We start from the raw sequence: 143501 nt of genomic DNA on the forward strand, positions 1-143501 counted from the left end.
TTCTCCTGTTTGAAAACTCAGGGAACATTTTCTCGCACTTAGTGAAAACGCCGAGGAAAAAGTCTGCTCCGCTGCATAGCATTGGCATGCCAACTATTTGGGGCTGACTTGCTTCCTACTGGTGGCCAGAGATTTGTCAACCAATCAACAACCATATACAATCCAAACATGCAAATTTCTGTCCACCTCATAGTTATGTCAATAACATCACATCTATCATTTAGATGTGCTAGAAATTAATAATAAAAATCAGCAACAAGGCATGCTTTTTATTCAATATATGAATCTAATCCCAGTCACAAATTACTTCACAAAAACACATCTACGTATTACAGTAGAAGCCAGAAATTAACATGCTCGAAACACATGACCTTGCATTTGCAAAGTTTCAGATATATATATATTCCTCATGATTTCAACATCATAAAAATATAATCGGAATCATAAAAAAAATCAGTCCAATTACATTCCTTTCGTGAACATTTCAAATAGTTTGGAAAACATCAAATAACTCATTTTTATAAATTATTCAAACAGCTGTCGATTTAAGAAATTGTGTGAAATTTAGAACTGAAAACAGTTTCCAGACAAAATGTCAAAAAGAAAAGTGAAGGAAACGGTGCATTTGCAAATGCTCAAAACTTCTGCACAAACTACCTATGGTATCCATATAACACAAATGACATAAATTCACATATAAACACAAAATAGTTCTTAGTACAACATGAGTTTCTAAACCCTAACTAAGAGAACAAAGCAAGCTGTTTTTCTCGAGATCCAACAAATAATTCCCCAAACTGAGACCGACCGCAGAGTAAAATAACCAGAGCTTAGTGAATAGTTGAATTATACCATCCTATTTTCTTGTGTTATAATGGAAACAAGAGTTTTCTTGAATGCTATTCTTTGGAGGATTTATTGATGAGAGATTTATGGATGTGAGGTATGACACCGCCACCAGCAATGGTGCCCTTGATGAGGGTATCAAGCTCTTCATCTCCACGGATAGCAAGCTGGAGGTGGCGTGGCGTGATCCTCTTCACTTTCAGGTCTTTGCTTGCATTGCCCGCCAGCTCTAGCACCTCAGCAGTGAGGTACTCAAGGACAGCTGCCGAGTACACAGCTGCAGTGCCTCCGACCCTGCCACTTGCGGTCACTCTTGATTTCAGGAATCGGTGAATCCTCCCCACTGGGAACTGCATATAAATCATCAGAATAATAAGGCTATACATTAATTATCATGAAAACAAAGCAAAAGCATACATACATATGTACATACGTACATTCATACATACATCGACAATATATATTCATGCATATACACTTCCACCAATTCGCTTATTGTCAGTGAAGCAGAATCCATTCATGAAAATGCTGGTGTTCTGTCTTCTTCTTTGTACGTTTCTAGTTTTAAGAGAAATGCGTTGAGCTGCTAGCCCATCACTTCTTTATGAGTATTTTTAATTCGCTCCTGGGTCTGTGTCCATGAGTATGTGTAAGTGTACCCAAATGGGTAAGCAGGATGTGACATACCTACATGTACGTGTCTCTACTCAATTAGCCACATTTTTAAACAGCCTTAACTCGAAATTAACACCTCGCCCTCCATTAACTCAAAAATTTCTCTCAAGGCTGTCAAATTGCTACACGGACTCTCTTGCTGTGGTCTCTCCGAAAGTTGCAGTAAAGGAAGCTCAATTCAGAGCTTTGAATCTCTAATGGTGTTTCAATCGCTCTGCTAATATGTATTACTCAAGTTTTCTCGTAAATTTCTATCAGGGAAATCACAAAACCACCAAAAGGAAAGACAATTTGAACATGAAAGGAAGGAGAAAGAAAATCACAATAAAGAAAGAAAGGGGGGAGAGAGAGAGAGAGAGAGAGACCTGAAGGCCAGCTTTGGCCGAGCGAGAGATGGGTTTCTTCTTGTCTTTATTGCGGTGATCGTCGTGATGAGATAGGATGGGAGCTTTTCCCATCAAGAGGCCTTTCGCTCCTTTGCCAGCCATGGTTCCACCAACGCCCATGGGAACCTCTCGTATCTCTCTGTATATGAAGAGAAACAGAGAAGAGAAGGAGACAGGAGACAGGAGAGAAAGAGATGAGGTATAAGCTCTTGGCCCCCCCCCTTGCTTGCTTTCCTTCGTTCTCTTCTTTCTGCGTAGATCTGCGACAGAGACAGGGAAGCTGCGAGAGAGGGAGGAGAGCCCACGAATTTCTGTTGGGCTGAGCGCGAAAAGGATGGGAGGGGGAGGAGAGGGAGAGGGAGAGAGAGGAGGCTCTGTTTTTTTGAAAACAAAAAACGCTACTGCTACTAACTTACTACCACCACTACATGCATACTATGTACATACACACTACTACTAGCTAGAAGTAGTTAGTTACAACTTAATAGTAGTATACATATAGTTACTAGTTTATTAGGAAGGAAGATCAAAAAGAAGAGAAGACAGTTATAATCCACCCCCATGTGTGTATGTATGTATATGTATGTATGTATGTATGTATGTATGTATGTATGTATGTATGTATGTATGTATGTATGTGTGTGTGTATCATGAATGTATATGTATGTATATATATGTATGTATATGTGTGTATGTATGTGTGAATGTGTGTGGTGGTGGTGGTGGTGGTGTTATATGGCACATATCGTAAACATTCGGTTTTAAGTGCGCACTTTGATCTTTGGGAAAACAAGTGTACACTTAGGATATGGGACGCATTTGGCACTGCAGACAACCCTATGCATGATCTTCTCTCCCTTAGGCCAAGCGAACAGCAAACTGATCAAAATGGCCTTGAAGGACATGTTCATCCACGTGAAATTGGAGATGAAAGGCTCTTTCCACGAGACGAGAAGCGCATTCAACGTGCTCTATAGCGAGCACCAACGCTGCCAACGTGTCCATGATCTGGTTCACCCATAGTAGCTAGACGATAGTTAATGGCAAACCAAATATCCCTTGTTTTTACTCATATCTACCTACCTAAAGCCACTTAGTTTCTGATGTGTGTGATGAGCTATATAAGGAGACGATGTATGCTCATATAATTCTCTATCTAGTTCTCAAAGTTCAATGTGTGCTCCACACTTGTGTGTGTGTGTGTTGTGTGTAGATATATTATGGAAAGCCAGTCAATTAATGGACACATGTGCATTATGTAGACACCTAAAGATGATTTGCTTTTTTGTTGTAGGGAATAGTTTTTTGTTGACATAAAGCTCAAGTCCATGAAGTGCAATATGCCCATGTTATCACTAGAAAAAGCAAACCTATTTCTACTTACCCTAGTTCGGGTTTGCCTACTTAAGTCGAATAAATTTAGGATGCCATAATGTTATGGGCATGACCATGTAATATCCTGTGCTGAGAATTTACCGTAGTATGCTATACACATGGATAAAGTGTGAGGGTTAAACGAGAGTGTAAAGAAGGGGAGGATTACTTTTAATCCTCGGGATTGAGACAACCCATTAGGCCAAGTGTGAACTTGCCTGGGGGCCTTAGGTATGGCTATAAATATGAGGCCTAGCTACCCTCATTTGACACATTATCGACTACATCGAGACTCTGACATTGTGGTGGGTCAACTCTTGAGTGAGCATGTCAGCACCAGGTACGACTCGACGCCATGACGGTGGTATGGGACGCCGATCGAGGCTTGAGTTCGTCTCGATCCCTTCGCTCAGGGGTGGTCGGGTGGATCGACACCCTCTTTCTCTCTCTCCTTTCTTATTTATCTATCTTTTATCCTTATCATAGCTCTAACACATCAAAATTCCGAGGAAAATATTTTTGTTCACGTAAGACTGAAGTGCTTGAAGCTTCACATGTCCACATCCTTACTAGACAAGGGAAACCAAAATTATGTTTTTAATGCTTGAATCTCCATACTTGAGTCAAATACTTATGTGATGTGGAAAGAAGTTTGGGGAAGAGAATTTTGTTCGCACAAAGTTGAAGTTCGCAAAGCCTAATGCCCCCACATTCTCATCAGAGAAGGTAAATCGAATTCCACTTGTTCTGGCTCTAATTTATTTACTTAAGGTTTGCAAGCCATGATGGTGTGTGTGATGGTGTGGTAGCAACTTGTAAAACATTGATTTATTATATATTAAGTTGGGTTCTCGTAGGAAACAAAAACATGGACATGAACAAAATACACAATGTTAGGGTTGGAAGGATTGATTAGTGTATCTATACGTCGTGCTTTATTTCAAATTATGTCTACAAAGGTCGAAAGAAAGTAGCAAAATGGTTAAGGGATTCATTAGCATAAAATAACTTTTGAAATCATAGAAATATGTGATGTTGCAACAAAACATCACAATAGTTGTTATTATGAGCAAGTGCCAACAAATACCTTGACAATGCTCCAATTTCTTGCCCTTATATTGTAGTCCACTTCTATATTGATAGACACCATGTAATTGTGTTGTTGATTGTGTATGTAGTAGTGGACATGGTATGAAAGCTATCAAGGTTTTGCATTTGTCTGACAACGAGAGTTTGAAGCTCTAGTCAAGCCATTATGGTGCTAATGTTGTGAGTACGTGTGTGTTGAGGTAGAACCACCATGACTTTATGGCACATCTTTGTACAACCACAAAAATAGCGACAAATTGTTTGTGATGGGAATCTTACAAACGAATGGTTTGCTTAGTGAGTGTAGCCAAAGTTGGCTATAGATAACTAAACACAAATCCTTGCTAAAGCTCAATTAAGAGTTTACAATGACTGATGACGCCATAAATGAGACACGAAGGTTTATGTATCAAGGCCTTAACGCCTTAACAAGGATTGCCTATACATGAGGATCAATATCAAAGATTCAAAAGATTATACAATGATATTTCGTAGAAGAAAACTAAATAGTGCTTATGTAATAACAATGTGCTTTAATCAATCACATATGGTGGTGTTATCTAAATCTTAAAGTGTTGTTCATTTATGATTGATTAACCACCTCAATGACACTCGTTGGTGATGATATCACCCAAGTACACGACTTGTGTTCTTTCTGTGGTCACAAATTACAAAATACGCATGTATATTTAACCCTTGCACTTAAAAACACGAGTCTTATCAATAGATTCTTCGATGTTAAACTATATATATACATATATATAGATATATAACACAAATTTATAAATCTAATTTACAGACAATGCAATTGACATTTATTATCAAATATTTCAGCCATACCCAAATCATGTATAAAGAAAGGGTGGCGCATTCTATAAATCCACATATCCAACAAAGCTAACCAAACATTAATAGGTTACCACTGCAACCAATATTTGTTTTCAAAATAAACTAAACATTGTAACACATGCAAATATTGTTCTCTCTTCTAACATACTAGATTTGCTTACGATCATTATACTAATAATAACTAGCCATCCAACAACGAGTTATTCAACTAATATGGATATATTTGAAAAACTATGTTCTAAGTTTTTATGCAGATCATTAAACAAACTACACTGTTTATCGCCAAAGAAATATTACACGAACACTTTTTGGTTGATGTTGTTGTATTCTTCCTCGAGGATTAGAAAAATTTGGCATATCGTTAAACGGACACGAACAAATTACAAATCCTAGAGTGTTGTGGCTAGCGGAACTTAGGTTACATGAAGAAATACAAATGATTTCTAATGATCTATTCATGTCCTAGTGGTCTATAGGACACATTTGTTGCTTTGAGATTGTACATTAGCATAAAATAGATGCACTCAACTACACCTCATCTTCTTCGATCAATTAAAGTACATATAGACTACCATTTTCATTGGCAATGCAACATTTCGATCAATAAAAGTCTTGAGCATCGAGAGTTAATGATAAACCAAAAACCCACTATATTTTTTCTTCTATTTTGCTCCCATAGATCATAAAAGCCTTCATATGTCTAACTGTATGCATCACATTCTAAAAATAGCTCTAAAAAAACACATTAAGAGTAATTTTGATTGATTTAGAAAAGTCATGGGCGGAACAAGAGATCTACATACTCGATTTTTCGCAATGAAGTGTTGTGGGCCATTAAATCCATACGCACAACCACCATTGCCTAGTAGTGAGAATATGTAGTAAATCATGGTTTTATGCGAGGGTACAACGCATTCTCCTCTCATGGGTGTTTTTTTTGGTAACGGAACAAGTATTCAAAAGAACAAGAAAAGGGAATTCTCGTTGCAATGTCTCCCTAAGATAATGTTCTATCTCACGGAGGAATTGGTTTTTATTTATTTTTATATATTTAGCATCGAAAGACAATACAAACCCACACTTACTTCCCTTTTTTATTTATTTGTTCTCACATGTTGTAGTAGTGAATGGTTTTCCCTTTGATAAAAGGGGAAAAAATTCATGAAAGTGTGATGGTAAGTAAGTAAGTAAAGCCATATATTTTCCTGCTTGTATTTCACCATGAAAGAGAAAAAAGAAAAGGAAAGAGAGGGAGGAGGGATTAAACAAGAAATGAAAAGAAATGAAAAGAACAGAGATGAAATGAAATGAAATGACAGAGATGAAATGAAATGAAAAGAACAGAGATGGAATGAAATGAAATGACAGAGATGAAATGAAAAGAAAAGAGACGAAATGAAATGAAATGAAATGACAGGAAATGAATGCAAAACCCTCCCTCCCTCGTGTCTCAGTCCTGCCATCTCTATTCAACTTAGCAAGTCGTAGTTAGAAGCAGATGGCGATGGCGATGGCGATGGCGATGATGATGAAGAAGTAGAAGACCTCCACGCTCAAGTTTCTCTGTCTTTGTCTCCGTCTCTCTTCTTTCTCCTTCTCCACGTTTCCTGTTTATCTTTTACCATGACCGATACCACCGATGACATCGCTGAAGACATATCCTTCCAGGCTTTCGAAGACGATTGCCAGCTCCTTGGCAATCTTCTCAACGACTGCCTCCAACACGAGGTCGGAAATGATTTCATGGAGAAAGTGGAGAGAGCTCGACTCTTGGCACAGGTGTTCACAGCCATAACTCATAGCTCTCTTGTTTCATCCCATCTCTCTCCCTCCCTCTCGATCATGGTGAATTATAATTTTTTTTGGCATGACTTGCCTGCCACATTTGATTGGATTCATCTTCTGTATTACTGTGGATCAATGGCTTCTTGTAAATGTGTCTTGTTTTGTATGTTCATCCAATGCGTCATGATCGTGTTCCCACAATAATTTTTATCTTTATTTTCTTGTTGCAATTATCAGTATCTGTTCTTCCTCTAGTATCAGGCCTTTTTACAATGATAGATGTTGTACTTAATCCTGTAGACTCAATCGTTTTCATGCGACAATGGTTTCTCCGATTGCTTCAATTCTACAGCCATATTGTTTTACTGTTAGTATATTCATCCTCGTTAAATGTATATTAGAGTGCATGCAACATGCGCATGGCTGGGGTGGAGAATGCAGCTGAATGGCTTACCAAGCAACTTGAACAAGAGATTTCCAACATGACACTGGAAGAGGCAGTGCCGCTGGCCAGGGCCTTCAGCCATTACCTCAATTTGACAGGAATAGCTGAGACTCATCATAGGTTAGACAGCATAAGATTTTCTTTCTCTAATTTGTGCTTTCTGATGAACTAATATAGCTGAGACTGTGATCCGAAATTAATTGTTACTTAGTGCTCGGCGAACTAGATCCAATGCCCATGTGTCAAAATCTTGTGATGATGTATTTGGGAAACTCATTCAAAGTGGGGTTTCTCCTGAGGATGTATTCAAGGCTGTATGCAATCAAGTTAAGTTTTTTCTCGTCTTATCTTGTTCATTAAAGTTGAGGTATAACAAGTGACATTCGATAACTGATTCTATGTGCTCCTTCAGGAGGTTGAAATTGTACTTACTGCTCATCCCACTCAGATAAATAGACGAACATTACAATATAAGCACTTGCGCATCGCGGTATTTCTTTTGTCTCAAGTACATGTACAGTTTGTTCAAAGGAATATGCCACAATCTTAAGTTGATTGCGTTCTGTACCTATGATCAGCATCTCTTGGAGTACAAAGATCGGGCAGATTTGACTCATGAAGATCGAGAACTTTTGATTGAAGATCTGGTATTATGAGATATCTATGTTATTCCATACATTGAAATTATGGTTGTTTCGAATGACTAGATCAATATAATATTTGCAACACCCTCAATGCAGGTAAGAGAAATAGTTTCACTATGGCATACTGATGAAATAAGACGAATTCAACCCACTCCTTTAGATGAGGCTCGAGGAGGCACGAATATATAAGATTTATAGTCCCTTCTTTAGCTGAAATATGGGCATCTTTCAGAGGATAAACAAGCATGTTCCTTTGCACTCCAGGTTTACACATAGTAGAACAATCATTGTGGAAAGCTGTGCCACAATATCTTCGCCGAGTCAGCAATGCCCTGAAAAAAGCATGTTTTCTTAAAACCTGTTCATATTCTCATTTAATAGATTTTTAAAAACATTATGCACATTTTCCTGGTTCACTTTTGTGTTTTTTGAATGCATAATGTTGCACATTGACAATATCAAATGCGTCGTTTCATTGATACTGTTGAGATGTTTGATGGGAATCATTTTAAAATTAAGAAATTCAGTAACATTATATCCGACTAGAAACCCAAATTTTGTTTTTCGGATGGAAAAGGTCATCTTAATTAGATTATATAATTACATAGGAGTTATATTCTGCATGTGAGACATATTTCTGGGGCTGTCATGTAAATTCTTTGGGCTTTTACTCACGTAAGCATTTTTAACATGCTATATTATGTATGTAATTGGGACATAAATAACTGATAATGCAACTTGTTGAATGTAAGGTAAGAGATCAGCTAAATAACATCTAGGTAACTTACTTATGTACCTATAGGCATATGCGGAAGGAAATACTTCACTTGATTGTAAATTGTTCTAAGCTAGAAGACCAACTCAGGAAGTCCCCCAAAACTTTATGTGCAGGAAGAGTAAGCAATAATATGTCGAGGATCCTAATACACTAGCTAAGAAACTGCCATCTACTTTCCTTTAAACAGTATACTGGCAAACCACTTCCACTAACTTGTACTCCAATCAAGTTTGGATCCTGGATGGGTGGAGACAGAGATGGAAATGCTAACGTTACTGCCAAGGTACAATGTTCTCTCAATTTGCATCAGAATGTTTAGAGCATAAGAATCTTTATTCCCACATTACTTACAAACTTCATAGATGATTGCTTAATGTGTCCAGCTCACTTATGTTGTAAATTTATTTTCATTTTTTCACTACACTACATGAAGCCCTTATTTTCTCCCAGCTGCAGTACTTAAAACCTGACCTTCAACTTACAACCTGTTTTAATCACCATCGTAATATGCATATTGGTTAGTGCTGCATTATAATATTTATCTATATATAATATACATATACTTAATAGAGTAGAATATTGATATCAATGAGGTTATGGGGAGCTATACTGGAAATAAATGTAGTAAGTGTAAGGGTTAGGAATGATGTCAATAGGGCTGAGGAATACTCGGGATTCACCCTAGTATAGGCTCTTTAGATGCATCAGTGGAGCTATGGTCGAAAAGATAGAAAGATAGATTATATTATCGTCTTTGGAGGTCAAATATGACCTATGAGACCAAAAATATTACATTTCACGTGATACGTGTGAAGGTGAGTAGCGACTCTCGATGTTCAAGAACTTTACCAATGAATGTTGCAATCGAGAGTGCACATCGCGGTTGTGAGAGAAATTCGTGCAAGGATTGGGCTCGATTGAAGAGATGTGGAAAGCATGGTCGAATATGATCAAAGGCAGGGCATTGTATCAAAGTGTGATACTCAGACTCTCGAACTTGTTTAGGGCAAAGTCTGCATAGTCGGCCACTCTAATCACTTGTGCCCCAACGCCCCGTCTCACATCTCAATGCGTGCGAGCTAAGTCGTATGGAAGCAATGGTTTGAATGGTAGATATCGGGATGGGCTCTAACATGTATCGATGTGTACGGTTTCCCCGTTCCGCGAAGAATATGGTTTTGTAGTTAGGTGCAACATTTGTAGTATAATGTGTGAAGCGTGAGCCACCACATTTGTCCCATGTCATGATACATTGGCGTTGCAAAAAGGCCTCATTTACAGAGGAATCTAGTGACCCATTTACAGAGAGAGCAGTAGTTGGAGGAGCTCACCTTTGAAGTGCGATCCAAAAGTTTTTAACGTATGTTTTATATGACCCATTTAGGGTTGGCCAAGTTCACAGCGAACTTGGCCCAAAAATAACGAAAAGGTGATGAGTGACTTTCAGCCTTTATAAATAGGCCTATACACATGTACGCACTATAAGGGGGTCATTTAGGGCATTTACCCCAACAGTAAGTTTCCATTGCTTGACTTGCAAAGTTGTTTTAGAGTTAAATCTACATTCCTATCACATCTATTGGTTAGTGCTGCATTATAATGCACACACACATACACACACACACATAATAGAGGTTATGGGTAGCTATACTGGAAATAAATGTAGCAAGTCTCTATTGCATCACTTACAAAGTTGTTTTAGAGTTAATCTACATTCCTAGCACATCTATTTGTCTTAATAACTTGACTGTTCCTGTTGGGAACTTTCAAAATTTGTCTTCACAGTATAACATATTTGCATTATTATTATGCTACCTAATTAATTTCTATAACATTTCAGGTGACAAAGGATGTGTGCCTATTGGCAAGGTGGATGACACTCGACTTGTACATACGTGAAATAGATAGCCTTCGTTTTGAGTTTTCTATGAATGTATGCAATGAAAAGCTTGGGCAATATGTTACAAACATTCTGGAAAAAGGTATACAATGGACTTCCTTGCATGTCTTTCAAATTAGAAGGAATTAATAGATGATTAAAGGATGATGTGAGAAGCTTGTATCCATTATGGTGATAAACATGATTGGTAAGGGAAGATTGTGGGATGACTTAAAGTAATACACGAGAATAAGAAATTGGTTGGGAGATTACCTCAACAAGACACCCTGAAGGTCTGCAATGACTAGGGCAAATATTACAAATAGATTTGAAAAAGATAAACTTTCCACAATGGCGTTTGTTGCATGTCTTTCCAATAAAAAGGAATTGATGGCTCTAAAAGAAAAGGGTAAGAAAGAGATAAGTTTGGAGGGCTGACTCAATCATGCTGATAAACAGGACTGGTAAGGGAAGACTTTGGATCACTTAGTTATCCATGAGAATTAAAACATTGGCTGGTAGATGCTAATGATAAATTGGTAAATGTGTATAATTTGAACAAACTCACTTCTATAACCAGCCCATGCAATCATATAAATCTTTACATTTTCCAGCTGCATTTTCGATGATATTGGTGTAGCTAGAAGCAGTTGAAATTCTATAAATTTTCAGACATTTTATAAGGTGCGACCCATTGAAGACAGAAATTTGGAACCAGACTTTGTAGTGGAAAGGGATGGAGAGGATTTCTAGTTACTCTTATATGTGACAGAGTGGTCAGCATGATAGGGCAGATGGGAGAATCTTCAAATATGTTTAGAAATAGCTCAAATATTGTATTTTCCAAGTACCCACTTTGTTGGTGAAAACATAGCTACTTAGTAGACCATTCCTAAGATTCTTTCAGCACTGCCACATCTGCCCGTGCACACCTGCAGATGGTGATATCTCAACTCCAGCTTGACATGTTTAGGGAGAGTAAATCAGTTCACTAGATATCCAAGGTCATCCACCATTATATCTGAATAAATCCTTGGTCCCTTGAATAAGTTCTCAACTTTTCTTGTGGATATTAAAGCCTTGTGCATAAGGTGTCTGATATTGTATAGTTTTAGGTGGCCGAGCGACTTGTGGTATATAGCCTTTCATGGGTTTCTAGTTTAATATGTTGGGATAGACATCCTTCTTGATAATGCGCAAAGTTTTTAACCTTAATGGTGATATCGGACTTGAAAGAGTGATGTTTCTAGGTTTCAGGTGCTTCAATTCTGAAAACAGCCCTAATGACCAGGTCTGAAAACTTCCCAGTAAAAAACAGGATATATTGTTGATTCCATTTTCCTATTATGTAATTTTGCTGCAGCAAGTCACAAGGGAGAGCTGACAGCTAAATCCTAGAAACAAAATAGGAATTGCAAACAACCTTTTGGATTTTGCTTTGAAAATGGCTTGAGAACATAGTTATTGAAACTGGTGCTTTTTTTTTGAGCTTGAGAGCAATTAAATGCAGGAGAAAACTCTGAAATACCAAGTTATGCATTATTCCCCAAGTGCCCTTGATCCACCTGTTCTCATGGAACTATATGTGCCATTTGAGCAATTACATGGTCAAGTCACCCTTGTTGTTTCTCATCAACAAAACCTCACAGAGATAAGTTTGGGCTATCTTATGGTCAACCAATTTTCTGTCACGTGCACGTAGGCCCCGGCCCCATGGACCACGACCTCACCACCCTTGCCATCGACAAATAAAGGCCATTATCTCCCACCATCACCGGTGCTTCCATCGTTTCAGAGACTTGTCCATTCTAGATCGACCGATGCTAGAGATCTTTCGAAGACAAACTTTATAATATATCTAACTTATTTGAGGATCTTACATGTACCGAAAACCAGATCCTTTCGTCTCTTTTTTTCTTATTTACTTTTATATTATCAGTAATATTTATTTTATTTTGATTTGTTGTTCTCAAAGACGAGACAACACTTAGGATGTAATCTCTTGTTGGTCTTATAGGCCATTAATACAGCCACAGCAGAAATCAGCAGAAATCATCCAAACTTTTTCAGCTACATCACTCATGCTATAAGTCAATCAGGGGCTACACAAGTAGTGTCTCAACCACAAAAGGGGTGACAATAGAGTGACCAATAGTACTTTGTTGTGCACGAATATCCATTTGGACCATAATCCGCCCCCCCTTGTTATCAACAAACCAAGGTAATTATCATCCAAGAACAAAGTTGCTTCCATTGCGCTGGAGAGTTCTCCATAATGGATTGACTCACGCTCTTTTGAAGGCGGAAGTTTCAGTCTATCTAAGCTCAGAAAGTAAATTCTTGGCTGCTGAGAATATCTGATACCTTAGGCAGCTTTATTAATCTGGTTATACTTATTTTGGTTTGTTCTCAAAGGTGAGGCGAATTGTTAAGATGTAGTCTGATATTCTTTTGTATCTTGTCCTCTTAAAAGACAGAATTGTGAAATAACAGGGGTAGTTTCTTTCTTTCGCGGTTAACCAGGGGTAGTTGTGAAATAACAGAATTTAGGGGTATATTGAGTTTTTCCTTAAAAATACCTGTATATAAATGCATTTTTGTTGCATTAACTACAACACGTTTAAAATTCTTTGTGTGCTGAAATGTTGCAAGAGCATGAACATGAGGAAAATCGTCATGAAAGTTGGTCTCTCCAACATGGAAACAAAGCCCATGGGAAGGCTTCAGAGTATCGTGTGTTTTCTCTTCCAACTCAGCTTCCAGTTGGTGCTGATATGCCTGCTTGTACGAGTAAGTTCTGTTACTGTTTTTTGTTTTGAACCTCATGGAGAAAATGTGGACTTGGCTTGCGTCCTCCCAAAACCAGGATTTATATTTGTCTAGGTGCTACAAATCAGAGTTTTCTGCTAAAAGCAATTGTTTGCTATGTGATAGTATATCGTGTCTCAATTCTGAATCCTGATGAACTTCAAACAGGCGTTGATATAAATGGTCAAATATCATTTTCGGAGCTTCCAATTAAAGATGATCTAGACATGTTGTCAACATATCAGGTCTGTGCTTACCAAGTAGAAGACAGAAGCAATGATTCAGTTTGTCTGATGCAGATAATCTCTATTAATCCTGTGAAATCTTGCAGAGTATGAATGGTAACACTCCAAGCCCAAATAGGGAATCAACAGAATTCTCACCAACTCTTGCAAAATCTGAGAATGGAAACGATTCATTGTTTACTAATCGAAGTGTTTCAGAACAGCAAACTAGTAGTGGAGCATACTTGGCTGCATCTGGAGGGGCAACAACTGGTTCATCTAGCACCTCTGGTTTCAGAAAGAAAGTTATCCCAGAAGCTAATGCGACATCAAGTCTGGACAAGCTCCTCTACCCAAGAGTGACTGGACGCCCAGATTTTGCTCCATATAGGGTTGTTCTTGGACATGTCAGAGAGAAGGTATATTTTGCATATTTGAATGGGCAGAAAATACATTTCTGCTAACATGTGATATACTAAAATTTGCTATTATGGACTTGGGTTTGTATGAGATTTTCGAAACCTTGACATTGGTGGCAATTGAACAGCTTGTAAACTCACGTAGACATAAGGAACAACTTCTGGAAGGAATTCAGCCAGATGACAAGTTAGAATATTACGAGAATCCAGAAGAGCTTCTTGAAGCCCTTCTGCTTTGCTATGATTCAATGGTAAGTATAACCCCCTAAAGTATTTCCTTGGCAATGTAAGACTTGTCGTCGAGGTAAAAGTGCCTGTGCTGCTTGGATGCAGCAATCTTGCTTCCCAGAGGTCATGGCAGATGGCCGTCTGGCAGACCTTATTAGACGAGTGGCAACTTTTGGAATGACTATGATGAAGCTCGATTTACGGCAGGTACCATATCAACGTTTATCTACTCTAGAATAAACATATTTAGCCTGAGCTCAATATTTGTGGAAATTTCTATTCATTCTTGCAGGAATCTAATAAGCATACAGAGGCCTTGGATGCTATAACAGAATTTCTTGAACTTGGAACCTATAGTGAATGGGATGAGGAGAAAAAACTGGAATTTTTAACTGCTGAACTCAAAGGAAAGCGACCCTTAATACCTCCTTCAATAGAGGTATATGTGGATTTGATTGAAACAAGCTTTTCTAAGCTTTTCTTTGCTCAACAAGCATTCAATTGCAAAGTCTTCAATTGATAAATGACCACATTAACATTTGACAAAGACATATCATCCTCTAGATGACAATAATCTAACCTATTGTACATGCAAGGTCAACTTTACATGGTGATGTCTCTTATTAGGGATCAAATGAGTCAGTCATCTGGTGCTGCATTCATGAGTGAATCTCCTGTGCTTAATAGGCAGTGATTTTCTCTCACTGTATGTTATGAATTAATGCTGTGACATTCAATGAGGGATATAGGGAAAAGTGACCTGATGTTTGCATTTGTTGTACATTTGACTTAGAATATTACTCATCCTCGATCTCATGGCTCTGGCAGATAGTGCATGTGCAATGTTCTCTTGCCATATTCCACCTTCACTAAGAGGTCATGGCTATGAGCCTTGAGAAACTAGTTGCTTGTCTTTCTTTCGACAGTATGGGGTTGGCAAATTCAGGTAGGACACCCTCTAATGTCGCTTTGTAGGTTTCCCAGCATGTGATTTGATGTGTGTGCAGTAATACTGTAATTTCTTGCAATTTTCATCTGTTTTCCAACAGAAAATGGAGTTCAATATCTGTCAAACACATGTCAGCAGCTGACAACCCTGCCAATTTGTCCATGCTGTATTTCCAAACCATTACTGTACTTTCTGTGCTCAACTGGATGAGGGAAAGTTATTTTTATTTATTTTTTGTGTTTTGCTATTGGAGTTTCAGCACATTGTGGCAGTGAATGCTCCTTCATTATAAATGCACATCTATTTCATTTCTATAAACATCACCAAGTATAGAGTAGCTGACTTGACCCGTAAGTGCCTTAGTAGGAACATCTTCTGCACTTCTGCAAAGTTGTTTGGATATACTTCCACCAATTACCTCTATCCACATTTACGAGGATCTGGATCAAGAGGGCATTGAATTGTCTGGCACTTAATTGCTGTCTTGTCACTTTGCATTTTGACAACCATCCAAATGGGTTGCCCCATCCTTGTAGGTTAAGAAAGGGTATCAGTTTTCACCATACATTTTACATGCAACTGCATTTTGGTATTCACTGGGTGAAGCCAAACCTTGGTTCTTCCCATATTGGCAAGCCACTTCCTTTGTGGAACTCCTCAATGACATGTAAGAGCATTCCAAAGTGTGACGTCAGAAGTTTCAAGTGTAGACAAAGTGGCATCTGAGTTCCATAATCAAACTTTACCAGTTCAGTTTTGGAAATAAAATTCACATGGAACTGCACTTTGGTATTCTCTGCTAAACCTAAGCTTTAACATGGGTTCCTATAGACCTCGTGTTGAAGGTTTTCTTGAAATCCACAAAACAGGAATATAGTATATGACTCTTTAGTCAACTCTATAATGTTATGAACCTTAAGCATGATTGGGTTGTTAATGGTGGAATGATTTCAAAGGTTGACTTCTTCAGCTATAACCAGAATATGGTTAGGTTTTAAAGCTTTAGATTAGGGTTCTATTGAGATCACAGGTTCTTACAGAATTTCATGTTGGGACACTTCTATGAATCCATTTACAGAATTTGAATCTCTTGCTTTCTTGCTTATTTAAAAAGGTTTGATGCTAGAAAAACAGCAACTGCAAAGCCAAGCTTTTCCTGAAACCAGTGTGAAGAATTGTTCTCTTTTCATGTTTGTCAGCCGGGACACATATGCTTATCTGTATTTCTTAATTTCGTTATATGAGTTGCAAATGCTGAGCGGATCATAATAATCAGATATTTGTGTTTTCTTTCCGTCTTTCTCATATTTTCAGGTTTCTGTGGATGTAAAGGAAGTTCTAGATACTTTCCGTGTTGCAGCAGAATTGGGAAGCAATTCACTTGGAGCATATGTCATCTCAATGGCTTCGGAGGTTTGCTTTCATTATCTTTTCTTTGCTAACATGCTTCTAAAAAACCTTTAGGTTTGCAGTACACCAACAATGAATAGCGTCAGAGATTACATTCATTAACTTTTCTCTACTGGCATGCTTTAAATTTTATCTTTGCTCTACACCAACAATATAACTTAACAAATAGGCTAGCGACGTACTGGCAGTGGAGCTATTACAAAAGGACACTCGATTGACTGTAAGTGGAGAGCTTGGGAAACCATGTCCAGGAACTTCGTAAGTGAATGTGGGTGGTAAAAACACCATCTGATGGAAATCCAACATCTGTTATGTTAATGACTGGCAAGATGTTTTGGATGATATGCAGATTACGTGTGGTTCCTCTATTTGAGACTGTCAAGGATCTCCGTGATGCTGGTATTGTGATTCGCAAGCTTCTGTCCATTGATTGGTACAAAGAGCATCTGATCACAAATCATGGTGGCCACCAAGAGGTTTGAAATTGATGGACACTAGAGATTAGAAAATATAAATGGTGGTTCTGAGTTTACATGACATTTGTCTTGATAACGTCTGTAGATTATGCTTGGATATTCTGATTCTGGAAAGGACTCCGGTCGCTTTACTGCAGCATGGGAACTGTACAAATCTCAAGAAGATGTCATTGCAGCATGCAATGAATTTGGCATCAAAGTCACTTTGTTCCACGGGCGTGGTGGCAGTGTTGGTCGTGGAGGTGGTCCTATGTATCTTGCCATGCAATCACAGCCACCAGGTTCTGTCATGGTATGTTACTGTATTTTATACGTGATATTACGGGTGTAAGAGCATATGGCAGATTTTGGGATTTATCATTGTATGGAAACTTCAATGAACTGCATTGTTGTCAACTTATTTTTGATCTATTGTCATCATTTGCGTTTTTCACTCAGAGAATATTTACATTCTTGCTATGTTGCACATGATATTAAAAAGGATATATATGTATTCTTTGAGGATGTTTCTAGTCTTAAGATAGATAGTGGCCAGTGGGTCATTTCCCTGCAATAAAATTTTCTGGGTTTTCACCTCTGATTGGGAGCTCAAAGTTTTGAAAACTACTACAAAAGAACGAGGGATTCCCTGAAGTAATATAATGTATTACTAGGAAAAAGGAATCAACATCGGAGCTACATTCTGTTTGATATCTGAGTTTGTTTTAGACCTACATGGTATGTTAATATGGGAATTGCTGCACTTCATGGTGGAAAGTTGTTGTCTACAGGGCTCACTACGAATTACGGAGCAGGGTGAAATGGTCCAGGCAAAGTTTGGCCTTCCTCAGGTAGCGGTCAGACAACTGGAGATCTATACAACAGCTGTTCTTCTTGCAACTATGCATCCTCCTGATCCTCCACGCACAGTTAACTGGCGCAATGTAATGGAAGAGATATCAGAAATAAGCTGTAGGCAATATAGGAGCCTTGTATACGAGAACAAGGATTTCTTACAGTATTACCATGAAGCTACACCAGAAGCTGAGCTTGGAAATTTGAATATAGGAAGCAGGCCAACGAGAAGGCGAACAACAGGCGGCATTAATTCCTTGCGTGCAATTCCCTGGATTTTTGCATGGACACAAACAAGGTTTGTGCTGCCCTCATGGCTAGGAGTTGGGGCAGGTCTTGAGGCAGCTTGTTCAAAAGGGTATGAAGAAGAACTGAAAGCTATGTATAGAGAGTGGCCCTTCTTTCAGTCCACTATCGATCTCATTGAAATGGTGCTTGCTAAGACAGATCTTCACATTGTTAAGCATTACGACGAGCTGTTGGTGGATCCTACCCGTCAGCCCATTGGTGCAGAATTGCGAGAGGCCTTGAGTGTGACCCAAAAACTTGTGTTGCTCATAAGTGGGCATCAGAAGCTCTCCGAGAATAACAAGACGCTGAGGCGTTTGATAGAGAGCCGACAACCCTACCTGAACCCCATCAACATGCTACAAGTTGAGATTTTGCGCCGATTGAGGCAAGATGAGAATAATCCAAAGCTGAGGGATGCTCTGCTTATCACTATCAATGGAATCTCAGCTGGCATGCGCAACACTGGATAGTTCATACTCGTGACATTTGGTTTTCCATTTCTAGTTACTTGACCTTATTCCCAACCAATCAAAAACCACCGTATAGTAGGTGTTTTAGAATACAAAATACTATTCACGTATATAAATTTTATGGCAATTGAAAACCTAGTTTCATGTAGAGAAAAATATAAAATTGTACTGGTTTAAGGATGATTCAGACTGCCACCCCGGCCATAAAGTTAAAAGAATATAGTGCTTCAGGTTGTTCATTGAGCTTGCCTGGGTTATGACATTTTTCCTCGCCTCTACCCGAGTATTTTTGCACAGCCACACCAGAGTGAGAGAAGCTGTCTATCCCTTTTTTTTTGCCACTGATTTCGTACCACATCAGCACAAATTCATGTCCGATGCTTCACTCAGAAACAAGATCTGAGATGGAGGTGATGAATGCGGATGCTAGGTTTGATTCATTTGTGTGCCCGTCTTTAAGTTTGTAAAATGTATGAAGTGTGCCTGAAAAGTATTTGGTATTCATGCATGTAAATTGAAACTGTGGATGTCACAAAGAAAAAGAGTGATTATTTGCATTGATTAGGAGTCTGATGTTAGGTTGTTACTTCATTATATGTTGGAATGTTAAACTGTCTTGCTTACATGATGCTTCTTTAATAGGAACATCCTATTGTGAGTCCTTTGGCCGAAATGCACTTCATGCATTCTTAAACAAGGACTTGTGATATAGGTATCCTTCATGCACCAAAGTTCCAAACCATGATTATCAAGGAAGGCAAGAATAAGGCAAGTGTTCTCTTCCCAACTGATACCCTGGATGGAAGCCTAGACAAACTCACTATCTAGATTGTGCATAGAGACACGTCTAGAAACATACATTGTTTAATCACTGATGCCTCCATTAGGATATCCTCCTCTCTACTTCTGATAGCGTGCGAATTACATGGTAGATTAGACAATGCAAAATGATTACTTGATATAGAGAAATAATTGAGAAGACAGAATTTTGTATTATTCTTAGCAATGCAGTGATAAAATCAAATAAACCTAAAGCAAGTGGAATAAAAAAGAATTATTTCTTAGTATGTTTATTTGTTAGGTAGTTGGATAAGCGATTGACAATTGGCCAACATACTAAGTCATGAATTATGAAATAAAACCACACTAATTATTATTACAGCCTCTAATTGCTGTCCAATAATATACAATCTATATTTTGAACTCCTGAATCACATTAGGTACTTCAGTTGTGGAAGAAAATCTACTCATTAGCCACCTAAGTAAGCTTATAAGTTGCTTCCATGTCCCATATTATAGCATGCTTATTTTTGCGACATAATTTTGATTTGGATTATCAACTAGTCTGAATTGATCAATTGGAGGCGAAGTTTCAAACGTGAAATCATGATGGCCAATAATATAAGTTATTACACCATGTAGAGGTGTTGGAATTGGTGGAAAAACTGTGGAAACATTGGTTATTTGGTAGTAAATTTATGGCACTTAATAGTGCACAACAATGATTTCATCATAAGAAACGTATTGAAGATAGAGCTTGATTGGTGGTGAACTTATCATTTACATGGCTCATCAACCAATGATGGTGGAGAGATTGGTTGCTTGATAGTAAAATATTGAGGCTCTTAGCGCACAACGATGCTTGCTATCATAAGTTTATTGAAGATGGAGCTTAGTTGATCGTGAACCTTGCATGGGTTGTCACTTAATGATAGTGGCATTGAGTGTTATCTAGACAATAATATGAGCTTTCATTTCATACTAAAGTATTTCTTTGATGGGCCATGATGGAGGGGTTGCTTTTAATGGCGTTTTTTTTGTAAAATAATTGAGGAGGATTTCAAATGTAGATTCTAGAATACTAATGGCCTATTTTACAAAGTAGAATTACCTCTAAACATTACCATTCATTTTATGTTCCATGTTAGTTGTCTTAAGGGAAGACTTGGGTAGGATTATTTGGCAACTCCGTTATATGTGACAATTACCTATTTATGTTGAACTTAAGGGTTGTATGATTCGGGATGGTGGTTGAGCATGAAATGGCAAAAAACAAGTGTATAAATGTCTTGGATTAATGCGACACAATATGTATGCTTTGATTTAGTATAGGACAATTCTAGAATAAAAAACCAAAAATCCATACTAGCACAAACTTTAGTTGAAAGCCTTGGGAGTCTCGATGTGTGAGCCAAATCGCCAAATTTATTGACACAAAATGTAAACTTTGTTTTTGCCTACTTCAATACTAAGATTAGTTTGTATTCCAACATCGGTTCTATAAATACATTCAATATTTTCAGCGCACTTTGATATCAATCCTTTGAACACATATTCGTATAACTTGGATATAAAAATTAATATCACCAACTATATTAGCTAATATAACCAAAATACTATGTTTATATACTATTCCCCTTTTTCGTAACATTGTGCATACATTGTCAACATTCACATCTGCACTTATGTTCACTTTTTTAATGAAATAACTTGGGAATTTCTGGCGCCTTTATTTTTAGCACAAAATGCTGATTTTTAATGAAATAACTTGGGAATTTCTAGCATCTTTATGTTTCGCACAAAATGTCGGCAATAAATATACAATAACATTGTTTTGTATGTAGAATGCATTGAGATAAATTATAATATTCCATATGACAATATTGTTTCTTTTTTGTCAAAGAGTAATACCATCTATAACAATCTAATGACAAGTTTTTATTAACTACCACACATTTTGCATAATACATGATTATAAATAGATTTAGATATTGCAATGAAAAGGATAGGTAGATTATTTGTTGCTTCTTTTCTACCTGCTTGAATTGTAATATGTTGAGCTTACTTGATGTGATACATGTAATAATCGATTTGTTTCTTGTTCTCTTCACACTATGATAACATTGTCGAAACCTTATTGCTGGAAGGGAGAGAATGATTCTTGCTCCTCCAAAGAGGTATAGCATCTAGTTAGTTGTACTTTATTCATTAAAGAGAGGATGTTGTAACACATGTATTATTCATCTATACTTAATGGGATCACGATATCACATCACCTTTTGTTGTCTTTGTGCACAAGATGTTATGGTCTTCTTACTCTTCTATGTTCTTTGTGCACAACATGATACATAAGAAGGAAGATCCTTGACACATTATGGGCAAAACTAAGTGAGAACATCATGCCACCTAATTCTATGGTGTTATGTACACATAAATTCCACATCTATATCGAAAAAACAATCACACCTAAAAGTTTTGGTTTATGCTATCCAATTTTCTCTCTTTTATCAAGAAAAAGGTTATAAGACATCACTCTCCTCATATTTCTCCTACTTTTGAATACTGTAAGATCAATATCGGAAATAGTGGTCGAAACCTAGAATATATCCCAATGTGATACTTCTCAATTATCTAAAATTGCTCACATACATTTTAATTTTAAGCTTTCATTCTATTCTCATTTTAATATCCATGTAAGAAATATCTACACTTTGTAATGTGCAAGTCAAGCAAGTGGGCTATAAAGTAAAACTATATTGTCGCATTGGTGTATTTATACTATGACATCACAAATCAATCAAATTCATGTTAAATTTGGCTTATTTTCTTCAAAATTCACCAATATAAAATGGCATCAACAAGTTGGTTGCTTATCATAAATGATATCGACAAGATACCTACTTCACTCCAAGATAGATGTACCATCGTTTAGAGCTTATCCCACAAGCTCATGATGTTGTTGTATAGTGGAACAATACACAACATGCGTAAGGTAATGTTATGCACAGTCGCATATGTATGGTTATATTGATACATAGAGATATATGAAAAAATGCAATGTACTCCAAAGTATACTTGAACAATACATTGTCATATGCACGGCATGTGCACATACACAAACACACACGCGCGAAATATGCATTGCCATGTGATTGTGGTTCACATGTATCGACAAGCATGTGAACAAACATTACATTATGTTAGATCAATATAAAAAACTAACATAGTTTGGATGGATAGCAATAGCTAGTTACGGTGTCGAGACCTTCCTTTGTGTCGACATGCATTACATCCAATTATAATGATAAAAGAAGCTCACCTCTCTTGTACTACTAGCAAGGGCCACTTATGCTTCGAGCCCTTCATTTCTGGTAGTCAGAGAGAAAGTTGTGATCAGAGTCATCGATTGAGAGGTACAAAGTGGATATTATAGTGGAACAAGCCCATCTCGTGGATAACCATATATATATATGTATATATATATATATTTTGTATGAAAAAAAAGAAGACAATAAAATCATAATACCCTCCATTGATTTGAATAAGAAAAGCTTGTAAGCAATCACCAAAAGAAAGAAGAACATCTAATCATCTTTGCGAGAGGGAGACAGAGTTGCGGTTGATTTCTTTCTCCTCTATATAAATATAGCGACAGAGATTGATCGGAACTCTGGTATATATACACACACATACATAGAAAGAGATGGATTCCTGCTCAAGTAGAACAGGGCTCTCTGTTCTGCTCCCTTTACAGGAAGACCTTGGTCTAATCAACCATGCCCAAGTCCAAGGATTTAAGAACAGAGACCTATTTGATTGGAGAGATAAAACTCTCCACCATGTCTTCAATTCAGATTCAGATTGTACATCTTTCCTCTCCGATGATGACAGGGATATGATCGATTCAAAAAAAATAAAGTCTTTCCTTGAAATTGTTTTGTTGCAACACAGGATTGAGGAGGAAATAAATTTCCGAGAGGGGATTGAAATAACAAAGATAAGCGGATCAGATAATAACAATGGCAATGATGATGCTCTTGTTACAGTCAATAAGATGAGTGGAGCAGGGGATATGAAGATTATTCAAAGAAGAAGAAGAGGAGGGGTTGCTATAGAAAGCCAGGATGCATTTTGTAGTATCTGTGCAAATGCATGCGTTTCAAGAGGAAAATGGATGTATGAAGTGACTCTCGAGACTTCAGGGATACAACAATTAGGATGGGCAACACAAAAATGTATTTTCACAAGAGAAGAAGGTGTTGGAGACTCTCAAGATTCATATGCATATGATGGAAAAAGAGTGAGGAAATGGTGTGTTTCATGGTACCCATATGGGCAACCTTGGGTTCAAGGGGATGTGATTGGGTGTCTTATTGATCTTGAAAAAGGAGAAATTTCGTTCTCAAGGAATGGAACATCACTGGGCATTGCATTCACAGAGGTGGGAATTTTACCATATTATCCTGCTATATCGTTATCTCAAGGTGAGAGATGTGATTTGAACTTTGGTGGGAAACCATTCCGGTATCCAGTGGAAGGATTTCAATCTATACAAGCCCCTCCAATTATGAGTGATGGAATGTATGTTTTTCAGGCATTATCAAGAGCCCAATTCTTGTTAGGTGCTCTCCAAAGACTATTGCAGCTCGACAGTAAAGAAGTCATTGCATCCATGACGCCTATTGATAGATTGAAACGTCCAAAACCACTCGGTGAAGAGTCGACTATTCTTGTCGGGCGAGAGATTTGTAGACCACTTGCTCTCTTATTAATTTTAGATTCTCACGCTTTTGAATATGTGATTTGGGGAGCACTTGTTCCGTTTCTGATGGAACTATATCAATTTCAACCACCACATGATGTTGCAAGTGTGGAGATTGCATTAGAAATGATGTTCTCCTTTTTGGATTCAAGAAGCATTCGTGGTTGCATATGCGAGATTATGGAAGCTCTTGCATTTGGTTGTAGAACTTCCCCTATTAAACTTGTTCAGTCACCATACACAGGTTCATACCCATATTTAGCCTTAGCAACCCACTTAATCCAAAGGCGGGATCATTTGCTACATTGGTGTTGCTCAGAAACTTTTGAGTTGTGCTTGGAAGGTTTATTTTCAAGGAAGGCACAGAACAAATATGACCTTGAGAAGCTTATGCCAACTGTGTGGTGGCCTGGATCTCGGGACGATTTGTGTACTGAGAACAACATGAGACAAACTTCTCAAGCTTTATCCAGAGCTATTGGCAAAGTATTCTTATTGTATACAGCATCAATTTGTTTTTTAATTTTATACTCAATGTTAAGTTCTATAATTGTGCAATGTTAATTTTTCATCTATATCTACTTGAAAGGTGCTCTTCAATTTTGTATTCATTATATCAGGTTGAAGAACTTCAGTGGGAAATATCCCATTGTTTGTTGGAGTTTGTGCCAGTCAAAGAGAATAATTTGTTTGCTGATTCCGAGTTTCCAAAGGCAAGTTTGATGCATCCATCGGGATCGGTTTTTATGTCATTTTTGAGGCATCTCATTTATAAAAACAAAGGAGCAGCAAAGAACATTCTTCCCCCTGGTTTGTCAGACAATTCTGTTTTAATGACAGTATACACTGTCCTTCTTCGGTTTTTATCGAAGGGATATACTACAAACAACATCAAAACTATGGGCAAAGATGAAGATGCAATGGTTGGATTCTTGCATAGAGGTGGCAAGAGAAGTTTCAGAGTCCAACTATTTTTAGATGCTGATTCTTATGTTAGCGATTTCACCAGACTTGGTGGAACATTTAGTCATCTTTCCAAAGCACATAATCTTGCCCCAAGTGATTATAATGCCATAATTTGGGAGGAAGGTTGCATGGAAGAAGAGAGTGAAAGAAAATTCACACACCAAGGGAAGCAAAAACCATGTTGTTGTGCTGGAATATTAGGCAACCCGAGTAGCTGCAATAAAGGATTTGTTCGAGTTCTTAACAAAGGTTTCAACATACATGCGAATGGTGTTAGGGAAAGCAATGAAACTTCGAGACCTGAGCATGGTAGGAGGAACATTTGCACCAATCATGAAGAAGAGAAGACAAGTTCTAGTGGCAGAGCTGAACCCATTTTCCGAATCCCACTTCATCATCATCATCATTCACAGAAGAAAAGCTTTACTTCTAAGACATTTTTGACATCTGATGTTGTTTGTGAAGATGAGTTGTTTGATATAATGGTGATGTTGTACCATTTAGGAGTCGCACCCAACTTTAAACAGGTATCCCTGCCTGTATATAATTGATTTGATTTTTCTTTTAAAATTACAAGTCATTGAAAATGTATCTCTACATGGCGTCGTAGCTGAATCATTGTAAGAGGGTCAGTGTATGGTGAAGAAATTTAAATAAGAGTGCATAAGAGGAGATGTTTTCTGACGGGGGGGATTAAAAGGGAGGTTCTTATGGAAAGATTTTATGGGGATTGACAGATAATTAGAGGACATATGGGGGTAGACATCTATGTTGTCTGGAACTGAATTGGTAGAAATTATAGGCAGAATGCATTGTATGATTGTTTTACCCTAATGATCATTTTTCTGGTGGTATTGTAGGCATCATACTTTTCGCAACATCAGCTACAAGTAATGACACAATTGGATGACACTGACAGGCAGATACGCAGTGAAAAAACATCGAATGAGCTAGTGAAGCGATTGAAAGAAGCTAGATCTGTTTACAGGGATGATTTAATCGAGTGTGTACGCCAAAGTACATGGTTCGTTCTTAATCACTAATCACTTACAGTGTTTGATTTTTCAACTTATTTACCCTAATAACATTCAAGACATTTTGTTGCACATTTGTGTTCAGGTACAAAGTTTCGCTCTTTTCTAAATGGAAACAAAAGGGCATGTTTGCCACGTGCATGTGGATTGTTCAATTGCTACTTGTGCTGAGTGATAATGATACATTATTTCGCTTTGTGCCTGAGTACTATGTTGAAACTCTGGTTAGTAAATTTTATTTCTCAATCCTTGATCTATTGTACATTAGTCAATATTGACTGAAGTTGAATAACAATTCTACAATTAAACACTTCTTTGGGATGCAATATGTTATACTGCTGGACCTAGAGCTTATATTCTGAGGCTTCCTATGAAATCAACTAGTAAAATTGAAGTATGACTTAATGGTATTGAGAAATCAATTGCTAGTATCGTTTGGATGTTTGTTTATTTTATCAGAAGATAATACATATTGTTGTCTTTGATAAAGTGTAGTGTAGTTTAAACAATCTTCTTTTCTTAAGGTGATTGATTTATTTTTTTACTGAAATAAAACGATTTCCTTGATAGCTGGACTGCTTTCATGCATTGCGGCGGAGTGAACCATTGTTTGTTTCTCCAGCAGCTCTGTTGCAGCAAGGGCTATCTCCTCTTGTAAGTTCCTTGCATCAACACTGGAAATTTATCTAGATTTATTTAGCTATTTTCCTTTTTGTTTGAAGGAAACATTTGAGTTATTGGTAGTTGAGGAGCTTTATTTAGTTTTTAATTGTGTTTCATTCCTTGTTGTGATTCTGTTTTATGGGTCAGCTACTTGTAAAAATATTTGAGTAACCATTATCAAATATTTTAAGATTAGCTGAAAGAAAGTGTGTAGCTCTACAGTACTATTCACTAAAAGAGCACAAAGAAAGATACTCAAGGAATGCTGAATCTCTTGTAAAATGGAAGGCCTGAGCTTATCAATCCTCAGAAAAAGGCGCTGTTAAAAACATAATAAATGTTTACAGCAGCTGGAATTTGTAATATCTACATGCGGGGTTTAAAAGAAAGCTCGGGTTATGGTTCTCCTAGATATGATCAAGTTGGATTCAAATGCTTCCAACTTCCTACACATCAATATCCACCATCAGAAGAAAACATATCAAGCCATGAAAATATGGGTCAGTAATCTAGGTGTCCTATTGCCATATTGAGAAGATATAAAGTTTGTTCCTTGTGCATGCCAACCTTGAAATCTATGCTACTTGGGTAAAGTAGAGCAACATTATTAGGCTTCTTCTTTCTTTTATACTCTGCTGATCTCATTGTTAAACTTAACTCTTGTGAGGGGCACAACATATGGTTGTCTCGAACTTGAGCTTTCACACTTTAGCTACATGTTTGCATTTCTCTCTGTCTGTTGAACCCTAAACCCTAAGCTTAGGTTGTGGAAATCTAAACTCTAATGTCTGTGCCAATGAATCCCTGTGTTAACCTGTGCTGATTCTCTATTTCAATGTCTCCTTAATAATTAATCTCTGTGTTAATGTCTGCTGATTTCTTGTATTCATCTTTGTTGAAACTATGTGCTAATCTCTCCTGAATATCTGCATTAATCTCATTTTACTCCCTGCACCAATGTCTGCTGAATTGTCGTGTTAAATGCTACCGAATCTTTGCTTTACTATAGTTAATCTCCAGCTTAATATTTGCCCAATTTCCTGCAAATATCTGCTTAAATACCATGAACTCTGAGTGGATAGCTAATGAAGCTGAGGCCTAAGATGAATATTCTGGAAGTCAAGGTAGATATATGGAAAACACCACAAAGATACTAGAGATGGAAAGGAATGGATGGACCACAGCAAGTAGTGCCCAAAGGGCGAGTAAGATACTCAAAATGCAAGTCTTGCTAGACCGGGAAGAGGGAAAAGACGATATCTTACACAAGTAATTAGTGATCAGATTAATTTCATGAAACATTATATCGAAACAATATCAAAAGAGATGAAATGTAGTATGCAATGGGAGCTAGAAAGGCAGAAACAGAATTGTGTATACTTTTGAAGATGGAACTGCAAGACATTCTACGAAATGTCATTAGAAGTCTTGTAAGGCAATCAAATCTAAAGGTTAATGATGATATGGTAAAGTACGTCAAAGCTGAAATGTCACCAAATAAAGTCAAACTAGTATCAATGAACCAAGTAACTAAAGTTGATTTAAAGAAATAAATGTGTAAAGTAAAAGACATTGTAAAGAAGGAAATGTGAACATGGGCAGAGGTAGCAAAAGATGCCAAAGCCGGAGTAGGACATTCTTAGAAAGAAATAAAACAAATAGTCCTTGGATCGAAGTAGGAAAAACATAGAAGGGAGTACCCATAGACAAGCTAAAAGTGATGAATGCAACAGTAGAAGAAGAAGCCCAATGGAAAGCTCGTGCACTACACGTACAAGTTGTTGGATGGGTTGAAAAATGAAGCCCACAAGAAGATGCTCAAAACGTCAGAATAATGATTGGCGCATTGAATATTGGATTGAGATACTGAAAAAGTAGAAAGAAACTTTCATAGAAAAGGTAGAAGTGACGAATGTAACATTAGAAGAACCCAAAGGAAAGCTTCTGCACATGTACAAGTTTTTGGATGATGTTGGATGGTTGAAAAAGGAACCATAGAAGAAGATGCTCGAAATTTCGGAATAAGGATCAGAACATTGGACGTTGGATTGAGTTAGTCAAAAAGTCGAAAGGAGCATCCATAGACAAACTAGAATTGATGAATGCAAGATTAGAAGAAGCTGCCTGGAAAGTTTGTGGATGGTTGAAGGAGGAACTCCGCAAGGAGGTGCCTGAATCTTAGGTATTCCGATTGCTTTAATACAAAGATTGGGTAGTGACGGGTCCAGGCCTAAGGCTTTGATCATCCTGTTCATAGATATAGACAAAAAGAAATCTTTCCTATCCACAAGGCCAATCAAGGTTGACAAAATATTTAGATGAATATCTCACACCGTCCCAAGTACTCATGCTAGAAAGCACTAGAGGATCTGGTGGCATGGCTTTTTACAAAAAAGAGCTTCATGATAGAGCATGTGTTCTGCATAAGGATGTAGATGCACATTATATGTATGAATCTAAAGGGGGGACTGTAGAGAATTATATATTGCAATCTCCTACTTTCCACCTGCCTACTCGTAATTTGCATCTATCAGAGAATCACCATATTTACTAGTATATTGTAGTATCATAAGATTCACTAGTATGAGGAATATAATACTATTAAGGGACTTCAATCTACGCACTAAGGATACAAGCAAGGCCATGTATGGAGAAGTTATTTCAGAAGAAGTTAACCTGAACTGGTGAGTTCAAGATATGAGCAAAGTAACAAAAATGGCCAACACTTTCTAGCCCTTGGTAGTGCACATGGATGTATAATATACATTAGTTTGTTGCTATGACCAATATCAGATGCTTTAACATGTTGGAACCACAAAGGAGGTGCAAGTAAGGTCGATTACATGATGTGATTCCCATCTCTTCTCATGAAGATAGCATATTGTAAGATGTAATTTCTTGTTCTCCAAGATGAGACAACATTTTAAGATGCAATCTCTAGTTTGGACCTAAAGGCCATTTTGTTAATACATCTCTTTCTTTTTTTCTTTCACTATGTGTAATTGACCTATTGGCTTGGTAGCAGATCATCCATATCAATGCTTTAAGGTAAATGATGGATGTCAAAACAATGAATATGCTAAGAGTAAGATTGGGCATGTTAAATACGAACTTACTTGGGAAATTTGATGGGTATAACTTTGGAGTGTATAATGGCATCCTTGATTTAGATCCTTTTGCATCCCTAGAGGAAGTCACGCAAAGGTTGTCATTGTCGTTGCGTTATGACGCCCATACATAGTACAGCCATACAAAATATGATGAGGAATGTGGTGAAATAAGGAGAAGCTTGGAATGAGAAGTGACCTATGGGATTTGCACTTCGGTCTTTATATAGATAAGATATCTAACTACATAGCAAAATTGGGCGGTTCAGGAGCATGTGCAATGGGTAGCCAATTGATATTACTGTATGCCAATGACGTTTTGTTGATCTCTGACTCTCCAGGGGGCCTATAAAGACATCTAAATTCTTTAAAGTCATTTTGTACAAAGAAGGATTTGTTGATCAGCCTTGATAAACTAAAGTTATGGCGTTTAACACTTCTCAAGCATGGGTAACAGGATGTTGGGATTACGGTCCCTCCGGATGGGATGGTCAGATGTCCGGGAATCGGGAATGAAGACCCGAACGAGGAGTACCCGGTTCCGGAGCCGGATGATGAAGACCCGGTTCCGGATCCGGATGATGAAGACCCGGTTCCGGATCCGGATGATGAAGACCCGGTTCCGGATCCGGATGATGAAGACCCCGACTACGGAGCCGGATGATGAAGACCCCGGCTATGGAGCCGGATGATGAATGTACCCGGAGAGAGATCCGGATGCGGGGACATATTTGTGAATATGTTTGCCAAGGGCTCTCTAGGCTGTATTTGTAAATAGCCCGAAAGTCATATGTGTATAAATATGACTTAGGGCAAACAGTTTTGTTGTTGTTGCTCATTTTTCTGTTTGCGAAGTGAGAGCAGCCGAGAGAGAGAGAGAGAGAGAGACGAAGAGGTCGTTGCCTCTGTGTATTACCGCCGCCTGTGGCGAAGACAGTGAGCTCAAGGTTGCTGCCTTGTAGCTTCACCATTGTACATCTCTGTTTATAGTGATAGTTGGAGTTTGAGGACTCCCGTGGTTTTTCCCGTCTAGGGTTTTCCACGCTAAACCCTGTGCATTCGAGTCTCTCTCTGTGTTTTCGATTTACTGCTGCATTGATTCGTGTTTCCTCGGTTGTGGCCGAGAGTGGAAGGTTTGGAAAGCTTCAATTTCTAACACAGGATTGGAACCAAAATTCTTGGAAGAGGAAATGGTGGCATATAACCAATCACACACATATCTAGGAATAACTCATAGGGCCACAATTCCCAGATTTCTTTTGCTCGTTATTCTGATGGATATGCAGCCCTTGGCACCCATGAAAGACAATGTGCACATGAACTGATTATGAAGCCGTCTTATTTGGATACCTATCTATCTCATGTGCTCCATAGTGCGATAGGATGGTTCAGGATCTCTTCATATCAGTTAGAAATTGAGATAGTAAGGTATGCATGCAAACCTATGGAAGAATGGAAATGCCAATTGTGCCATTGGTTACCTATCTATCTCATGCGCTCCATGGTGTGATAGGACAGTTCAGGACCTCTTCACATTAATTAGAAATTGAGGCAGTAAGATATGCATGCAACCTATAAAAAAATGGAAATGCCAATTGTGCCATTGGGGAGCGGAATTAGAGAACCCTAATACCACTGCCTCTTCAAACAAGGCTTTGGTCTAGTGTGCAAGATCTTGGAACACAAACAAATGGTGCTTGGAACAGTTCTTGCTTGCGCTCAAGAGACAATAGGTCATGAACAGAGGTCAATGACAATTTTCTTTAGCCAGATCACTCCTTCTCATGCTACAAGTTAATTAAAGACCACACAAGTGGATTCTCAACCATGACACTTGGAAGAGATTACAATAGATCAGGCAATAGCTATGTGTTATGCTTCCTCTCTTTGGAGATCTCTCCATCTTGGAGTTGCCCATGTTGGAGATTTTTCAAAGACAAGTTTCTGTCTATCTAAATTTAGAATCTCAAGTTCTTAGATATGTAGATTCTTTAGTACTGCATGTTTAATTGTATTTGATTTTGTTTGTGCTCTCAAAGATGAGAAAACATTGTAAGATGTAACCTCTTGTCTGGTCTTATTGGCCATTTTGGCCTCTTAAAAGACCTTAATATAGCTTTCTAATAATCTTTGCGCATGCTTAAAGCTTACAAATAACCATGAAAAATGAATGTAATGATTTTTCAAACACGTTGGCCTTGAAACTAGGTAGATAAAAGAGGATCAGTCTTTCGATGTCATCCATTTCCTTGATGTGAAAAATGGCAAATGTCATGAATAATGCTGGTGTAAACAGAGTAACAATGCTACTCTGAAACTGTACGACAATGGGTGATCAATACTTAAGCTACACGTGCTTGTGTCAAAAAATGTTGTTTTTCTTTATTCCCGCCATGTGCTCCAGAATTTTCTGTTCACTATCATTGCATACATATTTTACATTATTGGTGATTCTCTTTCTTTCTGTGCAGATTACATTTTTGGTGTCTCATTTCAGTGATACAAGAATAGCAAACTTAGATATACGAGATGCTCTTCTTCAGTCAATTTCTGTTTTGGTGCAGTACAAGGAACATGTTGTCGCATTTGAATCAAATGCTGCTGCTACTAGCATAATGCCGGCCACACTATTGTCGTCATTTGATAACAGATTTTGGATTCCAGTTACAAATATACTGTTGAGGCTGTGTAAAGGAACAGGTTTTGGGTGCTCGAAATCATCCACACATGGGGAATCATGTTCTTTAGTTTTTCAGGTAATTGCAATAAATCTCCCTGATCATTTTAATGTTTACATGTACCATACATGGCTACCAATAATTTTCTTTGCACATGGCATGGCAGAAGCTGTTAAGCAAGAAATGTATAGAGGATGAAAAGTTATTTTCTTCTTTCCTTAATCGTCTCTTCAATACACTCAATTGGACTATCACAGAGTGGTCAGTTTCAATGAGAGACATACGAGAACAAAGTGGTCAGCACCAGGTACCTACTCAACTATTAAGTTCTCATTGCATAAGAATCATATCCTTGCATGCATTATTATTCTGTCAGTATTCTCTTAGGAAGGTAAAGCTGAAGTATGTTTTGCCTTTGCTACTCTTGTTGATGGACTACATAGGTAAACGCAGCCTTTGTTAGGTGTCATATGATGTGTGGTTATTCCAGAGATTTTAATATATCTTTCTCCCTCTCTCTCTCTCTCTAGTGTCTTTTATGAAATCAGAGGGAGATACCATTGCCTCTTTAAACAAAGCTTTGGCCTACTACGCAAGGTAATGGAATATGAAGACCAATAGTGCCTAGGACTTTTCTTGCCAGAACCCAAGAGACATAGAGAAAAGTTGTTGAAGGACAATAATACAGCCACACAAGCTCATCCACAAAGAACAATCACAACTTTCTTTAGCCCCATCACTCCTGCTAATGCTATACGTCAATCAAGGGATACACAAATGGGCTCCTGACCAGGACATAACAAAGGGGTTACAATAGATCAGGCAATACCAATTTTTTGTGCACGTAGGCCCTGGCCCTAGGACAGGTAAAGGCCATTATCTCCTACCATGGCAGGTGCTTCCCTCATTTCGGAGACCTCTCCATTCAGGATCGACCTATGCTAGAGATCTTTCAAAGCCAAAAGCTATATATATCTAACTTGAGAATCTCATATGTGTCGAAAACCAGATTGTTTTGTCTCTTTTTATCTTATCGACTTTTATATTTACTGAGTAATATTTATTTTATTTTGATTTGTTCTCAAAGACGAGATAACACTTAAAGATGTAATCTCTTGTTTGGTCTTATGGGCCATTTGGCCTCTTAAAAGACGTTAATATATCTTTCTTTCTCTCTCTCTATATATATATATGGACACTAAAAATATCTATTATCTCTCTCCGGAAAATGTAAGAAATGCCATTGATTGGTTACAATTTGGTAAGGCCCAAGATCATGATGGATTGGTTGGTGAGCACTTTATCTATGCCTGTGACACCCTGCTCCCATTGATGCCACACATCTTTAATAGAGCCATGTGTGAAGGTTTCCCTACTAGATGGACAGAACATACCATGTGCCAATCCTCAAGAGTGGAGACCCCATGATGCCAAGCAACTATCGGACAATCATGAGTTGCCACTACTTGGCTAAACTATATGGCTCGATTCTAGAATCAGAATTGAGTATATGGGCAGAGCATAATGATTGCCGTTCAGCTGGACAGGCAGGGTTTCGGAAGGGTTTAACAACTTTGGATCACATATTGACCCTCCGAGCCCTTATTGAGGAGGGCAGAGCCCATAATAAGAGGATCTATTGCTGCTTTGTGGATTTCCGAAAAGCCTTTGACACCGTGCCACGTGCTTGGCTTATGCAATGTCTAGAAGCCCTTGGTGTTCCAACAGATATGCAATGGGGAATCTACACTATGAATCTGTCCCAGGAAAAGTGTGGTGTCCTGAGGGTTTGTCAAATGCGGTGGCCAACACAATCGGAGTGAAGCAAGAGTGGCCACTATCGCCCACTCTCTTCGGTCTCTATATAGATGAGGTATCACATTATATAGAGAGATTCGGGAGCATGCCTAGCAGGTATAGCTATACATATATTACTATATGCTGATGATATTGTGCTGATTTCTGACTCTCCAAAGGGACTACAAAGACATCTCAATGCCTTAAAACTATTTTGTACCGACAAAGGTCTGTCAATAAACATGGATAAAACTAAAGTTATGGTGTTTAACACCACTCAAGCATGGGTAACTAGATCAGAACCAGAATTCTTCTTGGGCGAGGAAAAGGTGGAATACACACGCTCCTACAGATAACTAGGAGTCACATTTATAGGGCTGAGGTTCTCCATACGGGAGGCTGCGTGTGCCCGACTTTCTCGTGGATATGCAGCCCTTGGTGCTCTAGAAAGACAATATGCACATTTGTAGTTCCAAGAGCCACGAACTAAGTTGTGGTTATTTGATATACTCGTCACACCAACTCTTCTCTATGGAGTAGAAACGTGGGAACCGAGTCTTAAAAAGGCGAATCATTGGAATGATTTAGAGAGACGACTAGTGTCAATGATTGCTCGCATGATAAGGAGCAAAGCATCGGTGCCCCATGATATAATCTGAGGCATTGTTCTAATCAGTGACATGTATCCAACATCTTTGGGAGCTCCCAAAACAAAGGTACCCAAGGTTGGCACTTATGTCATCAAGACAACTGGCCGAAAATGGAGACATTCATTGTTGGTATGCTGAAATGCAGCAATGGTTCGAGTCACATTGCATGAGTATAAATGCACTACCCCCATTCCAATATAGCTTGGACTCCCCCATCTAAATATGACCAAAGTGGAAAAGAAAAGAGTGATTCGAATTGATATTATTAACTTGGAAAACAAGATAACATGGATCAGCCCCAAAATTTCACTTGATATGAAGATGGACCACTACAAGACACACTTCGTACATACATCAGAGGATGGATTCATCATCAGGCCACCTTATATGGACATACATCTATCCTATGCACTGCGTAGTGTGATAGGGCAGTCGCGAACTTCATCACATCAGCTAGATCGGGAAAAGTTCTAGGCCCACTACAAGACACACTTCTTACATACATCAGAGGATGGATTCATCATCAGGCCACCTTATATGGACATGCATCTATCCTATGCACTGTGTAGTGTGATAGGGCCTAGGACATAAGGGAAAAGTTGTTGAAGGACAATAATATAGCCACACAAGCTCATCCACAAAGGACAATCACAACTTTCTTTAGCCCCATCACTCCAACTAATGCTACGAGTCAATCAAGGGATACACAAATAGGCTCCCAACTAGGACAGAACAAAGGGGTTACAATAGATCGGGCAATAGCAGTTTGTCGTGCACGTAGGCCCCGGCCCCATGGACCACGACAACAACACCCTTGCAACACACTTGTCATCGACAAATAAAGGCCATTATCTCCTGCCATCGCAGGTGCTTCCCTCGCTTTGGAGACCTCTCCATTCTGAATCGACCTATGCTAGAGATCTTTTGAAGACAAAAGTTACAATATGTCTAACTTGAGAATCTCACATGTGCCGAAAACCAGATTCCCTCGTCTGTTTTCATCTTATTTACTTTTATATTTACTGAATACTACTTATTCTATTTTGATTTGTTGTTCTCAAAGACGAGACAACACTTAAAGATGTAATCTCTTGTTTGGTCTTATAGGCCATTTTGGCCTCTTAAACGACGTTAATATATCTTTCTGTCTTCGTTCTTTCTTTCTTTCTTTCTCTCTCTATCTTTCTCATTCCTAGATTGGAAGGCAGCACATGTATTCTGATCTGGAAAAGGTATTTACATCTAGTTCGTTTTTGTTCCCATGACATGACTGTTTTGCATGTGTGTTGCTTTCTCCTAAATTTACTAAAGAGTATAAAAATAAGCAAATAATGCACTGGTTAAAGAAGTAAGGTTCATCTTGTGACTTGTCTTAGAAAACAGATTTTTACTTACAATGCTTCAACTTTGAGGACTTACGACATCGTTTTGCAGGTTACTAATTTGCAACAGAGAAAGTGCTCTATAATGTTTGAACTCTCCTGCAATCTGGAAAGAGTTCTAGAGTTTTTTACGCGAGAACTTCCACAAGCATTCTTATGTGGTTCTGAAGTGAACCTCGTAAGACTTTGTGAGTTCATGATGTTTGTCTTGAACCATACTGCATCTATAGCTGAAAGGCAAGTGGGAAATCATATATTCGATCCATCATTTAAGAATAAAAGGTCAAATAAAAATTGATAAATCATCCTATTCTTGCACATGTTCCTTTTAGCAGAAGTTTATTAGATATGCATAAAGTTTAAAGTTCTTACTCTTTTGCAGTACACTTCAGCAACAAGGGAATTCCCTTGAGAAGGTAAACAAAGCAATGATTCTGGCTCCTCTTGTCGGAATAATTCTTAATCTTTCCAAAGAAAATGTGTCAAATCAACATGCAAGGCATGATTTGGCATTGACAATACTAAACATTGATGTTTCATCAGTTGCTACAAGGAATTTTGAAAGTCTTGCTGATTTCAACTGGGTAAGAAATTTGATCTAGGCTGAAAATCTCTATCGATTGTCTTATCAATTTCAACTTGCTAAGGTGGAATGGCCTATCGCTAAGATTGTTGAAATTTCATCATCTTGTCGATTTTAACAGTCTAAGGAGGTTCAATCTAGGCTGCATTCTCTATTGCTAATGTTATGGAGCTAATAAACCTATCTGTTTGTGTTTACTTGCTGTACAGGGTATGTCATTTAAAGGTGATCCTTCTCTTGCAAAGCTACCTAACCTGCTAGAGTTTGTAACACAGCTCAAAGAAGCTTCAGCCGCAAATGAAAGAGAGTGTGAAGATGATTCGTTTGCTACCACACTAGCTTATGATCATGGTAAGAATTTCTGCAAACAAAATTACAGAGAATGAACAAATAAAAAATGTCCAAGGTAAAACATAATAGTTCTAAGTTAATGCAAGGTTTCTATGTAGGAATTCAAAATTGTGAGTAGTTATGTGATCTTGGACGCATTGAGCATCCCTGAGGCATACTCTGATACCATTAATGTCCACCGACACTCTTAAGTAATCTTGGACATTGAATGAATTTATTTCTATAGGATTGTTATAAGTTATTGTGAGGCAATGCTAGTAAGCATTAAAATAACGTGAGTAAGAACCACAAGATATGAAAAAATGATAGACCCATACTTATCTTGTACCTTCGCTTGTTCGTAGACACCAAGGAAACTGTTAAATGCAAATGGAACAAAACAATTTATGGTTGAAACTGTAAATGAAGTTGGAATTTTATGAGAAGGAGAGAGACTGTAGATGGTGATTTCTGATTGCTACTGCATCCCTATGATTTTTAAGTTTTGAGTAGATCTTGGCGAAAATGGCATGTGCCAGCCTTCTCCATCATCTGTCAAATGGTGATGAACTCTATGAACTCTCTGATGTGCTTGTAATCTGGATGCTTGCACATGGAGAAAGAAAAAAGACTCTCTTAAGAGATCACGTCGTAAGTCTTGTTTCGTCTTTGATAACAGCAAATTAAAATAAGTAAATGTTACTAAGTAAATAAAATAAAAAGAGACTAAAGAATCTTGTTATCCGCACATGTAAGACTCGCTGAGGTGACAAGGGTTCCCAAGAGCCATAGCGTAGCATGTTGCTGAAGGAATTGTACATGAGCTTATCTTCCTGATACCTTCCAAAAATGCTTATCTTCTGTTCAACCTGGCCTCAACTGCTCCCCTCATAAAAAAAAGTAATTCCAGTAAATACTGCTCCAAGTTACATATAGAGATGAGGTACTACACCTCTTTCTCATTGGTAAAAGCTGATGCTGATCTCCTGATAAACTACGTAGTATTGAACAGATAAGCTTGGATTTGCCAGGGTGCACTGATTGTCCATTGTCATGTGCATAGGCATGTGAAGCATCCAAGCATCCCCACATGCCTTCCAAGTCTGCAAAAAATATAATATCATTAATATGTAATAGGAAGGATGTGCTTGTGGGGTGTACTTGTGCCTGCCAACTCAACTCTTTTATCTCCTTATCGTTTTTTCTTTTTTACCCTTCCCGTAAGCCAAGTTTTTACCATCTTATACACCTGAGTTCAAATCTTACTATGCACTACTTTGTTACCCTCCCTGTCTGGTAAAGATGAGACAACATTTTAAGATGTAATCTCTTGTTTGGTCTTATAGGCCACTTTGGCCGCTTAAAAGGCATTAATATATCTTGTTTTCTTTCTTTCTTAATATGAGAGCAGAGGGACAGTAGTACTGGGAGCTAGAGAGAGGGAGGAGAGAGAGGAGAGATTTTATTGCTGCAGGTAACAACGGCGGCAATGACAATGAAGATATTTGCAGCATTTGTTATGCATGTGAAGTTAATACTATTTTTTCTCCGTGCAACCACAAATCTTGCTCACGTTGCATCTCAAGGCATCTTCTCAATAATCAACGATGCTTCTTTTGCAATGCCACAATTGAAGACTTGTATTCTATGTCGGCGACACATTCCCCTGGTCCTAACCAATTTGTGTCAGATGGAACTATGGGTGAAAGTGGTCCATTGATGAAGATAGATTCCTAGATTCCTCATAATCGGCACATAAATCATGTGGTCTTCCTACTTTCTTATGTGTATATATAGTAAGAGATGAGGTCTATTTTACTGAGTTTGGAGAGTTAAATATATCAGGGTAAAAGATGTTACTGAAGCTTCATTGCTTTCCTGGTGAGGAGTACTACCATACTCATCAAAGTGTGTATGCATATCAGATATTTTACTGATGTTTGAATACCAGTGACTTGTACTGTCAAAATCTTTGCGTCCCTAACATTCTGAATTATAGTTCTTTCGATGTATGTAGGAAGTGCTTAAGGCACATAATATTATACACCACAGTTTTTGGTATCAACTTTATGTCAATGCTAGGATATGATCCTATGAAAAGATTCTTTACATTATTTTGTACCAATGAATGGGAATCTCTGCCACATTCAAGTACGATGATAAATATATTGTTCTTCAATATTCTTGAACTTGCACTCTTATACTTTGGCCCAAGAATTATGCAAATTGGTGATTACAATTCGTATGAATTAAGCATGGTTTTATGTTGCATGATTTTATCTTGAGTAATCATGAAAGATAAAATATGATTGAGCTTCATCAGATGGATGTAACAGTTCTCTCGGCATGTTCCTTTAATGCATTTGAAAATGCTTACTTGTATCGTGTTATAGTGCCCCTCTGAATATGGGGGAAAGAGCCCTTGTGATATGGCCTGAATTGTAGGCACACACTACAACAGGATAAAGATCCTGTGTAGGCAAGAATGACCCAAAGCTTTGAGGGCTTGTCTCCAGTTCATTGCAAAAAGTAGAGTACTACATTAATGTTTGAAAAGACATGTAAGTCCATATATACTGTATGGTGTGAAAATATGGTTTAAGTTCTCCACATGTTAAAAATTTGTTCGACCCGTTGTGCACAAAACTATCTTAAGAGATTGTAATTATAATAATTCAATTTGAGCTCATTACAATATCATTCTGGAATGAAATATTTATGTTACAAATATATTAGGAAATTTTGACTACATTGGGGGTAAATAAACATAGCAACGAGTCATACAAATCTGTTGCTTTATTGTTCGTTGCATAGTTCATCTAATAACGACATATTTTATGGACAAGTCCTTTGTTTGCTAATATATTGATGTAGGTTGGGATTTTAGTATGGAGTTGCCAATTTCTTTTCATTCCTGAGGTTTTCTTCTAATTGAAGCTTCAAGGTATGTTTTACTTGATGGAACCAAAAGAAGCTATATATCCTCATTGGCACAAGCAATAAGAGCTCGACAATAGCCCTTTTCATGGAAGTTGGTGGTATGCAGCCTCGTGATAGGACCCCCAACATAAATGCATTGTGACTAGTGGTGATTAGCAAATCACCTCTTTTGACTCCCTCAATGGTCTTCTCAGCTACATCATCGGGCGATTCGGCATTGTCTTTATCGTATAAACATACTTTTTGTAGAAGATCACTATTTCTGGATGCTGTGTCAACTAAATTCATCCATCCATCGAAACAATATTATCTTCATTTTCATTATCATATTTTACTAGTGAGAAATACTTGTAAATATCCATGATAATACTTTGTTTACCTTTTTCAAGCATTGGAGTGGTTGTGAAGCCTGGACATGCTATGCTCACAGGTATTCCATATGGCAGCAATTCAATCCTCAAGTAATCAGTAAGCCCTTTCAAAGCAAACTTTGTCGCTGAGTATATATTAACCTCATTCACGAAAGCCTGAAATTACAACAAAATTCCAAATTATGACAAAATGTAAGAAACTTTTATGACATTGAAGAAATTTACTGATGAGAAATGAATCTTACCAAGCTGGCCATTGACCCCATAATGAGTACTGATGAAGGATTTTGAAGGCTCCTAGACTTCATGAGGGGTAAGGCTGCATGTAGAGTATATACGCATCCTAATAGGTTAATTTTGGCAACGTATTCCAATTCCTCAATAGTGACATTTTCAAGTTGACCTATAGAGATCGTGCCAGCATTACAAACTAGCACATCGATTGGCCTCCAATCAAAGCTCTCTTTCACAATGGACGCTATTGATGTAGCATCGCTCACATCGCCGGCCTATGCCCAAAGAAGGAATCAAGAAAGAAAAAAATTTAGCTTACTTTCAGGTTCCGAAATGGCGTATAACAACAAATGAGAGAGTGGCATTTCTAAATGGTCCAGTCATATTCAAGAAAAAAGCAAAACCAAACATAACTAGATTATCAACACTAATGGTGGTGGCCAATTCTTGTTATCTAGGCACTTCAAACTTATTCTGAACTTAGCTGGACCTAAACAAAGGTGCCAGTTCCTTGGCTATCAACACTTCAGTGCAAAATTTGGAAACATTGGTTGCACTATTGATAAGTGGCAAGGGTTCCATAAATATGGAGGAAAGTCGGACCCAAATATGCTACAGATGAGCTTGTGGTACCAGTTTGTATCTTCGAATCATTTAGGGTTTTGTCACACATTAATAATAAACTTTGCAGATTCAACTAAGTATTTTCCGCAGCAAAGGGTCTAATGTGGGTGTTTAGGCGGGATGGTTGATAATTTTGAGCAAACATGATAAGAGTAGTGAAATTAATATTTTACCTTGATGAGGATATTGCTAGAGGGGAAGCCCATGGTGTGAACCAAGGTGTCGTGTGCTTCAATGAGCTTCGAGTGCGTACGACTGACCAGAGTAACAAATGCACCTTCGGCGAGGCATCGCTTTGCCAGAGAGAAGCCTATTCCGGTCGATCCACCCGTGATGAGCACATGCTTCCCTGCAAGAGATCTGATGTGATAACGTCTGCCCTGCCCCTGCCATGTAATCATCATCTTCATCACTGTCACCACAATGATGACAACAAATGCGACCAGGGCCGCAAGAAGAATTGCCATTAGGACCAGCTCAACAAATTCTTCTGATTTTTCTTCTCTTCCTCCTCACTCTCTCTCTCTCTATATATATATATGTATATGTATATATATGTGTCCCTCACTTCAGAAGACACACAACACCCACAAAAGGAAAGAAGAACATTGTCAAAGGATAGATAGTCCTCCTCATGGGTGGGTTTGTTGCAGAGCAAATATGGGTCCTTCTCTCTGGTGGGTGGGGGTTGAAATTGGAAGCATGGATAGGTGAGCTGTGCTGTAATCATGACTGTAAAAGGATGTATAGTATGCCCATAAATGGAGCTCATCTACTATCCTAGTCCCTTTTCTTCATTCACTCTTTCTAACCACCTCCTTTGTGTGCCTGCCTCCCAAAGTACACTTCCAAGTTAGTTATCCATTACATACATATTCCATGATCATCATCATCATCCACCCATCCCTCCATGAAGCATCTCCACCCACCCCACCCATCTTCTCCATGCCATTCACTCCTCGTAACCTAACACAAATATGGTCTCTGGCCATAACTCACTAAGTATCCCTATCAATTAACATCATTGAGTCGAGTACAAGCTCTAAGCACAAAAGGAGTGATACACCCATTGGTCCTGACTCCTAATATTTTACATTCAGGGCTGCCTATTGTTTGCATTAAAAGATTACACCCTATGCCTAGAAGTACACATATGTAGTAGGACGTATGACATATACTTTGAAAGTTTGATGCCTACCATTCAAAGAAAAACATATCCGCTACACTTCATGTTTGTACTCTTAGGGTTGTCAGTAATAACAGCACAACTAATCACTTTTTATACATTTCCATTGCTATCTCTCTCTATCTCTCTTGCATTCTAAAACTTCATGTGTATGTTTGTGTGTATCTTTTTTAACTTTGTCTTTGCTCATTATAAATGAATGCTTTTGCATCAAACCATGTCCTCCTACCTTCTCCACGTGTAGTCTTAATGGTAAGAAACTATATGTACCTAATATTTTGGGAACTCGCTATTTGCACTATTATTTATTGCGAAGTACAATATCCGATCCCCATATTTAACAACAATCTCAAAACTTGGCCCGTTTATTTTTCAAAGAATATCAACTAGTTTTAAAAAATATGCTTTATTTAATGCAATGTAATGATAATCTCATTGTGAACACTAATTAAATTCTCTTTCTTTGCGCTTCTCGTTAGAAATAATGTGTGCCACCTTTCTATTTCTAATCACTTTTGTTTTCTCTCCCTAAACACCTATGCCCTTTTCATATTCATGACACGAGGGATAGTTTCGGCTAGGATAGAAAATAGGGGGAGAAAAAGAATCTAGAATTTAGGCTACAATTCTCGTTCTCAACGTTCAAATGTGATTAATCTAACCTAACTAAAAACTTCTTCATTTAGTTTGTGTGTGGATTCTATGTGACCTCTATCTATGCTAAAGATTTTTACTAATTAATGAATGTCACAAAGAAGACTACACACTTTGTCATTGAAGAGAGAAATATGTGTAGGGGCAAGTTCGGTCTGGAATTGTGGGTAAAGCAAGCTAAAATATGATTGAATTGGAGCATTGAGCAGAGTGTGATACTTAGACTCGTCAACTTGTTCAAGGCAAAACATACATAATCGAGGAGTCTCCTCATAGGTAATAGGTATTGCAAAGTGTTGTTGCATATAAAAGGGGATATGAGGTGAGTCCAATTGGTTTGCCCATTTGGAAAAGAATATAGTTTTTGTAGTTTGTTGCAACATATGTAATATAAGGTGCGAAGCATGAGCCAAGTGTAATGTAAAATCGGATGGGGGGGGGATTGATTCATGTGTCAAAACTAAACCACGAAACCACTTGAACCAAACCCGTTAAAACTATGGTTTCATGGTTTGGTTATGGTTTTCAACTTAGGCCAATTTTGAATTTTGAATTTTTTTTTCATTATCTTAAATTTAAATTTTTCAAAATTTTAATGATGTTCCTTAGATGTGAGAATTAGGCTAAAAAATGAAAAAGATTGTTTTAATATTGTGAAATGCACATAAATGGAATCCAAACCAGCTTGCTTAACTTCTTACTTCCTATTCAATTTATAGTCGTACAAAGGTACCCATTTGGGTTGGCTTTACTTAGCAACATGCGTCCTAACAAGGGTATGCTAAAAGGGTGGCTCAACGAAACACATGTACACCATAGCATGAAGGCATGCATGCTAAACAAGGGTATGCTAAAAGGGGCACAAAGGAACACATGCACACCCAACATGAAGGCATGCACTTGCATCCAAGGGACACCACAATATAAAAAATCATTCTTTTAATTTTTAATTTTTCAAAATTTTAAAGATGTTCCTAAAATGTGAGAATTAGGCTTAAAAATGAAAAAGATTGTTTTAAAATTTTTAATAAAAAAAAACCATTAAATTGTTTAAATCGCGGTTTCTAACCAATCACCCTGTGACACCATCATTATTAAACTATGTTGATTATATTGTGTTTTCTTTAGGTAAAATAGATCTTTTTAAAATTTATTGGGGTAATGATATTGTCAGTAATGTTTGTGTTATTTTTATATTTCCTCTTCTTTCTAACACTAAACTATGTGGATATAGCTAGAACCAAGACTTAACACCCTTAACCAGCCCATCTATTGGCTACAAAATATATCACACCATCTCAATAGTTGATGTGTATGTGTACGTCCACACATCATTTTTACGCATTCTTTTTATTCTTTAACTAATTTGAAATTGCCAAATCTCATATTCACGCATAAAGTATATGGTGTAAATATTGCCTACTATCAATTTATTGGAACCATATATAGATCACTACCTTCTTTATTTTCCCTATTACCGAAATGTTCCACCGTCATCCTAGGATAATTCTTCATCTTGATCAATCATGGTGACTTTATAAATACAGAATCGATGATAACGCTTCGGGTAACTATTGTTTATAGGCTAGTAACATGTCTGATGTTTGCATGAAAACGAAAAAATCTACAAAAGTTTGAGTACTCGATACTCCACGTAAGCATGTTGCCTTGCGGGGCCAACCTAATACATGTATCGTATCACTATTATATTATAGTTATAAAGGTAAAGTAATTGATTCAAAAGTTGTCATCGCAAAAATCACTATATATGTTCATCTCTACCTAAATGTAAATGTACTCTCCTAAACATGTTATTGATCATCTTAAATACTGAGTAAAAGCATGTTTTCACATTTTCTTCTTCTCTACTCTTTTTTATCTTCCTATTACTCCATATATCTTATCTTATTGGATGTCACCTTACCAATTGAGCTCTCTCTCTCTCTCTCTCTCTCTCTCTCTCTCTCTCTCTCTCTCTCTAAGGGACTCTACTATCTACTTGGACAAAGACAAGTTGTCGTGTAGGGCGGGGTAGAGTGGGTTCCTAGTTAGATCTATCACAGATCATACATGGACTATAGTTGGAGTCGACAGCTCTCCCGGGGCTACTCTATCCAATGTGTATCCTCGGAGAAGAGAATTGGGTTGGCCATTGTGAATATCTTCAACTCCCTAGGCACGATATAGCAGATGAAGTTATATGTCATCAACTTAAACTCTTGTGTTTGCTTATCACAATGGCCCTCAAAATTGTCTTTTAAATGTAGTGTTAAAGGGGTAGCTAGTTTTGTTTATGTAGCTGAATTCCTTAAACTCTAAAATTGCTAGATATGCCCATGCAGTCCAAGTCCTTGTAGGTTTGTCCCAAACATGGTTACCTAGAGCAAGAACGTGGGAGCGGTAGCATGCACAAACAACATTCAAATTTGAAAATGGATTTAGTGATTATCTCTTTACATAAGGATAATTATAGAGGACTTGGAATAGAAAATTGTTAGGACAAACTTATTATCATAATCATTCTATAACAATATAATTCCAAAGTTTTTAAATATGACCTAAGATTCAAAACATGGTTAAAGACTCATCACAACATAAAATAACATAAGACAATGCATTATAATATATGTTTGTATAGTCTCATTCCTAAAACTCCCATGACTTCATACTTGATCCCTCATTAACTGCTTTAATACCCCCAATCTTTTCTTAATGATCTAGGTCCTCGTGATTTGGTTCTTGTTTACTTCCATTATTTTCTTTGACAATAGGTGGAATACTTCCTTTTAGACAACAATAGAATTTTCACTTGCATTATCAAATATAGAAGAAACGTTATTGAATTATATCTTTGTTGTAACAAAACCTAAATTGTCATTGTTTTTTACAATGCCAACGTAGTTTCTTTTCATGGTTTCTCATCATTGGTGCTAGACAACATCTACATAAATGATGAGCTACAAGATTGGGATAGTTTTCAATGGCCAATGCATATTTTAACTCGCTTTGTGCCCCATTCCCTTCCCACAATAATGTGGCATTCATAGGAAATGATCCATCTTAGCATCTCTTGTCGCAAACATCATTGCATACCAAGAATCTCAATTTCTTGATCACGTCCTTCAATTTCAATACCAAGGATATCAGTGATAACATGAAGAAGTGAATCATACCTATCCATCTAATGCTAAGAAATTGTACCAACTTTGAACAGATGAATTAATTGTCCTCAACATTCTTCAAACGCGCAAACATCGTCTGTATATCATCACATACCTTTGCCAATGCAAGCAAAGAGATCATCTACAAACATAACCATCAATATCACTAGCATCACAAGATATAAAATATGAGGAACATCATTCCAAAAACCTTCTTTTCTTTTCTTTTTCGTAAATGTATGTTTGTTATTAAAACAAGATGATGATACTGGCAAGGTAAACCTTCTCAAGTGTTATCATATTTCTCAAAAACTTCTCACGGAAACAATGTCTCACGCATGCCATATTTGCATTGTACAAGACCTCCACAAGTTTCTCAAAAGTTGGACAGGACAATTAACATCCCGTTTGTTGCACAAGATGAATTCGGATCACCGACAGAACAATGGTAACAATATACACTACTCTTTTGGGCCATTTGAGTGTGCTAAGTGGAAAGCAATAAAAGATAGGATCACTATAAACATAGGCTCAGGGTCAGGGCTACTCATGGTCTGGCATTTTCTGTAGCCAAAATGTGGAGATGGGTCTACACCCATTATGCATATATTTATAAGAAACATAGGCTCGGACTCATGACCCGGCTTCTAACATTTTCCGCCGATATGTCCAGATCGGGAAATCAGCATAAATGTGGAGATAGGTCTATACATACACAGTACACTATTACATATATGATAGATATACCCACATTATGTATGTATTTATTGGCTTCCAATTCCTCCTGTTGCATTGCTCTGTTTCTTTGGCCGAAGGAAAAAGGCCATGGCACCTTCAGACACGAGAAAGAAGAAGAGAATGAAGACGTTTTTGGCATCCAAGCTCTCCCATGCCGCCCTGCTCAGCGTCGGTAAACAATCTCCGTCGAAAAAGCCAAGGAGATGCCAACAATATGGCATCCTCACCCCTCTTGCCACAGATGATGCAGTTGTCGACGATGCCGATGCAGTTGCCCATGCCGATGCGAACATGGGTGGAGATCACCCTAAATCTGCAACGGCAACCATAACAACTACGACAACCATGACAACACAAGGAAGGAAAAGAAGAAGAAGAAGAAGAGAGGAGGTGCACGTTGGAAGCCGCAGAGAAGCCGAAAGTCGGAAGCCCCTGCTGCAGTGTTCAATGACAACCACGACAACAACAAACCCACAACCTACTGCCAATGTCGGGCGCATGAAAGAGAAGCCAAAAAGCTACCTGGAGAAGGTAAAACCACTCACTCATGTCCATTTATTTTGTTTATGATACCAAGCACCCTAGTTAGATATTGAAGGAAGAAAGCATGGCAAGGAGACAAGGGAGAGCTACATCTCACTGTATCTTAAATAATTGGCTGCTTAAAAAATCAAAAACTATGCAAAGTAGGAATTTGGAAACTATAATCTGTATAAAAAAAAAGAAAGCAAAGTAGGAATTTGGATTTTTTGTCATTTGTATGCACCTCTAAAAATATCTGGGTCTGCACCAATTTTTGTTGCCATTATTGGAGGTGTGTATCTATCTATATTCCAATCCTATGCACCAGAGAAGTTTCTAAAATACCACGTGAGAATTTTGGTGTAAGTAGTGAGCAACTAGCAGGTGTGATCAAGTACTAATTAACCCCTTGATTGTGTCATCGATGGAGAGTGGTGCATTTAATGTGGTCGATGGGCTTGTCGTTAGGGTTAATAACCTATTGAATTAAAGGCTTAGAGAGATTTCAACTCCTGTTCTTCACTTAACCACTTTACCACTATGAGAAAGCAGAGGTGTTGATCACAAGGGGTAGTGCCTTTGCATACAGCTGGTGTCAAGTTTATGAGGTTTGACATCAAGCTGGTGTAGTAATGTGTCCGTGCATTTCTTTTGAAGTGGCCTAGTCACAATGTTGATCCCTCAGGTACAAAATCCCCATTTTTGTTTGTGGAGTTCTCAACATCATTTCAAGAGAACGTGTTACAGATGTCAACATGTTAACAATCAAATATGGATCCCACATTTTCTGCCAGATGGAATAGAGAGAGACAGAGAGAGAGAGAGGGAGAGAAGTCTGAACAAGAAATCCTTTAGCTGAAAGTGCCACAAATGTGGTGAGTCTTAACATATGGCTCGAGGCTGCAAACTTAGAAGCCAAGAATATGATGCTTGAGTCAACCTGGAAGGCTTCTACATATTATGACAAAGGATGATAGAGTGAAGTTGTAGTTATTGACGGAAGCAGATGATGCTGGTTCATAGGCACATGGCTCAAGTGTGGACACGTTGGGAGGCACATGACTCGCAGTTAGCAGACTAAGCCAACAGTAACGGGTCAAAGAAACTAGTTCTGAAACTTAACAGATATTGAAGTGTGTTCATCACAGTAGGAACCACCAGAGATGTCTGGCCAAGGGAAGCAAATCAGTATATGTGAAGACTGAGTGGGCAAAACGAAGTGATTGGAATATATACTTTTGGTCCCCAAATATCATTGGAATCTAATATAGGTGCTGAGGTTGATAGTTGAATTCATGGATGGATAGGAAGACAATACATTCAAGCTGACCATATTAGTCGAGTTGGCTCAGAAGTTGTGACATCGTTGCTTTGGCCACTTGAATTTCCTGATATATTGTAAGATTTCAGTGATGTTCTGGTACAATTTGCTTAAATCGGCCAAAGTTCCTGCATATGATAAGATGATGTAATTTTGTTCTCTGAAACATTATTATGTGTATATTCTCTTATTCAACTAACATACCTAATTCATTGATCTAATGAAAATGCATTTTTTATCGGCTCATGTTTTGTTTAATGAGCTTAAGAATCCCAATTGAGTCCATCATAATTATACTACCATTTTTGAGAACATCGACTAGCTTGAACTAAGTGTTCCTTGTTCTATCTTCAATTTGAGTGTAAGTCTTTCTCTGCTTTTGCAGTTACAATCAAGATTAGCAGGTGGCCAATTTCGGATGTTAAATGAGAAGCTTTATACGTGCAGGTAAGTGATTCAGAAAAAGTATTATCGCTCTTTATGTGCTCAACTAAGGTATTTACTGATGAAAATCATTAACCTGGGATTTATGGACTATTTTTGAGGTAATTGCAATGTTCTGTTTCCTACATAAATTTAGATATTAGTAATTGCAATGTTTTGCTTGCACAGTGTATAATAGAATGAAGTTAGGACACAGGTGGGAACTTTCATAAAAGGCCCGTGCAATGTACATTCAAACTTGTGCATTCCACATGTGAGGACATCTCATGCGCACCCAAAAAGCAGCTCACCATGTACACAATATGAAATGGACAAAAGAACCAAGACAGCAAACGAAATCTGTCATTCATCCTCGCATTTGTTTCTATATTTAGTCTTTTTATTTGAGCTTTTTTAACAGCTATTCCTTTTTTAAATTGAAGGTTAGGGTCTTCCAATGCATACTATATGAATATGTGATCTCATTAATTTTTCAGTTTCTTCCATATGCCCAAGCTGCGTCCTTTAGCATTTAAATTTTGTATTGTGAATGGACAGAAGATATTGCTGAAACTATTTTTTCATAACAATATTCAAATTACTGATTTCTGTTGCATCAGTAAGTCCTCTAAGTTCTTGTATATTTTGCAGTGGTGAAGAAGCATTTAGAATTTTCCAACAAGATCCAGTGGCCTTTGAATGTGTGAGTGCATGCCCTATTCTCTTTCTGAAGCACAATTTATGCAGTATCTTATGACAGGAAATTTAAAGTTTTAGACTGTTCTTTGGTCAAGAAAACGTTTTTATTTTTGTAAGCGGCCCTTTGCTTTAGGGTTAACAATTGTGATGTATAGGTGTTCTTATGGCATTCTTTAAGAACTATTTTATATGTAGTGTTTACTTGCACCTGTGGAACTTTTTAAATTATCAAGACTAAATTGTGTGGCCAGTGTGAAACAACCGAGGACTAGAGGTCCCTAGACTAGAGGATCGCAGGCCACTATGCCCCTGGATTCACACGTGTTTAGTATAGCTAATATTGAGTCATGTGTTTGGAGGGTTGTGTGTATATATTTATTTTAGGTTAGGCCCTGTATAAAATCACATTATAGTGGATAAGTGGGATGTTCAACTTGCTAAGTTTGATGTTCTTACAGAATAACAATTAGAAATGTAATTTCAAGATTATTAATCTGCAAGGTTTTGTATGAGCATGAAGGGGCCGTTGACATTCTAATAATGTGCTACTTATTCTACAAATAATATTTGATGTAGTGATATTGCCAGAAAAGGTTGTTGTTAAGCCAAATATAATAATGAGAACTTGGCAGTATCATGCAGGCTATCGTGAACAAATGTCTCATTGGCCAAGTCAGCCTTTGGAGTCCATAATTAGGTGGTTAAAGAAAAGGAGTACGAGCTTAATTGTAGCTGATTTTGGGTGTGGTGAGTTTACCCTATTTGGATTTAAGAGAAGGGTTTCTTTCTCTTTTCCTACCATAAAATAATAATGATTTTCAATTGCTGATTGATGAATTTTCTAACATGTCAAAAGGAGATGCAAAATTGGCAAAATTAGTTCAGAACAAAGTCTTCTCAATGGACCTTGTTGCTTCAGATGCATCAATAATAGCGTGTAACATGGCACATGTGAGTTTATACATGTAGAGATTGTACAGAGATGATATGGCAAGTCACTATTGACGTTCTCTTCAGGGTTCCTTTGTTTTTCAAGCAGACACCATTGCAGACCCAGTCAGTTGATGTTGCTGTATTTTGCTTGTCCTTGATGGGAACAGACTATTCGAGTTTTCTTATTGAATCTCACCGGGTCTTAAGGCCAAGGTATGTTGCTTTTTCATGCAGATTGATTTCAACCATTGATTATAGGCTTTCTTTGCCTGTTCAATCCATTGATTAACATTTCTTATGCCCAATGCCTCCTTAGGGGTTCTCTATTAATTGCTGAAGTTAGAAGTCGATTCGATCCAAATAATGGTGGTGCCGATCCGTTGGCTTTTATAAATGCCCTAAAGATGTTGGGTTTTTCACTCATTTCCAAGGTCTGGTGTTCTTCTGTATGGCTTGACTTTTCTAATGTGTTTTTTTGAGTTTTATGAATATCCTTCAATCCATTAGTTAGAGATGTATCTAAGCAAGTCAAACATTTGATATATGCAGGATTTCTCTAATAAGCTATTTGTGATGTTCGAGTTCATGAAGCAGGTAGTAGCAACCATCTCTTTTGTATAGCAATGATAGTGCATGTTGATTCTCATTCACATTTCGCATGCAAATTTTGCAGGATAATAAAGGAAAGAAAGAATGCAAATGGCCAAAGTTAAAAGCTTGCATATACAAACGAAGGTAATGCAGAGATGATCACATTTATAATGCTCACAACCAAGTATTCTAAATGTTCACGGTGGAATCTACTTAAGAAATGGGTACTGTTCGGCGGTATTTCAAATAGTTTATTTATGAATGTTCTCTAGCATGAACATCTGTGGGCTGAATTTGGCAATGCAAAGCAATTTACATGCTAGGATACTGAGGTGGCAACGATGAGCATAGTGTTATGTTTAATCAAATCATTGTTAGATTTGATACACGATATAAGTACTTATAATGAGTAGATATTTACCCATTTTCCTTGAGCATTGTTGATGCCATAATGCCCAATTATCTTATAACAACAATGGGCATGATGCTTACAATGAGAATGAATTTTGCAGAGTCAGCTATAGTTTGGCTTTCCAATTGTGAAAAGGTCACATTTGTTTTAGTACATCGAAAAAGTGAAATTTATAGATTTTTGGTGTTCTGGAAATGTGCACTTTATAGAAAGGATAAAAAAAGCATGGTGCTTCAAAGAGAACAATTTTTTTCATTCTGCTGCAGTTTGTCCTCCCAATTGTGAAAGGATAAACATTTGTTTTAGTACATTCAAAAAGTGAATTTTATTAGGAGCCTAGGCATGCCCAGTATGTATAATTTATAAACTAATAAGGCATACGTTTTCAACTGGTATCCATTGAAGCATTGATGACACAGCTGATTGATTGTCATGTGTTTATTATGGAGTTGGAAGTTGATAGTTGGTACTATACTATAGTTTGCATCATACATTTCGTCCTATTGACTCAATGTACCATATTTATGCATACATACTTGCAATCATGTGTTTAAGGCAGCTGCATGATATCAAAGAATATGAACGCACCTTGGAATCACAATCAGGTCTATATGTGGAAGTTAGGCATTTGTTGGAGTATCCTTGTAAAGAATTTATTTATTGCAGGTTTAAGCCTTACGAAAGTAGGGGCCAATAGGATGGGAGCACCTGTTCTATGGGAGAGTGCATTGCCAACCTTTGAGTTTCTCATGTGGGGAAAAAATCAGGATTTTTCATATTGATGCATATCCCAAGACTCATTGACACAATACTTCCACATTTTCTTCCAGTAGTTGTGCCTTTATTGATTTTGTAAATGTGTTATTTAGTAGAAGCTTAACTAAGAAGTACATCGCTTTACTTAATTGCTAGACACAATCATAACTAATGGCATAATTAATTCCAAAAAGAATTATTTTACACTCAAAACTGAATTTCTATAAACATGTTTAATATAGTTATCAAAGCATGGTTTCTAATAGGCAAACTATTAATCCATCCATTGGTATCTTCCAATCCTTCATATCAATGGGTACTAACTACTTCGTATGTCTTTAGTGAATACTACATCACCCATGTTTGATTTGATCAAAACATTGTTGCAATAAGGCTCTAGCTCTCATAAGAATAATCTTCTTATTGTCGTCAATATTAGTTGAACCCCACACTAATGAACATTGTTACCTCTAGACATAGTTGTTGATTAAATCCAATCAAGGACCACACTCCTCATGCACTTATTGTGTTTAATTTAGCCTCACCGTCAAGGTCTTTCTTTTAAGTCTTTGTGATGTTTGGTTACTTAAATATCATAGTTCCACCTGGCATGATGATCTCATTTATCAACATTGATTGATGATTTTAGCATGTTGCATGACATTGTGGAGTACAATATTTCACAAAATTTGACGTTAGCATCTAATCCTCATGCACATAGGTTAGGTCTTATTGGAACCATTGACCCATGTTACGAGAGCCCGACAACAGATTCAGATTTTTCACGACATCCACCCTATTGTCAATCGGCATTCATGAAGCTTCACTTTTTCCAAGCTAAGCTTGTACCCTCGATCCCATCCCCAAACACACATGTCCGCTCTTCTGCATGATCACAACACAATTATGGAGCACCGAGGCTCGTTAGTTCTCTTCCCTTGCATCGGCACTAGTTGGACAATCAATCCGGCCTTGCCTCTTTAGGATTATGCTAGTGTTACGTGTTCCTTTTGGGCTCTTGTGGTCCTGGTCCTGGTCTTGGTCTTGGGACTGGGGTCTTGGGTCTTGAAGTCTTGAGGTCTTGGGGTCTTCTTCTGTACACCTTCTTTCGTGAACATCGGCAGAAGCTCTTCTGCTCAGTGCTACGAGGAGACGAGCCACGAGAGCAGAGCGAACAGCAGAGGAGGCGAGCCAGGCTATGGATCGCTCACCTGCAACACACTACTCTCCTCGGCGGAGGGAGCAGGACGAGGAGGCCACCGCTCATGGCGATGGAGAGGGAGATGAAGATGGAGAGGAGGATTACGAGGAGTATGTCCCCGTGAAGAAGAGAAAGATGCTAGAAGCACAGAAATTCCTGCAGCGCAAAGGGAGAGGAAGAGGCATGACCGGCTCACATCAGCAGCAGCAGCATCAAAGAGAAGGGGGAGGAGGAGTAGAAGAAGGGCAAGGTGATGATGACATGGGACCAGAAGTCGGCATCAAGCCGAGCCTGCTGGTGAAGGCGTCACAGCTGAAAAAGGATCTGCCAGAGGTGAGTGCGACAGAACAGCTGGTGAACGAGGAAAAGGAGATGATTGAGCGTCTGTCAGAGCGCAAAACACTGATGTCGGTGCGGGAGCTGGCGAAGGGTATCCAGTACACAGAGGCAATGGAGACAGGGTGGAAGCCGCCCTCCCATGTCCGTCACATGAGCGAGGCGCAGTGTGAGGACATCCGCAAGCAGTGGCACATCCTGGTGGAAGGCGACGGCATCCCCCCACCTTGCAAGAACTTCAAGGACATGCGTTTCCCCGATGCTGTGCTCCAGAAGCTCAAGGATAAGGGCATCACCCGCCCGACCCCAATCCAGGTACAAGGCCTCCCTGTCATCTTGTCTGGTAGAGATATGATTGGCATCGCTTTCACTGGATCCGGCAAGACCCTCGTCTTTGTGTTGCCCCTCATTATGCTGGCACTGCAAGAGGAGGTCAGAATGCCGCTTGTTAGTGGTGAAGGACCACTGGGGATGATCGTATGTCCATCAAGAGAGCTTGCCAGGCAGACATTTGATGTGGTGGAGGAGTTTGTTGCTGTCTTGAAGGGTAAAGGCTATCCAGACCTTAGATCTATGTTATGCATTGGAGGGATTGACATGCGATCTCAGCTTGAAGTGGTTAAAAAAGGAGTTCACATTGTTGTTGCAACTCCAGGACGGTTGAAAGATATGCTTGCAAAGAAGAAGATGAACCTTGATAACTGCAAATACTTAACACTGGATGAAGCAGATAGGCTTATTGACCTGGGGTTTGAGGAGGACATTAGAGAAGTATTTGATCATTTTAAAGCACAGCGGCAGACGCTTCTGTTCTCAGCAACCATGCCCAAGAAAATCCAGAATTTTGCAAAAAGTGCTCTTGTAAAGCCTGTGATAGTGAATGTAGGGCGGGCTGGTGCAGCCAATCTGGACGTGATACAGGAAGTGGAGTATGTGAAGCAGGAAGCCAAGATGGTGTATCTGCTGGAATGCCTGCAGAAGACTCCACCTCCTGTCCTAATCTTTTGTGAGAACAAGGCAGATGTGGATGCAATCCACGAATACCTTCTCAGAAAGGGTGTAGAGGCAGTCGCCATACACGGAGGCAAAGATCAGGAAGACAGGGAGTACGCAATTGCATCATTCAAAGCTGGGAAAAAAGATGTCCTGGTGGCAACTGATGTGGCATCCAAAGGTCTAGATTTTCCAGATATTCAACATGTCATAAACTACGATATGCCAGCAGAGATAGAGAATTATGTTCACAGAATAGGTCGAACAGGTCGGTGTGGAAAAACAGGTATTGCGACATCATTCATTAACAAAAACCAGAGTGAAACTATACTCCTGGATTTGAAACACTTACTGAAGGAGGCTAGGCAGAGGATACCTCCAGTTTTGGCCACCCTTGAAGATCCAATGGAAGATGTGGAAGAGCTTGCAAAAGCAAGTGGTGTCAAGGGCTGTGCATATTGTGGTGGCCTTGGTCATCGTATAGGGGAATGCCCCAAGCTAGAGCACCAGAAAAGCCAGGCCATTGCAGGCACCAGAAGGGACTATCTAGGGTCTGGAGGTTATGGTGGAGAGATTTAATGATAGCATACAACAATGCTTTCTTTATATAAACTCGTATGCATAAAAAATGCTCATTCTCTGCTGTTTCAACCAGAAAACGAGGCAATTTATTTTCCTCTTTGAATTTCTACATTTCTATTTGATGCGTCCTTTGTCTCCTCTGCAATGATACCTAACTTATAATTTTCGTTTTGCTTGCCTTCCCTCTTTGTGGAGTTGTGCATGCTTCTGCATTGAGCTCATGGAACAAAAACTTCTTCCATTACATTTTTTAATTACTTGTGTGTTTTATTATTTTGGAGTACCTTCTGTTTGTGAAGAAGAACACTCCATTTATCTTGGCATATGGAAAGCCACCTTCACACCCTTCGTTGTGCTCTTTTTCTTCCTCACAAGCAAACACAACTATGAATGTGAAGTTCTCCCTCCTAAACAGAGTTGAGTTTCAGCTAATCAAATAAATATTGGACAGGGTTCAAATTAATCCAATCAAGTTTCTTTTCACCTTATTAGGTTAGAGCAAATAAATTGGCCTTGTTGGAAGCAAGGAACTGGAATAAATAAATAATTATTGCAATCGTTCAGAAGAGTGAGCATATATATATATATATATATATATATATAGCTGAGTCCCAATTTATCATTCTTGAGACCTATTGTTAAGTAATGATGATTAGGAATTGCTCTTGTCTGTTCCAATCACTCTGTATCTGTGCGATAGAAAACAATGGCCACCTCCTGATTCTTCACAGCAGAGCTGGCATTTGTGTCTATTCAGAGTAATTGCTGCTTTGGCTCTTCCAGCTGGATCTCTATTGTAACTGTATTTAGAATATGAGAAGCCCATGAGTTCTGATGTATGAAGTTTCAAATTGCCTTATAAGTACTATTGTCATGAAGTTTTGAAAGTTGACTAATTTCTAATGTTTTTTTTGACTGTGACAGTTTCAACTCATTTGGTGAAAAGATGAGCACTAAAGAAAAACAAAAATATTCATATTACTCTCTTACCAGTGTGTATTAGTGTATTTGTAAAATTTCAAATTGACTTATAAGCACAATTGCTGTGCAATTTTGAAAGCCGACTAATTTCTAAGGAATAATTATCTTTTTTATGGTGACAAGTTCATCTCTTTTAGTGAAAAGATGAGCACTAAAAGAACAAGAAAAAATACTCATCTATTAGTCTCTTACCAGTGTGTAGTCATGCATATGAACACAACAGATTTATCACGATTTTTTGTATATTTGTGACTCATGAATTTGCTGCTCATGAAACACAACTCCAGTGCATTTGCAACCCATGAATGATGACCCACTAAGATCAGGCCAAAGAAGCAATGTCAGTATTAGGACATTGTTAATTCAAAGGAAGATCTCTAATAGTTTAGATCAGTCTCAAGGCACAAATCATTGGTGCAAAGGTAAATCTAGAGATCTCAAAGTACAAAATCATAGCTTTCTTAATCATTAGTTGATTGGTGAAAAATAAACATTATCTGGTCACCACAACGCCAGTGCTGTGGAGAAGACAAAAACGAGACTCTTTAAGAGATGTGATCATAAAAATAAAAACTGTTAAGTTCATTCAGTTCATCATGCATCCCAACAACCAACCCCCCCCCCCCCCCTCTCTCCCGCTTCAAAATCTGAAAATCAAAACTCAAAGTGTATCTTAGAAGGTAGCAGCTAATTCATGTGTGTGTAACACTTGACATAATCATGGGAATACATTGTAAAGGCGTGATCACAATCAAGGTGATTTGAAAAATGCAGAACGGTGGAGAAGCATGTTGAAAAATAATAGAAGAATCTCATTACTATAGATCAAAACTATGGAGGCAAAAGAGGTATCCTTTCTTGCCGACTGAGAAGTTTCTGGATTATACCCTCTAGGAACTCCTTGGACAGCTTGAATTCCTTATTCAGTTCCTCCCGAATATCAGGATGTCTGCGAAACCAGTTTCCAAGCATGCGGTGTACATGTGCACGAACCATCCGCATTGGGACAGGGTACTTGTCAAGGAAGTCAAGGTACTCCAATAAAAGCTTTGTCTGATCAAGGGAGGAGTCCTCCTCCTCCTCCAAAGAGATTGTCATGGGATGTGGTGCTATTTGGTATCCAGCGAAAAGTGCAGGATTCTCGAGCAAAGACTCTGCAGACATCACTCCATCTGCACCTGTCTCTTTTATGCACTCATAAACATCGTCCAAGTAACGAATATTCCCATTTGCTAGTACGGGGATGCTAAGTGCCTCTTTCACAGCTTTGATAATTGACCAGTCTGCTCTAACCACCTTTCCATCCTTCTGATCACGGGTCCTTCCATGAACTGCAAGTAGAGAACATCCTGCTTTCTCCAGCATACGAGCATATGCAAGTGTGTCCTCCAATTCAGGGAAAATCCTGATTTTACAAGATACTGGAACAGACAAATTTGATGCAAGTTTTTCCACAAGCGACTGAACAAGAGGAAGGTCATCCATCAGGAAGGCACCATAGTTGCCTCGTTTTGCTATTCGTTGGGGACACCTGCATGTATAGAAAATCTGTCATTACCTTGGCTATAACAGAACAGGCTCTCATTACATACAAATCAGTAGACTACCCCAAGTTTATGTCGACATAGTCACAATGGGATTCAACAATTTGAGCAGCAGCTAGAAGTTTGTCTGGATCATTTGCACAAAATTGAACAAATAAAGGACGATCCTCCTGGTATCAACAATGTTCAAACTTAGTGAATCTTGCACAATAACAGATTAAGAAGGGCAGAGTTCTGGAAAATGCTTTACTAGAAGAGCACATTGAGCTTCTGACACAATCAATAGGGAAAATTACATTAATGTTGACCTGTATAAATCCCCTTCTGGATGTAAGATTGAGGATTGAATGATGATTGGAATAAATAACTAGCCCATACAAATGCTACCAGTGCTTTTCCCATAGATGCAGCATGGCTTGCCAATTGCAGCTTGTATCCCAATGGTAGGATAGTATAGAGCAAGTTTACAACATACAACAAAGATTCAACATCCTAAAGTTTTCTTTCCATTATATTTGAGTTCTCTTTTCATGATGTTCAAGTTCTCTCCGAGAACTATATTAGTTTCAACATACAAATTTAATTTTCGTTATGTTTACTTTCACTTTTAAGTCATAACTGATTTTTTTTGTTACAAAATATACCTTTAATTTTGTCTCATGTTTTGAGGCAACGCATTTCATGGATCTAGGAGAACCAAATGCTAGGCATTGTGTTTGATGGATCTACAAGAGTCAAATACCAGCATGGTGTTCAATTGATCTACATGAGCCCAATCTCAAGTGTTATGCACGTATGTAGAGATGGGATCCTATAACAAAGAGTAGAGCATTCCTATAACCATTGTATCAATCAAAGGCTACAAGTAGGGTTTGCAACATTCAAAAGGCCTTACAATAGATTGGGCAAAGCATTTTTCATACATGTAATCCACATCCATCTCAACCACGGCAATGGGATTCTCAATTTAGGCATTTAACCTGTGATATGCAGTAACAAGTAGACAATGTCTCCATCATAGATGGCTTGCTTAAGCATGGCCTCCCCAAAAGGTGTGTCCAACTTATAAATTGGGGAGGCAACACCACAATCTGTTCCCAATGCCAGCCTCTCGTCAAACTTTCAAATCCCCCCCTGTTGTTCAAGCTGATCTATGTAGATCTGGCCATGTCATCTTTGACTTGATCATTGTGCCCGACTACAACACATATACCTGGAAGTTGGGCCTATTTCCTGGACAAATGAGAAGTCTTCGGCACTTTCTGGGATGGGAAAGCTATGGTGCAAACTTTGAATAATCTCAAAGTGACCAAGTTTCACTGTGAATAGGGAGGCGGGTTTTTTTTTTTTTGTGGGGGGGGGGGGGGAGGGGGGGTTACCTCCACGGAGATTTCACAGATCAGAGGAATTATTGAATTATCATTGGTTGCCCTATGTGTTTTACCCATCCCAAAACAAAAGATATTTGTGCAGAAGCAGTAAAGGAACTCTCTCAGTAGTGTTGTAGAAATAGATACTCCCTTATCCACAAATTTTTCATGAGGATAAAAACAAGCTGTCATCTGTAGATTTTGCTCTCAAATCCACCAGTAGAGACAGAATTCACCACTTCCTTCGCATTCTGGGCTTCAATCTACTTCAGTCTATATATCGAGTACTCGATAAAAGAATTGGCTTCGCTACATGCTATTTTTATATTTTGCAGTTAAGACCATTACTACAGACTGAATTCTCCATACTCATCAGCTGGTGAGTATAGCATGAACATACAACAGCTATGGGATCCCAAATTGACACAGAACAGGACAAGTTTGGTGCTAGGCACAGGCACATGCCATAGGGTGGAGGCAGGACAAGGGATTGCATAGAGAAAACGTGAAAACGTATCAATAATAAATAATATAATATATATCATTTAAATATCTTCTGTATATATATACATATGTGTATATTTGCATGTCTGAACATATTTAAAACGTGATATATCAACATATTTGAAAGTGGACATTCCAGACTGCTCCCAAAAATGCCACAACTGTGATTTCTGATTGCATGCATATGGGTTTTTGAATGATGAGAGTTGTATGCACGTGCGCTTCATGTTTCCCAGGTACAATAATACCCTGTCATTCCATAGATTTGACCTCTAAGCTTTGAGCGTTGCAATTATTTTGCACACTCCAGTGTTTCTCATCTATACGCCTCAAAACAGAATATAGAAATGAAAACCAATACCTCTTGAAGTCTGAAATTTCCTATTGGAGGGGGGGAGGGCAAAATTAGATGAGTTTTAAAGGATGTTCCAGGATGGTTTCAACCATGGTGGCACAGGCATCTGTCATTGTGTGGATATATGTTAGCAGTTCAACAAAGGTTGTGTGCCTCGTGTTCCCCTAGTACAATAAAAGCAGAGTCATCTCAGAGCTTGAACCCCTTGACAGTATGTTGCCAGAAAAGATGCCTCAGATTTTCGTCAGCATATGAGAATTTGTGTAAGTACATGTGCACAGCATGGAATCCCAATATTTACTGATCAATGGCACGCACATAAAAAACAGTAGGCACCTTACTAGTCACAAGGAATACTCTATAAATGATGTTTGGTCCAAAAGTACAGATGTTATACTTACAGGACATGTTGTGAATTCGTTGCTTCGATATTTGGGGTCCTCAACAAATAGGCGGGAGTGAAGCATGGGCGTGTAAGCAGCAGTGGCTCCGTACTTTCGGCAAAGCATTCGAAAAGGGAGCTCCGACTGATCTACCATGGGAGCTACGATGAATTTAGGCTCTCCCAATTTTCTCCAGTGTTCCCATGCCTTGGAGATGCGGTCACCGTCGCTCTTCAACTTCTTGCAGGGGGTTTCTGTGAGAAAGAAACAGCCATTGGAATTTCCAGTAGGGGGGGTGGCCTCCCTCGCGAAAACATACGGAACTGACCAAGAGAGAGCGACAGAGAGACAAAACTCACCGTCACTGAGGCTGCGAGGATGATCGCAGGGAGATGAGGGCTGGACTGAGTCGACGGCCATTGAGCAGCTGCGGGTGGTTTGTAGAGACCAGGGAGCACGAAATGAGCTGCTACGACTGAAACTCATCCATGGAGAGGGGACTCCATCGCCGGAGGCAGGGGTTTTGCTGCTGCTGCTTCTGCTTCTGCTTCTTCTTCTTCTTCTTACAGGAACCAAACATTGGAGCGTTAACGATGGCAGGACCAGCGGCACTAAAAAATAGGCCATGTCAAAAAAAGGAAGACAGCCTAGCCTGACTGACACCAGAGCTCAACAATTGCCCAATGCCCATGACAATGTTGTTGGTTGGTTGGTTTGTATTCACACCCAGTTGGTCAATCGGTTGGTCGGCCGGTCGGTAGAGACAATACATTCAATATTTGTGTTGTGATAAAACATTCAATACCCAATCCTAAATACATAAATAACCCATCACCTTCGAGCTAATGGCTCTTAATCCAACTTTGTGCTATTTAAACATGGAGTTCAAAATGTCTAAGAAGACCAACAATGACATATATTGAATTTTCCACCAAAACGAACAAAAAATCAACCTTTTATGCAAGTTTTATGGCAATCACAAGCATTTTTTGTCTATTGATTCAAACTAAAATGGATCATCATCTAGACAATACACTTAAGGGTGGTCACTAGGTATTGCAGTTGTGTATTGAATTTTTGGCTTTATCCTAAACACACATATTTCCTACCAAAGTTCTTCTTTCGATATCATGAGATGGGAATTGGCCCAACGACTTAGGCTAGGATGGGTATCAAACGAGGCCTAGGCACTGGGTGGCATTAATTGCCATAAAATTATAGTGAAAGACTTAACTATAAATGGTAACAAATCACAAAGGGGTAAACACCACAATTCAATCAAGTCATCATTAATGCTAATACAAGTGCTTAAGGGTTCGAGGTAGAAAACTCAAGCCGTAAGCAATTATGAATTGGATAACAATAGAGAGGAGGGGGAAGGAGAAGGCGACCTCCAGTGGAAGCAATGAAAAGGTGAAGAAACAGCTCAACAAAGCACAAAAAGTTGATGTTGTGACTCATTTGCATTTTATAGTACTACACTATATTGTACACGAAATCATAGAGCCAATAGACTATATAGCACAAATATTGGATATATCAGTAAGCACATAAGCAAAAAAGTTGCGTAGGTAGCACAAAAAATCTTAAAATACACTAGAACAAATGAAGTTTTTCCGAAGAGCATGTATTGTGATTGTGGATTGTGAATATTTTTCCAGAAGAAAGCATTTTTGGACATTTTCAAACTCTTTCCTATCAAACTTATGAATGCTACTACCACATGCTTCGACCTTGTGGAGAAGGCACCACATGCGTGAAAGAGGTTTTTTTGGAGAACCCAACATTTAATTTCTACACTATTGTATATGTTGTCCAATTCATAGTATGAACCATACGTACCATACGTGCATTTGCATTCACGAAAGAAAAACACCCTCAAAGAATGATAAATACCATACTTTTGGATTAACTATTTATTATGAGGTAGATAAGCATAAAAATGAAAAAAAAAAACATTTAAAAAATGGAAAAAAAAACACAAGAATGTTTGAATAACATTCGCATTCGTTTTCCAACGTAGGAAAACGAATGTTATACTAGACGAACAGGAATTTTATGTACTATGGGACTCCAATTCATAGCAAGCCTCCTTATACTATAAGCAAGCATAACCTTTAGTATGGGCCCATTAACACTCTATTTTCTATGCACACGACATTTTTCCAATACACTCATAAGCTTTGGGGCATCTTTTGAAGTATTTGCAAAAACGCACCATATCACCCGTACGTAACCAAAGCGCAACAGATACATTTCCAATGGCAACTTCTTCAATGTCGTATTACTTTACGAACTTGTTGACTAGTGGTTGCAATTCATCAATTCATAGACCAAGTGGGTGAGAGCGGGCATCCTTGCTTGATTAGAGAGAGAGAGAGAGAGTCTAGATGGATGTAGCTCAGTTGGTAAGGTTGCCCAATGGAGACCAGCTAGTCATGGGTTCAACCCCTACATTCCACAATGGCATCTAGTGAATTAAAAGATATATAGGAAGTATATAATAGAAAGAAGTGAGAAAATTGTGTTTTGAACCCAAGACATAATGCTTCTAGTGTTAATAACTCGCCATTAAGGTAAGCTAATTACGAGAGAGAGAGAGATGTGGAAGATGTAACCCATCAAGGGTTTTCACTAGTAACTATAGGGCTTTACCTTGGGTGCTTGTCTCATGGATGCAATGGTAACAACCACGAGGCCACAAAACCATGCTTGCATAGAGTTGTCGTGAGACATTAAGAGATGTGCGAATGTTACGAGGGTGGGCTTTTTACGAGGTCGGAGAGATAGTAGTGGGCGTCGCTTCTCGTGCACTAGTTGGCATCTTGGTGGTCCGAATCGGTCTGATAAAATGAAGTCTCTCGGGAATGTGGAGCTGTTCACGATCCATCCAAACATTGGTCTCCATCTCTCTCTCTCTCTCTCTCTCTCTCTCCACCTTTGGGGTCACCCCCCCACCAAAAAACCCAAATCCAGTGAATGGTGTTGTCACCCCCCACCCCCTCCTCCATCCCTAAGAAAGAAAGAAAGGAAGGAAGGAAGGAAGGAAGAAGAAGAAGCAGAAACAGAAGAAGAAGAAGAAAGAAGCCTTGCTTCATACATTCCCTTGCCCCTGCGCCGCCGCCGCCGCCGCCATCGCCGCTTTCTGCCTGCTGATCCTCCATGGATTCTTCTTCTTCTTCTTCCTCCTCCTCCTCCTCCTCCTCCCCTCCCCTCAGTCATAGCGACTGCATTGCCCCTCCCCCTCCCCCTCCCCCCCCGGATCCTGCCGATCGTACTAATTCCTCCTCTGCCTCTACCTCCGCTTCAATCGCGAGAAATGCATGGTCTCAGATCGTGCGTGGATCTACCTCTACCTCTACCTCTACCTCTACCTATTCCCTACAGGAGGAGCTGCCCAACCACCTGCAAGAGAATCCTCCTCCTCCATCATCATCATCATCATCATCATCGCCATCAATATCAGTATCATCATCATCATCGCCATCGCCATCACCATCGCTGAGCTTGGCCCCAATGCAGACCTCACTTTCTCACCAAAAGCTTCAGCCTCCTTTGGAAGCAAACAACAGTCCTAAGGTGATTGTTGCTCTGCCGCCGCCTGAGATCTCCTCGGCGTCATCAGATACCGCAGGCTCTCCTTTTGCTTTGTCTCTGCATTCATCGCCCTCCCCGTCCTCTGTTGGACACGATTGCCTGTCTATGCCATTGGGAAGTGGTCAGAGTTCCTGTGATTCACCCACTGCTCTTATGCTTGTTGATGGATCGGCTATCAAAAGTAGTGTTGAAAGCAAAGGGTCACAGAGTTCTCTGACGTCACCCTTGAAGCCTGCTTGGGCCAAGCCTGTTATTGAAAATGGGACGAGCCCTGTGATGGGAGGCGCTCTCTCTTGGCCTGCTTTATCAGATGCACGAAATGCAAAGACACCCGAGCATTCTAAAATGGCGGTGGCACAGAAGACAGGGCCGAAAGAGACCCCATCTTGGATCAACGAATCACAGGTGGTACCCCATTGTCGACTTGTGAATATTCTCATTACTGTTTGATGACTGGCATCTTACTTCTGGATACATATGATATGCATGCTATTTCTGCATACATGATCTGTCATTTAATATCAGAATATAAAATTTTCTGCAGGCATCATCTTCAAAACGGATTAGTGGCAACAGTACGAACTCCCCAAATGTAAGAAGGCACAAAGATGCTCCTTCAAACAGAATTGGTTCAGCAGCACCAAACCCCTTAGATTCCAGCAGGATTATTGCACCTCAGGATACAGAGAATGAAGATAGGAAGGCTGGAGGAGGTATGCAAGGAGTCTTAGATAATCATCAGAGAGTATCCAACAACAACAGCAGCGGCAATGGCAATGACAACAACAGCGGCAATGGCAATGGCAACAACAGCGGCAATGGCAATGGCAATGGCAATGGCAATGGCAACGGCAACGGCAGTGGCAATGGCAATGGCAATGGCAATGGCAATGGCAACGGCAGCAGCAATGGCAACGGCAACAGCAATGGCAATGGCAACGGCAACGGCAGTAGAAGCAATGTAACAGGAAATCGGCGAAACTTCATGCGTGATCAAGGCCGGGGAAACCATGGGTGGCATTCCCATGGGAGAGGCTATCCAAATGGAAGAGAGACAAATATAGCATTCCAGCAACAACGGGTTGGCCCCAGGAATCTTCCTCGGCACATTTTCCCCTACATGAATCCCAACCCAGCATTTGTGAATGCAGTTGGCTATCAGAGTGAGAATTTACAATTTCCCAGGCAATGCAGAGCCAGTTAATCGCTCTCTCTCTCTCTGTGACAATTTATATTTGTTTAAAATGTGTTTACAGCTATTCCAGGGAGTATGTATTACATGCATGCACCACCCCCACCTCCTCCTCCTGATCATTTCCTTAGCCCTACATATTTTGGGCCTCCGCCTCCACCTCTGGGAGTGTATATGCACGTTCCAGATCCCACAGATTTACAGAGTGTATTGGTTAAGCAAATTGAATACTACTTCAGGTTTGCCAAACTCAATGTGTGGAAAGTAAATTTATCTTCAATGAATGAGTGGTCAGTAACTAATGTGTCATGTGTCCATTTTCTGTTTGGTGCACAGTGTGGACAATTTGTGTAGAGATATCTATCTCCGTTCGAACATGGATGATCAAGGTTTTGTTCCAGTTTCTATAATTGCAAAATTTAATCGGGTGAGGTCTCTTAGTTGAACTATCACATTTTGTGCCCCAACTGAGGAAGACTGATTGAGTTTGAGTGGTTTTTCTTGGTTAGGTGCGGAATATAGCACAGAATTTGAATTTTATATTGGATGCATTGAGAACATCAAGCATTGTGGAAGTCCAGGTGATGCCTATTTCATAGTTTTGCGAAAGGTGTCCTCCTGACAAATGCATGTACAGATGATGTGACTGATTAATGCAGGGGAATCAAATACGCAAAAGGGGCGACTGGGCAGCCTGGCTAATACCATATAGCCAGAAGTCTGTGGGTGGTCCATTAGATAGAGATCATAATACTTGGCCATCTTCTCATCATACAGCTACAGTTACGGAGGAGAATGCACTGTTACGAACTGGTGAGCTCAATGGATAATACAAGTGGTGTAATTGGATCCACTAAAGTAATGAGAGGCAGATCTGACCAACCTCCTTCTTTATCAGGGTCGCAAGTGCAGAATGCTGGGCAAGGTCCTTCACCGCAAATGCTAGCATATGATATTCCTGGTGGTGGTGGTGGGCATGCAGATACAGATGTCAGGATTTATGGAGGGTCTAAGGATGCAGGAGGAAATACACTTCCAGTGGATGCCATTTCGCAGGGTGCTGATTTTAGTTCCAGTGATGCTAGCAAAAATGGTCATGCAACATCGAGTTTCTACAAAGAATCTAACATGCATTTGGAGGATAAGTCTGATTTGCAAGCTGTTAAAGTGTATGGAGAATTTATTTCAAATATTAGAAGCCATCTTCTATAATTTATTATCCACCATTTATCTTTGTAAATGATTGAAATGTCCATATGGTTATGTTTGCAGTTATGGCATAGAATAGGAGTTAGAAAGCAAGTGAATGAAACGTCCATATGCTTATTATTGATCAATCAGGTATATTGTTTGCATCTCTTTATAGAAACAAAAGTTGTAGCACTGTTATGGATGTGTAGGAAATCTGTAATTCCCACCATCCTTCACCATTTACGCACATTGTTTGAAATGATTGAACACCCAGGAGCTTAGATGTGAGATTTCAACTTTTTATAAGATATCGAATACAGATCTGGGTGTATATTAGTTTTTCAATTTTTCATAAGCTCTGCAGTGATATCATTTCCATTGAAGAAATCAAATTGTATCATTTACATGATGTGATTTATCTCAATGGCTGATAGATCACTGTATATTTTATTGTTGATTTATTCTCCCGGACACTCTTTTGACATGAAAACTTGCAAGTCATGATAACATTTTCAAATTGGCATCTAGTAAAATGCTGCGTAAGTTTGTAGAAAAACTGATGTCCAAATAACTTATATGCTTATCTTTGCCTAGCTTGTAACTACTTTGAAACCTGAAAAAAACTGTCTTCAATACTGATCTCCATTTGTAACTAAACTTTTCTGTAAAACTATCTTCACCAAAGGTAAGAAATGCAAGTAAGACTTGGTATCTTATCTATGTTGTTCCTGAAAATGCTAAAACCCCCAAAAAATTAGTAACAATTTGCTGGAAGAGTTCCCCTGCTTTTTTTTTTCTAATCACCAGAGTAGCCTCGTGTTTCCCGAAACCTACCAAATTCAGAATCTAACAAATTATGATGTGAATTATGGGCCCTTGTTCCTTACAATCAAATTAAGATAGTGCTTTTGATTAGATCACAACAAGATTATGGGTTCTTATCGTTATATCATTATGAGTTGGTCAAAAAGTAGGCATATTTTGATAATTAAAAAAAACCTTGGGGGTATTCTGGTACTTCAAAAAGCATAGAGGTATCTCCGTAAATAGGTACACGATTATGAGTATTTTGGGTTTTCACCTGGATTTTACTGTCTTTAAAAACTCCAGGTCTCAAGAAGGTAGGAGCAGGATAGGTATAATATTATCTGCTTGTATAACTTTCAGCTAATAAGTGATTATTGACAGGTGTAAACATTGTAAATGGACTCCGTTAAAAAGACCCAACATCTTGTTGGCATGTAGTTGGGCTTCAGTCTCCTCTCCTTACAAGCGTTTTGAGGCACTGTACGAGGGCATAAATAAGAGAATCAAACATAAGCGCTAGCTATAGTGCTTTAATTTTCCAGTGCTCCAGAACCTTCCATGAGCAGCCATATTTATTGCACAGAGGAATCTATGAGCCTGATTCGTTTTTATGCGAAATTTGTCATATTTGGGCTTGAACTCCTAAGATGAAAAGAATTCAAGTCATTTTTTGACCTATTCCCAATACTGTGGGTAGGCCAAATCATGAAAGGCAAATGTATAGATTTATTTCTCAAATTTACTGTGCGTAGAGCTTAACGCCGGCAAGCTATGTATGAATCATCACAATGTTTTAAGTGTTCTCAAGAATCCGTTGACTGTATTATTCAATTTCATTATGACAGCCTTGTTTTTACTATGCTTGCTTCAGTGGGTTTACAAAGGTGCTATCTAAATTGAGTTTTCGATTAAGTTCATGTGCGATCTCTGACATTATAAATTCAGTGTGAATATATATAATTTGTCTGAGCGGAATTGGTTGAAACCCTGTTTGACTTGTCCTTCTCAGCAAGTGAGGTTGTAAATGTAGTTCATTATTTTGTAAATGCAATTTAAAAGGAAGAAAACGTATAAGCAATATTTATGATCTCTTTATCCTAAATAAGAAATCTAGTCATTTGCATTTCAGATAATCAACTGTGTTCTACTGTTCTTTTTAAGGGCCAGCACATCCTGTTGCTGTCAATTGTTTCTATTTTATTTTAAATTCACATTTCCTATCAGGATTTCTTTTTCTGTTTTGATTTGTTCAATTCGATGGATCCCTCCTGCATGGTCTGTTAAAAGCATTGTCACCACTGGATGGTTGCTCCACTCAACCAGTAAATAGCTCATTGAGCACATGGGTGGGGCTGTTTGCCACTTGGCAGAAGGTTACCCTCACTTCTTAGTCCTTGACCTTTTACTGATCCTCTTGAACTTCATCAATTATGTTCACCTATACTGATTCACATACTTGTGATGGACACACATGGCATGCTTCTTGTGATTGCTCTGCCTGCAGGTGTTTCGAGTGCCTTGAATTGAGGCCCTAATGTCTCACTTCGTAACAGGAACCAATGGTATAGCTTCACAGCAGGTATACCTATTTGTTCTAGGCTGATTGTTGTTAAGATAAGCAAGATGTTGCAAGTTAAGAAAACTTTTATTTGTGTCATTATTTTAACACAAACTGACATTAATAGTGGTGTTACAGTCCCCGCTCTTTGATCCAGCTTTTTGTGTGGAGGAAGGATTAATCATCTCGATGTTGTGAATCTTCAATGTGGGAGAATCTATGTAAGGTTCTTGTCAGAAGTATATAGCAGTATATTTCTTTTTTGAAAAATCAGTTTTTATGCAATTTTATTTTCGAAATACGAAAACAAATCTGTAGTCAATGTGCTTGTTTTTGCTTCCATTTTTAAGCTGGATATTTAGCTGTTTTCTGCAGCTTCCAAGCTATACTTGTTCACTCTCTTCTTCATCTAATTATATTCCTGCCTAGTTTTTTTTCATTTTACTAGGTTTTATTTTGTGTGATGCAGTGAGAAAATGCATTCAGAGATTTTTTTAAAGAGGTTCACTAAAATGTTGAGACGTTATCATCTATTTCACCATCAGAGTTTGGAAACTAGCACTCTGGCAGCCACATTTCCATTCTACTGATTCTGACATTGTGGTTGTGCCTCAAACTGGAAACCTATTTTCTGAGTTCCATGGTTGGTGGAGTTCCCTCTACTATATTTTGAAGGGATTCATAGATTTACAGTAACCTATGAGCAAACTATTTGCATCCCTACCTTCTATTATGTGTGATGCGGTGATCAAATTCATTCACAGATTTTGGTAAGGTTGTTCGCTAAAATCTTGAGGCATGTTATCATCTATTTCTCCATCGGAGTTGGGAAACTAGCAATCTGGCAGCCACATTTCCATCCTGTTGATTCTGAGTCTTATGGTTTGTTGACTTCCCTACACGAGATTTTGACGGGGCTCATAGACCGCTATTAAATTCTGTGTAATCCTCTTTAGTCTTACAGAAACCTAAGAGCAAACTGTGTGCTTGGACCTCAAGTATGTTTTGGTATGATCAAAGGATTATACATGCAGAAACTGGCAAGTTCTCAAGAACTGGCCTGGATGATGATCAACATCTTTAAATATAATTAGTTTCATCAGAAGGATAATAATTGAAGAATGCGTGAAAAGGGACAGTAAGAGTTTAAGAGATTTCACTGTACACCAATTGGCTCCAAAGCTTGATTGATGCCCTGCAGTTATTTCTTTATTAATCTAACTAGAATTAAAGGATTACACGAATATAATGTTTCAGACGGCAGACTCTAGTCCTGATCAATTCAAACTCATTAAAAACTCAGCCAACCTGAAAACCCGCTAGAATGATTCTTCGGAGACCTTCAAAGAGTCACCAAATAGCCTTTTGCACATAGACCTTTAGTAGTGAGCAGGCAAACCACACTTGCTGCTGAAATGCCTATACTGTAAAAGGAAAATAGCAGACGAGGAACCCTAGGTCCAGTCAACAAAACTGTTGAAACTGGATAGGCTATGCTGATACACTAGAATAGCATTTTCACACATTAAATTATAAACACATCCAATTGCCTTAATCATAGGATTAATCACATATCCAATCTCTCACAAGAAATAACAGCAGTGTGGCATATGGCCTTCATGGCAATGCACGATGAACCACTGAAATCCTGTCCTCCAAAAAAGCTCACAAATAGTAAAGGGGAGAAAGACATTTGCAAATAATGCTCAATCTGAGCCACATGTGGCTCATAGAGCTCTTAGCTAAAAGTAGATATGGGAGAGTAGTGAAATAGAGAAGATCTAATCTTGTCATCTGGTTTTAATGGTAAGCAGTTTTGAGGTCATTTTTCAATAAGAAGCATGATGGGGTTGTGGCCTCGATGATATGGCTTAGGTGCATGAAAAACTGTGATTGCCTGGTCTATCTACTATCCTTTTGATTGTTGTGGTCGAGACCCTACTTCTGTAGTCCTTGATTGAGCTGTAACGTGAGTGATGGATCTAAAACAAATTGTAAGGGTTATTTATTGATATGAGGTTTTGTGGTTGTACTGTTGTCCAACAACTTCTATCTATGTCTCTTAACTGCTAGCAAGAATAGTTCCAAGCATCATCGGTCTTTGTATTCCATTATCTCATGGTGTGGGCCAACTATATTGCCTTGTTTTGAAGATACAGTGGTATCTCATCTTTATTTCATAAAAAAACAGAGCAATGGCAAACCTAGTATTCCTCTGATGCCATATCTTGATGGCACGATTGACAGATCTGTTCTTCCATAAATTTGCGCGTATATCTACCTGTCTCAATCTCTAACTGATGTGATGTTGTTCTGATCTGATCTACCACAGTACGGAGTGCATGAGATAGATGTGTATCCATGTAAAAGAATTTGATGATAAATCCATCTTGCGACATGGGTTAAAAGAGCGCTTTATAGTGATTCATCTTCCTATCATGAGATGTTGGGCTGATCCGGGTTCTTTTGTTATCCAATTTAATGATATTAGTCCAGATCATTCTATTCTTTTTCACTTTGGGTATGTCCAAGTGTATACAAGGGGTAGTACACTTATATTTATGCCATGTGATCAGAACCATTCTTGCATTTCTGCAATACAACAATGATTAAGTCCCAATCTGAAGTATCTTTGCTTTGGCGGTTCCCATATCAGTTGGACACCAACCGCTAATCTACTAATTGGTCAATATTGGCACTGCTGTCTTAGCATGAATTACATCATGTGTTTCTGATGCTTTGCACCTTCGCATGTGAGACCAAATATATCACCAATTTCATGCCCTATGAAAGGTTGGTCCCCAAGTTTCTATCCTGAGAAAAGTGTTGGTGCTACAAGTGTATAATACAACCACAGTTTTATTTCTGGTTCCAGGAATTGTCATAGGTATATGTAGGATCATATGTATTTGTGCACACATTCCCCATTTTGTATCTAGCAGACCTACCAAAGGCACTAATTGCTCCATGAACCAAACATGTGATATGATGTTGAAGGGTTTTTGGATATCCACAAAGCAAATATAGATTCTCCTTATATGGACATAAGAAATGGTTGCCAATCGGCCAGATGGGCAAGTTTCTTGAAGGGTTTCATATATGGATCATTGTAATGATGAACAAAAGATAAGAAATTACGCAGCGGAATAGATTAAAGGTGCTTATATGGACATAAGAAATGGCTGCCAATCGGCCAGATGGGCAAGTTTCTTGAAGGGTTTCATATATGGATCATTGTAATGATGAACAAAAGATAAGAAATTACGCAGAGGAATAGATTAAAGGTGCTTATATGGACATAAGAAATGGTTGCCAATCGGCCAGATGGGCAAGTTTCTTGAAGGGTTTCATATATGGATCATTGTAATGATGAACAAAAGATAAGAAATTACGCAGAGGAATAGATTAAAGGTGCTTATATGGACATAAGAAATGGTTGCCAATCGGCCAGATGGGCAAGTTTCTTGAAGGGTTTCATATATGGATCATTGTAATGATGAACAAAAGATAAGAAATTACGCAGAGGAATAGATTAAAGGTGCTTATATGGACATAAGAAATGGTTGCCAATCGGCCAGATGGGCAAGTTTCTTGAAGGGTTTCATATATGGATCATTGTAATGATGAACAAAAGATAAGAAATTACGCAGAGGAATAGATTAAAGGTGCTTAACACAGCGATCACCCCTGAGCAAAGGACATGAAACAAACATAAAATATTATTGGTGTTCCAAACCACCAAATATTACTTTATGTTATACTGTGGATGTTGAACAATGGATCTGAAGAAGAGAGAATTAGCTGCATTGATAGAGTCCCCACAATGTCTCAATATGCTGTAATGAAGGATGGTAGCTAGTCCCCTTTACATAGCTCAGCATCCAAGGCTCCCAGACCATTACATGTTCCCCAGTGTCATAGCTCCATATGGGTTTGTCCCAAATCCTAGATAACTGGTTTTCTGACTATCCTACCGAATAAAATTAGCAACAAAAACTCTCTGATTGTATAATTATGCCTACAACATTTCTCTTCGGTGGATTACATATTAGCCATTTGATTGTATAATTGGTTGGTGCATCAAAGAGATCTTTTCTTGAGAGGTAATCAGCGGCATAGGGAGGCTGCCTGCACTAGAATCCCTGTCGAGTATACTCGTGCCACAGTTAGGAAGGTCTTCAATGACATAATTTGAGAAGTGACACTGAGGACTGGCACAGTCATCAGTGTCACTCCTTGGTGGATCACATATTAGCCATTTGATTGTATAATTGGTTGGTGCATCAAAGAGATCTTTTCTTGAGAGGCAATCAGCGGCATAGGGAGGCTGCCTGCACTAGAATCCCTGTTGAGTATACTCATGCCACAGTTAGGAAGGTCTTCAATGACATGTAATTTGAGAAGTGACACTGAGGACTGCCAGTTGGTTATGTTCTAATGAACACCAGTTTAATGTGGGTTACTTTTTCATTTTATCTGGGCAGATGTGTATTGGGGTTCCCCAGTTCCTTATGATGTTTGCAAATAGCTTACTTGGTCATGTGTAATGGGTTGTGTAAATGCAAATGAGAGGAGCTTGAGATGTATTCCATGGTTCCGTAGCCGTTTCTGATTGTTTCAACTGTGTTGATGGTCATTGAAACACTGCTCTGCAGTGGATGCTTTTCAGTAAGAGTCAGTTGTAAATGATGGGGGAAGGACGACTGCTGATGTGCACAGTATTCCAGACATTTTGAGGGATAAATATATAAGCCCTAACTTCCTATAAATCGCTGGAAAAGGGTCTTTGCATAAAGGTAGAAATTGTTGCCAGGAATAGACATGGTTATTCCTCTGTGGGTAACTTTATGCTATGCATTCATTCCCATAAGAAACATCACAAGTGTTGTCAAAGATGGCAAAGTCAGGGAAATGGATGGAAAAGAAAATTGGGCTAAATTAGTACTCATACCAAAATATTACGATAGAAGTCTGTCTTCTGTATTGCCCCGATTCCTGCCTTATTCTTTTTCTTTTAACTTTCCTTGATAGATAAAGGAAGCACTCAGGCATCTCTCTCAATTGGACATAACTGGAGTTCCTCCTTCGCAGTCTATTTCTTGCTTCCAAGCAAAAATGCTTGCTCAATGAAGACATATAAAACAAAAGTATTGGCTGCATTGAGCTATATATGATACATTTAAGGTAGCTTACCTACCAAGCCTATAATTGATATATAATATACATGTTTTACAAACAACGTTATGTATGCATGTAAATGGACATTGGCACAGTTCAAATAGTTTAGAAACTGACAAAGGATAGTTGAGTTCTGTGGAATTTGTGGAGTTATTATAGATTTTATCCACAGGTTCAAAACCTTGTGGATGATTGAAGGTCTTATATTCACTTATATAGAGTATAAGATATCTCTTTTTGGGAGAGAGTTATGTGGGGCCGAGAATCACCAATGAGAGAATCACATGAAGGAACCCCTCCAAGCACAACATCAAGGTCATGAGTACAAAGTGTCACTCTTGAACCTTGCGATATTTCATTCTAGTGGTTCAAACCAACAATATAGATCCATAATCAACCCAATTATGTACATCCATTTGGGTTGGAGAGGACTTTGAAGTTGATTCTAATTAAAGACTTTGTGTAGATGTTAAACATGACAAACAAAACAAACATCGGTATTGCGGAAGGAAAGGCATTATCATGTAACCAATGGAAGGAGAAAATGATAGCATTTATATCAAGAACTCTTACCAATATGGAAGGTCATAATCTTAAAATGATCGATAAAGATGTGAATTAGTTTCGAGAGCTAAGATTGATCACCAATTAAAAGACAGAACTTGTATGCGATTTTTCTCAATCTTTAGATCGATTAATAAAGAGTTTGATTAGTTTCAGAACTAAGCGTCCTCACTAATAATGAAAACAATCTATGCACTGCATTGTATGTAGTTTGTGAATATTTAATTAGATTATAAAAAGCCGGAACTTCTTGAATAGGCATAAGAGTACGGATGTGTGCATGATCTGTGTAGTGAGAAACTTGGGTACGAAGATGCCTATGATCGGTAGAATGGAGACAACCAAGAGAACCTGCACCTTATGACAGAATCCAAGATAGAAATTCTTTGATGAAACGAGAATCACGAGCATGGGAGTGGCCTATGCGATGTGATTTGCAAAATTTTCATTCGTACACAGCCTTTCGCATGATGATGAGGATGTGGTGCATTCTAAACAGCACACCTTCCGAAGATGAACGGGACTTAGAATGTCAATGGCAAACTAATGCAACAATCCAAAACCGCCCTTAAGACTTGGGCAGATAAGAGGTAGAGGGAAGTACCATAGGCTTTGGTGTGCAAACAAGTTTGTTTGTGAATGGAGCAGACGAGAGATGGGATAGCAAGTAAAGAAGAAAGTTAGTTGGGCACAACAAAATGCGAGGCAATGTGGGCGCATGCACGTGCATGGGTGGCGGCAGCGGGACACGATCAAGCTCGGGCAGGGCGGGACCCTCGAATACAAGTGGGTGGGACAGTTGGGCTGGACTAGTCGAATTCAAGCGGGTTGCCATGCGGAGAGGGTGAAGAGAGGGGTGTCATGCCAGCAGAGCGAGAGTGAGGAGAGGCCAGGCGGCTGGGCAAGGCGGTAGTTTCCGTAGGAGAGGAGGAGGCGATTGGCGTGGAGCTTGGCCGCGTATGGGAATGGCACGTTGGCGAGGCCCGCGAGCCGCAGCCGGCGCTCCCATTGGTGGATGCTCTCGTGCCTCTCCACGCGTGCGGCGCCCTCGCACGCCACTATGTTGTGGATCTGCCAGCCCAGCACATGCTTCTCCATCGCCATCCGCTCCCTGCTCTGCTTCGCCGTTAGGCTCCCCTCCAGGCTGTCGAACATGGCTGCGTAGTAGTGCAGCGCAGTCACGAACCTCTCCATGAAATCTGCCCCGTTGTGCTTCGATTCCTGCTCCATCACCACCATCACCTTGGGCCCCAAGCTTCTCAGCATGTACAGCACCTTCTCCCCCCTGCTGGCCACTTTGTATCCCCTATACATAGGGTTAGGGTTGGGGTTAGGGTTAGGGCTTGGGTTAGGGCTTATTCGATGTGGGCTTCCGTTGAGGTCTGCTGCCCGTTGAGGTTCCAGTTCCTCCACCTCTTCCGAGAGAAGGTAATGGAGCTGCAGCACCGAGCTGATGGCCACCGCCTCCCCCGTCTTGACCTTGAGCATCCGGGCCTCGAGATCTTGCAGCTGAGCCAGCAGCACGGGGTTGAACTGGAAGGGTATGTCGAGGCTCTCCGCTTCCTCGCAAAGCTTCTGCCCCACCTGATCCAGCGCCTCCTTCCGCTGATTGACGATGGTGATGCGGAGGTGCGGAGGGCCGCCGATCCGAGTGGCCAGCATCTGCAGGAGGGTCACCCACTGGATGGCCTCAGAGGTCCCACCCAGGTCGATGATGTGGACGACCCTCTCGTTCTCCATGGCCTCCAAGATGGAATGATTGACAATGGTGAAGGCGAGCTTGAGGTAAGGGCAGAGATTGAAGAAGAGGTGGGTGGCGTCCTGGTGATGGCTGCACATCTGGGACGGCAGTTGGGTGCAGTTGAGGGCTCTGTAGAGGCCAGGCCATGTCTTGATGGCTCTGGCCGCCAGAGCTTCCATGAAGTGGCTGGCCACTCTCTGCATAGGGTCGCCTCCTCCTCCTCCTCCTCCTCCTCCGCCGCCGCCGCCGCCATGGCTGAGCGGAGAGGATGCTGGCGCCGCCGCCATGACCAGGGCGGACAGCTGCTCCAGGAGGAGGTTAGTATAATCCATGTGTCCTGCGGCCACTGCGCCGGCACACTTCATGAGGAGCTGGATGATGAGCAGGCCCCTCTCCTCCGACTTGAGCTGCGGATCACCACCTCCGAAGAAGAATGGCGGCGACGAAGATGATGACGACAATGATGAAGACGATGAAGGAGGGGGCGATGGTGACGGCGATGGCGATGGCGATTTTGGAGATGGCGATTTTGTTGATGGAATGGCAGTAGGATGAACACCATTATTGGAGGAGGAGGATGCTGCGCAGGCGGCTACATTGGAGCTAGCTGTAGCAGAAGCTGTAGAAGTAGAAGTAGAAGTAGAAGTAGCTAGGACCATCCTCATCATGTGAATGTATTGCTGCTGTGGATGAGAATTGATGATGCCATTAGAGAGTGCTAGGGAAGACAGGGATTGCAGAGCTGGAGTAGGAGTAGCAGTAGCAGTAGCTGTAGAAGGAGTGGAATTGGATTGATTGGAGATGGAGATGGAGATGGAGGGAAGAGAAGCAGAGGCCTCTGGTTGGATCATTCCTGGCATGTTCTTCTTGCATTTTCTTTGCTTAAGCCTTACATTAGAATTAGAAGGTGAAGGAAGGAAGAAGGAAAGAACCCTTGAGAATCACCTCCACCAGCTGCAGGCATGGGCCATAGGTAAAGGGTCTCAAGGAAAAGAGGATTAGATAAGGATGGCCGGGTGGGCGGGCGGCCGGGCGGGCAGGGATATGGCCGGGCGGGCCCGCCTAGTACCTACAGCAAGTTCGATCCCCCCCAAGTTCCCCACCGAGGTTCTCACCTTGTATGTACATATGCACACAAGAGAGACATCAGAGAAGACCCATAGGGCCTTATTATATGGCCCAAACATGTCCCCATTCGTGTCCAAATTCGAAGTGTTATCTCCCGAATTCGAAGTCCCTTTTTCCTTCCTTCTTCCCTTTCTTTGTTTTATTATCTTTACGAAACGGACGTTGCGATTAATGGCGCACATTGTGACTTTTTTGTTTTTTGTTTTTTGTTTCTTTAGCGATGATCGTTTGCCTTTCTTTCCTTTGCTTGTTGTGAGAATGTCGAGTGAAGTTTTATTAATATAATGGCTGGCGCACACGGAAAGAGAGAATAAAATCGGCCCAATAAAGCCAAGCATGACAATTAAAGCGTCAAAAGACCCGACAGAGGGACGTACGTGCGTGTGTGTTGCTCATTTGTCAATGCGAAAGGGCTCCTGTCGCATGCATTAGTTCGGTGGGAGAGAGAAAGAGTCTCTCTAGAGGTTTTGTATTGTCACTATCTTCCATTCAAACAACCATTTCATACTGCCACTTTTGTTCTTTTCCGTAATAGTGCGTGTTTGAGCGACCGCGAGAAAGAGAGGGGTTTTGTTCTTTTCATAAGAGTGGGCATTAGAATTCAAAGGGCCTTCTTTATTTGTTTTGCCTCTTTTCTTTATCTTTAGTTGATATCTCTACATCTGTGTTGTCCTTTCTCTAGAAACTCTCTCTGTGGCTTGTCCTTGGTCTGGGCGTCAAATTATGGTGAAATAATTGAAAAACAAGAAAGACCAAGCTCTCATTACAAGAATTGGTTTGTTGATTGATTAGAAAAATGGGCATTATACTTCGTACCACACAGAATAAAACCATCTCTTTAAGCAAAGTGTAGTGTGGAGCACACACACTTTGGTGTCGCTTCAAGATGTTGGGTGAAACATTTGGAATGAAGATAAAACGTAAACTTATGATGCCATGAGGATTTTATACCCATCTAATAATTTGTAGCTCACATTGAGAACGATGCTTTGAAAAACCTACATAAACCCTAAAACCCCCCACGAGATCCCCATGTTTTTTGAATGTATGGAATTATTTTAAATTAAGAGAATGATGGCATGACTTAAAAAATTGAGGGAGATGTCTTTCCCTTTCCGTGAAGAGTTTTATATTAAAGCATTGGGTTTGATGAACCTTGGTTAGATTCACATTAGTTGAAAGATGTAACGGGGGAGAACTTGGTGTGGTCCAATCAAAAGTTGAAAGTTACTCGATTGACGCACAATGCATCATGTCGAAAATTGTAAACATCAGAATATCGTAGGCTCCATTCCAATGAAAATTTAATGGTGTTAAACTTTGGAGTGGCAATATGGTCGCAAGTGACTATGGTTAGATGAATATATATGATGATTATCAATTGATTAGAGAGTTCACAATCGTGGGTTAGCAAGTTAGCTTTAGAGATTCTTTATTCGAATATGAAATTTGTGAATACAAATTGAGGATATTGGTTATTCCATTTTGAAAGCAAAACAAACATGAAGCAACTTCTTATTGTTTCACATAAATTTGTGAACAAAAAATCAATGAAATACATGCGATGGCATCTTCCAGTATGATCATCTCAAATTTGTTCAATAGACAACATGTTTCATGTTCCTTCATGGGTATTGAATTCAAGTCCTCATATGATGGTAGCATAGTATAATATTTCAAAATTACACTAAACATGTTAAATTAATATCTCAACCAAGTTCTCATATGATGTGTATCCAGAAAGTACATTGGGCTTGAGTTTGCTTGGAACAAACTAGAGAAGCAAGAAACAAGATTGACTATGGATTTGTGAACATATGGACTGGAGGATTACTAAAATATTGGGTTCTTAGACACTTCAAGCGCTTTATTATGAGGTTGAAGTATTTCGGTGGTAGCATCACCAAGTCAATCATGAAAGAGTTTGAAAATGTCAAAAACGTCTTCTAATAAAGTTCGAGCCAAAACATGTGCCATTATCTATGCCCAATGTTGTCTTCTAAATAGGTTTTTTTGACATAACCTACCTTCTTGAATATGCTCAAAAACTCTCTTGGAACATGGGAGGCAAGTGCAACAATTTCATCAGAAAATGAAGTAATGTCAATTTGGTGTTGGTATTGTTTATGTTTCTTGGCTCTTGCCTCACTTGTGAGGGAGTACTTTATATGTATTCTAACTTCTAATACATCTTGGCATGTTATTAATCGTTAAAACAAAGTTGTCCATACATGTTGTTATTACAATCTAAACTAGAAAAGACAATACATACCAGATTCTATCGTTTACAATTACATTTGTTATCATTAGAAATATATCTATAGGATCTTTCTAAAGAAATGGTTATATTGTATTATAATATGATTATTCTTGTATTCCATGTAATGAAACAAAAACAAGGTGGCCGCCTAACGAAACATATTCCTCTTTTGGACTATTAAATGTTAGATAATTATTATAGTGATCATGTAGGTGTGTGCCAATGCACCTAAAAACATAAAAAGATATATGATTCATATCATACGATATATAAATTGAGGTTAACGATTCACATATATAATGATGTACAATACTAAAGAGCATACAAAAGTAAACATTCTAAGTTAGATATAAAACTAGCACACCACAATTCACTATGGAACCCCAACAACTTACCCTTCTTTTATAGTTGCGGTAAATGGTTCCGAACGTGATCAAAATGGGAATTGCAACTGTTTGTTACTAGTATTTTTGACCAAGTCTTTAGGTAAAGTTCACCCTTCAATAACTATTTTATGGGAGGATATCAATTTATCCCCTCGGATGACGTACTTGGGTAAGATTGTCTCTTCACTTTTTAGCTACATTAGTCTTCATACCTTTGTGGGTCAAAGTTTTCCCCATTGTCTTGCTTTTTCTAGTCTAGCACTTTATCGAATGAATAACTTCATTGAATCTAGCAATAAGATGGTATTGAAACAAGATAAATTGCTTTATTGAATTTTAACTTTAATAACTATCTAGATAGTAAACTCAATATATTTTATTATGTTAATCCAAGTTATGATATAGCAACGCTTTATAGCATTTCCATTGTATCCTTCCGTCCGGTTTGGGTTTCTTTCTAGAATAAGAAAAGATTAAAAGAAAATTTGAAACTTATAAAGTATGGTACTAGGAGCTAATTCTAATAGCTTGAAAGGGCACTACGGATAAGCTTTGACTTTATCTGGTTAAGAGACTAAGTTGGCAAAATATTATGAGTTTGATTAGATGGTTGAAAGTTATCGCAATAGGTCAATATAACAATTACAGTTAGTAACTTAGTAAGTTCACTTCTAAAAGGGCACCTTTGATAAACAAAGTTACATTGTCAAAGAACTTCTAGCCACTAACATATTTGTATATACTTGCTTAGGAGCATATAAATTTCTCTCTCTCACTCTCTCTCCCTATATATACATATGTGTGTGTGTGTGTGTGTGTGTGTGTGTGTGTGTGTGTGTGTATCTTATCATTTCTAGATAATGTAATTGTGTCGATTGCCATTATGTGTATGTGCCAATATATTTTATTGCGTAGATCTATAAATACACAATTTAACTCATCCTAGATGTTAATGTATCACAACACCCAAACATTTCAACCAATAATTTCCATAAATGAATTCCTCCAAGATATAGAAACAAACTCCTAGTATATGTTTTTCTATTATGATCCCATGACAATAATTAAGTTCATTTCATAGACATGTGTCCATGTTCCCAACTAGTCATTATGTTTAAGATGCATAAAAGAGAATTCTAGCTAAGGACGGGACATTGATTCCATTTTTTAAACCAAAGTCAAGATGAACCCTTTCAAGTTTAGAACATATGATGGCTCGTGTTCTTGTTAAAAAGATTATTGTTCTACTATGTTGTTAATCAAAATAGATGTATATACGTGATTAGTCCTAATAATCAAAATAAATGTTGGGTGCCCAGTTCTTGACATGGACAAAGAGAAAAAAACGAAGTACAATTCTTCTGCCTAGCAAAAGGTTTCAAAGCGACCCCCCTTGACATATTTTGTTGAACCCTGATGTTCACATTGAGAAGAAAAATGCTTGCGAGGGGTTTATGCACATATATGAAACCGCATCTCTAGAGAGAGTGACTCCATGGAGGCTTGTAGTGTGTGATGTAAACTGATGCGCAAATTCATGGCTCTGTTATAAATGACATGATTGTAGGTATGCGTTGCAATTGCATCCATAACATTGACACATTCTAAAGTTACACATACAATGTGGAATATAATATAAGTACACACACTTACATTCAAATACACATGGCTAGGAGAGAAAATATTAATGTGAATGAACAATGATGTTGATTTCAAGTCCTGTCCACCAATTTTTACTTCTTGAATTCAGCGCAATGGACACATATTTGGGAACCTCTTTTTCCATCCCTATTTTTGCCCACTTTCGCATCTTGAAATGTCTCATGCCACTATGTGTGACCGAGGCCTAAAGGTATGAACATAAACAAGCTACCACGTGACATCTAATGGTGTTATTATGATAAGATGCTTCAATAAAAGTTCATTAGGTATTGCGCTAGGTACGTCTAAACTTTCTATAATATATTCTAATCTTTTACACAAAAAGTAAAATATAAAGGAAGTGACAAATATACCAAGCTTGCAATGTACTAATGGGTAACAACTTGTTAAAAGCAAGTAAATTGAAATATACGACCTCACAAGGGGACAACAAGGTGAAGGGCAATGGCCAAACAAGGTTTTATTCCCCACTTGGCGGAAAACTAAAAACCAGAAACCAAATATGAAACTAGGAAACTTTGGGAGATTTGTTGTTTTTGTAGCATTTAAAAAGGTGGTGATGTTGAAAATGCGATTTAGTTTTGTTTGGAGAATGGTATAGTTTGGAAGGATACTTGAGATTGGACAAAACAATCAATGTCTCTAGACAAGTGTTGTTGAATTCTTGTCCTCGTGCGTTCTTATCCTATGGGAACAAAAGTTTATTCTAAAAAGTCAATTATCTTACCCTCAAGAAGCCATAACGTATATATGGTTTACTTTTCATTTATAAAACTAACAAAAAGATGATTCTCATCATGAATTTTAATCTAGGTTTTGTAGGGTCTTGTCAAAGAGGATTAAAAGGATTGATTACATTAGTTAGTGATATCTTAATGGAACGTTTTTTTATTCACCTCAAAAACATTATTTGCATTGACCTTTAAAATTGCCAGCTTAACAAACATTACTTTCAACACAAATGTTCTCCTTTCAAAGAAAATCTGATATGTTTTTTTGCATCGTGTGTATTCACAAGGGACTAAAATAAATGCGGCATTTTGAAACACAGAATGAAAAGTAATTTACAATACAGCAACAATAACTAGTCATTTGATATTGAAGAATACCCTTACTATGTGAGAATGCGCGCATGTACGCAAACAAGTTGTATCCCGAACTTCTATCAACCCAAGATAGATTCATTGATGGAAGGATGTAAAATGTTTTGGTCACATAAGTCTAACTTTTCAATATATCGGACGATTCATAGCAAGAAAAGGAATATGTGAATTCATAACTTATATTATATAAGAACAAATCTTCTCTCAATTTTGACACAAACTATGCCATTTGTGTATAGCTATTGCTTCCCTAACCTCCTTTTTGAGCAAACATTTTGTCTTGCTATCAATCCATCAAGAGTTTAAGGCGTTTGTATTAAAAAGGGAGTAAAAGACAAGAAATCTGTGTTGGAATAATAAGAGAGGGGTTGGTGTAGTGGTTTAATTCAGATGATGTGTATGTATTTTTGTGTCCCAAACAAGATTCAAATATGTCAAGCTACTAATACATTTTAGTACAATATTAATGTCTCGTAGTGTCCAATTTTTGGACCAATTCTTGATGATTCACAAATCAATAGTTTTCCAAACATGTCTATCTAGAGAGGACACTTCATATACAAAATGAATCGAGAATACACTGCCCAACCTTGATGTTTCTAAATGAGACAAAATCAAATCAATACAGAAATTTTACACTTTACAAGTATACAAGTTTTACAGAGTTAAGTTTAGCATGGATGTCGATTAGAAAAAAGGTACCAAAACGTTACAAGATGTGTGTGCAAGATATCTCATGTTCCAAACTTTGGGCAACTTCCTACCTTCTTTCAATATTAAATCTCAAAATGTGATACCCTGTTACGCTCATTGTACAAATTTATTTTGTTTGCTTTTATCGTTGAAATAAATTGCATGTAACTTTTATGTTGTTTCAAACCTATGAAGTTGCCCCACTCCCCTCTCCATATTCTAGGTTGTAGATTGTAGCCATAGAAGAAGGGAAGTGAGGACACCTATGTGCCTATCATTAAAGCAGTAATGTAAACTTTGGAATTATGCTTTTTCTAAGAACTAAGGTACAAAATATCATTTGAAAGTGGCTCGATGTAAATTTTGAGCAGATGCTAATACCCTCTACAATCTTAGCATGTGTGAGCACTGAGATATATATAGATGTTTGATATCTCTATTCGTTTTCTTTGTTGGTTTGCGTACTCACCCAATATGTCGTGCAAACACCAATAGAAGGTAGCCAATGTATTTGATTTAGCACATTGAAGATAGTTGTATGAAATTTTCCTTCAACAAAACCAAAATCCTCAGTCTTTGATTTAGCACATTGCAGATAGTTGTGTACACTCTGGTTTTCCTTCACATGCGTGTCCATGCAAACGTGTGCTTGATGACATTTCATATTATACCACCTACATTGCTAGAAGTTATGAATTAGCATTATGCCCCAAATTTTAATTGAGTAACTTTTATTTCATTTTTTCCTTTCTGGGTGGATTGGGGGAGTGTCATAAATACCAAGTTGGTCATGATAAAACAATAATGTTCATATTTGGTAACAATACCCACATAATATTTCCATTCCTCCATTATGGCACTTGGAAATGAAAGTTCAAAGCATTATTAACTATTTGGATGTGTTGTGAGATAGACGACAAAGAGGGTTACGATGCCATACGTGACCATGAATGACCGACTCTTAGTATTTAGCTATTCTCATGTGTATTTAGCACACTTATATATACATATGCTTAAATAACCAAAACATACATACCATATCATTCAACAATGTACTCAAACATTCATGATAATCCTTCATATGAGGCATGAGTTGAAGACATGATGAGTTACACAATTTGTTATTGGCAGGTTGATAAACAATCCTTTAAAGGCCAAGAAGAAAGATTGATCAATATTAACAAGAATTGTAATTTTTTATGCAACCTTTCTAAAGATAGAACGATATGAATACAATTGTCAACCATGAAAACTTAGAAGTATTTTTTCTCTAGTTTTAAAGTTTTACAAATTTACTTTTTGAACCTAATAAGATGCACCGGTGATACCTTGCTTTATGTATCTACAAGATTTGGAAGTGACATGTGAACAATACACTACATATGAGCTATACACACCAAGTCCAAATAATTTATCATTTCTAATGTTCATTTATAACTTTTGTGAGAAACAAACATGATATCCTTGCATGATTATAACATCTTAAATTAAGCTCTAGTAATTTTGTTTCATAATATTAAATTAATTAGATTATTATATAAAAAAGTAGATATTATTCACTAAGTTACCCTAAATCTACCGAGTATCACATTTCATGTAATCCTATTTTATCCGAAATCAATTTTAAAAAGTCGTGAAAATGTGATGCTTTGTTTTTATCATAAACATTGACAACCTTCATACTAAAGAAAAAAACGTTGAGATAATAGGTAATCCATTTGTGTGCTGTGCATACGGTCGAACGTGTTTGCCATATTCAAGAAGCTCCATTTGTTATAATCTAAGAGATGCATAAAAAGATTTGCTTCCATAAAATCGACTCTATTTTATAGATTCCCAATCTACATGTTCTTAATTATTAGAAAACTATGCGGGTGGTTATGTATACTGCTATAGTTAGTTTCATTCTACGCCACATATCAAACAATACCTCACTACATTTTAATAACAAGTGGTGGTAACACACCTAGATAAGCATGCTTGAGTAAAATGAGAACGTCAATGGTCTAACCTCTAGTTGTTTGCAAGCCTCCACATTGATGTAAAGTTTAAACCAACATAAAAAAAGTAGAGCTTGAAGAAGCAAAGTAATAATTCTCTAGTGCAAGCAATATTGGAAAGTCACCATTATCACCTACAAGAACATAGACATTTAAATCACTTATGGTAAGTGGTGTTTTTAATGATATCATCTTTCATTCATTTGAACATTTTAAAAATCAACTAAAAAATGCATAAGATGAAATTGCATTTGGTACATCAAACTTAAAAGTTGAGAATATGTGGTTATGTTTGTACAATGATCATGCAACAAATTAGATAATTTTATCCTTGGCTTACCTTGCATACATATTCTCAAGAATTGTAGAACAAGATAGAACTCAAGAGTAGACATATGTACGAATTAACTAGTGTTATCGTAATAAATCCAAGATGGTGTTTATATATGCATAGGATCATCATGTATAATCTACCAAAGATCATTGATGAGAATGCTCGGATCGATGAGCTCAAGGTGTTGTATAACACATTTATGTACGTGCACACACACGACACATACATTACATAATTCTGAGAGACGTCTTATGGACATAGAGTCACTTTGCACATACAAAGTACATCATGAGTTGGGTAGGAAACATTACATTTTATTCTTCCCATTGGTTGAACCATCCATCACAGTAAACCTTTTGTCCATATGCATTTTGTTGGTTTCATGCTGTTTGTTTTTATACCTTTACACGTCATGAATAATACAAATGTACATTGAATTCCAATTCTTTTCTGGCTCCCTGATATCTAGACATAGGATTTTCTACCTATCTATCACATCCTTCGTAAAAAACTTTTAGAGTCTCTTTTGGCTTTGCATTTGTCTTGTTAGCTATCTTGGCTATCTATCTATATAATAGAAGGTTGTATTCACTCTCAACTAGATTTGGAATGAATGAGTGGCACTAGCACCTACTAGTACTTTTATATAAAACTCGGATAAGTAATAGGAGGCCAAATTAGAGTCATGCAAAGAAACAAAGCAAGTAAATCATCATCAAGCCTTCATACACTATTCTTGAGTCTTGACATTTTAAAGTAGTATATATGGTATTCTTAACCACCTAGGTAGGACTTCTTAACCATCCTCACCTCAATGACCAACTTGTATACGAAATCCAACAATGTCCTTTCAACTTATTTGGGGAAATGGCCATACACGAGGTTCAATATGTCGATATATGGTTTGTCTATATGGTTTGTCTAGCAATAAAGTCTGGTAAGCATGTGGGACATGGTGGCATGAGAAATAACCAAGAGGATATTGACACTTGGTATTGGATTGCACAAACTTCTATGCAAATGACATAGAAATGTTTCTTTACACTTTTCCTCTAAGTTACATGGTTTAGTATGTACAATTAACTAAAGAGTATTTAATGGTCACATTATGTACAAAAACCCTACTAATAGATGAAGTAGTAGTAGTAGGATTTTTGGAAAAAAAAATAAAAAAATACATGAAGTAGTTGTTCTTTAATGCATAAGAATAGACAAAACCTGCACTGTTACAAATGTTGGTGTACTAACAAACTTCATGCATGAGAAGGAGAGTGGATGCATCAATAACTAGGAAACTTCAGTGATAATAGAACATTGTAAGAAGGTGTTGGTGCATGGACTATTGGAAAATTAATATTATATGAAGAAAATAGGATAACAAGAAATTAATGTCTTACAAAATAGTATTTAATAATTAGTTGGTTGAGTCTCACTCTCAATTCATATAGAACTAAGAAAGTTTTTGCCAACAAGTCAATTGATTATAGTTCCGCTCTTCACATACTAAAACTTCTTGTCTACAATGGGTGCACCGGTCAAGGGAAGATCATTCGGCCCAATTAATGCAAACCCTCAATAGGCATAGAGTTATGCATCATGTGTTTGTGATTCCTATTTGTTGCCGCAAATTAAGTGCCAATGGCTAGCATTCCCCAGGTAGACCAAAGAATTGTGAAATAGCACAATTGGACATTTAGACCCCACACATTTTTAGCATTTTTCGAGAAAATAAGTACATTAATCCCTAGTGGAAGGTCATGAGTAATAGCTACTATAACAACCATTCAATGAGTATTGACATTGTGTAATTTATGGAAGCCATGATGACATTGCCAAGTTTTTACAAGAAATAATTGACCAAGGATTCTTTACCTACTGTTTTATTGCAGTTTGATATTTATTGATAACCTTAAGTAAGAATGTGTGGCATCCATTAATATAAACTTGTCATGCCAATTTTATACATGCAAGCCCCAAAAAGGGGTTTGACTCTTGGTCATTGTAGAATGAGATGCCACATTAATAAATGATCATCTCTCTTGGTCATCCTAGAATGAGATGCTACATTAATAAATGATCCAAGTAAGATATAGTAGTAAACTTGTAGCAATGAGAGGAAGTTACAGAAGATTGTAGAATGCCAATGCAAAGACTCCAAATGATATACAACAAGGGGGGAAAAGTATGATGTAACATGAAGGATCTAATGGCAATGAGGATCTCTCACTTGCTTATGAATGACCTAAAGAAGAAATTGCATCTTTAGGAGTCGGTCCAGAAAATAGGGTTGGCAATAGGAGGGGGGGACTGTCCATAAGAGTCCACGATGGCTTGGAAAGGAGAGGGGTTATTTTTTTGGGGGGGGGATTGTTCATAAGCTTCTTCAAATGGAGCTTTCCCTTTTAGGAAGGCACGTGAAAAGCAATTGAAGATGAGAATCATAGTACGTAAAATTCGTGTTCGTCTAACATAACATTTGTTTTCCTACGTTGGAAAACGAATGTGAATGTTATTCAAACATTCTTGTGATTTTTTTTTTTGTTTTTTCCCATTTTTTAAAAGTTTTTTTCCATTTTTTAGGCTTATTTACCTCATAATAAATAGTTAATCCAAAAGTATGGTATTTATCATTCTTTGAGGGTATTTTTCTTACGCAAATGATTGAAATGTATGGTACGTATGGTTCATACTATGATGAGAATAATGCCAAGGAATGAGAGGGCCTCAAAAATAGAGGCCCAAGCAAAGTTTAAGATGGGAAGTTATCTAGGGAGATAAAAAGGGGAGTTCCACCTACAAAAAAGAAAAGATGGCGGGACTAATGAAGTAATCGTAATACTCCCAAGATTTAGGGATGTGGTTGGAGATTTGGTGAAATTATAGAATAGGTTAATAGGCCTACCAAACATTCCTTGAGAGTAATATAGGTATTTTTCTTCATTAGGGTAAAAAATACATGCTATTTATAGTCCAATGGTTAGTTTTCGTGGATTTAAGAAAAACTAGACTATTCATACCACAAAAAACTAGAGGTCCTTCACCACTTCCAACTAGGAATTGGGTGTGGATATATTTCGATTCCTTTTCCTGTTGATTATTGTTTGATTAGCCTACTTGTGTTATTCTTATTTTTTAACGATGTGTTCCAGGTGATTGTAACTACGCTTATGTCTACCTCGCATGGTACAACAAACAACAAATGGATTCCCTTTATTTCTCGAGAGATACAATATCAAGTGGTCATGATCACGACTAGGGCATGTGGCCTCTTATTTAAAGCAAGAAAGTGTATGGAGATTATGTACACGGTTTGTTGGTAATTTAATCATTTCATTTCAATCAAGCCTATGTTAGATATAATCAATGATCAGCCGGAAGTTGTAAATCTATCCCCATATGTGCTCTTAGAGTGCACATTTTGTGATAGTGCCCCAAATGAGGAGCGGCTAGTGTGCAACTCGACCATATGGGTCGATAAGGTGTTAATCTAGGAAACTGTAGATGCGAGGACACAATTTAAGAAAGAGTGAAATAGGTAAGAGGATTGGCTAATCAAGTTAACTAGAATATTTTGTGGGCAAGTTACAATGTACTTAGTCTTGAAGTATGTGCCATTGACTTCAAGATAAGTACTATCTAGCACTAGCATGTACCTAGGTAGTTGGGTCATATTAAATGACAAGTCAATTGACAGAAAAGGAATATCTCCACTACTATCAACTGACATGCACATTTAATGTTACACTCAAACCAAACAGAGAATATAATCCACTGTCTTACACAATGGTGTATTGATCATTAGTCCCCACTAATTTTGTAGTGAGTTGGTCCAAATCCCATCTAAGCTCTAAGGTGTGAGTGCATGGGTGAACTACCAATGTGAGTTACTCTCATATGTAATAGAAGTTTTGATTTCATATATCCATTTCTGTAGTTGTAACTCTATATACCTATCTAATCGATTCTCAATATTTCTAACAACCTACACATAGGGCCTCAAGGTCCTCCTTTTTGGTTCCAAGTATCATTTCTGAACATACAAACTAGAATCTGTTCAATATTGCCAATTATTTTAGTGTAATGTGAAAATACTTCTTCACTATGTCTACTATCTTGATTGTCATATGCCTCATAATCTAGATATTAAATGTGGAAGTGCTGGCACTTGTATTAATACTTGTTTGTATAATTACACCAAGGCTCTGTAACAAGAACCAAATTTCTAGGTAATTGCCATTGTTGATGTGGGATAGCACATAATATTGTTTGTGGGGGTTTAGGAAGTGACTTAAGCATTTGTGTTTGTCCAAATCTCCCATTGGTTGTCTTCTTGTAGTTTAGATTTTTGTCTCGCATTTATAACTTTGGGCATTTGTGACCCGTGTGGGGGCCATGACATGGAAGGCAATGTACATTCTCATGGATTTCATATCCAAAGGGTTCTTCTTTCTTCTTAGTGTAGTGTGTGACTACTAGGATTTGAAGCCATCTTTGTGGGTGTTTGAAATCCGCCATTGAATTTTTGAACCTCATGTCTATAGTGCACGCATGATTGAAAGTTGTGACACTAGTTATGGGGTGACCGCTCAGAAGAAAGTCGAATGAGGATCAGAAGGGAAGAGTGTCGAAAACCGACCAGAACAGACTCACAAGAAGAGCGAAATTGACACGTTCGTAAACATAAGGGGCTGAAGAAATAGCACTGAGTGAGGATACCGACTTGAAAGGAAACGATCGAGAGGTGAACGAACTCAGATACAGATCGAGGATCCAACGAGGAGCACAGGAGCAGAAACGTGCGAGATATGAACAATCGACACAAGTTCGAAATCGAGAATTGGACACAAGACAACTTCAACAGTCGAACCAATTCGAACGAAGGACGATGTGAACACGTTGATTCGACCAACTTGGACAAGCCGAAACTTGAGGCTAACCGAATCAGGCTAGACATCGACTTCACCTTTGCCAACTCAACTTTATAACACCGGGTCATTTAGAACATGTAATATGTCGCATTCCTTTATTGATAAATACATGAGATGTCAAGAATTACTATTTGTGAACAAACTTTCAAGAATGTATCACGCATGCGCACACGACTTTTAAAAACCTCACTAAAAAATATAGTTAATATTATCAAGATTTGAAATTTAACCTATATTTTCTCAATTTACACATAAATTTATCCGACTCTTAGGTTAGATTACGGGAATGCATCCCCATCATAATTGTAATATGCTTCATTGTACATAATGTTGAATTCGAATCCAACTTAACAAATTTAGAAATGCAACTGTGTTGCTATATTTGTCTCTAAATCCTATAAAGATTGTTATATTGAATTAGTAAATAGCATTTTTGGATATAATTAGAAACATATTCGCAAATGAATATCGCATGATATACCACACATGCCCAAAAACTACTACGAACATTATATCCCAATCATACATGAACACTGTGAATGTATTATCAAGTGAGCAACAACGTTGGCTTAATATTATTGTGTTTACTAGAAACTCAATAACCAAGATTAAAGACAACATAGATCATACAATAAAGCTTAATTCAATTATATTAATCAAGAAACAATTAGAACCAACATTTGTCATACTATGGATAGTTCATCATCTTCTATCAATAAAAATTATACTTAACCACATACTTTACGAGTCAACCTTTGCAAACATATTATAGACACTTAAAGTTCGAGACACCAATCGAATAGTGTAAAAAAAATCTTATATTACAAAACAAGTTTAGGGTTATAAGTTTTTAGTTACAAATACAAAGTATTATACAATCACTCCATTAGGAGGTCTGGAACAGGTTGTTCTACAAGATCAGCTGGCAATTGTGTTGCACCTACATGGTCTGTCTCCTCAGTTGAATCTTGTATTTGATCAAACCCCGATGCATCTTCATGGTCAACAAGATTCCCTCTTTCTTCGTCTATAGGTTCCATCGGCTCTCTAGAGGTTAGCTAAAACATCTCAGTTTCATTGATATGCTTTGCCCCAACCTCTTGGTCCTAATCGGGACAATCCTAGATGCCTTGGATCCTCATCTTAATAAAATTGACTTGCCCGGGGTCCTTCTCTAATGCGACGCAGTTCCTGAACAGTTTAAGAGAGCATGCAATCGTCGTTCGTAAACAAACAATCACACATGCAAAAGTAATAAAACAAAGATAGGAAATTCTATTTTATTTTAAGAAGAATTGATTAGACTTATGAGATTACCTGTACCAGAAAATAAGTCGAGCACACAATCATCATGGTTCGAGAACAACTCGACCAATTGATTAATCAATCGTTGGGGCTTTTGATATGGGTTTACAAGACTCTTGTTGCCAGACACATGGCACAATTTCTTCATTACAGCTGGGCACATGATATAGTTGACGACGTTCTGCTCATTCACACGTGCCCGAGCCGAGCCTTCTTCTTAGAAATAACGTCATAATATCCCACACACAAATGCTCCACAACGCTCACCATTCAATCACCGGGGGTACGAGTTATGTTTGTTTTAACCCTATTTTGTAATTGAATTGAAACAAGTTAATATATATGTAGTAAGCACCATAGAATCCATATATTAAATATATAGTAACATAAAGCTTACCAATGCATGTGTTCGGTAGCATGGCATCTCGACTTCAATGTAGTAGTGACCGATAAAGCCTGGCCCATACTATGAAATATAACGATTCGCCATAATGGAGCCATGGTCAGCTCTACAAAGTCTTTTACCATATTCTCTATTTGCGGATATTTGTATGGTACATCGTCGTATGTAGAGCCTGATATCCGGAATCCATACGGTATATCCGCAACGAGCAATGTATAATGTCTCTTGGGTAATATGTCAAGCATATTACCCACATCACCATTATAAAGACTATAGTGCAGTTGTTGGAAAGGATCAACCTTGTGAAAAAAACTTTTCACAGTATCTAAGCCCTCAGGCACCTCGAGCTCCTTTCCTTTTGTCATTCGTTTCTCATATTTGGCTTGTTCCAAATGGGTGATGAAGACGCCTAGTATGCCTTCATTGTTGTCACCTATTTTCTTTGAGCGAGGTGGTTTCTGTAATCATATGTTTTGTAAGAAGATACCCATTATCCTAAAATGAATTAATATTTGTAAAACATACATACCCATTCTCTAAACACAATGAAGAATTCTTCAAGAGCCTTGTATAATGATGTTTTGGGACACAATTGCCCCACCGCTTCCCACGTAGGCAGGGTCACTTTTTTCATCATCAACTCTTGTATCTTCATATAAACCTCATGGCTAAAAATTAAAAGAAAGTAAGTTTAGAATAAAGAGCAAATCAACATATCCATACAATGAAAATAATTCATCACATAGAGTACTCACTTTTGAAACTATGTGACCATTTCATCAAGGCTGAACTCATTGGCGGTCACTCTTGGTAATACAGATATTAATAATCTGCCATCTTTGATTCCTTGCAATGATTGCCAAGGAAGCAACTTCATATCCTCAACTAATTCCACTTTTGTGACTTAGATTTCATCTCCACTTGTGGGTCAAGCTTAGCCTTCTTTGATCTTTGACCCTTTATTTCTTTTTGCTCCCACATACTAAAAATTTGATCTTGGAGGTCCCACACCTCCCCTATTGTGAACGCAAGTTGAAACCACGAGTCATATTTCCTCGGGCCTTCAGACTTGGTGCTTTCGTCAATTGTTATCCCCACTTCAAGTAGACATTGTCGTCGCAATCCAGGATGTAGCCTAGAACCAGATTTTTGCAACGCATCAAGATACTTGTGATGGAACCAGATGCGCTCGATACATGACATCTTCTGTCTGTAGTCATTATCATTGTTATGATCCCAAGCTAGCAACTTGGCTTCTTCATGTGTAAGGCCAACGTACACTTTACATTCTGTATATTTGAAGAATGGGGTAAGAGGATACTCTTTCACAAGTTGACGTCGAGATTCAGTAGAGTGGGATCCTCCAATCACGTCGTATGTGAAGTCATCAACCGAACTGTACTTAAAGTCAGCCATTGTTGGGCACTGATCAAGGTCTACCATTACTAAGAATGGCACTGTAACAGTGGCATGTGGATTTATCTTCATTTTTCTTTTTAAGTTTTGCCCATCCACTGAATGTGGCTCTCTTATTTCTAGAGTTCGTCTTCCTGTTTTAGGATCAATGGGTGGCCTCTAAATAGAGGAGATCGGCAAGTGAAATAGTTGTCCTTTAGGGACAATTTTCGTCTTTACAATGTTTGCTCTGATCCGATTTTGCTTCGAGGTGAGTATTCCCAATGCAATGTGGTTCCCTGGAGGAATAACTTCGAGCTCGGTATCTTCCTCATCTTCCACGAACTCGAGTACCTTAGGCTCGTCCTCCTCAAGTTGCTACCTTTTCTTGCACTTCTTATGTTCCGGTTTTGATTTCTTTGTAGAATTCGGTGGTGTGGTTGCTTGTGCGACCATCAGCTCTCCCTTAATATAAGGACGCAAAGCAACACTCAAATTATTTTTGGTTTGAACATCTTTTTTCAAAGCTTTTGGGTGGCCAGAGTCAGTTACGAAATTTTGTTTATCTATCCTGACTCTACGCATCCCCACCGAGCTATCAACATCAAACAAGAGGTTCAATGAGTTGTTGTCTTCATATTCAATGTTCTTTACATGGCCATAGGTGAAGGTCTTCCCCACCTGCAGCTTGCCCTGACCTTCAGATTTCGCAAAAATAAGGAGCAAATCTCCTTCTGGCTCGATATAGATTAATGTCCACTTGACATGAGGGTAGCTCTTTAGGCGAGGCTCCCCACTACTCTTTTCGCCTAAAGTGTTCGTCGTGTATCCGACAGAAGACTTTGAAGTCCCATCACCTAGCAATCTTCTTTCCCTTGTTCATGTTGCTGACGTTGGTGTCAACTTGACAGGGGAGGCGAAAACTGGAAGTCTTGGTTGCTCTGTGCTCATGTGCTCTTTTGTTGCTTGAACGTGATAATGGCAATGGGAAGATGACTTTCCCATATTTATTTATTTATTTAAATAATTTTTTAAAATTGTTTTTAAACATGGTGCTTATTATAGAACTAAACTTGAGCCTATTTTGGACTTAGTTGATCTTAGTTACCCTTACTCAAAATATCCTCAAACTCGAGTAAAAATTCAATGTTTTCTATTGAGCCTTTTAAATTATTTGATAAATCGTTATTCTCATTCGAGGAATATAACCATGTTAATAATAAACGGTGTCATATAAAGTCAAACGATGATCGAGAGCAAAGTTCAACGTCACTTTTTTCGATAGAGCCTTTTAACTTAGGTAAAATAAGAAATATTAAAGTAGATACAAATCATGAAGAGTCTAGTTTATCGAATGTTAATGAGGACTGTGTCAACAAGCCTCTAAATTTTCGAAGAGTTCCTTGACAAGTGAGTGTTAAATGATATAATTTTCTGTGTTCGGAACGCCAAATTGCAATTGATATATGCAAGGTATGTTGTGGGAGCCTTTGTCTATCAAAATTTGGAAAGGCAAACTTGCGGGGGTTGCGACAAAAGTATTCTTGATTGCCAATATGCAACTTGTTAAGGACCATATGGCAGTGTCTTGTTCTCAGGAGTTGGAATATTACCGTTCAATTACTATGAAGAGTTGTCGAGTTGCTTTTAAAATTGCCTATAGCATCAAGAACATGAGGCTACAAAGAATTCAACATCGATTACTTAAGGGGTGGTGGGTATCTTTTAACAATACAGAATGTACATGTAAGGGTCTAATTGGGTGACATGTTGTTAGATGGATGGATATATATTTCTCGAAGCAATGTGATGTTATGGCCACCAATGGAAAGTTACATTTGTCAGATAACTTCACTCGTCGTGAGGTATACCAAGTGTATAAGGATGACATGTTATTGGAAAGTGTACCTTACATACAATATCGACATTTTAATCGTTTATGGAGATCGAAGTTTAACAATGTGGTCATACCCTGCAAGGTCTGGATGGGTGTTTGTTCTATATGCGCGAGTTTAAAAAGCATGACAAAGAGTGGGACAACAGATGAAGGAATAACAAAATATAAGAATTTATTGAGAGAACATCGAGAAAGGCAGGCGTTGGAAATATCTATAGTTATGCACCATCGTCAAAAAGGGCTTCAATTGCCAGCAAGATATATGTGCTTGATTATAGATGCGATGGATCAGAAGAAAACTTGTTTGCCACATTTTCGAAGGTTGCCCAAGGATGTTGGAGATGAATGCCTAGTGTAGATGCACTTAATAGGATGTCTTCCATATTGTCAGACAATAAGGCCTCAAGTATTCCTAACTTATCCAAATATCCATAATGACCCTAATCTTATAATGACAATCATGCAAAGAGTTCTACAGAGTTGGAAAGGTTTACTCCCACCAGTACTATATATGCAACTTGACAACACGGTGAGAGAAAACAAGAACTCAAAAAAGTTTAAGCATGTTAGTAGACCAAAAAAGTGTGGTCGGTCATAACCAGATCACGTTGTATGCCAAACAATACTCATCTAGTTCGCAATGGGATCCACAAGACAGATGTAGGCTCTTATTGCATTTCCTAGATGCAATAATCTATGGTGCTGAGCAAATGCCGTATGACGACCATAAAAGATTGGTCGTTGGTAGTTCAATTGAAGAGCAAAAGATATATTGGATGCGGTGCCTTGAGGAAAAACAGAAAAATATTGAGGGAACCAAAAAGTACATTGGTGATCAAGATGTGGATTGGCGGGATGTTTTCTCTAATCATCAACATACAATATTAGATAACCACTTTACAAGGTACTGGCCACTACAAAATCAATTCGAATGCGCGCTTGGTGGCCCATCAATGGCGAGCACGACTCCTTTACAACCACTAGATAATCTTGAATTAAATAATCTAGTTCGTCCACGACAAAGAGATATTTACGTGGGACCAAGATTATCGCATGTTGCATGGGCGAGGTGGCAAGGCAATCTACATGAGCTACAAGTTGGTATGTTCGTTGCAACATTAGCTAGGGGTGATATGTTGGGCCATCCCTTCTGGATTGCCAAAATCATTAAAATTATTAAGGATGATGAAGGCAATCAAGTAAAATCTATTGTGGTTCATTGGTATCATACCTCTTCCAAGTACTCTTTAGAGATGGTTAAGGATGTCGAAGGCACAAGCAGAAAGCGGAGAAAAAAGAATTTACCAAGCACGTCTACTCTAACACTTGATAATGTCGACATACTCATGTTTGACTTCCCCTTGACCAAAACAGGTCATCTAAGACAGACTACAATCAAGATAATAAAGGAGAAGATCCCAGATGTGCCTGTTGACGCAATACAGAGACGAACAAGAAGTATGTCGACAAATCATGATGACGTTGGATTGCAATTGGATGAAGACAATGCATTGGTTGCTAGTGATGATGAGGATGAGACCTCACAAAGCTCTTCTAGTTCATCGGGTGGGTCTGAAGGGGAAGGCGTATCTCTGGGAAGTGATGGATCTCATATATGAAATGTAAATATTGTATGTTACATTAATATGGCAATTCACAAATTTGTAATTTTTGTACGTTCTCTTGTACATTTCACGTGTTGATTATTAGGGGCATTTTTTGAAAGCCCTAAATTTTTGGACATGGTATAAATCAATATATTATGATTCAATTTCCAAAACCCTTTACACATGTAATGGTCCTTTTTGTGAAATGACCTACTTTGTGCCTTTTTTGGACGGATTGTTCTTAAATTGTGACATATTACCTGTTTCAAATGACCCAGTGTTTTTATGCCGATTTACTTGTAATATAGATTTAGATTAATTTTGTAATCTAGGTTTACGGGGGAGATAACCCCAATCACTTGTACATGTAGGAAAGAGTAGTCCTTTTACGAGCCTCAAGGAGTTTGTTGGCATAAAAGGTCGACTCCTTCCACTTTGTAACCTAGTGTAAACCCATCTAAAGAGTTAGGGCTTAATATCTAAGCAATAACCTAACATTGTAAAAAGCAGTCTTGTATCTTGAGTCTCTGAGAGAGAGAGAGAGAGAGAGAGAGAGAGAGAGAGAGAACAATGTATAACGAAAGCTCCCATTAGAGTTGAAACTATGTCTACGTTTCCATTATTTCTTCTGTCATATTCTCTATGTTGTTTGCTGAGCACATAACCTAGGTCCTTACTTACTTCCCCGCATTCATTCCATCACGGTGGCGCCCAAATCAAATAGCCACATTCGTACATCTTGTGCATTGTACAAGATCACACATGTTGATGAGGCTTCTAGTAGGACTTCTCTTGACAATAATTCGACACAATGAATTTGGTTGGCGGTTGATGACTGGATTGAGTTGGAAGAGCCTCTGTTCCGCCTGAATCTTCAGCTTCTACCCTACTTATTCAATGACTAACATTTGGCAACTTGGTGGCCGACCTTTCTGTAATATGTGCAATAGGCGTTCGAAGGCGCACCTCTCAACTTCGACCATTGTCGGTCATTTCTCCTTCTCTGCCTGCTTTGATCATGGTCAGTTCTTTGAGTCATTCCCTTGGATAAGTGAGCTTCAGCAATGTCATCGTGCCTGGTAAGTCCAATCGACTTTCTTTGAAGCTCTTTCGACAATACCACTCTGATTGCTTCGTCAAGCTACTAGTGACGATCGTGTAGAACACTTCCCAACTCGTCAGGAAGCTCGAAAGGAGTGCATGTGCCTTGATTTCTTCTTCAAAAGGCAGGCCTTGCGAGGAGAGTTCCATCAACACCCGGCTAAAGGTGTTGATATGGGAGGTTGTCGCCTCTATCTCCCTTATCTTCATATTGAATAACTGTCGAATCAAGATGAGTTTGGTGGAACTCGACTTCTTTTCGTATATCAATTGAAGTTTCTCCCGTAGATGTAGTCGACTCTTTTGCCATATTGATGCATTCCAAATCGGATTGTCGATCTTGCAATCTCATCAAACGACCGCCATTCTTTGGTTGTCATCGTCGATGGTTTTTTGTTGTGCCTGATCGCTTTGATATGACGTTTGATGATCAACACATCTTGCATCATCTCCTTCCAAAGGGCAAAATTTTTTACGTCGAACTTTCTGATTTCACAACCTGTACCAGATGTTGAAGCCATTGTTCTTTTGAAGGTGATTTGTTTGGCCTAGTCCTTTCCTTTAGTGTTCTACCTCTTCTTATACTAACGTTGCCAAGTTCCAAGATCGCTCTGACACCACTTGATGACACTTGTAGTGTCTAGTCGACTACTGTGTGTAGTCTGTTGGTCGACTATGCAGAAGCAAGTGTGGAGATCTTGTTGATGTGAAGCAAGCAAGTGTAGAGTAAGTGTGAGGTGTTGTGATCATTGTTCGATATACACAGAGACAGTTACACAGTTATTAGCAAAGAGAAGATATGTATTATCATTCGTCATCATTTGTACAAAGGGTTTAGCCCTAACTCCAAGGAGATTTCATATTTAGAAGTACAACGGTCAGAAGTAGGACTTTTAGCTCAACAAGCTTAACAATTTAAATGGTTTAGTTCGGTTTGAGCCTTTATTGGTTGAATGATTTTCGGTTTAAACTGTTTGAAACCATGGTTTAAACGATTCAAACAATTTAAATTGTTTGATGGTTTAGAATTGACACATTGAAAAATTTCTTAAATATTTTTTTGAACATTTTAAGCCTAATTTTGATATTTGAAGAACAATCTTTTAATTTTGAGATATTAAACAAATTTAAAATTTTTACAATAAAAATGTGAAATTTTGAATTTTGACAAATTTTAACGGTTTAACGATTTAAAGGTTTGAAAGCCTCTAAGACCGTTTGGTTTGAGCTTGATTTTTTTGTTACGGTCCAGTTTAAATGGTTTCATGGTTTGGTTTGGTTTAAGTTTCAATTTTTTTAAACAGTTTCAGTTTGACACTCTCGAACCAAACCAAACCATTGCCGACTGCTAATCACTATTGTTTTTGACATTCAAAAGATCTGCAAAATGTTATAACATGAGGAAGAGAGCTAATTGTTGGTTTCAAGGAATTTGGGAATCCAACACCTAGGATTTGTTGACATATGGATATCACAAGAGAGTGGATCATGGCGATGCATGGTAGGCCTACAACAACTTCTTTCTCACCCTAAGTAAAATGTTTCCTATTGTAAAATACAAATTGGATATTTAATTTGCTAACCTCAATATCATTATCATGTTCTTGGTGATCCAAGTTAAACAAGGTCATGACACAAATTTTGGCTCCAAAATCTAAGCATGGGTTGAAAATTTACACACAAAATTGTCTCTATTCGCTGCAACTGAGATTCAAACCCACACTTCCAATTGATCATCACTCCATTGTCGAGCCATTCTCGTGAGCATAGCAGCAAAATTTTCAACTCAAAATTTTGAGTACCAAAGAGGAATTTTGAGTACCATAGAACACACACATAAACAATATGGCCTAAAGCCTACCCTTCCCCTGTTCAAATTATAAAACCTATGTACATACAACAATTTGCACACTTGCGCAAATACACACCTATTTACACATGAATACTACACACATACACAAGTACACATAGACATAAAATACAAGAATTTTGCATTTGAGGCAACGCTTTCCGTATTCACCCTTTACATTGTTAATGTGCATGATGCGACACAACATAAAACATTTTTCTCGAGGCTTCAATTGACAATTTGGAAAGCACGAACTTTATTAGTACACCATCATGTTTATGTTTTTGAGTGTTAGAATAACAATAATATAATCTCAACAGATCTATACACAATAATTTATAGAGGTGTCTAATATAAATAAAGGCAACGCTTCACAATCTACATTACCACACCGTATCTCGTTTAAAGTGTCGAGATAAAAATAATATCAAAGATTTTTTGGTAAGATGTAATTTTATAACACGAACTTCCTTTTTGTAAGTCCCACATGCCCTCTCGAAGAATATAGACACACTATTTCAATGGAGATGTAGGCTCACACAATAGGAAGGTGAGATATAATCCAAGGATTAAGAGTCAAATTTCACTCCTTTTGATTGATTTCTAAGTTGTTTAATGATGTATTCTTATCTATACTAAGTGATGAGTGAATAAAAAGTCATTATTTTTCTCTATTTGGGTCGTTGCCCACCTACACTAGTAGAGCATCTCACAACTATCAAGTAAATCTACCCATTACCGAAAGCTTTATTGGACTAGTACATGAAATAAGTCATGAGTCGGAAGATTACTTCCTCAATATGGTTCATTGTTCTGAAAACCTAAATCTAAACCCACACAAGTATGCTACCATATATTAGGGTTTTATCTTTCTATGTCAGCCCTAATAATGATGCCCAATTTGGATCCCATGCCAAAAAACCTTGTCTAGACAACCAATTTTCTTTTGTTTTACCTACATTTCTAATTCCTATGGTGGTTTTTCTAGTCTCATATCAAGGTTATATGAGCCATGGAACCCCTACAATGTAAAGAACATTTCATTTCATTTCCAAAAGGACAATCTCACTCTACCTTAAAGAAGTGTTATACCATTGTCAATGTTTTTGGTCTATTCAATCATAGTAGAGCAAAACATATAGTTGTTACTCCAAATTTTGCAATAGTAATCCATCACTTTGACATAGATAAGGCAAAAGCAAGTTTATAATTCAAGTGGAGATGAATTTAAACAAGCTTTTCATTCTAAAGAGGTGAAGGTAAAGTTGATGAAGACAATGATGATCCACCGACAACAATAGAATTTTTTTAATTTATAAGTGTGACACTCAAGTCAATGCAATTGCCAATGAATGGATATTATGGAAGATTGCCAATGAATATATATTATGGAAGATCAAATCACAACCATTTCTAGTGCGTTGGGGTATGAAATGTACCATTGCAACACCATAACTATTTACCAAGGACGCATTATTACTTTTCAAAGTATCAACATTTTGATGCATATTGCTTCTTGACAAGGTATAAGTATTGTGGTGATTGAGATTGGTGAAACACTTATACCTGTCATAGCTACATATCACTAAGATAGGGACTCTGCAACCATAGGGGTAAAAAGCATTTAGACATCAAATAGCAACATGTTTGACGTTGAACATAGGAGTTCATAGAATAGCTATATATGTAAAAGAATGCATTGTGGCACATTCAAGTTGTGGTAGCCCCAAGACTTCGAGCTTACCAATACAATATGACAATTTTGCGCCTACATAACTTCTCATAAAAACTAGTCCCAAGTAGCATTTTGAGCACATCTTCAATTTCTTTTTCGGCAAAAAGCTTGCTTATAATAATACCTTGCTCATAAAGCTCAGACTACAATGCTCCTTTTTTTTAATATTCTTATGGATATTAATAAAGTTAAGAAGAGATGACTATAGGGATTAAAGCAAAATAAGGTTATTAAAACATTGTCGAAAAAGTTAGAAAATAAAAATAAAAACTAATGGAGGTGCTAGGTTGCTTAAAAATTTGCCTATAATCTGTCTTTAGTTGTTATGTGTACTCTATGTCCCAGGTAGAGTCCTTACTCTCTACATTCTATACCTGATTTACACTCCACATCATTCCCAGAGAAGGACTTATTGTGTTAATTAATTGCTTTATGCAATATCACAATCTAAATTATGTCTTTTCATTACACTTTCTCACAAGGGGGTGCCACATTGCACGTTTTCAAACTAGGTCTTAGACCAATGTTCATAAAAATATCTAGTTGCTTATGACAAGCGACACAATGTTATGTAGAAACTGAAAAGTGATGCAATGTCGGCCTCTCATTCTCAATCTGTAAGTGCTTTTGAAGTCCGTTTAAAAGTCAATGTTCATTTGAAATATCTACTACCTACATGGAATACAAAGTACCTGAATACTATGTCGAACACAAGTGTCTCGCAGCACCTCTTGTTTGCAAATGGAGTGAGTGTGTACAAGAATATTTTCACATCTTGCAAGAAGGGATTCAATCTATTACAACTTAACAATGTAAGGGCTATCTCAATGTAAGGAGAATATTTTGACATCTTGCAAGAAGGGATTCAATCTATTACAACTTAACAATTCGTGCTAAATAGGTAGATTAGATACATTAGAGTAGATTGGAAAAAATACATGGACTTAGCCCAAAGTACCCAATACTTTGGATCCCAATGATCCTAGTCACTCACAATCAATAGTGATTAAGCACTAAAACAGCCTCATGGGCATCATTACGCAAAGCAAATTTCAATCGGACGGCCAGGGCCAGCCATTCACCCATTTGAAGGCGAGGAACGAACGAATGACCGCTTGGAAATTAGTAGAATAGATTCTTGAAATTATTAGATTTACAAAGGGAGCTATTGCACTTCAGTTACACAAAGTGTCATTAAAACACTACAGAATATGTGTGTCATCCAGAACACAAGACTCCTTTTTGGACAAAACAAAATCATTCTGATCTTAAGCTGACCTCTTGAAAAAGGACTCATTCCAAGGTAAAATTGATTAACCATCCTACTAAACACCACCACTAGCACAGCTCCATAATCCAATTTCACCAAATCCCAAACATAAATACCTAAAACCCTAAAGCTAAGCTTACCCAGCATAATTATCCAAGGTTGTACACTCATGGCCTTGGAAGGAAGCATGAAGAAGATGAGGTCATAGGTGCTGCCTTTAGCAGGTGTTGATACCATCCTTACAATCGGCCGTCAAGAAGCCAAAGGTCTCGATAGTCTTCTTCGCCTTCAGCGCAACCTCGGTGTCTACCTCGCTTCTCATGTAGCCATCAAACTCCACAGGGTTTCCTCCGGTGAGTTCCATTGTCTCATTGTACCAAAGGCTATCCTTGGCCCACAATTCGCTGAAATCGTCGATGGTATGGGCACCTCGGTAGACATCCTTGAAAGCTCCGAAATAGTTGGGGTCTCGCTCGTTGGTCGCAATGTATACGATCCTCCATGTGTCGATTTGATCCCTCACCTTCTCTATCAAGGATTCCACGGAGGTGTCCGCGTCCAGATTCGGCCACAGCTCCTTGTTGCTCGCCTTCTCGCCTCTCACCACATGCACCACATCGAAATCCCACTCCAACTTCCCACATATGGCATTCACAATGTCCATGATCCTCTTCGATTTCCAAAGCAGGTGCCACGGCCTCTGTATCACCGTTTCCGTCTCGCCCTCGCACACGCGGTACCAGTAATTGTCGGGCTCGGGCGCCTCAAACTTCCTCATGATGATGGTGCTCTCGTCCTTCTCGAGCTCCATCGGGGTCACCTTCGTGTCGGTCACCTCTCTGAAGGAGGCCTGGTTGTCAGGGTGAGCTTGGTTCCACTGGGTCCATTCTTCGAGGAACTGGGACTGGGGCACGACAGAAGCCGAGTCTTTGAGGTGGGCGTAGTCGAAGTAGAATCGGAAGTCCTTCCCATCTTCGTCGGAGTGGCCGGGATTGTGGGACGCGGAGAGGCAGAGGTTGAGGTCCATAACTAGGGTTCTTTTCAAGTATTGTGCTTCTCCCAGTGCACAAAGGAAGCTCCACGTGTAATGGTTCATCTTCTTGCAGTGGTCTCCACCCCTTCCATAGAAGAGGTACTTGGACTGAGGGAAGGAGCGGACCTCGGCCGGCTGCACCACGGTGGGCACGGAATCTTCGATCACCTCCACCTCCTCCATGACCGTCAGGTTCTTCTCCTCGGCGGCGGGGAAGGCCAGCTCGTTCATGGTCGCCACATTCCCCTCCATGTCATGCTTGTGGAGATGCTTCCTGGATTTGGAAGCTCTGCCTCTGGTGGGTTTGAAGGATTTGGCATTCTTGCCGGAGTGCCATCCGTGGGCGGTAACGACGGCATAGTTGCAGGACTCATCGATGGAGAGGGAGAACCTCCGGTAGTCCCTGTACTTCCTCCATGACTTCTCCTGCTTGGGCCGGAACTTCCACGCGACATCGCATTCAGTCTCATCGTCTGGCCTGCCCCCGACAGGGGCCTGGTAGGAGAAGAAATCCAGATCTGGGAAGAGCTGGAGGTTGTAGCTGATGATGGCGACAAGTACGCCCGGATCGGAGCAATTGATGGCACTTCCGGTCCGGCCATCGCAAGTGGCAGTGTCCGCGTTATGGATCTCCTGTTGTTGTTGTTCCGATGAGACTACAACCTCCTCCTCCTCTGTATTAGTGCTGGTAGTGCTGCTCTTCCCTTCATCCTGTTGTGTGAGGACCAGGGTATTGAGAGTGATGGCCGGGCCCTCGACCTCGGAGGCGGTCTCATTCTCGGCCGCGGAGAGGCTGAAGTCCTCGCCCGTCCGGAGCACCGAGTCATCGGTCCGGAAGGTCGCGTTCTGGACCGCGCTTAGCACCTGATCCAGCGCCTTCTCGGGCTCCGCCGCCCACGGGTCGGGAGGCTGGTAGCGGAGCGACACGACCGTGAGGATGAGCACCCCGAGGATGAAGCACGCGAATGCCGCATTGCTCAGGCCCTTCACAAGCTGCTGGATCAGGCTCTGATCTGAGGCATTGCCATGGGACTTCTTCATTTAGGGGGGGGAGAGGGACCCTGAAGAATCAATGAATGAATCTATCTATGGGTCAAGAACCTTGAGAGTGTGAGTGAGTGAGTTGAGAGTAGAGTGAGTGTGCTTATGTTTAGGATTAAGTGTGACTGACTTACCTATATAAACTAACTAGGCTAATATAACTAAGCAGCTTGCTTTACTTGGTTGCTAACTATCTATTTAACTCAGATCTCAATGCCTTCTCAACAGCTGTGTCTTGCTCATTTGGTGTGAAAAGGAGATCACAAGGAGCTTGTTTCTTGTTTCCTTCCTTGTAAAGCAAGAAAGAAGGAAAGGCAACCACAAGAAAAACTAGGAGTGGGGGCCACACACAAGTAAACCCTAAAACCCATTGGCACAAAAATCACCAATCAAGCATTCAATGCCTTGTCATCCATCCATTCAAATCATTCATTCATGCCACCTGCCCATCCATTTTCACCAAACCCCCATGGCTTCTTGTTGGTATACACAACACTTCCCAAACTTCAGCTGCCCAAACCCTCACATCTCGAAGTGTCAACGTTTTGTTCTTCGTGTTTACCTTGTCTGCCTCCCCACCAGATGGATTATATGTGAACAATATCTAAATGCAAGGAACCCCCTCCCCTCTAAGGCAAAAGAAGACAAGAACAAACAACCTATTATTTGAGGAACTCAACCCCTGCACTAGATAATTTTGCTTACTTTGCTTACCCCCGGCTTCTAAACATAGAGATGTGGAGGGAATCATTCATTATAAGGTTTCTTCCTCCAATACAAACTTTCCTATAGACATCTCGAATGAAGAAACCAAACTCTTGGCTATGCAAAACAAAACACGTTTAATATAGTAAGAACATAGGGATGTAAAGGAGTATACGTCCAAAATGTCGAATGTGAGGCAAAAGGTGGATTTGGACAAGCAAACATCCGTCAACTAGTCAACAAAACGGTTAATAAAAAAGTTTAAGCCAGTGATGAAACACCTATTTGTAATACCATGAGTGTTTCCATGAAGGACTTGTAGTCCAACCCATCACAGAGGATGCTAAAACTAGCAACATGACATGGATAGGGAAACTAGAAGGTAAAATCGAAGAGAGTGACCATGTCTAATGATCTCTTCAATCAAAAAGACCACATAGGAGTAGGACCTATGAGTTTGGAAGAAGAATCAAAAGATAGAACAAACACAATCAAAACTCTAACATGTTTCATGACTAAGATGAGGGTCATGGTGGAAGATCTTGCCCAAAACAAAATAGTTTTGATCTCCATAGGGACAAATGGTCATGCAATAGATTGAGGCCTCAAAAATGGTGACAGTAAGTGCAATCCGTACCCATTGACTATAGTAAACAAGGAGAATGGTTGAGACGTAAATGCATTAGTTGACTTATTAGGGTTAAAGTTGGAAGCCCTCCTTTAAGAAATAAGATTGATCCTCAAGAAGCCATTAAATTGTATATGTATTGCTTGCTTCAAAGCACTTGGGCATATAATGTCATTGTATCATCCTTCAGTTGTACCTTTTCTTTGGGTCTTTGCTTAATATATTATTATCTTCCTCCATTATACATTAGCATTTTTCTTTGTTTTATGCATTGCTCTATTTTCCGTACAATAGTTAACATAGCATTAATGATTTTATCATGGGATCCACTAAATGACATACATATTGACACAATGATACACCATGAACCTTTGTATATGCTATGATTTTCAAAGCACTCAAGCATATAATATCGTTGTATCATCTTTCTCTTTGTTACTGTGATTGGGTCACTTCTTAAAATAATATTTGTTACTCCATTATACCTCAATGTTTTTCATTGTTTTATGCAAGAATCTATTTCCATACAATAGTTAACATGGTATCAATTTTATCATGGGATATACTTACTTATACATTAAAGTTTATTACAAGTACACAAAATACATACTTAACACAATGATAGAACATGAATATTTGTATATATTATGATTAAGAATCAAATTACAAATACCATGATTTGCTCATGCTTAAATACTATTACAAAAGTTAAGATTTTGGAGCACATATATCCACGACTAATTCTAACTCCTTCCTTTCTCTATGTATCATACTCTATGTCATTTTGATAAACAAGTAGCCACCCTATAGTCAATTCACATTCCTACAATATACAAATTAATAGTGCATTCGCTCTGCAAGAGGATCTCACTAATCCTACAAATGTCACCTTAGCAAACCCATAGGTCTTGGTCTCCTCCATACTAACATAGATACAGTTGATGATTACCTGCATGAACCACGTGGTAAATACATGCAACAACTAAGGTCTTGGATAGCAAAGCAAACCGTGCAAGAATTATACTAGAAAGAAATGTGTCCATAGATCATGGTCTATTGACAATCCAAAATTCTTGAACAATTGAGATTGAGTCCATCATCACCAATTTTCTGTTCGAGGCGAAATTGAACTACAAAACCATGACTAAACAATTGTTTGATTTGAATTGTTTGGTTTTATCTTGGAAATCGTCAAATAAATTGATTTGGAAATTCCAAGTTATAACAAGTGAGGTGTTATGTACACATAACGTAGGTGAGGGTAGGTCACCAATATTTATATAAGTGAACAGTATGTCCACTAATCTTAGAAAGGAACTAATGTGATTGGATAGAAGGACTAATGCACTATCATGATCTTGACAACCAATGAATGGAAAGTCTTTTTAGAAAGGCACATCTATTCAACGGGCCTAGGAAGAGGTATAAATATGAAGCTTAGCTACCCTCATAAGGACATTACGTCGGAAGACTGCTGCCTTAGACACCGGTGGTGTGGGCAAGGCTTTTATCACAAAGATCGTGTTAATCTCTTCCAAGGTATTAGTCATCCTAATATCTAGTTGTATGGGACGTTGGTGGTAGGTTGGCTATGTCAAGTGATCATAGCTCGGGGGTGGTTGAGTGGAACGGGTTCTTCTATCCAATCTATTTACCTTGTTTTAACTTTATTTGGTCTATTGATTAGTAATAGACTCTTAACAGGAGGATGGTAACAAATGATGGATCAAATTGGATCGTAGATCTAGATCCACAAAAGGTGTATATTTTATGGAGGTTTTGGATTATGGAAAGGAGGATCGTGAAAAACTTTATTGGAATTGGCGTTTCAAGATTAGATAAAGCATGTGCGTTTTTTTAAGTATTCCATGAGTATTAGCTGGAAACTATTATGTGTTAGGTCAAGTAAGGAACTAATGCAAATGTTTTTAAGAGAAAGAAAGGAATCTCTCCACAACAAATTAAGCGATTTTGGAAATGATTGTGAGGCATAAAATTTATTGGGAAAATTGCATCTTTTAGTAGGGCTATACCAATTAATCAGTGAGAAAAGGAGTGAATGCACATAATATGTGTCATTTTTGTATGCATAGAAAGGAGACCGCTAAGCATTGTTTGTGGAGTTGCGTTTTGGTGATGGAAACATGGAAAAAAATCATAAAACTATTAACACTAGTATATCCTTGAGTGCTATATATTTGGGGGTTGGAATTATGGGCGGTTGTACAAGGTCAAGCAATGTTGTATGAACATGTAGATATTGTAGATGCTCTTTCTCAAAGACATGGTCTGATGCAAAAATCAAACATACCCTTTATTCTTGAATCTACAAATAATGATTCATAAAACTGAAAAATGGCAATTAGTATGTTGACAAATAGCAACAGTCTTACCACCATGATATATATTTCTCTTGGACTGCAGGAATTTGGTTATATGTTGAGTATGGATAGAGCGAACCGCTTTAGTATTTGCGGAATCACATTCAGCCAATGTTGGTTGCAACATGAAAGGTTTTAGAGGCCATAACAAGGGCCAATTGAAGATGGGTTTCAGACACTTCGTACTACAGATATGGTCTCATGGAATCCTAGCTTGTTGTAGCAAAGGTGGTGTTGGCAAAGTCTGAGTCTTGCCAAATGCCATCGTTGATAGTTAGTCCTTTTTTTGATGATATATATTATGGAGTGGAAACTATTATGTACAATTTGTACATTGCCTTTAGCATTGTTAATTTTAATACCAATGGTGCATATTTATTATCGAAAAAAAATGGCAATTAGTAAGTAGTAGTACAATTGAAATGTGTTTGCAGGTATTCCAAAATGTGACAAAAGGCCTCCTTAGACAATTATTGGAATTTGAATAGAGATTGTGCATAATCTAGGAGAGGTTCTTTGAATAACATGGAGGTGACACTCAACCAGAGAATTACAATGTTTGAAGTTTCACGCTATACGGGACAACGGTTTGTTGATAAGGTAGAGTAGTTTTATCCTACACCAAAATCTATATTTAACTTGATCACGAGAATGTAACCATGGTCTAAAAAACATGGGTAATTAACCATATGTTGCAACGCCAGGTACATGATCTATATGATGGTCTATATTACGTTTAAGAGGTAGCTCATGTGGTAGTTCACTCGGAAAAACATGATAAATGACCTGATACACTATCGATATTATAAACGTGAATGTTCAGATCAAGTACACAATAAAATAAAGAAGAACAAGAAAACTCAAATATTGATGGAGAGGAAACAATCGAAAGAGTTTGTTTTTCAATACATAGAATAAAATGAGTACAATCATTCAGTACAAAGGCAATTGAATGGTGAACCCAATCAATAGATAAAGGAGAGTTTTTATTAAAAAACCAGGGATAACCCACTATTACATCAGTGGTACAAAGATTCATTACATAGAAATCTATTTCTTCTACTTAAGTATCAATAGAATTTCCTAATGAATGAATCGCCTCGTTGATGTATTGTTTTCTTGCATCAACCAAGTGTACCTTATAGGTGTGATCACTTATGGTGGGTTGGATTCCCCATATCTGAACCAAACGATCATTCACAAAGTTATGTGAGCTTCTTGAATCAAATCAGAATTGTACAGGAGATAAATTTATATACTCGTTTGCACGTAGTAAATCATTGGGGTCCTAAATACATGATAAGATCGAAACCGGCCACAACCGGTTCTAGACTCACGTATGAGAGGTGCAAAGATTTAAACCAACAAAAAAACTGTTACTCCTGGGTTGAACTTGCCTCTAACACAAGGTGTCCCTTCGGAACACTTCACCAAAGGGTGGTTACGATAAGGGATTCGACACTAACAACCATAAGTGGTTATCTTCCGGTTCAGTATCCAGATTAACAACACACATCAATTACACACATAAGATCCATACATTGAGCGCAAAACGGAATAGGAACATAAAGATCCACAAGATACAAGAACAAAACTTTCTTATATTAATATTCCGTTGTCGTGAAGAAAACCGGGCATAGGCGGAATCAGAGAAAAAGGCGCATGAACCGGCTCTTACACGGATGGGCGCATGAATTGATATTTTGATATTTTGTACATGATTCATAAATGGATTAGCTGATGTAAATACTAAGTAGTACACATTTATTGAGGGATTGTGCGTATCAGTGTCGGAAGGGACAGGGAATAAAGCGGTTTGACTAGGGAAAAGAGGCACCCTCCCTTTTGGGGAACTATCTAAGCAGAGGAGAGAAGGAGGAAAGGGTATCGCGCGTTGGCGAGGACAAAGTGCTACTGCAGAACCGAGTGCCGAGCTCTCTCTCTCCTCTGATCGTCGTTCTCTTGCGGGTGTTGGGAGTTCGTTGCCTCTGCTTCGTGGACAACCCGTGTGCTTCCAACAGAGTCTCTCTCCTTCTCCTTTCCCCTTTTGTTTCTTCGAGTCGTGTGACTGTCGTTGGTGTGCGTGAGTAGGATCCCGTGTCGGGTCCATTACCGGGTTGCCGGTTGTAAGCTATTGACTGTAGTAATCAGACTCATGTTTTCCTTGCTCTTAATCTCTCTCTCTCTCCTTGGTCCGAGACCCCCGTGGTCCCGCCTCTTTCTACACGCACGCGCGTAACAACGCGACATCTTTGGTGAACCCGATGTGAAAGGCGGCAAGGGAGGATGGGGTTAGAAGACGACGACCTCGTAGTGATGGTGGCCGAAGTGGTGTGGGAGTCGGCACGAGTGGTGATGAGGCGAGAAGCAGCGCAACAAGCGGTTGAGTGAGTGGTCAAAAGAGTCGGCCGTTTCAACGGGGACAAAGTTCCATCTTACTTGGAAGCCTACAACGCGGAAATGGAGGAACGTGGCATAGACGAGGCGTTGAGGCTGGAGTTCTTCTGTCGGGTCGTAGCTGTCCGGATGCATGCGGAAGTAAAGGAGCTTCGTGAGGCTCATAGTTTGTGGGAGGCCTTCGAAGAGGCGCTCCTGAAGGCATACGGAGGGCAGCCGAAAGGCCGGGGAAGGCGTGACTTTGACCAATGGATATCGTCGGCGAAGACCCACCGGTGTCGCGTTGTTACGCGCTGTCGAGATATTACGCAAGTGCGTGTGAAAACGAGGCGGGACCGCGGGGGTCTCGAACCAAAGAGCAAGCGAGGGAGGAGAAAGAGAGAGAACCGGCTACGCAGGACCGGGGATACACAGGGACACGGCCCTGTAGCACGGAGAACGCGAACAGACACCGACACAGACAGATGCGAATGACTAAATATGTGTATTAACAAAAATGGCTAACACGACTACAACCCTCGATGGGGCACAGGTTGGTTACAACCGAACAGGCCGGCGAACAGATGCCGATGCCTGTTCGCTTCGACGCACAAACGGGGTAGCAGGTCGGAGGTGCTGCCGGAAGCACTCGGGCGTTCCTCGAAACAGCGCGAGCCTCCTCGGAACCCTGCACAGAAAGCTATGGAGCTCGAGAAGGAAGGAAACACAGAGAGAGAGAGAGCGTCCAGAAACGGTCCGACAGCACTTCGTCCTCTTTGCGCGAGATCCCCGCAACAACTCTTTCCTGCTCCTTATATAGGCCGTTGAGCAGGCCGTCGCGTCAGCTTTATTCCCTGTCCCTTTTTGACAGGGATCCGCTCCGTTTTTCACGCATCCGCGTAGTTACGCCGCCGACTCGTACAGTTCGCGCGCGCGACCGAAAAGACTGTTCGCGCGGTCGCTGTCTCTACTTGAGTTAGGGCCCGTTCCTGCCGATTATCCTCCTAATTCGCTTCTATGTACAACTTGGAGCGTGCGCGCGTGAAGAACCGGTTCCCACGCCTTGGTGCGCCGGTTCCGCCTATGGACGGTTTTCTTCACGACATCCGCCCCCACCTAACCGCGCATCCTCCGGTATGCGCCAAGAGAGTTGGGACGGAGAAAACCGGCCCGTCTTCATTCCTCGCCCGTCGGTTCTTCCTCGTTTCCGGATCGTTCGTCACTGCTGACTAGGAGAGCCGGGTCCGGCTCGTCGTCATGTCGCTGCTTGAACGCTTTGATCCGCTTCCCTGCAACCGGTATCGCCACTCTCGTGCCGTCAAGTTCCGCCAGGTGATATGTCCCGTTGTCATTGGCGCTCCGTACCACGTAAGGCCCGAACCACCTTCGTGCAAACTTCCGTGTAGCCCGGTGCTGGTTGTCGAGGCTGCTATCGTAGACGAGCACCCAGTCACCTTCTTCGATTTTCTTCGGTCGGAGCCGGTGCGTTCGGTCGAACCTGGCTTTGTTCTTCTTCCTCGCCACCCGGAGCCTCTCCGCAGCCAGTTCCACGTCCTCCGGTCTCCGCTCGAGCTGTCGTATACGCGCGGCCAACAACTCCTCCCGGCTCATCTCGTCCCTCCAGTCGATCGTTGCCCACGAGGAGATCGTCCGTTCCATCGGCATGATCGGCTTCTGGCCGAACATGAGCTCCGTCGGCATGTACCCGGTTACCGAACTGTGCGTGGTCCGGTCTGCCCACAAAGCATAAGGTAGCAGCCGCGGCCAGTTACCGACTTGGCCTCCGCATGCCCGAACCAACGCCTTGACGATCGGTCCGTGTCCGCGCTCCACCTTCCCATTCGCCTCCGGATTGTACGCAGTGGTGAGCGAGAGCTTGACTCCCAGCCGGTCGAACAGCTCCGCGGCTTCTTCGGCGTCCAACTCCCCTCGGTCAGCCACGATCTTCCCGACGCACCCGTACCGGCATATCACGTCCTCAATTAGGAACCGGCATACGGCCGCGGTCGTTTTGTTCGGAAGGGCCCGGCCTTCCACCTGGTTCGTCAGGTCTTCCCGCGCTAGGACCAGATACCGCATCTGCCCTACCCCCATCGGCATCGTCACCAGATCTACCATCCATTTGAAGTGGATAGTCGGAGGGTACGTAGGGCGAAGCCCGTCCCGGTGTCGGACTATCGAGTGCACCTGACAACTCTCGCAAGTTGACACGAACCGATGTACGTCCCGGTACAATCCCGGCCACCAGTACTTCCCCTTCAGCTTCTCAAATGTCGCCCACGTTCCACGGTGTCCAGCCCAAGGGCTGTCGTGGTAGGCCGCCAGTAGCTCCTCCTGTTCTTCCTTCATCGCCACCACCCGGAGCGGGACGCCGTTCCTCTTCTTCGGGTGCTTCCACAAATGCTCATCTCGGAGAAAGAATCGATATGCTTTCTTCCGGATCCGGTTGGCCTCGTCCTTCGTCTATGACGCATCGGGCGTCATTGTCTTCAAAAACCCGCCGATCTGCAGCCACTCCCCGTCGTACTTGCTCGCGTCGAACTCGTTAAGCGCCGGAGTGCTCATCCCGTCGGTCGTTACGTATGCCGCCTCGAAGAAATCCACGCCGACTTCATCGTCTTCCGAAACCATGCCGCCCTCGTCGTCGAACCTCGCCCTCGAAAGCATGTCGGCCATGGCGTTGTCTTTCCCGGAAATGTGTCGTATCTCCGGGTCCAGGGACTTGATGTACGCTATCCACCTGAGCATCGCCAGGTCCGGAGTCGCGCATCCGGAAACCATACCGAGAATCGGCAGGCAATCCGTCTCGATGATCACTTCTGTCCCTATCAGGTAGTCTTTGTCGGCCTTAACCGCCGAAACAATACCCCAGAGTTCGCGTTTAACTTGGGCGTATCCTCGCTGCCGTTCACTGAGGACTTTCGCGCCGAATCGGATCGGAAACCGATTGCCGTCCTCGTCTTCCTGGTTCACGACCCATCCGATCCCGGTCGGACTGGTATCCACCGTTATGAATACCGGGGTACCCTTCCCGTATACCGCCTTCCGGAGTGCCGGTGCCGCTGCAAGGGCCTCTTTCAGCTTCCGGACCGATTCCGCGTGCTCGTCTAGCCATTCGAACCTTCGCCCCTTTTTCAGCAACCCGTACAGTGGCTCCGCGACGTGCGCGTAATGCGGGATCCATATGTGGTAGAACGCGCATGCCCCCAGGAATCTCCGTACTTCCGTGACCGAGCTGCAGTCGGGCTTCATCGCGGAGATGGCTTCTACCTTTGCCGGAGACGGTTTCCGGCCATATGGTCCGCACAGGTGTCCGACCACCATGATTTCTGACTGCCCGAAGGCCGACTTCTCCCCGGAGAAGGTGAGTCTCGCATCCTCTAGCCTTTGCAGCACCTTCTCGCAGTCGTCGATGTGCGCCATCACGAATCGCCGGCATCCGTCCGGCCCGATCGTCTCGTCCTTTTCTTCCACCGGGCATCCCTTGATCGGGATGTCGTCCAGAAACGGCATGGTGATGTCCGGGATACAGTTCCTCAGAACCTTGTTCATCGCATTCACCATGTGGGCCACCGAGTTGGTCCCTCCTTGTGGCAGTGTACACATCCGAACTAGGCCGAGGGGAGTTCGCATCGTCGTAATGTCTCTGCTCTCCACGGCTAGCTGGAACTGGTCGTACCCTGAGTATAGATCCCCGACCGAGTAAATTGACCTTCCGGCGAAGGCCTCCGCGAACTCGTCTATGGTCGGTCCGATCCCTGCGTTCCGAATGGTCACTCGATTGACCGGCTGCAGGTCCTGGATGAAGCGCAACGAACCGTTTTTCTTCGGTACGGTAAACCATCGATTCGAATATGGGGCGCTCGACGGCTCGAGAATTCCCATATCAACTTTCTGCCTCAGCAGCTCCATCAACTTCGGGATGTGAGCTCTCGGAACCGGGATTGGCTTGAGATTCCATGGTACATGCGGTACCGTGAATATCACCATCGGCTCCACGATCGTCGGGTCAACGCACCCGATTTCCTCCGGCGAGAATGCGAAGGCTTTCCCGTGCCTTCCGAGCATTCTCCGAAACCGGTCTTCCTCCGCCGGCAGTAGGAACCCGCCCCCACCGATTTTGAGCTCTCGGAGCGTCTCGTCGGTGAAGGTGTGTCCTATGCAGGCCGGATCTCGTAGACTAGGGTCCGATGCAACCCCTTTGATTCTCGACGCGCTGTCCTCCGGTAAGGGTGCCGCGACTGGCCTTACCTTCCGGTCCACAGTCTTGTACTTGGTGCTTACGTGGGCCGTCCGAACTGACTCGAGCCCTCGACCGAAGTCCGCGATGACTCCGTACATCTCCTCGGAACACACCGGTATCGTCCGGTCTTCGTTAAGGCCTTCTTCGACTACCTTTCCCAGCATTCCCAAGGTGTCGTCGAATGAGACCGCCTCCACGGCTCCGTTGATTTCCTCGTCAGGGCCGAGAACTCCGCACGCTCGAAGTCTCCCCTCCGCCTTTGTCTTCTCTCGGCCGCCGATGCCGACTATCGTACACGCTCCGCTGTCGGAGAACAAAAATTCCCTACCTATGGTACAAGGTTTCTTTGGTTTTATCGTACAGGTGTGGGGTTTTCCCGGGGTGTCCGGACTGTCGCGGCCCCACGCCTTGGCAGCCCTCTCTAAAAATCCTCTCGGTTATCGGAACCGAGGGAGTCGCGGTTACGCTCGTGGTTCGGCCTAACCGTCAAAAACTGGACCGAATGGCGCCCGTCCTGGCTCTTGACCCGCGCATAGGCCGAACCATTGTCCAGCACCTTGGTCTCCATTCGCGCCGCCGTGATGTACGGCTCTCCCAGTATGACCGGATGCGAAGACGTCTCCTGCACGAAGAAGTGCTGGTCAATCTCGACGTCGCCAATCTTGACTCGCACATTCGGACAGGCCCCGTGCAGTTCCTCGGTGGCGCGCGTTGCTGCCCTTATTTTCCACCCGTGCTTGGTGTTGATCAGCCATTTGCCCTTCTTATAGAAGTCCATGGACATCAAATTGATCTCCGATCCATGGTCCACCAAAGCTATCGCCGGTTCCTGGACATCGCCGATCTTCACCGGGGTTTCCGTGGTCGCTCGGGCCCAGTGCGGTCTCGAATAGTGGCTTTCCGCCCACTTGTCTCCCAGCGCCATGTCGTCTAGGTGCGTCGTCCGCACTTCCACCGGTCTTTCCGGTTCTGCCTCCGTCGACAGCCTCTTCCGTTTCACCAAGTCCACGATGGAGTCGTGGAACTCCTTCTTGGCGATTCCCAGCACCTCTCGTAACGACAGCTCCACCTTGCTGTCGAGGATCCGTTCCTCCAGGACCTTTCGTAAGTCTGTGGTCCTTTCTATCTCCGTCCCCAGACGGTACCCGCCCTTCTGGGGTTTATCTTGCGTACCGGCCCCGCCGGCTTCGTCCCGTCGTGGCCCGGACCGGGTCTCGTATCGTTGTGAGGGCCCGGTCGTCCCGGGTCTCCCCACCCGCTTCTCTTCTACCAGAGCCTCGTAGTTCTGGCAAGCGGCTTCCACGAAGCCCGTCCTTTCCTCGACCGGGTCGCTCCACCCGGTCATCTCCCGTACCCGTTTCTCCGCACTGTCCGATTCCTCCCCTTTTAGCCTTGCACCGGCAAGGCCTTCCAGCATCGTCGGCCAGAATCCGGCTTTGCTTTCCCTTCGGGCCTCGCCGCCCCCGACTCGAATGCCGGCTGACGCCGAGTAGTGGACGGTTTCCGCGTGTCGGGTCGCCGCCTCTTCCATCAACCTTTTCATACCACCCTTTCCGTCGTTTCGGCTCAGGGCCCTTCGGGTGTCGCTGGCATGCACCCGTCCTTCCCACAGGTACACCACCCTGTCCCTCAGCGCCTCCGCGAAGTCGCCGCAGTCCTTTCGAATGTGGCCGACTTCATCGCACCACATGCACCTGTTTCCTGCCGCCGGCCGTCGGTCACGAGCCGGTTCGCCTCCTTCCCTTCGGGCCTGCGCGATTTGGAGGTCCTTTATTGCCTTCGTCAATTCCTCCAACGCCGCTCCTCCGGTCGAGCCTCTGACTACGCCGGTCGAAGCCGAACCGGTATCCAACCACTCCCGGGTCTCTTCCTTTCGCACCTGCGGCGCCGGTTCGAGCTTCCTTGCTGCGACCGAGCCCGACCCGGTTGCACCGTTATCCGCCCATTCTCGCCGTTTGTCGAAACGGCCACAGACCTTCCTGACAGCCGCCCAGTCGGTAGTGAGCCCGTCTTCGGTTTCCAGCAAGAGGCCCACGTGCTCCCGATCCCGTTCGTCGACCGACTTGACGAACAGCAAGACCCGGCTCGTGTCCAGGATGGTTCGGTCGAGCGCCGAAAGGCGCGCAAAGTTTTCCTCGAACTCCCGGAGGAGTGCCGAAGCGTTTCTTCCCTTCCCCGGGGACTCCACCCATTCCATGAACCTTCGCTTCGAAAGCCGGAGCGCGTCGTCCAGCCCGTATTTCTCTAGGAGCCGACCTTCGAACTCCTCCCAGGTACGGCTCTCCGCCCGCACCTCGAGCACCTCCGCATGGATGCTCGGCATCGCCACTCGGGGAAATCCGGCAAGACGCCTTTCTTCCGGAATGTCCCGCATCAGCATCTCTGCACCGTAGGACGCCAAATACTTCGTGGCATCCTTCCCATCGAACCGGCCGATCGTGCCGACGACCGCCTCAATAGCTCTGTCGAGGGCACCAGTGATCTCGCGCGCGTTTACAATCCGATCCACGGCCGAAGCCATGGCCTCTACGAGATCCGACCCCCTCATCTTCTGCTCTTCTGCCGCCTCTTTCACGTCGGGTTCACCAAATATGTCGAGATATTACGCAAGTGCGTGTGAAAACGAGGCGGGACCGCGGGGGTCTCGAACCAAAGAGCAAGCGAGGGAGGAGAAAGAGAGAGAACCGGCTACGCAGGACCGGGGATACACAGGGACACGGCCCTGTAGCACGGAGAACGCGAACAGACACCGACACAGACAGATGCGAATGACTAAATATGTGTATTAACAAAAATGGCTAACACGACTACAACCCTCGATGGGGCACAGGTTGGTTACAACCGAACAGGCCGGCGAACAGATGCCGATGCCTGTTCGCTTCGACGCACAAACGGGGTAGCAGGTCGGAGGTGCTGCCGGAAGCACTCGGGCGTTCCTCGAAACAGCGCGAGCCTCCTCGGAACCCTGCACAGAAAGCTATGGAGCTCGAGAAGGAAGGAAACACAGAGAGAGAGAGAGAGCGTCCAGAAACGGTCCGACAGCACTTCGTCCTCTTTGCGCGAGATCCCCGCAACAACTCTTTCCTGCTCCTTATATAGGCCGTTGAGCAGGCCGTCGCGTCAGCTTTATTCCCTGTCCCTTTTTGACAGGGATCCGCTCCGTTTTTCACGCATCCGCGTAGTTACGCCGCCGACTCGTACAGTTCGCGCGCGCGACCGAAAAGACTGTTCGCGCGGTCGCTGTCTCTACTTGAGTTAGGGCCCGTTCCTGCCGATTATCCTCCTAATTCGCTTCTATGTACAACTTGGAGCGTGCGCGCGTGAAGAACCGGTTCCCACGCCTTGGTGCGCCGGTTCCGCCTATGGACGGTTTTCTTCACGACAGCGCGTTCGTGTAGAAAGGGGCGGGACCACAAGGGTCTTGGACCGAGGAGCGAGAGAGAGAGAGACAGAGAGAGATTCATCGACATGTAGAAGCGAGAAAGAGAGATATAGAACGTAACGCTTAATTATTATGGCAATAGATTACAAACTCCGACAGTTACAACCGACAAAGCTGCGATGGACCCAACACGGGGACCCTACTCACGCACACCGACGACAGTCACACGACTCAAAGAAACAGGAGGGGGAAAGGGAGTGACCCTGCTGGAAGCACAGGAGCTGTCCACGAAGCAGAGGCAGCGACCTCCCGACATCCGTAGAGAGCGACGATTCGAGTCGAAGAGAGAGAGCTCCGTCTTCCGTTCTGCAGCAACCTCCCCTCCTGCCAACGCGTGATCGCCCCTTTTCTCTTGTCCTCTTCCCTTTATTCCCTGTCCCTCTGCCCCCCGTCTGACAGAGATACGCACAATCCCCTGATAAATGCGTGCCACTTCGTATTTTCACCCACCGATCCGTTTATGAATCGGGTACAAAATATCAAGTTACGCGTCCATCCGTGTAAGAGCCGGTTCACACGGCTTTCTCTCCGATTCCGCCTATGGCCGGTTTTCTTCACGACATCCGCCCCCACCTAACCGCGCATCCACCGGTATGCGCCAAAATTGGGTTCTGGTTTGGAGAAAACCGGTCCGGGTTCCGGTTACTCGTTCATTGGTTCGTCCTCCGTTTCGGACCGTTCGTCGTCGCTATCCAGGCCTCTTACATCTGGTTCGCCGTTGTGGCGCTTCTTGAACGCCTTGATCCGCTTCCCTGCTACCGGTACCGCCATCCTCGTACCGTCGAGTTCCGCCAGGTGATACGTCCCGTTGTCGTTGGCGCTCGTTACCACGTAAGGCCCGAACCACCGCTTTGCAAACTTCCGTGTTGCCCGGTGCTGGTTGTCGAGGCTGCTGTCGTAGACTAGCACCCAGTCGCCTTCCTCGATTTTCTTTTGTCGGAGCCGGTGCGTTCGGTCGAACTGGGCTTTGTTCCTCATCCTCGACGGCCGAAGTCTCTCCGCCGCTTGTTCCACATCCCCTGGCCTCCGCTCGAGCTGTCGTATACGCGCCGCTAGCAGTTCTTCCCGGCTCATCTCGTCTCTCCAGTCCACTGTCGCCCAAGAGGAGATCGTCCGTTCCATCGGCATGATCGGCTTCTGTCCGAACATGAGCTCTGACGGCATGAACCTGGTTACCGAACTGTGCGTTGTCCGGTCCGCCCACAAGGCATAAGGTAACAGTCGTGGCCAGTTCCCGACCTGGCCTCCGCATGCCCGGACTAGCGCTTTGACGATCGGTCCGTGTCCGCGCTCCACCTTCCCGTTCGCCTCCGGATTGTACGCTGTGGTGAGCGAGAGCTTGACCCCTAACCGGTCGAACAACTCCTCGGCCTCTTCGGCGTCCAACTCCCCGCGGTCAGCCATGATCTTCCCGACGCACCCGTACCGGCATATCACGTCCTCGATCAGGAACCGACACACGACCGCGGTCGTTTTGTTCTGCAGGGCTCGGCCTTCCACCTGGTTCGTCAGGTCCTCCCGGGCCAGCACCAGATATCGCATCTGCCCTACGCCCATCGGCATCGTCACCAAATCTACCATCCATTTGAAGTGGATGGCCGGAGGGTATGTAGGGTGAAGCTCGTCCCGATGTCGGACTATGGAGTGTATTTGACAGCTCTCCCAAGTTGTCACGAACCGATGCACGTCCCAGTACAGTCCCGACCACCAATACTTCCCCTTTAGTTTCTCGAACGTGGCCCACGTCCCACGGTGTCCAGCCCAGGGGATGTCGTGGTAGGCCTCCAGCAACTCCTCCTGTTCCTCCTTCATCGCCACTACTCAGAGCGGGATGTCGTTTCTCTTCTTCGGGTGCTTCCACAAGTATCCGTCCCGGAGAAAGAATCGGTACGCTTTCTTCCGGATCCGGTTGGCCTCGTTCTTTGTCCATGACGCGTCCGGCGTCATGGTCCTTAAGAATCCCCCAATCTGCAGCCACTCCCCATCGTACTTGCTCTCGTTGAAATCGTTAAGCGCTGGAGTGCTCCCCCCCTCGGTTGTTACGTAAGCCGCCTCGAAGAAGTCCACGCCGACTTCCTCGTCCTCCGAAACCATGCCGCCCTCGTCGTCGAATCGCGCCCTCGAAAGCATGTCGGCCATGGCATTGTCTTTCCCGGAAATGTGTCGTATTTCCGGATCTAGGGACTTGATGTACGCTATCCACCTGAGCATTGCCAGGTCCGGGGTTGCGCATCCGGAAACCAGGCCGAGAATCGGCAGGCAGTGCGTCTCGATAATCACCTCTGTCCCGATGAGATAGTCTTGATCGGCCTTCACTGCCAGAACGATACCCCAGAGTTCGCGTTTAACCTGGGCGTATCCTCGTTGTCGCTCGCTGAGGACCTTCGCGCCGAACCGGATTGGGAACCGATGCCGTCCTCATCTTCTTGGTTGACGACCCATCTGATCCCGGCCGGACTTGTATCTACCGTTATGTAGATGGGAATGCCTTTCTCGTAGACAGCCTTCCGGAGTGTTGGAGTTGCAGCAACAGCCTCCTTCATCTTTCGGACCGACTCCGTATGCTCGTCTCGCCACTCGAATTTTCGCCCCTTTTTCAGCAACCCATTGTCGTGAAGAAAACCGTCCACAAGCGGAATCGGTGCGCCGGAGCATAGGAACCGGCTCTTCATGCACGTACGCCTTGTGTTGTATATAGGAGAGAATTAGGGACATGGAAGATCCTAGGTAGGTAGATTCGGTAGGTAGGAAGTTAATAGGAAATGGCTCCCTTCTTGCCTATAAAAGGAGGGAGACGAGCAGGAGGAAGGGATCGCGGAATCAGAGAGGACGAAGTGCCTTCGGTTTGTGGGCGAAGGCTTCTCTCTCTCTCTGGCTCGCAAACTCCGTGGCTGCTTTCTGTGCAGGTTTTCGGGAGGCTCGCGCTGCTCTGAGGAATGCCCGAGTGCTTCCGGCAGCACCTCCAACCTACTCTTTTCTTTTTGTGCGTTTACGAACAGGCATCGACATCTGTTCGCCGGCCTGTTCGGTTGTAACCGACTTCGTGTTTTTGTTGGTTGTCTCTGTTAATATATACTTACATACCGTTGTGCCTCTCTGTGTTGGTTTCCACGCTCGCGTCTTCGTGTCGAAGGGCCGTGTCCCTGTGGATCTACGCCCGCACGTAGTGGGTCCCTTCCCTTCTCCTTTCCCTATTGCTCTTCGGTACAAGACCCCCGAGGTCCCGCCTCATTCCACGCATCCGCGAGGAGTACCTCGACATCTTGGTGAACCCGACGTGAACGAGGCGGCAGAAGAGCAGAAGATGATAGGGTCGGATCTTGCGGAGGCCATGGCTTCGGCCGTGGATCGGATATTGAGCGCACGCGAGGGCTCCGGCGCCCTCGACAGAGCCATTGAGGTGGTCGTTGGTACGATCGGCCGGTTCAGCGGAAAGGATGCCACGAAGTATTTGGCGTCCTACGGGGCAGAAATGCTGATGCGGGACATTCCGGAAGAGAGGCGCCTTGCCGGGTTCCCTCGAGTGGCGATGCCGAGCATCCATGCGGAGGTGCTCGAGGTGCGGGCGGAGAGCCGTACCTGGGAGGAGTTCGAAGGTCGACTCCTAGAAAAATACGGGCTGGACGACACGCTCCGGCTTTCGAAACGGGACTTCATGGAGTGGGTGGAGTCCCCTGGCAAGGGATGAAATGCGTCGGCTCTTCTCCGGGAGTTCGAAGAACGCTTTGCGTGCCTTTCGGCGCTTGACCGAACCGTTCTGGATACGAGCCGGGTCCTACTGTTCGTCAAGTCGGTGGACGAGCGGGACCGGGATCAAGTCGGCTCCTTGCTAGAAACCGAAGACGGGCTGACGACCGACTGGGCTGCGGTTAAGAGAGTCTGTGGCCGTTTCGACAAACGGCGAGACTGGGCTGACAACGGGGCGGCTGGTGCGGGCTCTGTCACAGCAAGAAGGCTTGAACCGGCACCGCAAGGGCGAAGGGAAGAAACCCGGGAATGGCTCGAAACCGGTCCATCTTCGACCGGCATGGTCAGTGGCTCGTCCAGAGGAGCAATGCTGGAGGAGTTGACGCGGGCGATAAAGGATCTCCAGATCGCCCAGACTCGAAGGGAAGGCGGCGAACCGGCTCGTGACCGACGACCGGTAGCAGGGAATAGGTGCATGTGGTGCGACGAGGTCGGCCACATTCGGAAGGACTGCGGCGATTTCGCAGAAGCGTTGAGGAACCGGGTGGTGTACCTGTGGGAAGGCCGGGTGCACGCCGACGACACCAGAAGGGCCCTAAACCGAAACGACGGGCAAGGTGGAATGAAGAGACTGATGGAAGAGGCAGCGGCCCGACACGTGGAGGCCATCCACTACTGGACGTCGGCGACATTCGGGTCGGAAGGCACGGAAAAGCCTTCGCATTCTCATCGGAAGAGATCGTGTGCGTAGACCCGACAATCGTGGAGCCGATGGTGATATTCACGGTACCGCATGTACTGTGGAATCTCAAGCCGATTCCAGTACCGAGAGCTCACATCCCGAAGTTGATGGAGCTATTGAGGCAGAAAGTCGATATGGGCATTCTCGAACCGTCGAGTGCCCCATACTCGAACCGATGGTTTACCGTACCAAAAAAAAATGGAACATTGCGCTTCATTCAAGACCTGCAGCCGGTCAACAGAGTGACCATTCGGAATGCAGGAATCGGACCGACCATAGACGAGTTTGCGGAGGCCTTCGCCGAAAGGTCGATTTACTCGGTCGGTGATCTGTACTCGGGGTACGACTAGTTCCAGCTAGCCGTGGAGAGCAGAGACATTACGACGATGCGAACCCCCCTCGGCCTAGTGCGAATATGTACCCTGCCACAAGGAGGGACCAACTCGGTGGCCCACATGGTGAATGCAATGAACAAGGTACTGAGGGATTGCATCCCGGACATCACCATGCCATTTCTGGACGACATCCCGATAAAGGGGTGCCCGGTGGAAGAGAAGGACGAGACAGTCGGGCCGGACGGATGCCGGCGATTCGTGGCAACACACATCGACAACTGCGAGAAGGTGCTACAAAGGCTAGAGGATGCGAGGCTCACCTTCTCCGGGGAGAAATCGGCCTTCGGGCAATCAGAAATCCTGGTGGTCGAACACCTGTGTGGACCGTATGGCTGGAAGCCGTCTCCAGCAAAAGTAGAAGTCATCTCCGCAATGAAGACCGACTGTAACTCAGTTACGGAAGTTTGGAGGTTCCTGGGGGCATGCGCGTTCTACCACATATGGATCCCGCATTACGCCCACATTGCGGAGCCGCTATACGGGTTGCTGAAAAAGGGGCGAAAATTCGAGTGGCGAGACGAGCACACGGAGTTGGTCCTGAAGCTAAAGGAAGCTCTTGCGGCAGCACCGGCGCTCCGGAAGGCTGTCTACGAGAAGGGTACCCCGGTATACATAACGGTGGATACGAGTCCAACCGGGATCAGATGGGTCGTCAACCAAGAAGACAGGGACGGCATTCGGTTCCTGATCCGATTTGGCGCGAAGGTCCTCAGTGAGCGACAGCGAGGGTACGCCCAGGTTAAACGCGAACTCTAGGGTATCGTTTCGGCAGTAAAGGCCGACAAAGACTACCTGATCGGGACGGAAGTGATTATCGAGACGGATTGCCTGCCAATTCTCGGCATGGTTTCCGGATGCGCGACATCGGACCTGGTGATGCTCAGGTGGATAGCGTACATCAAGTCCCTGGATCCGGGAATACGGCACAATTCCGGAAAGGACAACGCCATGGCCGACATGCTTTCGAGGGCGAGGTTTGATGACGAGGGCGGCATGGTATCGGAGGACGAACAAGTCGGCGTGGACTTCTTCGAGGCAGCGTACGTGACGACCGATGGGACAAGCACTCCGGCACTTAACGACTTCGACGAGAGCAAGTACGACGGCGAGTGGCTCCAGATCGGTGAATTTTTGAGGACTATGACGCCGGATGTGTCCTGGACGAGGGACGAGGCCAACTGGATCCGGAAGAAAGCATACTGATTCTTTCTCCGGGACGGATACTTATGGAAGCACCCGAAGAAGAGGAACGGCGTCCCGTTCCGGGTGGTGGCGATGAAGGAAGAACAGGAGGAGCTGCTGACGGCCTACCACGACAGCCCTTGGGCTAGACACCATGGAACGTGGGCCACGTTCGAGAAGATAAAGGGGAAGTACTGGTGGCCGGGACTGTACCGGGACGTGCATCGGTTCGTGAAAACTTGCGAGAGCTGTCAGATGCACTCCATAGTCCGACATCGGGACGAGCTTCACCCTACGTACCCGCCGACCATCCACTTCAAATGGATGGTAGATCTGGTGACGATGCCGATGGGAGTAGGACATATGCGGTACCTGGTCCTGGCTCGGGAAGATCTGACGAACCAGGTGGAAGGCCGGGCCCTTCAGAACAAAACGACTGCAGCCGTATGTCGGTTCTTGCTTGAGGACGTGATATGCCGGTACGACTGTGTCGGGAAGATCGTGGCTGATCGCGGGGAGTTGGACGCCGAAGAAGCCGAGGAGCTGTTCGACCGGTTAGGAGTCAAGCTCTCGCTTACCACTGCGTACAATCCGGAGGCGAATGGAAAGGTGGAGCGCGGTCACGGACCGATCGTCAAGGCGTTAGTCCGCGGCTGCTGCCTTACGCATTGTGGGCTGACTGAACTACGCACAGTTCGGTAACCGGATTCATGCCGGCAGAGCTCATGTTTGGGCAGAAGCCAATCATGCCAATGGAACGTACGTCTTCTCATGGGCAACCGTGGACTGGAGAGACGAAATGAGCCGGGAGGAACTGTTGGCGGCGCGCATAAGGCAGCTCGAGCGAAGACCGGAGGACGTAGAGCAGGCTACGGAAAAGCTTCGGGTGGCAAGGATGAGGAACAAAGCCCGGTTTGACCGAACTCACGGCTCCGACCAGAGAAGATCGAGGAAGGCGACTGGGTGTTAGTCTACGACAACAGCCTCGACAACCAGCACCGAGCAACACGGAAGTTCGCAAGAAGGTGGTTCGGGCCTTACGTGGTACAAAGCGCCAACAACAACGGGACGTACCATCTAGCGGAACTCGACGACACGAGAATGGCGATACCGGTAGCTGGGAAGCGGATCAAAGCGTTCAAGAAGCGTCACGACGACGAGCCGAATCCGGTTAACCTGGACCGCGACGACGAGCGATCCGAAACCGAGGAAGAACCGACAGGCAGGGAATGAAGGCTGGACGGGTTTTCTCCGTCCCAACTCAATTTGGCGCATGCCAGTGGATGCGCGGTTAGGTGGGGGCGGATGTCGTGAAGAAAACCGTCCACAAGCGGAATCGGTGCGTCGGAGCATAGGAACCGGCTCTTCATGCACGTACGCCTTGTGTTGTATATAGGAGAGAATTAGGGACATGGAAGATCCTAGGTAGGTAGATTCGGTAGGTAGGAAGTTAATAGGAAACGGCTCCCTTCTTGCCTATAGAAGGAGGGAGACAAGGAGGAGGAAGAGATCGTGGAATTAGAGAGGACGAAGTGTTGTCGGTTTGTGGGCGAAGGCTTCTCTCTCTCTCTGGCTCGCAAACTCCGTGGCTGCTTTCTGTGCAGGTTTTCGGGAGGCTCGCGCTGCTCTGAGGAATGCCCGAGTGCTTCCGGCAGCACCTCCAACCTACTCTTTTCTTTCTGTGCGTTTACGAACAGGCATCGGCACTGTTCGCCGGCCTGTTCGGTTGTAACCGACTTCGTGTTTTTGTTGTTTGTCTCTATTAATATATACTTACATACCGTTGTGCCTCTCTGTGTTGGTTTCCACGCTCGCGTCTTCGTGTCGAAGGGCCGTGTCCATGTGGATCTACGCCCGCACGTAGTGGGTCCCTTCCCTTCTCCTTTCCCTATTGCTCTTCGGTACAAGACCCCCGAGGTCCCGCCTCATTCCACGCATCCGCGAGGAGTACCTCGACACCGTATAGCGGCTCGGCAACGTGGGCGTAATGCGGGATCCATATATGGTAGAATGCGCACGCTGCCAAGAACCTCCGTACCTCCGTGACCGAGTTACAGTCGGGCTTCATTGCAGAGATGGCTTCTACCATAGCCGGAGACGGTTTCCGGCCATACGGTCCGCATAGATGTCTGACGACCATGATCTCAGATTGCCCGAAGGCCGATTTCTCCCCGGAGAAGGTGAGCCTCGCGTCCTCTAGCCTCTGCAGCACCCTCTCACAGTCGTCAATGTGTGTCGCCATGAATTTCCGGCATCCGTCCGGTCCGATCGTTTCGTCCCTTTTCTCCACCAGACACCCCTTGATCGAGATGTCGTCCAAGAATGGCATGGTGATGTCCGGGATACAGTCCCTCAGCACCTTGCCCATCGCATTGACCATGTGGGCCATCGAGTTCGTCCCTCCTTGTGGCGGGGTACACATCCGCACTAGGCCTAGAGGAGTCCGCATCGTCGTAATGTCCGCATCTCTACGGCTAGTTGGAACTGATCGTACCCTGAGTACAGATCCCCGACCGAGTAGATCGACCTTCTGGCGAAGGCCTCCGCGAACTCGTCTATCGTTGGTCCGATTCCTGCGTTCCGAATGGTCACTCTGTTGACCGGTTGCAGGTCTTGAATGAAGCGCAACGTCCCGTTCTTCTTTGGTACGGTAAACCACCGGTTCGAGTACGGGGCACTCGACGATTCGAGGATGCCCATATCGACTTTCTGTCTCAATAGCTCCATCAGCTCCGGGATGTGAGCTCTCGGGTACCGGAATTGGTTTGAGATTCCACGGCACATGTGGTATCGTGAATATCACCATCGGCTTCACGACTGTCGGGTCTACGCACCCGATCTTTTCCGGTGAGAATGCGAAGGCTTTCCCATGCCTTCCGAGCATTCTCCGAAACCGGTCTTCCTCCGCCGGCAGTAGAAAACCGCCCCCTCTTGAACCGAAGAGCAGGTGATAGGAGGGGAAAGAGAAAGAGAGAGACGATTGGTAACGTATGAGCAAAGAAACACAGGGACACGGCCCGTCAACGCAGAAAACACGAATGGACACAGAGATAGAGAGACACGAATGTTTGTATATTAACAAATGACACAAAACAACAGAGCACGCGAGCGGTTACAACCGATGCCTGCTCGTCTATGCACGGATGGAGGTGCTGCCGGAAGCACACGGGCGTTCCTCGAAGCAGTGCGAGCCTCCCGAAATCCTGTAGAGAAGAGCGATGGAGAATGAACAGAGGAGAAGCGTTCGGTTACAGTCCGACAACACTTCCTCCTCCTCAATGCGCGATCCCTTTCTCCCCGCGCCTCCCTCTCTTTTATAGCTCCAAGAAGGGAGCCGCTTCCCTCATTAACTTCCTACCTACCGAATCTAACTACCTAGGATATACCTTTGTGTAAACGTAAGTGTTTGTGGAAGCGTAAAACAGAGAACAACACAAAGAGAGAGAGAGAGAGAGCAGAACGTAATTTCAAAAATTATATCAAGACTCTATACACACACTGTGCTAAGTAGCACTATTTATACAAGTCCTTTTGGGACTGACAGAAGTACCATGTACTTCAATGCTCACACGAGCATCTGACACTTACTACGAGACTATAGCTACCTAGTAGTCTATCCTATACTAGGCTTCCGATTGGACTTCCGGTTACGGATTGCACCCGGCCTCCACTGCTTGCCGGTTCGGTTGCTCACCGTCATACCGATCCGTTTCGCCCGATCCGTCTCGCTTACCGGCTCCGGCTTATTCAGCCGATCCGGCTCCGGTTGAGCTTGCCGCTCAACACTCCCCCTCAAGCTCAACTTGAGGTGGGGTCGTAGTGTCGACCTCTATGGCAGTCGGTTCTTCCAACCGACTTCTCCTGGCGTCACTCCGCCTTGCTCGCGCTCCTCGTACGGTCCGGTCTTGTTTGCCGCGACCGCTTTGGTTCTGCGCGCCTCGACCCTCTCGGTCGGCATGTCTGCTCAATAGGCCCATCTCAGCACTCACGTTGTTGTGACTCCGGCGCTTGCCGATCCGTCGGTTCTCCCACGATGGCATCGACTTCCGCTGTGTCCGTGTCCCCTTGGGCTTCAGTCGATCCGACTCATCCGGATCCATCTGTTGATCCGAGTCAGCTGTCTCCGACTCGTTCCAGCTCTTGTCCGAATCGGTACACTCTGATTCGACTTCCGGCTTCAGGCCTCTCACCACATCGGACCACTTCCGTGTCTTGGCCTTCTCCATGCTTCCTTCGGCTTCTTCAGCCGGTGAACCAAAATCGAATTCTTCATTCGACTCCGCATCATGGTCAGTACCGTCGTGATGACCTCTGCACAACATGCACTTCTCTTCCTGAGTGCACAACTCTTCTTCAGAGCCGCTTGCTCCGACCTGTTCGGATGTGTCGACCTCCTTCGTCGACTCGGCTTCCTTTATCTTCTTGTCTCCTCTTCTTCCGGCTCTCCTCTTACCGACGGGTTCAACAGTTTGTTGACCTTTGCCCGTTTCGGTAGAGACTTTGCCCTTGCTTCTCCCCCTCAAGTGCGGCACGTCGACATGCTGAAAACCAAGCATGTCGGTAAAGTGCTGCAACTTGTCCGATCCGAGCGGCTTGGTGAAGATGTCGGCAACTTGCCGATCCGTATGAACATACCGTAGGTCAACTTCACCGCTCAGGACCCGCTCACGCACGAAGTGGTAGTGCACCTCGATGTGCTTTGTGCGAGCATGGAACATGGGGTTCCTGGTGAGCTGCAGGCTGCTCATGTTATCGCAGTAAATCGGGATCGGGGTCGGTACCTCGATTCGCAAGTCTCGCAGCAGTCGCCGAAGCCAGATGGCTTCACAAGTGGCAACGGTAGCGGCCCGGTACTCAGCCTCAGTGCTTGACAAAGCCACTGTGGGCTGCTTCTTGCTGCTCCACGCAACGGCCGCGCTACCTATGGAGAACATGTATCCGGAAGTGGAGCGGCGATCAGATGCATCGCCGGCCCAGTCAGCATCTGTGTAACCGACAAGCTCTTCGGGTATACCTCGCCGGTATAGCAGTCCCCGGTCCTTAGTGCCGCCGACATACCGTAATATTCTTACCGCGCACTGAAGGTGCTCCACGGTCGGCTTTTGCACGAACTGACTTACCATGCCGACCGGATAGCTGATGTCGGGTCGGGTGATGGTTAAGTAGATCAGGCTTCCGACAACCTGTCGGAACCGTTTCTCATTGCAGGCCGGTCCGGAGGTGGGACAGAGCTTCTGGTTCCGGTCCAAGGGTGTGGAGACAGGTCGGCAATCCGTCATGCCGAACTTATAAAGCATATTCAACATGTAATGTCGTTGTGAGAGCAATATGCCATCGGGGGTCCGGATCACTTCGATCCCAAGAAAATAATGAAGGTCCCCCAGGTCCTTCATTTCGAATGCGTCCGACAACTGGGACTTGACGCGGTTGATTTCGGGAAGACCCGGTCCGGTGATGACTAAATCATCCACATACAAGAGTATACATACCGGACCGTCAGAGGCTTGCTGGATGAACAACGAAGAGTCCGACTTAGAGACAGCAAACCCCAGCTTACGCAACCAGTGCGTGATCTTCGCGTTCCAAGCTCGGGGGGCTTGCTTCAAGCCGTAAAGCGACTTCTTCAGTCGGCATACCGCCGACTTGTTCATCTCCGATTGAAATCCGGGGGGCTGAGTCATAAAGATTTCTTCTTCAAGCTCGCCTTGAAGGAAGGCGTTCTTCACATCCATCTGGTGAAGATGCCACCCCCTTGCCGCAGCAACCGCCAGTACCACACGAACCGTCGTCATCTTCGCCACAGGAGCGAAGGTCTCGTCGTAGTCGATTCCGTGGATCTGCGCGTATCCCTTCGCCACTAATCGGGCTTTGTACCGGTTAACAGAACCGTCAGCGTTGTACTTGACCTTGTACACCCACTTGCATCCGATCGGTTTACAGTGACGGGGAGGATCAACTAGGTCCCAAGTTTCGTCGGCATCGAGTGCCCGCATTTCTTCGTCCATAGCGGCACGCCAATTGGCGTTCTTTGCCGCTTCTGCGTAGCTCTCCGGCTCACGCTCTTCTGTCACCTTAGTCATGTACGCATAACGATGCGCCATGTATTCATTGTACTCGTACCGCACGACGGGATCCTTCTAGCGGTTTGATCGGCGCAACGCACCGTCACCTGATTTGAGGCCCTTCTTGGCCAGTTCGGTCTTCGTTGTCGAAGATCTGCCTTTCTCCTTTCCGGAGTCAGATACGCACCGATCCGACTCATCGTTGCTGGTTTCGAATTTCGGCATCTTCCTCTTCCCCTTCTCTTTGCGCATGAACCGTTTCCTTGGTTCCTTACGTGGGGAGAGCACGGCAGAGTCTCCACCACTTGCCGTCTCTTCATCTGACTGGTCCAACCGACTCAGTCGCTCGTTCGGTCCAGTCAACCGTAACGATTCCGGACTCTCATCTTGAGTCCCGGCTTCATCATCCTCTGCCAAGGCTGATTCAGGCTCACTGGCCTGATCTTCCGACATTAGGTCGGGATCGGAAGTTGGAGTCGGTACGGAGTACCAGGATGCCGATTCATCGAACTCGACATCCCGGCTAACTCGGACTTCCTTCGTCCGGGGGTTATAGCACTTATACCCCTTTTGCTCTTGAGCATAGCCGACTAGGATGCATTTTTCCGATTTTGTATCCAGCTTCCTCCGCTTCTGATCCGGCACATGCACATACGCTATGCTGCCGAATATCCGAAGGTGTCTTAAGTTCGGCTTGCGCCCGAAATACAGCTCATGAGCTGACACCTTGTCACCAATGCGGTTTTGTATGTAGACGGCCGTTTGGATGGCCTCCGCCCAGTAGAACCGGGGCATGCTCTTTTCCTCCAGCATTGTCCTTGCCGCTTCGACGAGTGTCCGGTTCTTCCTTTCGGACACACCGTTTTGCTCCGGTGTGTATCTGCAGCTGAACTCTCGCCGAATTCCCTTCTGCTGCAGATAACTAGTGAATTGGCCGGAAAAATATTCCTTTCCGCCATACGACCGAAGGCATTTGATCTTCCTCTCTGATTCCCATTCCACCATCTTCTGGAGGCTCCGGAAACAGTCGAAGACTTCGCTCTTCCGCTCAATGAGGTAGATCCAAGTATGTCGAGTATAGTCGTCGATGAAGGAGACGAAGTACCGGCTCCCGCCAAGGCTTACACTTTGTGCCGGTCCCCACACATCCGAATGGATGAGATCGAGCTTGTTACGGCTCCGGTTCCGTTCGGTGGGGAATGGAAGCCGGTGTTGCTTCCCAAGTTGGCAGGCTTCACAAATTTCGGCTCTTCGGCCGCTGAACCTTGGCAAACCGAAAACGACTTGTTTCGTTTGCAGGTCTTGAAGCCTCTGGTAGTTGACGTGGCCTATCTGCTTGTGCCACAGGTCGATGTCTGACTCGACCTTCTGTCGTTTCGCGAATAGAGCGGTGCCAAAGTCATTGGTGTTGAGGATAAACATCTTCCCGTCTCTGCGCCCTTGCGCAATAACTTCGCCCTCATCCTCAATGAAGCACCCGAGGTGCGTAAACCGCACCTGCATACCCTGGTCGACAATCTAACCGACGGACACCAGGTTCTTCGTGATTGTCGGAACGTGTAATACGTTCATCAGCTTCCCTTTCTGTCCGACGTGGCTTAGAGGGACTTCTCCGACGTGCACGATTCGGTGAGGAGTGTCGTCTCCGGTTTCAACTACTCCTGGTTGATCCGGTTTCTCCAGAAAGGATAACCACTCTTTGTGGCTCGTCATGTGGTTCGACGCGCCGGAATCAACATACCACACTTCCTCTGTTTTGGAAGTGGTCTTCTTCATTGAGTTTGCCTTGTGATTCATCACCAAGGCTGGCCCCTTACCGGCCTCTCCGGTTCCGGATCCTCCTGATCCGTTTGCGTAGTGCGAGTTTTGCCGGCCATCCTTAACGGTCTTGGCAGATCCGGATTTGTCCGAATCGGCACGCTTTCTCCAGCACTCGCTTTCCCTGTGGCCTTTTTTGCCACAGTACCAGCATTCCGTAGCGGATTTGTCTTGCCGGCCTCCAGCACCGCCTTGACTCCCCCTGATTGTGGAAGTCCCCGAACTGCTGTCGGCACACTCATAGTGCCTCCGTTCCTGCTCTTGCCGGCCGCCTCCATTGCGTGCCGACTCACCTCTTCCACCACGCCCACGGAGCCGATCCGTTCCCGTGTACAACATTCGGATGTCCGGGGATGCACTATTAGATGCACCGGTGTGGTTCTCCTCTACAAGGAGCATCGACTGTAAGTCGAAGAATGAGGGGGTATTCTCCCTTGTACACACCGCAGTCCGAAACGCTCCGAACTTGGACGCCAGGCCTCCGAGACATACCTGCACCATCTCGTCTTCCTCTACGGTAACATTGATAGAGGCGAGCGAGTCGCAGATCTCCTTTATCCGGCCCGTGTAGTCTGCCACAGACATGTTCTTTTGTCGAACATTGCTCAACTCATGTCTGAGTTGCAGCTTCCGGGCAGTGGTGCTTGCGGTGAAAACCTTTTTCATGTTCCCCCAAGCATCCTTCGGTGTCTTGGCATCACGGATGTGGCTGAGCAGCTGATCGCCGACACTGGATGCGAAGCAGTACATCACCCTGCTTGCCGCTTGTTCCCATACCGGGAAGTCCTTGTGTGCCGAGTCTAGCGCCGCATCATTCGCTCCTTCGACATAACTCCAGTACCCGTGTCCAAGCAGGTACTGGTGCATCTTGTAAGACCAGGATGCGTAGTTGCTCCTGTCGAGCTTTTCCACCGGGAGCGACGTAGCCATGCCTCTATCCATGTCTTCTACTGTGTCTGTTTTCGACCTGTTAGGGTTTTCTTCTCAAGAGTAAATGTCTGCAGCAGAGGTTCTCAACCCTCGCGCTCTGATACCATGTAAACGTAAGTGTTTGCGGAAGAGAGAGACAGAGAGACAGAGAGAGACAGAGAGAGCAGAACGTAATTTCAAAATTATATCAAGACTCTATACACACACTGTGCTAAGTAGCACTATTTATACAAGTCCTCTTGGGACTAACAGAAGTACCATGTACTTCAATGCTCACACGAGCATCTGACACTTACTACGAGACTATAGCTACCTAGTAGTCTATCCTATACTAGGCTTCGGACTAGTCTTCCGGTTACAAATTGCACCCGGCCTCCACTGCTTGCCGGTTCGGTTGCTCACCATCATACCGATCCGTTTCGCCCGATCCGTCTCGCTTACCGGCTCCGGCTTATTCAGCCGATCTGGCTCCGGTTGAGCTTGCCGCTCAACACGTAATCGTAACCGGCCGGTACATGTTTGTTCGCGCAAATCCAGCCTTGCCGGTTCTTCTTCGGTTTGGGCCCGGTTGACCGGACCCTGCTTCACCCTTCTTCCGCTCCGCCTCCCGGTCGGGTCGGATTACCGACCGGCTCATCTTTTGGTCGGGTCGGTTCCCGACTCACTCCTCGATGCCGCTCCGGACCTCTCCTTCGGCCTTTTTGCACGTGCCCACTCCGGGCCTCTCATCCTCACGGCCACCACCCATCTCTCCGGTCTTATGTCCGCGCTCGGGCGCAACCGCCGAAGTCTCCGACCCTGGTGTCGAGTGATCTCGCCTCCGTCCGCTACAAACCTCCTCTTCGTCATTTCCGTTGCCCACCGTCCGTCTCTCTAGGTCTCACACCGGCTCTCGGGCCGGTTGCCGGAGTCTCTAGGACCGGTGTGTGGAAGGTCGCGGCACCGCCGCTCGTCTCTTCTTCTTCCTCGATTTCACAAGCCTCGAGTATGCTCGTGAAATCCTCGTAGAACGTTTCGGGCAACCGCGTCCTGAAACTTTCGCCCACTCTCGAAGTGGAGTCCACTGCTCCATAGATATCGGCCTCATCCATGGTCGTCCTCTCTCCACAAGTCGAGAGGGTCACTCACTCTACACCCGCCTTGCCGCCGCCACCATTCATTACCCTAGGTCTCACGCGGGCACTCGGGCCGACTACCGGGGTCTCTTGAACCGGTGCGTGTAAGGAAGCAACGTCGCCGCTCGTCGATGCTATGCCCGTAGCCATCTCCATTCGGACATCGTCGTCCGTGGCTACCCCGCCTCCGTATATGCAAGCATCAATTATGCTTGCCGCCTCCTCTTCCACGATCTCCTTACCATTGTCTCGGTTGCCCGCCTTGCCACCGCCACCGCCACCGCCACCGCCTGTAGCTCTAGGTCTCACGCCGGCAATAGGGCCGACCATCGGTGCCTCTAGGGCCGGTGTGTGTAAGGTCGCGGTACCGCCTCTTGTCTCCTCCTCCCTCGATGTTTCGGGCCGTCATGTCCTGAATCCGTAGTTACCGGCCTCCATGGCCGTCCATTCGCCACAAGACGAGAGGGTCGCTCTTTCCGCACCCTCTCCCATGTCACCATCATGGTCGCCCACCTTGCCGCCGCCACCGCCCGTCACTCTAGGTCTCACACCGGCTCTCGGGCCGGTTGCCGGAGTCTCTAGGCCCGATGTGCGTAAGGTCCCGGCACCACCGCCCGTCTTCTCCCCGCTGGATGTTTCGGGCCTCCATGCCCGAACTCCCTCATGTCCACTCGAATCGGCGATCGCCGCCTCACCGTCCCCGACCTCGTCCTCGGTCGATCTTTCTCCGCATGTCGAGAGGCTGGCTCGCTCCGCACCCTCTCCCATGGTACCGATGTACCATTCTCTTTTGGCCTCCTCATCCTCCGATCCGCTCGGCCCCGACTCCGCAATAAGCCCTTCTTCGGCTTCGATTTGTGCATGTACGATCTCGTACGCTTCCCGCATCAAGGCTTTAATGTCGAGCTCCTCCGAACCGATTTGCGTTGAGCTCTCTTCCGGCGCTAGTGCGTAGTCGGTCGCCGCTCTCTCTTCTCCGCTGCTCGTAGGCCGCGTTGTGGCCGACCGCGTCTCATCGCATTGTATGCACGCCCATTCCACCTCATTCCAATCTTCAGTGAGGCCGTACGCCCCTTCATCGTCTTCGAGGTAGGGAAAAATGGCCATTCTCTCCCTTTCGTTGACCGACTTCAAGAATAGTGGGACCTTGTCCACCCCCACCGATTCTTGATCCCGGACCGAAAGTTGGGAAAACCGGAGATCGAACTCCCGGAATGCCTTCATTGCGCTTCGAGGAGCCTTTGCCGACGACACCCATAGATCGAACTCGCGTCAATCGTACTTGTACGCCTCTTCCCATCTTTCTCTCCTTCTTTCGAAATCCCTTGCCATTCTCGTAATTACTTCCGCGATGTCTCCGGCTTCCATCTCCTTCCTCCCTTGCCGCCTCTTCACGTCGGGTTCACCAAATATGTCGCATTGCTACGCACGTGTGTGGAGAAGGGCGGGACCATGGGGGTCTTGGACTAAGGAGTGGAGGAGAAGGAATTGGACATGGAATGGAAGCTTTGCTCAAGAAGAAGAAGAATGAACAAGAGGAAGATGGAGCCAAGATGAACAACAAGATGTATTAAAACGAAATGAACAATTACAAAATGGTGGCCGCATAGGCCGCACCAAACGACTACTCGAAACCCTAACCCTAACCCTAACGCTCGACCTATGTGGTATACCTCGCACACTCAAAATAGGCAACCCTTACAATGGTGCCTTCCCTCTCCTTTTATAGCTCAAGGAGGGAAGGTCGTTTACAAAAACGAGACTAAAATATCCCCTTTGAATGAAAGGGGATATTTTAGTCTCACTTTTGTAAACGGTCTTCCCTCCTTGTGCTATAAAAGGGGAGGGAAGACACCATTGTGGGGGTTGCCTATTTTGAGTGTGCGAGGTATACCACGTAGGTCGAGCGTTAGGGTTAGGGTTAGGGTTTCTTTATCTTTATCTTCATCTTCGTCGGTTAGGGTTTCGAGTAGTCGTTTGGTGCGGCCTATGCGGCCATGATTATGGTAATCATTCATTTCTTAATAGAACTTCTTGTTGAGTATCTTGATTGCATCTTCTTCTTCTTCTTCTTCTATCATAATGTCATATTCGTTCTCTTCTCCTCTTGAGCTAATCTTCCATTCGTTGTCTTAACCTTTCTCCTCTTCTCCCTAGTCCAAGACCCCCGTGGTCCCGCGTAGGATCTACATGTACTCGTGAAACTTCGCGACAACGCGATGGCGGAAGACCGGTACCACGGTACCACGGGAGAGGGTGTGGAACATAATGCCCTCTCGACTTGCGGAGAATTGCCGACCGAGGACAATGTCGGGAGCGAAGAAGAGCCCTCCACGCGGATTCCGGAGACTCCGGTGGTCGAGCTCGTGTGCCAACATGTGACCGGAGAGAAGGAAGGCGCCGACGAGGAGTCCTGGCACGATGCCAGCGAAGAGGGATGGGAAACTGCCTACGAGGAGGCCAAGGACGGAGGCGGCACGGAAGGATCGGCATTCCAATACGGATGGAGCGAAGTACGGTCGTGGATCGTTCGATCGGGGCCAGAATCAGCATGAAAGTGCCGATACGGGAGAGGGTGCGGGACGAGCCGCCCTCTTTTACATGGGGAGAAAGACCGACCGGGCGAAGGTCGGGAATAGGATGAAGAGGACAACGAAGACCGGTCCTACACTAATCCTCACACTGATCCGGCTGTCAGCCCGAGTGCCGGCGTGAGTCCTACAGGAGAGATCGGTGGCGACAGGAGAACGAGTCCCGGCAATCCGGAGATTGACGAACGGACCCGGACGAGAACTGGGCGGAGCGGACTCCCGGATAACCATTCAGGGAGGGAGGAAGAGAGCAGGCCTACGAAGAGGCTGAGAACACGGTATGTCAGTACCACGGGAGAGGGTGTGAAGCGAGCCACCCTCTCGGCTTGCGAAGGAAGGAAGACCTGGGAGAAGGGTCAAGGATACGAGGAGCCCAAGGAGGATCCTTCACACCGGTTCCAGAGACTCCGACGGTCGGCCCGAGAGCCAACGTCAGACCTAGATTGGCGATCAGTGGCGGAAAGGGGACGAAGGCGAGGGAACTGCAGACGGGCAGTCTACGGAGATCCTCACACTGATCCAGCAGTCGGCCCGAGTGCCGGCATGAGTCCTATAGGAGAGGTCGATGGCGACAAATGAACGTGATCGGACGGTGAAAGCAGAGAAAGAAGGTATCAAGCCGGCGAAGCGGCTACGAACCGAATCGGATCCTCCGGTAAGGTCGGTGGGCATAAGGAAGTCCGGTCCTACGGGATCCCCACACCGAACTAGAGACTCTGGCAGTTCGGCCAACGTGGCAACATGAGACCGAGAGAGAAGGTTGGTGGCGGCGGGAAACGGGACCCGGCTACGCGGAAGACACAAGGAGAGTCGCAAAGGACTTCGACAAACGGCACCTCAATTTCGGCAAGCAGAGAAAAGGAGTCCGGTCCTATGGGACCCTCACACCGATCTGGAGACTCCGGCAGTTCGGCCAACGTGGCAACGTGAGACCTAGGGAGAAGGACGGTGGCGGCAGGGAACGGGACCCGATGACACGAGATAACGGATCGGGAGTCGGGAGTGCAAAACCCTTACCGGCCGGTTACGGTTTCGGAAGGAGCCAGTAGGGGCAAACACGGGGAGGTGTGTCGGGCCGTAAAAGCACACCTGGGACAGAACAAGAGTCTCGCAAGTGGCCATCGCGGGCCGGATCGAAGCGTGACTACGGGACGGTGTTCGGCACAGGTGGTGCCGAACAAAGGAAGCGGAAGACGACACAAGGGAGGTGCCGGGAACGAGGTGACGGGTGCATAAGTGGACTGCACAGGGTCGGAGTCAGGGAATGACAAGGGAGTCCGGAGGAGGATCCTCCACACTTGCTTCGTAGATCTCTGCAGCTCGGTCAGAGTAGCCAAGACTGAGACGGCAAGGCCGGGATGACAAGCTGGTGGGGGCGAGGGGATGACGGCAAACGGAAGACTCAGGACCTATTGCAGCAGTGCAAAATGAAAAGGGCCAAATGGGCTAATACGGGGTGTTTCTCGGATGCGGAGGACACTGGTATGCGGATGAGCGATGCACGATCTGGCCGGGAGAGGGGCCGACGAGGCGTGCAATGAACCGGAGTGCGGCACAGGCAGTGCCAAACAACGGATGAGGGTATGTGGCACGCGAAGGTGCCAGAGCGGGAAGGCGAGCATGAGGATGGGTTGCGCGGTTCGGAGGTAGCGCGTAGAAGGCTAGAGAAGGATCCTCCACACCGTTCCGGAGACCATGGCGGTTCGAGCCGATGTCGCGACGTAAGACCATGGACAAGTAAGATGGCGGCGAGAGAACGAAGGCAACGCGAAACAACATGGGACAGCAATCAGGACAACACGAATGGTCGACGGAGGCCAAGCAGGCCACTACGGGCGTTCCTCAAGCGGAGGACATCGGGCATACAACAGAGAGTGGGGCGTACATACGGCCGAACAAGGGCCAGTGGAAGTACACGTACTACGGAGATCGTGGCGAAGGACCCATCGACGGGTCGAATGAGCCTACGGGGAGGTAAGCGCGAAGGAAGAACCGAAGCCGACGGTTCAAACCGGCGGTGAGCCGAGATGCGGATTACGGAAGACCGGTTTCTCACCGGCTGAAATCTCTCACCCTTCACCGGATTTGGCACGTACCGGTGGACGTGCGGTTTGGTAGGGGCGGATGTCGTGAAGAATTTTAGCCAGAGGCGGAAACCGGGAAAAATTGGCTACATCGACAGGGTGCAGCATGTGCGCTCACCCTTGTACATTTAGTGTGAATAACGAGGGCGCCTTTATGGCACCGAAGAGTAGTCAAGTCGGGACAGAGAATCCCATGTAAGTCAGGATTTATCCCACATTGTAATGCATCTCCCTCCTTGTTCTATAAAAGGAAGGGAGCACCTCTTGTGAAGGGGTTGCCCATTTTGAGTCTCAAGGGTATACCGTTTTGTGTTTCTTTCTAGGGTTAGCTACATTCTTTCTTTTCTTCTTCTTCTTCTTCTTCTCCCCCCCCCGACAAGCCCGTGAGCTCCCCGATTGGCGGCTTCGCAGCCGACGACTGTTGTATCCTACCTTGGTCCGGCTCGAAGCCGGGAATGTATTCTTCCATTTATATATATACATTTGCGTCTGTCTGTGCAGATTCATGTCTCTGTTGGGGTCCGGTGTTTGTGCAGGTGTTTTGGTGTTCTCTTACCTCCGTTTCTATACATAAGGGCGTGAGTTGGGTCGGCGTGGTGTGTGGGTGTGTGGGTGTGAGTCGGGGTCAATCGCACGCTCTCTCTCTTTCTCCCTCCCATTTAGTTGCTTCCGGAATGCGCCCGAAGTCGTCTTCTCGGCTTCCCTTCTTCCCTAGTCCAAGACCCCCGTGGTCCCACCCTTCTACATGCACGCGCGTAACAATGCAACATCAGATTGATCTCGGATCCATGGTCTATTAGCGCCACTACCGGTTCTTGCACATCTCCGACAGGGGTCTCGGTAGTGGCTCTGGCCCAGTGTAGCTTTGAAAAATGGCTTTCCGCCAACTCGTCTTCCAGGGCCGCATCCTCTAGGTGCGTAGTCCGCACCTCTACAGGCTTCTTCGGTTCCGGTTCCGTGGAGAGCCGTTTGCGCTTCACCAGGTCCACAATGGAGTCGTGGAAATCCTTCTTTGTGATCCCAAGCACCTCCCTCAATGACAGCTCCACCTTGATGTCGAGGATCCGCTCTTCGAGGACCTTCGACAGCTCCGTCGTTCTCTCTATCTCGGTGCTCAGCCGGTACCCGGCAGGCTTGGCCTTGTCCAGTATGCCGGAATTGCCGGCATCACTCTTTTTCGGGCCGAACCGGGTGTCGTACCGTTGTGAGGGCGCTTTCCCACGCGCTTGACTTCCACCAGAACCTCGTAGTTTTGGCATGCAGCTTCTACGAAGCCAGACTTTTCTTCGGCTGGGTTGTCCCACCCGGTGACTTCTCGGATCCACTACTCCACGCAGTCCGCTTCTTCCTTCTTCAACCGGACTCCGGAGAGGCCTTCCAGCACCAGGGGCCAGAACCCGGAGTGGCTTGCCTTCTGTCCTTCGTTGCCCCCGACCTGGATTCCTGCCGATGCCGCATAATTCACTGCCTCGATGTGTCGCGCGACGGCCTCTTCCATCAGCCTCTTCATTCCACCAGGCCCGGTATTCACTTCCAGCGCTCTCTGAGTCTCATTGGAGTGCACTCGGCCACCCTAGAGGTACATTGCGTTAGTACTGAGAGCATCTGCGAAATCCGCGCAGTCTCTACGAGCATGGCCAAATGCGTCGCACCATATGCATCACTGCCCTGCCGGTGGCCTTCGGTCGCAAGACTGGTCACCGTCGTCCCGTCATGCCTGCGCGATCTAGAGGTCGCGCACCATTTGTGTCAATTCTTCCACCGTCGCTCCTCCGAAGGGACCTTTGACCACGCCGCTCGAGGCCGAGCCCGTCCCAAGCCAGTTTCGGGTCTCTTCCTTTCGTGCCAGCGAAGGCTCCTCGAATAGCCTTGCCGGGACGGGTCTCGTTGCTGACGACCCTTCATCACTCCATTCTCGTCGTTTGTCGAAACGGTTACAGACTCCTTTAACCACGGCCCAGTCAGTCGTGAGCCCCTCATCGGTCTCCAACATGAGACCTACCTTTTCTCTGTCCAACGCGTCGACCGCTTTGACGAACAGCAATACCCGGCTCGTATCAAGCACGGTCCGGTCAAGCGCCGAGAACTGCGTGAACCACGTTTCAAATGACGGGAACCCAACGTTCCTTATACGCAACGCTCGGCCACAACCGAGCTTAGAATGATACACAGAAAATGGGAAATAGAACACGACACAAAGAAGAGGAAGATACACAGGAGGTTTACGTGGAAAACCCCAAACTAGGGGAAAAACCATGGCAGCCAGCAGGCTGCAAACTGTCACTATGTAAGAATGTACAAAACAGTGAGTTCACGGAGGCAACGACCTCGGACTCACGATCTTCGCCACAGGCGGCGGTTACAACAGAGGCAGCGACCTCTTTCTCTCTCTCTCTCTGTACAACGTTACGTACTCTCTCTTCTTCTTGCACCAACAAGAAAATGACAACAACAACACTAAAGGTTTGCCCTAAGTCATATTTATACTAATATGACTTTTCGGCTATTTACAAATGTAGCCTCGATGGGCTCTCAGAAACATATTTACGAATATGTCTCTTCCTCCGGTTCGTACCGGGTCTACGTCATCCGGCTCTCCGTAGCCGGGTACTCCTCATCCGGTTTACACCGGGCCTGCACCATCCGGCTCTCCGTAGCCGGGTACTCCTCATCCGGTTCTCACCGGTCCTGCACCATCCGGCTCTCCGTAGCCGGGTACTCCTCATCCGGTTCACACCGGGCCTGCACCATCCGGCT

General features: G+C 42.5%; 10 protein-coding genes and 1 long non-coding RNA gene across 12 annotated transcripts; 6 read left to right on the forward strand and 5 right to left on the reverse strand.

Annotated features, from left to right (window-relative positions):
* Positions 1-671: 671 nt before the first annotated feature.
* LOC147863537 (putative histone H2A variant 3) lies at positions 672-2132 on the reverse strand. The gene is made up of 2 exons (XM_087319709.1): positions 1887-2132; positions 672-1196 (listed from the first exon to the last, which is right to left on the reverse strand). Exons 1-2 carry the CDS (start codon positions 2025-2027, stop codon positions 900-902), a joined length of 438 nt encoding a protein of 145 aa, XP_087175835.1. The 5' UTR covers positions 2028-2132; the 3' UTR covers positions 672-899.
* A 4648-nt stretch (positions 2133-6780) lies between these two features.
* Positions 6781-19098, forward strand: PPC4 (phosphoenolpyruvate carboxylase 4). Its single transcript, XM_087319274.1, has 20 exons — positions 6781-6998; positions 7406-7569; positions 7661-7775; positions 7862-7939; positions 8028-8096; positions 8190-8268; positions 8358-8434; positions 9059-9154; positions 10712-10853; positions 13403-13540; positions 13727-13803; positions 13890-14201; positions 14330-14452; positions 14535-14636; positions 14722-14868; positions 16693-16791; positions 16958-17046; positions 17138-17264; positions 17350-17556; positions 18035-19098. Exons 1-20 carry the CDS (start codon positions 6843-6845, stop codon positions 18857-18859), a joined length of 3222 nt encoding a protein of 1073 aa, XP_087175400.1. The 5' UTR covers positions 6781-6842; the 3' UTR covers positions 18860-19098.
* On the forward strand, positions 14939-15715 carry LOC147863539 (uncharacterized). The gene is made up of 2 exons (XR_015529858.1): positions 14939-15375; positions 15479-15715. It is a non-coding gene; the product is annotated as an uncharacterized LOC147863539 (long non-coding RNA).
* A 3857-nt stretch (positions 19099-22955) lies between the features above and the next one.
* On the forward strand, positions 22956-39780 carry LOC147863540 (E3 ubiquitin-protein ligase RKP). 2 transcript variants are annotated; one of them, XM_087319271.1, is made up of 11 exons: positions 22964-24887; positions 25022-25894; positions 26228-26391; positions 26487-26625; positions 26972-27055; positions 32643-32927; positions 33016-33156; positions 36731-36919; positions 37044-37262; positions 37471-37612; positions 39066-39780. In XM_087319271.1, exons 1-11 carry the CDS (start codon positions 23343-23345, stop codon positions 39326-39328), a joined length of 4044 nt encoding a protein of 1347 aa, XP_087175397.1. In that variant the 5' UTR covers positions 22964-23342; the 3' UTR covers positions 39329-39780. The 2 variants fall into 2 exon arrangements, with proteins under 2 accessions (XP_087175396.1, XP_087175397.1); XM_087319270.1 differs by lacking the exons at positions 37471-37612; positions 39066-39780 and having other exon boundaries at positions 22956-24887; positions 33019-33156; positions 36731-37108.
* A 445-nt stretch (positions 39781-40225) lies between these two features.
* LOC147863541 (3-dehydrosphinganine reductase TSC10A-like) lies at positions 40226-42449 on the reverse strand. Its single transcript, XM_087319273.1, has 4 exons — positions 41934-42449; positions 41148-41411; positions 40911-41058; positions 40226-40809 (listed from the first exon to the last, which is right to left on the reverse strand). The coding sequence occupies exons 1-4, from the start codon at positions 42225-42227 to the stop codon at positions 40475-40477; spliced, it is 1041 nt and encodes a 346-aa protein (XP_087175399.1). The 5' UTR covers positions 42228-42449; the 3' UTR covers positions 40226-40474.
* A 5071-nt stretch (positions 42450-47520) lies between these two features.
* Positions 47521-52499, forward strand: LOC147863542 (S-adenosyl-L-methionine-dependent methyltransferases superfamily protein). The gene is made up of 9 exons (XM_087319272.1): positions 47521-48030; positions 49728-49789; positions 50417-50468; positions 51097-51211; positions 51321-51415; positions 51504-51610; positions 51714-51828; positions 51947-51991; positions 52071-52499. The coding sequence occupies exons 1-9, from the start codon at positions 47587-47589 to the stop codon at positions 52134-52136; spliced, it is 1101 nt and encodes a 366-aa protein (XP_087175398.1). The 5' UTR covers positions 47521-47586; the 3' UTR covers positions 52137-52499.
* Positions 52500-54252: 1753 nt separating this feature from the next.
* LOC147863543 (DEAD-box protein abstrakt) lies at positions 54253-56375 on the forward strand. The gene has a single exon (XM_087319584.1). The coding sequence runs from the start codon at positions 54355-54357 to the stop codon at positions 56263-56265; it is 1911 nt and encodes a 636-aa protein (XP_087175710.1). The 5' UTR covers positions 54253-54354; the 3' UTR covers positions 56266-56375.
* Positions 56376-57948: 1573 nt separating this feature from the next.
* LOC147863544 (FMN-linked oxidoreductases superfamily protein) lies at positions 57949-61980 on the reverse strand. Its single transcript, XM_087320255.1, has 4 exons — positions 61765-61980; positions 61424-61659; positions 58857-58963; positions 57949-58780 (listed from the first exon to the last, which is right to left on the reverse strand). The coding sequence occupies exons 1-4, from the start codon at positions 61889-61891 to the stop codon at positions 58081-58083; spliced, it is 1170 nt and encodes a 389-aa protein (XP_087176381.1). The 5' UTR covers positions 61892-61980; the 3' UTR covers positions 57949-58080.
* Positions 61981-64552: 2572 nt separating this feature from the next.
* Positions 64553-69051, forward strand: LOC147863545 (uncharacterized). The gene is made up of 9 exons (XM_087319839.1): positions 64553-65407; positions 65547-66165; positions 66259-66433; positions 66531-66621; positions 66704-66775; positions 66854-67007; positions 67093-67363; positions 67467-67535; positions 68574-69051. The coding sequence occupies exons 1-8, from the start codon at positions 64568-64570 to the stop codon at positions 67480-67482; spliced, it is 2238 nt and encodes a 745-aa protein (XP_087175965.1). The 5' UTR covers positions 64553-64567; the 3' UTR covers positions 67483-67535; positions 68574-69051.
* Positions 69052-75453: 6402 nt separating this feature from the next.
* On the reverse strand, positions 75454-78337 carry SCL3 (scarecrow-like 3). Its single transcript, XM_087319998.1, has one exon. It carries the CDS (start codon positions 78091-78093, stop codon positions 76312-76314), a length of 1782 nt encoding a protein of 593 aa, XP_087176124.1. The 5' UTR covers positions 78094-78337; the 3' UTR covers positions 75454-76311.
* A 25800-nt stretch (positions 78338-104137) lies between these two features.
* LOC147863547 (uncharacterized) lies at positions 104138-106436 on the reverse strand. Its single transcript, XM_087319499.1, has 2 exons — positions 104491-106436; positions 104138-104450 (listed from the first exon to the last, which is right to left on the reverse strand). The coding sequence occupies exon 1, from the start codon at positions 106361-106363 to the stop codon at positions 104507-104509; it is 1857 nt and encodes a 618-aa protein (XP_087175625.1). The 5' UTR covers positions 106364-106436; the 3' UTR covers positions 104138-104450; positions 104491-104506.
* Positions 106437-143501: the final 37065 nt, after the last annotated feature.

This window comes from Azolla caroliniana, unplaced genomic scaffold (assembly GCF_043228905.1).
Source record: "Azolla caroliniana isolate FFs.n. ecotype wild unplaced genomic scaffold, voAzoCaro1.0.p SCAF_5, whole genome shotgun sequence".
Classification (NCBI taxonomy): Eukaryota; Viridiplantae; Streptophyta; class Polypodiopsida; order Salviniales; family Salviniaceae; genus Azolla; species Azolla caroliniana.

Bases quoted from the DNA above. Each gene is read 5' to 3' on its own strand.
- LOC147863543 (XM_087319584.1), top strand. From the start codon at position 54,355: ATGGATCGCTCACCTGCAACACACTACTCTCCTCGGCGGAGGGAGCAG.
- LOC147863544 (XM_087320255.1), bottom strand. From the start codon at position 61,891: ATGAGTTTCAGTCGTAGCAGCTCATTTCGTGCTCCCTGGTCTCTACAA. The intron at 58,964-61,423 runs GTAAGTATAACA...TGTTGATACCAG, and splicing joins ACGAATTCACAACATGTCCT to GAGGATCGTCCTTTATTTGT. The intron at 58,781-58,856 runs GTAGTCTACTGA...CTATACATGCAG, and splicing joins TATGTCGACATAAACTTGGG to GTGTCCCCAACGAATAGCAA.
- LOC147863547 (XM_087319499.1), bottom strand. From the start codon at position 106,363: ATGAAGAAGTCCCATGGCAATGCCTCAGATCAGAGCCTGATCCAGCAG.
- SCL3 (XM_087319998.1), bottom strand. From the start codon at position 78,093: ATGCCAGGAATGATCCAACCAGAGGCCTCTGCTTCTCTTCCCTCCATC.
- LOC147863545 (XM_087319839.1), top strand. From the start codon at position 64,568: ATGGATTCTTCTTCTTCTTCTTCCTCCTCCTCCTCCTCCTCCTCCCCT. The intron at 66,166-66,258 runs GTGAGAATTTAC...ATGTGTTTACAG, and splicing joins GAATGCAGTTGGCTATCAGA to CTATTCCAGGGAGTATGTAT. The intron at 66,434-66,530 runs GTTTGCCAAACT...TTTGGTGCACAG, and splicing joins CAAATTGAATACTACTTCAG to TGTGGACAATTTGTGTAGAG.
- LOC147863541 (XM_087319273.1), bottom strand. From the start codon at position 42,227: ATGGCAATTCTTCTTGCGGCCCTGGTCGCATTTGTTGTCATCATTGTG. The intron at 41,412-41,933 runs GTAAAATATTAA...CTTTGGGCATAG, and splicing joins CTAGCAATATCCTCATCAAG to GCCGGCGATGTGAGCGATGC. The intron at 41,059-41,147 runs GTAAGATTCATT...TTGTAATTTCAG, and splicing joins TGGGGTCAATGGCCAGCTTG to GCTTTCGTGAATGAGGTTAA.
- LOC147863540 (XM_087319271.1), top strand. From the start codon at position 23,343: ATGGATTCCTGCTCAAGTAGAACAGGGCTCTCTGTTCTGCTCCCTTTA. The intron at 32,928-33,015 runs GTAATTGCAATA...ATGGCATGGCAG, and splicing joins CATGTTCTTTAGTTTTTCAG to AAGCTGTTAAGCAAGAAATG. The intron at 33,157-36,730 runs GTACCTACTCAA...ATCGTTTTGCAG, and splicing joins AACAAAGTGGTCAGCACCAG to GTTACTAATTTGCAACAGAG.
- LOC147863542 (XM_087319272.1), top strand. From the start codon at position 47,587: ATGGCACCTTCAGACACGAGAAAGAAGAAGAGAATGAAGACGTTTTTG. The intron at 49,790-50,416 runs GTAAGTGATTCA...TATATTTTGCAG, and splicing joins GAGAAGCTTTATACGTGCAG to TGGTGAAGAAGCATTTAGAA. The intron at 51,829-51,946 runs GTCTGGTGTTCT...TGATATATGCAG, and splicing joins GTTTTTCACTCATTTCCAAG to GATTTCTCTAATAAGCTATT.
- LOC147863537 (XM_087319709.1), bottom strand. From the start codon at position 2,027: ATGGGCGTTGGTGGAACCATGGCTGGCAAAGGAGCGAAAGGCCTCTTG. The intron at 1,197-1,886 runs GTCTCTCTCTCT...ATTTATATGCAG, and splicing joins CGGCCAAAGCTGGCCTTCAG to TTCCCAGTGGGGAGGATTCA.
- PPC4 (XM_087319274.1), top strand. From the start codon at position 6,843: ATGACCGATACCACCGATGACATCGCTGAAGACATATCCTTCCAGGCT. The intron at 14,637-14,721 runs GTACCATATCAA...TCATTCTTGCAG, and splicing joins TGAAGCTCGATTTACGGCAG to GAATCTAATAAGCATACAGA. The intron at 17,047-17,137 runs GTAAGTGAATGT...GATGATATGCAG, and splicing joins AAACCATGTCCAGGAACTTC to ATTACGTGTGGTTCCTCTAT.